The following is a 144179-nucleotide window of genomic DNA, read 5'->3' on the forward strand; positions in this document are numbered from 1 at the left end:
ATTATGGAGATAGTGAAAAATATCAGGGGTTTCCAGGGGTTTGCGGTGGGGGAGGGTGGGATGAATAGGAGGAGCACAGAGGACCTGGGGGCGTTGAAGTTACTCTGGATGATATTATAATGGTGGATACATGCCATTACACATTTATCCAAACCAAAAGACTATACAACATTAAGAGTAAACCCTAATGTAAACCATGGACTTCAGATGATTATGACGTGTCAGTGTGGGTTCATCAACTGTAACAAATGGGGAATGTTGATAAAGGAGGAAGCTGTGCATGTGTAGGGGCAGGGGTATAGGAGAAATCTCTGTACTTTCAATTTTGCTGGGAACCTGAAACTTCTCTAAAAAATATAATGCAATGCAATATAATACGGTACCATATAATACAACACAATACACAGGTCCCACCTAGAAAAACAGCAGATGTCTACAAAAGAATAAAATAATGATAAGAACCATTGGAGGCAAGAAGAAAATGGAATAATATTTTTCAAGTGTTTAAGGAAAAGAACTTCCTTGAAGGAAAGTGACTGAATTTCATGTTCTATGAAATTAATATTTAAACACAGGGGTAAAATAAATCTGTGATATTATGAGGCATGTATAGCAATTAGAAGGTTTACCACACAGAGACCCATCTTGAAAATATTATTGTAGGAAGTTCTTCAGCAAGAAGAGAAATGAATCCAGGAAAATGCCATGAGCTAAGGAAAATAAGAATGAGTAAAGTATGTTTGTAAAGTTTATCATTGTCTAAATAAGCAAGTATCAGAACAAACAATGTATATAATAACAATACAGAATTAAAATACTAGAGAATGTGCTAAGGTATTTTCTTGTTCAGTAGGATAGTATATGTATGATAAGAAGCATAATAAACTGATAGGAAAAAATAAAATGAGCTAGAAGCAACATCCAAAATGAAATAGATATATAATTTTGGGCAATTAGTGAGAAAAAAATTAACCTAGCTAATGGAAAATAGGAAAGGAGATATAAAGAAATAATTAATGTGAAAAAAAGATGATTGAAGTGTCTAAATATAGAAAATAATTGCATTTAATGTAAATGAGTTAGCAGCACTTCTGGAATGGAAGTATAAGGATCTCAGAAAATCCACTCCTTCATAAAGGCAATGAGAACACTGGCAAAAATTGTCAAAATCAACTTTGTTTCAGAATTCTTTAAATTAACCAAAGAAAAGCTTGTAATAATCTTCAAAGTGTCTGTTCAAGAAAAACAGCTGAATCTTAATAAGAACAGTGAGCTTTGTGATGCTTTTACTTGCTCTATTCCCATCCCCCTCTCCCAGCTCCCCTTGAAAAACAACAGCTTCGCAACCATGGTTTGCTGTGAAAAGTAGCAATCAAGTTGACGCCGGTGGCAGAATGGGTTTGGAGCTCTTCCAGAAAAGTCCCATCCCCAGAGAACTGCCCTTATTTGACTTGTCTAACGTCTTCCTTGGAAAGCTCCATTCTCAAGTCTTGGCTTTATTTGACCTGACTCAGAGCTTACTCTATAAAAACAGGGCATTTGTCGAAACAATCAGTGGCAACTCTTTTAACACTACGATTGCCCAAGGTAGTGATGCAAGTTTGGGGTAATAAGAGGCTGACCAAAAAAATTTAAAAAGGAAAAACTGAGGAATGAGATGTCCTTGTTGTGTGTGTGGGGAAGCTCCAAAATATTCCTGGAAATCCAGAAGGCCATGTGCATGTGTGGGGCTGTAGGCATGCACAAGAAAGACCCAAGAAGGCCCTAATCTCTATCTCTGGCTGACCTTGAGGCTCTGCACAAGCAGCAGGGGAAGGCCAAGATAGTGCTGTCCACTGTGTGGCTGAGTGTTGGAGCCAACATTGACACAGAGCCCCTCAGCAAAGTCTGAGAGACTTACTCGTTCCAGGCAGTTAAGGAAACCTGTGTAATCATTAGCTAACTTTTACTCAAGCAACCAAGCAGAGACTTCAGTAATCACACACAACAAAGAATACAGATTTCGCAGCATTAGTTCAGAAAAGTAACCATGTGATCCAGCAATTCTACTCCTAGGTATATACCCAAGAGAAATGAAAATATGTTCACAAAACTTGTACATGAATGTTTATAGCAGCGTTATCCATGATAGCCAAAAAGCAGAAACAACCTAAATTCCATTAGCTGGGGGAAGGATAAACAAATTGTAGTATATCCACACAGTGGAATTTTTTTTTTTTTTTTTTTTTAAAGATTTTATTTATTTATTTGACAGAGAGAGAGACAGCGAGAGCAGGAACACAAGCAAGGGGGAGTGGGTGAGGGAGAAGCAGGCTTCCTGCCGAGCAGGGAGCCCGATGCGGGGCTCGATCCCAGGACCCTGAGATCATGACCTGAGCCGAAGGCAGTCGCTTAACCAACTGAGCCACCCAGGCGCCCCTGGAATTTTTTTTTAATTTTATTTTATTATGTTAATCACCATACATTACATCATTAGTTTTTGATGTAGTGTTCCATGATTCATTGTTTGCGTATATCACCCAGTGCTCCATGCAATATGTGCCCTCTTTAATACCCATCACTAGGCTAACCCATCCCCCCACCCACCTCCCCTTTAGAACCCTCAGTTTGTTTCTCAGAGTCCATAGTCTCTCATGGTTCATCTCCCCCTCCGATTCCCCCCCTTCATTTTTCCCTTCCTACTATCTTCTTCTTCTTCTTCTTTTTTTTTTTTTTTAACATATAATGTATTATTTGTTTCAGAGGTACAGGTCTGTGATTCATCAGTCTTACACAATTCACAGCGCTCACCATGGCACATACCCTCCCCAATGTCTATCACCCAGCCACCCCATCCCTTCCACCCCCCACCACTCTACCAACCCTCAGTTGGTTTCCTGAGATTAAGAATTCCTCATATCTGTGAGATCATATGATACATATCTTTCTCTGATTGACTTATTTCACTTAGCATAATACCCTCTAGTTCCATCCACGTCATTGCAAATGGCAGGATTTGGGGGTTTTTTGATGGCTGCATAATATTCCATTGTATATATATACCACATCTTCTTTATCCATTCATCTGTTGATGGACATCTTGGCTCAGTCCATAGTTTGGCTATTGTGGACATTGCTGCTATAAACACTGGGGTGCACGTACCCCTTTGGATCACTACATTTATATCTTTGGGGTAAATACCCAGTAGCACAATTGCTGGGTCATACGGTAGCTCTATTTTCAACTTTTTGAGGAACCTCCATACCGTTTTCCAGAGTGGCTGCTCCAGCTTGCATTCCCACCAACAGTGTAGGAGGGTTCCCCTTTCTCTGTATTCTTGCCAACATCTCGTTTCCTGACTTGTTAATTTTAGCCATTCTGACTGGTGTGAGGTGGTATCTCATTGAGGTTTTGATTTGGATTTCCCTGATGCCGAGCGACATTGAGCACTTTTTCATGTGTCTGTTGGCCATTTGGATGTCTTCTTTGGAAAAATGTCTGTTCATGTCTTCTGCCCATTTCTTGATTGGATCGTTTGTTCTTTGGGTGTTGAGTTTGATAAGTTCTTTATAGACTTTGGATACTAACCCTTTATCTGATATTTCATTTGCAAATATCTTCTCCCATTCTGCTGATTGTATTTTGGTTTTGTTGACTGTTTCCTTTGCTGTGCAAAAGCTTTTTATTTGATAAAATCCCAATAGATCATTTTTGCCCTTGCTTCCCTTGCCTTTGGCAATGTTTCTAGGAAGAAGTTGCTGTGGCTGAGGTCGAAGAGGTTGCTGCCTGTGTTCTCCTCTAGGATTTTGATGGACTTCTGTCTCACATTCAGGTCTTTCAACCATTTTGAGTCTATTTTTGTGTGTGGTGTAAGGAAATGGTCCAGTTTCATTCTTCTGCATGTGGCTGTCCAATTTTCCCACCACCACTTGTTGAAGAGACTGTCTTTTTTCCATTGGACATTCTTTCCTGCTTTGTCAAAGATTAGTTGACCATAGAGTTGAGGGTCCATTTCTGGGCTCTCTATTCTGTTCCATTGATCTATGTGTCTGTTTTTGTGCCAGTACCATACTGTCTTGATGATGACAGCTTTGTAATAGAGCTTGAAGTCCAGAATTGTGATACCACCAGCTTTGTGCTTCTTTTTCAACATTCCTCCGGCTATTCGGGGTCTTTTCTTGTTCCATACAAATTTTAGGATTATTTGTTCCATTTCTTTGAAAAAAGTTGATGGTATTTTGATAGGGATTGCATTAAATGTGTAGATTGCTCTAGGTAGCATTGACATCTTCACAATATTTGTTTTTCCAATCCATGAGCATGGAACGTTTTTCCATTTCCTTGTGTCTTCCTCAATTTCTTTCATGAGTATTTTATAGTTTTCTGAGTACAGATTCTTTGCCTCTTTGGTTAGATTTATTCCTAGGTATCTTATGGTTTTGGGTGCAGTTGTAAACAGGATCGACTCCTTAATTTCTCTTTCTTCTGTCTTGTTGGTGTATAGAAATGCAACTGATTTCTGTGCATTGATTTTATATCCTCCCACTTTGTTGGTCAAACAATCCTCCCACTTTACTGAATTCCCACACAGTGGAATATTAATCAGCAATAAAAAGGAATGATATACCGATCCATGCTACAACATGGCTGAATCTTGAAAACGTTATGCTAGGTGAAAAAAGCCAGTCTTTAAAAACTATATATTGAAAAAAATTTTTTTAAAAACTATATATTGTACTATTCCATTTATATGAGATACCCAGAATAGACAACTGTATAAAGACAGAGTAGATTAGTGGTTCCCAGGGACTGTGTGGGGTGGTGATGGGGACTGGGGAATGACTGCTAATAGGTACAAGGTTTCTTTTGGGGTGATGAAAATATTCTAAAATTAGATAATGGGGCTGAATACACAGCTCTGTGAATGTAGTAATAGCTACTGACTTGTACATCATGAAATTTGAAATTTGGTAACAAAATGATAGTTAAAAAATCCCTTATACCTTCAAACTATAAAGCATGCTATCAGATAAGCCTTGGGTTGAAGAGGAAATCATTTGGGAAATTATAAAATATTTAGAATTGAATAACAATGAAAGCACAATGTGCGTCATCGCTAAAACAATACTAAGAATAAAACACAGATCTTTAGGGCCGCCTGGGTGGCTCAGTTGGTTAAGCATCTGCCTTCAACTCAGGTCATGATCCCACAGTCCTGGAATCGAGCCCCGCATCGGGCTCCCTGCTTCTCCCTCTGCCTGCTGCTCCCCCTGCTTGTGTTCTCTCTCTCCCTCTCTCTCTCTGTCAAATAAATAAATAAAATCTTAAAAAAAACAAACAAACACAGATCTTTAAATATTTTTTCATAAAACAAGAAAGAATGTTTTTCTTAATGTTTTTCATAAAACAAAAAAGAATGAAAAATGAACTAATGATTCAAATGAATGATGAGAAAAAGGACAACAGAGTAAGTACTCCCTCATGAGGAAATAATAACGATAAGGAAAGAAAAGAATGAATTTGGGGGTAGGGCAATGGAGAGCTACAAGGGGAAAAAAAAGGACGCAAAAACTTGTTCCTTGAAATGATGAGTAAGATACATAAATCTCTAACAAAATCTGACCAAGAAAAATTCTCAAATAAACACTAGTAAGAACAGACACAACAGAGATTTTAAAAATAAAACGACATTTGAATGACATGTCAGTAAACTTAGATGACATGTAAATTTTTTTTTTTTTTTTTTTTAAGATTTTTTCTTTATTTATTCATGAGAGACAGAGAGAGAGAGGCAGAGGGAGAAGCAGGCTCCCAAGGAGCAGGGAGCCCGATGCGGGACTCGATCCCAGGACCCTGGGATCATGACCTGAGCCGAAGGCAGACGCTTAACCGTCTGAGCCACCCAGGCGCCCTGACATGTAAATTTTTTAAAAACATCAAGATACTGAAATTGGTAAAAAGGAACAGAAATTTGTAAAGACCAATGCCCATTTAAAAAATTGAAACCCTAATAATCCTACATCTTCCCCACCAAAAAAGTCCTAGCCTCACATAACTTTACAAAAGAGTTTAACCAAACTTTCAAACGATTGATAATACCTGCCTTGCACAAGATCTCCAGAAGACAGAAAAAGAGAGAATGCCTCTCAATTCATTTTATGAAGCTATATAACCTTAATTTGAAGGCTGGATAAGGACTGTACAAGAAAAGTATAGATCCATTTCATTTATGGACATAAATCTAAAAATTCCCAGAATTCTCAACAAATTCTGCAACAGAATTCAAGCAGTTTAACCATTTGTGTTCAGGGGTCCCCAAGACCACCCTCTGGTTCAATTACAGTTGAAAGGATACAGTTGAAAAGACATTACAGTGAAAGGATACAGACCGAAATCAGAAGAGGAAAGGGGCATAAGGCAGGATGTAGGAGAGACCAAGAGCAAGCCTCCAACTGTCCTCACCCAGTGGGGTTTATAGATACTGCTTAATGCTCGCAGAAGAAATGGGTGGCAAAATGGAGAAACACTCACCCAGCATTGACGTCCAGGGCTTTTATTGGTGGTTGATCATATTGGCACAACTGACAGACCCTTGTGGGCTGACCTTCAGTCTCCAAACCCTCCGGAGGTCAAACAGATGCCACATGGCCCAAGGTTTCCACCAGCATCACATTGCTAGCATGAATTATCCGGTGTGGCCCAAAGTTTCAGGTAAACAAGAACTCTCTCAACAGGCAGGATATTCCAAGGGCTTAGGAGTTACCTACCTACCAGGAGCCAGGCAAGACACAAACTTTCATTTGAAGAGCAGGATATGGACAACTCAGACCTGCTGAGTTAATTTTTTACTGCACAGCATCTTAACGGACTAAAGTAGAAAGATCACATGATTTCTCGTTAAACCTTGAAAAGGCATCTGATATAATTCAACATCTATTTTTTAAAAAAGAAAAAAAATTTAAAGATTTATTTGATATCTGCAAAGTCGAGATACTAACCTTCTGTCAATTTTTGTTCAAAGGTGGACATGGGTTATGTAAAGAATATGGTGTTGTTGCAGGGGTTTCTCAGGGTTGGTGGGAATCATGGTGGTAGCCCTGGACAGTGAGGTTTGGAGAGCACGGGCTCCCTCAAGCCTCTCTGTCTGCCCTTAGCTAGGGAAGGAGGAGGCCTGTGGGCTTTGCAGAGAGACCTGGGCCTGAACCTAAATGTTTAACCACTGGGTTCTCTTAGGAAAAAAAAGTATGCGTATATCTGTATGTAAGTTTGTTATAAATTTTACTGACATAAAGGATGTGTGGTAAAAAATTTACAAATTACAGGGGCGCCTGGGTGGCTCAGTCATTAAGTGTCTGCCTTTGGCTCAGGTCATGATCCCAGGGTCCTGGGATCGAGCCCCACATCAGGCTCCCTGCTCAGTGGAAAGCCTGCTTCTCCCTCTCCCACTCCCCATATAGCCAATTGATTCTCATAGGATGCTTTCACTGATTTTTGCCACACACTTTTCTGCAGCTCACCTATATCTGCAATTGATGAACAGGATCATTTGGACATGAATGTTGGTAATATTTTCCTTTAAGTTAAGGAGGAAGATAAAAGTGAAAAAACGAACACATATGTCAAAATTTGACTTGTTTGTCCATGACATGTGGAACTTGTTTTTGAACACTTCCTCAGTTTTTTGTGTTATTCACAATATTACTACTACAGGTACAACACATACTTTTATATTTAACCTTCACTTCAACATTTTCTCCATCACTTTTGTAAATCTAGAACGGGGGTTGGCAAATAGTGGGCTATGGCCAAATCTGGCCCTCTAGCCTCTTTTTGTAAATAAAGCTTTATTGGAATACAGCCTGCGCATTCATTTATACTTTTGCCTATGTCTGCTTTTGTGCTCCAACGGCAGGGTCGACTAGTTGCAACGGACTATGCAGTCCACAAAGCTGAAAATATTTACTATTTTGGACTTTCTAGAAAAAGATTGCCAGCCCTGGTCTAGACAATGAACATAACAATAAATCAACCCCAGATATGTAGCATTTGGATTTCTGTAACGTAACTAGTTCCACCGCTGTTGATTTTCAGCTACCAAGGTGACGTCACTGTGCGTGTGGAATTGGGAAGAGATTCTCAGAAGCGCACTGTATATATAAAATAGATACAGCCTCAGGAGAATAGATAATGGTAAAATGTAGAGAATTATTTAGAAAGCGATGTTTTGAACACTATTACCTCTGATGTTAACTTATTGTTCATATAATTTCTTAATTGTGAGTTTATATAATTTAACTTTTAATAACGGCTGGCACACAGAATTCCTGAGAATTTAACAACCAGTTCTCATGAACTGGTTGAGAATGCCTCAGCACACCGCTGGCCTGAACTCCACCTAGCTGTATGAGCAAGGCCGAATCACTTCACACACCTCTCTCTCTCTCTCTCTCTCTCTCTCAGACAGGGGAAGCAACAGAATGCAAGCCAAGCTAAGGGAGCTGGGCACTAGGCCATGCTTCTCAAACTTGTCTCCCAGATACTGCTAACTGCTGAGTATCTGGGACTAGCCCACTCAGTTTACAAAGTCTTTGAAGCCTCTTGTTTTGTCTTTTAAAATGTATATAGTTTACACATTTTTATAATCAAATTTTGGGCAGGGGGAGGGAGAAAAACTTATAGGAATCTTGTGTTTTGTTTGTTGCAGGATGGCTCTGGCCTAGCCCGAGCGAGGGCAGACAGCCTATTCCAGTTCTCTCTTGCCCACACAGCAGCTTCAAACAATCTTAGTCCTTAAGACCAGGCATGTTAAAAAAGGACGGGAGTACTATTTGTTAGAGAATCCAAAAGAAAAAAATTCAAGTGGTACCAACTGCCCATCCCTTATTTGCCACCCCCAGAGTCAGGGTGAGATGCTCCCACAGTGTCAGCAGGCTGCTCCTTGGGTAGGGTGTCACTCCCCGGGTGTTAGAGATGCTTTTTGGAGCATGGCTCAGCTGTGTGGTCGCCAGCAGAAAGCCAGGGGACTCAGCCAGGATCACACGCAGTGTCTAACCAGAGTGGCCCCTCCATGCCCCATCCCTGTCCATCAGAGCAAGACTTGCTCCTCAGTTTCCCCTCCCCTCTCATTCTTCCTTCATTCTAAGGGAGGGTGGGGGCGGGTTCCCTCTCTCCCTGGTTCATCTCCCCCCTCAGAGCAATAGAGGTGGAATTAGCATCAGCAGCTGAGCTCATCTACTTGGGCTTATCTACTTGTGCAGACAAGTTAAGGACATCTGAACATTTGAGCTCAGTTTTTCAACCTTGACACTATTGACATTTTGGATTAGATAATTCTTTGTTGTGATGGGCTACCCTGTGGCCTGTAGGGTGTTGAGAAGTATGGTGGCCAGGAGCACCCCAGTAACACCCCACCAGTTGTAATAATAAAAAAATGACTTCAGACATTGCCAAGTACCCCCTCAGAGCAAAACAGCCTGCAGTTGAGAATCACTGTTTTAGTTAAACCAGTAATCTCTGATTCTTACCTCATTTTGAGCCAAAACTTGCATATCACTATAACTAATATATCGATATAACTTTTATTTGTTTCCAAGAGAAGAAATATATAGCCTAGGTGTTATCACCCACCCCCCACAGCGCACACACTTACCACCAGCAACGGGGTTTTTGCCATCTGACTTCTGACTGCTGAGCAGTCCAGTTCTGAAATTCCAAACTGAGGGCTGATTCCTGGGGCCACTCTTGGTACCAGCATGCCTTAGTGTAGGTTCCTCATATGAGGACTTTATTGGCAAGTGTGAGTCCAAGAACTTGGAGCGAGGGACAGGGGTTATAAGCAGGGAAGGAAGGAGAGCCATTGCAAGGATGCATTGTCAAATCAATCACTTCCTAAGGCATTTGTTGCTTGATCCTGCAAGAGTTAGAAAGGTATATGAACTATCTGAGGAGAGTCTTTCTGAAGGGAAAAAGAGAGAAGCATCAGTCGTTCACTCCATTACTCAAAGATGTGTCCCATGATGCATCATCCAGTCCCCACCCCTGCACTTCTGGGTTGCTCATGTCCCCGTGTTGACCAGTTCCAGCAGACCCATGACCTCCAAGACACAGCCATGATGCAGGTGAGAAGCCTGAGGCATGGGCTTGAGGAGAAGCTCACTTAGGTTATGCTGCTCGTGCCTGAGTAACATCCATGGTGGTGAAATAAGCGGTAGGTGAGGCCAAGAGGATCTGAAATGGGGTATAAGAGCTGTTTGACATACTTGCACACCTCAGCTTGTGCATTGCGATTCTTTCCTGGTACCTATTCAACCAAAGAACCCTGAAGATACTCTAAGTCTCAGCTTTCTCTTTATAAAATGAGGAGAGTCACCTCAAGCTTGTAGGATTGTTCTGAGAATTAGAGATCCTGCATGCGTAAAGCCTGATCATGATGTCAGTTCAGCAAATACACTGTATGTATATGTGTATGCATAAAAATACATACATATATATTTATTAGTCAGATGTAAAGTCTTCCCAATTGATCACAAGGGTTGGGGGTGGTGAGGCCAAAGTCACAGTTTCCACCTTGTGTGAGCCCGGAATCAGGCTTCTGCTGCTCAGACAGCCAGAACCTCTCTGCTGTACAGTTAACCTTCAGTGAGCAACTACTTCGTGCTGTGCCGGGCTCTGGGCACCCAGAGACCAGAGACATTCCTGGTCCTTGCTCTCAGAGCCCTCCCAGGCTGGTAGAGACGGGCAGACAATAGCAATCGCGGCGCTGGAGGCAAGCCCAGGAGACATGGGAGCACAGGAGTCCTGGCGAGGTCCTAGGCCTCGGCAGGCTTTCTCTGTGAGGAAAAAATGGTCCCCAAAGCTGGAGGACTGTGTAGGCGTAACCAGGCCAAGACAGAAGGCAGGGCAAAACGTTTCTCACCAGGTCCGCCAGGGCACCTCCGCCGTGGTTTACTGGGTGCCTGCCGGGCTGGGGGTGGCGGTTAGTGCCGTGGGGGACAGAGGGGTGAGTGAGGCCAATGCCTACCGCTCCCCCCGCCCCTGCCCCCGCCCCCACCGGGGCAGAAGGAGGCGGGCGCGCGAGTGACACACTTCCCGGGGGCGGCCACGTGAACAGACGTCACCCGCCCTCGATCACTCATTTACAACTCAGAAAAGATTTGACTCATCCATTCCATCACCGGTTAATTACATTTTTATGGCCAAAAAAGAATGCGAGGGGTTGATGACTTTTTGCCTCTTGACAACCGTCCTTCGTTACGCTATTTTATATTTCAATAAGAAAAGAGGTATAAACAAACAGGAAGAAGACCCCACACGCTTCAGTATTCTCTGTGCCGCCCCCGCTCCCCAGCCCCCCAGTGTCCCCATGTCCCCTCCTGGAGGCGTCTGTCTCTTTAAGAACCCGAACCTCGGCCTAGATGGGGCCGGAGGAAGGGCGGGCTCTGGAGGCGGAGGCCTCTCGGTCTCCGAAGCAACGTGCCCTGGTACTGCGGTCTCTTTAAGGAGGCGGGGCTCTGCCCGGAGGAGGCGGAGAAGTCCCGCCCCCCGGATCTCCGGCTTCCGGCAACTCGGCGGGGCACGAACCTACGCGGAGCAACTGAGGCCAGAGCCTTCCCGGGACCGGCTGGACGCCAAGGGCCCCCGAGGTGAGGCGGCCGGGTCGGCTGGCCGGCCCGGGACAGAAGGGTTCCGCGATCTCCTGCGCGCCCGGGCCGCTGCGGCCCAGCTCCTCCCCGCTAAAACACTGCCGCAGCTTCTTGGGCAGCTCTTTCCCAGACTGGCTTGGGTTCAGGGTGTCCCAGGCTGCAGGGTCACCCTCACTCCAGCACCTACTAATTGCTCGGCTGTGCACTAAGCGCCTTACACTCATTGTCTCATTTAATGGCCTCCGACACCTTGTGAGTAGGTACCATTATGAACCCGTTTTACAGATGAGAAAACTGAGGCCCCGAGAAACCCACAGTCCCACAGCGAGGAGAAGCAGAATCGGGAATCAAACCCAGGTCTGTTGGACCCCAGAGCCTGTGCCCTTAACCACTGGCTAGGCTGAACTGCCTTTGCGCTTCCCTGTCCTCATGACCACCTCTCAAACTCTAGCCTCCCCTTCCTCACCCTTACAGCTCGAGGCTGTACCTCGTCCTTGAACACTCAGAGTGAGTGAGATTGGATGGAACCTTTGGACCCCCCAGGGTTAGTTTCTTTATGATAGTTTCATAATATCTGATGCTAAATGATTATACAGGACGTATCACAGCCCACTAAAAAAGGAGGCGAGGGAAATCAATACCATTTCTAACAGTGAAACAAGACTTGTTTGCATATATTTTATTCTGGTATCCTATGAAGTTTATTTTTCCTTTTTAGACCTCTGCAAATTTTCTTCTTACTAATTGGGAGAAGACCCACTGGCTGAATGGCAGCTGTAGATGACTTGCAGTTTGAAGGTACATCAGTTGGGTGCCTACCTTTTATGAAAAGTATTTCCACAGTCACAGCGATGGGTTTTCATTGATAGACTGGCATTTATATTTAAGAAGATTATTTCAAACATCTTGGTAAAAAAAAAATGCTGGCCACATCCAGGTCTTTCTGTTTGTCCACACCAGCTGTTCTTTTTTGCCAAATAGCCCTTCAGATTGAGAACATCATTAATTTAATACAGTGATTACAAAAAATGTTTATAGAGTTACTACTTTAGTTCAACAGACATTTACTGAGCACCTACTTTGTGCTTCGAACTTACTAGATACAGGAGATAAAAAGATAAAGGAGAAGTTTTTTACTCTGCTGGAGTAGATAAAAGTGTAAAAAGGTAATTATGATGAAATGTGATCAGGTCATTCTTTCACTGAAACAGTAAGTGTCTCATGAGTGTGACTATGAACCAGGCAGTTGTTCTAGTTACTAGGGATAGAAGAGTGAGCAGGACAGTTCACTCCCTTATGTAGCTTTCAATCTAGTGGGGGAGACATTAATTTGGTAAATGATCACTTCAATATGTATCCACAAACTATGAAAGTGCTGGAGGAACAATTCATCACTCATAACCTGGAGCCTGACCTAGACTAGGGATCGACAAATGCTTGTCTTGTAAATAATTGCACGGCACTTAGTATATGTCAGGCACTGTTCCGCTTTACAAATATTAGCTCATCTAATCTGTATGTTAACTTTATGAAATAGTTATTTTATTCTCCCTGTCTTACCAATGAGGAAACTAGGCACAGAAAAATTAAGTAATTTGTCTAATAGTTAGCAAGTGGTAAAGCAGGGTTTGAACCCAGGCAGCCTGGCTTTCCAGCCAGTGCTATCTGAGGAAGAGATGAGATGTTTAAAGAAAAATCCGCCTCCATCTTCCACATACATCCAGCCTCTAACCACTTCTCATCACCTCTGCCTCTCACCATGCTCAAGGTCACCATCCCCTCTTGTGTGCATTATAGCCCTTACCTTCCTTCTGGTCTTCCTGCTTCCTCCCTTGCCCCCTGCAGTCTGTATTTTGCAGCCAGTAGTCCTTTAAAACGAAATCAGATCATGTCATTCCTTCAGAACCTTCCAGTGGCTCCCATGTCACTAGGTATGAAAGCCAGAGCCTTTTCTGTGTTGGGAGGCCCTACAAGATCCAGCCCTCCACGCCCTCTGATCTCCTCTCCTGCTACTCTTGCCCTTTCTCTCTCTGCCCTTCCCACATGGGCCTGTCACTGTCCCTCCTAGACACCAAGTACACTCACAGCTTAGGGCTTTTGTGTCGTCTTTCTGTTTGGGAATTCTTTCTCCAGATAGCCACGTGGCTTGATCCCTCAGTCTTCAAATCTCAGTTCATTCGAGAGGCCCTCCTTGGTCATCCTTTCTGAGTACGGTGTGAGAAAGTTCAACATAGAGAACAGCGTATGCAAAGCACCTGAGGAGGGAGGAGGTTTGTTTGACTTTTTTTCCCAAGTAATTGAAGGAACGCCAATGTGCCAGAGCACAGATGGCGGCGGGAGACTAGCACAAGGTGAGGTTAGAGACGAGGCAGGAGCCAAATCACAGAGGACATGGTAAATGGTGTTTAGGATTTTGCTCTTTAGGAGAGAATGCAGGATACTGGGGGGGTCGTGGAAGGCTTTCCCGAGGCAGATGGTAGTTCCGGTGAGAAAGTGGAGATCAGGACCCTTCAGGTGGAAGACATTGTGTCAGAAAAGGAACAGAGACCACATACAGCGCAGGCTATGCCAGCATGTAGAAGCAGAGAATGTTGGTGACGGAAATAAAGAACACACCAGGTTTGCCCTCAAGGAGCTGAGATGGACACGAATAACTCATGTGGAGCAGAACGTGTGGACAGTCGTCCTATGAGAGGTACACACATGCTACATTCCAATCAAACCATGCTACCTGCTGTTTCTCGAACAGGTCACACCTTTTTCCGTCTTGCGGTTCTTGCTCATCCCATGCCTTTTGTGTGCGGTGCCATCCCCACCCCCCCTCTGGCTGTCCTTCTCATATGGCATCTTCTCTAAGAAGCCTTTCCTACTCCCGGCAAATAGATGAGTTATCATCCTCCTTTGAACATCTTTGACCTTTCTCCCTCTAAAGTGACCCTCTCCTCCTCCTTCTGGCATGCCCTTCTGCCCGCTGAATTTCTGCTTTTTAAATATGAGACTTAAGTGTATCTTCCTCTGTCTGATTCCCTCAGTTGTGACCATCTTTTTAAATGTTGGTGTCCTGTCCAGTCAATAAATGATAGCTATGACAATATTTATTATTATCTCATATCATCCTCAAAATTTCTCTGTAAGATGGGTGTTATCTACATTTTAGAAACAGAGATTCAGAAATAGAGTCCTTTGCCTGAGGTGATGGAGTGTTAGTCTGAACTTTAACAAAGGACCATCTCACTCCAGAGCACCGTTCTGCTTGAACATTGCAGACTGAGGCTTGGCTGATTGTTACACATCAGCCACCTAATTAATTTTAGTCACTCTGGTTCTCTACGAAAAACTGTTTACATAGCTGAAAGACAGTAATAGCAGGCTCAGTTACCCTAGAGCCCCATCCTGCTGCCAGTTGTAGGATTCGTGCTATGCTTGTAGTTTTAATTTTTTAATTTTTTTAAAGATTTTATTTATTTATTTGAGAGAGCGAGCGAGCAAGGAAGTGAGTGCATGAGCAGGGGGGAGGAGCAGAGGGAGAGGGAGAAGCAGACTCCCCGCTGAGCAGGGAGCTGGACATGGGACTTGATCCCAGGACCCCCGGATCATGACCTGAGCCTAAGGCAAATGATTATGACCTGAGCCTAAGGCAGACACTCAACCAACTGAGCCACCGAGGTGCTTGTAGTTTTGTGACAGTGCCCTGCTGGTACTCTTCCTTAATCCTTCCAAGGATCAGAGCTGCCTTGAGTTTTATTCAAGAGCAGCTAAATAAAGTTTGTTAGAATACCCAGAGACAGAAAGTCTCGATCATTGCTGGTGGATGTGAATAGTTGAGGTTCTTTTGGAAAGCAGTTTATCACTATGGCTTAAGAGCCTTATGAATGGTTTGCACCCTTTATCCTGGTGATTGCAGTGATAGGTGTTCATAGATAATAACTCAAGAGCTTTTTCTATGCAGGCACTTCTAACAGTGTTATTTTTATAATGAAAAGTTGGAAACACCCCAAACATCCAACTTACCGTCTCTCCTACTCCCTCCACCTCCCAGCTGATGGAATATTATGTGGTTGTGGAATATTATGTAGTTATGAAAATGATTATTGTAATGACTGATATGAAAAAATCATTTTTCTATAATCTCCACTCAACAGAGCAGGATACAGAATTGTTTATATAGTATCACTTCCTAGATCAGTACTTGGTACATTGTAGGCATGCAGTAAATATTTGTTGAATGAATGAATGTTCATCACTGGCATGAATCTTATGGATTCACTATATAGAGAAAAGGAAGCATACCAAAAATGATTAGTGTTTGCCTTTATATAGTAAGACTGTGAGTGGTATTTATTCTGTGGTTTCTACTTTCACTTTTGACCCTATATTTTCCATAGTGATTACATAGGGCTTCTTGGAAAAAATAACTTCCATTAAAATTTTTTGAACTTGAATCAAAGAAGAGAGGTTTAGATTGGGTACTTGCTGTGGGCTAGCCACTCTGCTAAGGACTTTACTTGGGTAAGATTTCTAACTTTCCCCAAATTCTCTGAAGATATTATTCTCTGAAGGTAAATATTGTTCTCCCCATTGCATAGATGAGAATACCGAGGCTAACAGAGGTTGAGTTACTTACTCAGGCTCATTTCATTAGTAAATAGCTGAACCAGGACTAAAATCCAGGTCTGACCCCAAATTGTGTTGTCTTCATAATCCTTTTTCTAAGTCAGCTTGATTTCTACATGAGTTTTTTTCCAGAGCCTTTTGCCATTTGTATCAAGTAGAATCTGTGGCAAAGCCGGGGTTGTAACAGCTCACCTATCAGCGTGTCTGATGTGGGTAAGGTCTCCGGTTGCTTTCAGAATTTGGTGATGCAGCCACTTCAGCAGCAAACCCAGGTACCACTACAATCCACATCGAGGGTCCTAGTGAGAGCCCGACACACCAACCAGGACTCCCTAGAGGCTCAGGAGGAGAAGAGGACGATGAGTTGCTAGGAAACGATGACTCTGACAAAACTGAGGTTTGAACTTGCCTTTGCAACTGGTTTTTCCTTTTAACGTTTTAAAAGCTTCTTCATTCATTTATTCACTGTCTCCTGTGTGTCACATAGAGTGCCGGGCAGTGACAGCCCAAAGGTAGATCCCCTCAGGGTGGGGGCAGGGGGAGAGACAGGCAGGCCCCCCGGGCCATTGTTACCTGGGAAACGTGCTGGTGGAGGGGACACTGGGGCTGCAGGAGCAGAGTGAGGGCATTGTGGAGGTAGTGACCTGTAACTGAATCTTGGCACAAGGGTAGGAGGTAGCCAAGGGAAGAAGGCAGAGAAGGGTGATCTAGGCAAAGGAACTGTTTTGGCAAAGCCAAAGAGGCCAGAAGAACATGGTACGCACAGTATGTTTCCCATCTTCACATACACAGGGAGCAAAATATAGGTGAAGACAGATGAGGCTACGCACTTGGCAAGGACCCAACCGCATGAGTAGGAATTGTATTCTGAATGCTATTAGGAGCTACTGAAAGATTTTAGATGATACGAACAGCTAAGTTTAAAGATAAAAATACAGTGGCCTTGTGGGGTATAAATTGGAAGGAGCTGGGCTGGAGGCCAGAAGGCCAGGTAGGAGACTGAGGAGGTGGTCTAGGCTAGAAGTGATGAAGCCAGAACTAGAGTTGGACACAGGTGGTAAGGGGGCGGGCTCAGTAGGCCTTGGTGGGAAAGGGGTGAGGGAGAATATCAGGTGGCTGGTTTTGATCACAAAGATTTATTTCTGTGTGTACTGTGGTGTGTTCTGGAAAAATAGTATTTCTATTAGTATTTTATCAATGCAGTCATGACTGTGATATCCTAGAGGAGCACCCAGTTTATAGCAGCGAGTCCACAGGCTTATTAAATAGTTTAGCTCTTGGGTGCCGAGTGCTCTTTGTGGAACTCCATGAAATATCAAAATAAGTACTGAGGTTTATGCTAAATTAAATACCCTTATGTACTAGATACTGTGGCAAGAGCTTAGGCCTAGGAGCCTAACTTTGAATCCTGGCCCAGCCAATAGTAATAGCTACGTGGTCTTGGGTAAGGTACTTGAACTTCCCTACAATTGGGTTTCCTCATCTGAAATATAAGAAAATAGTATGTCGACTTGTCATCATTATCATTACAATAGCTGATGTTCATTCCGTGTTTAATAGCTGCCGGACACCATTTAAAGTTCCTTACTTGGATCATCTTATTTAATCCTCAAAACAACTCTGTATGCCAGGAGCTATTCTTATCTTCATTTTACAAAGGGGAAACCTGACGCACAAAGTTTAAATAACTTGCCTCACTATACACAATTAATTAGAGTTCTCCAGAGAAATAGAACCGATACGAGGTGTATTTATAGAGAAAGAGGTTTATTTATTTATTTTAATTTTTTTTAAAGATTTTTATTTATTTATTTGAGAGAGAGGGAGAGAACACGAGAAGGGGGAGGAGCAGAGGGAGAAGCAGGCTCCCCACTGAGCAGGAAGCTCAATGCGGGGCTCGATCCCAGGACCCTGAGCCGAAGGCAGATGCTTAGCTGACTGAGCCACCCTGGCGCCCCGTATTTATTTTAATTTTTAAGAAATATTTATTTATTTTGTGTGAGTGCATGAGTGAGGGCAAGGCAGAGGGAGAGAATCTTCAAGTAGATTCCCCAACCCAGGGCTCAATCTCACAACCCATGAGATCATGATCTGAGCTGAAACCAAGAGCTGGATGCTCAACCGACTGAGCCACCCCGGTGCCCTGCGAAAGAGGTTTATTTTTAATTTTTTAAAAAAGATTTATTTATTTATTTTAGAGAGAAAGAGAGAGAGGGAGGAGAGGTGGAGAGAGACAGAGAGAGAAAATCTTAAGCAGACTCCGTGCACAGCATGGAGCCTGAAGTGGGGCTTGATCCCACAACCCTGAGATCATGACCTGAGCAGATATCAAGAGTTGGATGCTCAACTGACTGAGCCACCCAAGTGCCCCGAAAGGTTTATTTTTAAAAATTGGTTCATGTGATTGTGGATGCTTTGTGCATCCAAAATCTGATGGAAGCGGCTAGTAGGCTGAGATTCAGGAAGGAGTTGGACTTTGAGTCCAGAGGCATTCTGTAGATCCAGGAAGAGCTGGTATTGCAGATGAAATCCAAAGGCAGTCTGCTGGAGAAGTCCCTCTTGCTCAGAGAGGTCAGCCTTTTGTTCTCTTCAGGCCTTCACCTGATTGGCTGTGGCCCACCCACATTGTGGAGGGCAATCTGCCTTACTCAGAAAGTCCACCAATTTAAATGTAAAGCTTATCCAAAAACACCCTCACAGAAACATCCAGAATAATGTCTGACCAAATACCTGGGTGCCATGTCCCAGACAAGTTGACGCATAAAATTAACCATCACACTGAGCAGCATCAGGCATCAAACATTGGAGAAATATATAAGGGGAAAAAAAATCTTAATGCTGAAACATTCTATCCATTATCTTAATTTGTCTAGGAACTGGGAAGATGTTACCAATAGTCTATGATAGAGACTGAATTCCTTGTCCTAACTTACGGAACATGGGTCTCTGGAGTTCAGTATCTTTTAATACTAGAGTTCGAAAGAATCTTCAGTTCCCTCTGTTTCGGCTTCCCTCCCAAGATGTGAATGCCGTCTGTGGTATGTCAGAAAGACAGCACTTGAATACCTCCAGAAGCAGCCTGTTCGTTACCATGGAAAACAGCTGCTGCCACTATTGGACAACTTTAATTATGGAAAACTTGTCCTTTCGATGAACAAATAATATCTGCCCCATATCTTCCCTTGTCGTGCAGAGCTCCTCATAGGCCATCTGTGCCTTTTGCTGTCTGAATCCTCATGAAAGACCTGAAGTGGCAAGGGGCCTGCGTTCCGCTGTCGAATAGCTGTGCTGTTGGGATCGATGTGGCCCTCGTGTGCCTCTTCTAAATTGGAATTTTGTGGGGGTTTTTTGTTAGAGCAGTATATTTTAAGTTTTTAGTACATGAGAGTAAGTCAGTAGATCAGATTTTTGAGAATTCAGGTGGTGATAATAGTAAGAATCTTGAGGAGGTAGGGGAGTAAAAGATACTAACACTGACTACCTCCCGTCTGTACATGTCCGTGTGTATATATGCATATGTATGTTATTATACCTGGTACATATTATATAGAACCGAGCCAGTCCTTCCTATAATCCTGTGAGGTGGATCTTGTTCGCTGTACTTTTTCGAGAACGGAGTCTAATGATTTGGCAAGTCTCTCCCTGGTGGAGGACCAGGAATTGAAACCTTTTGGTGTGACTTCAAAAACGGATGCTTGTTTTCTGTCAGGCTGAGCTGGGCATGGCTGTTGCAAAGTTGCTGAATGCAGAAGAGCTCCGTCTTCCATGCATCTTGATTTTCCATTAGATCAGCTCCCAGTGTCTGCATAGCCGATAGAAGGAAATTACTTCTGTGTCATTATATTTTATTTTACCTCTGACAGTTACTTGCTGGACAGAAGAAAAGCTCCCCCTTCTGGACGTTTGAATACTATCAAACATTCTTTGATGTAGACACTTACCAGGTTTGTAAACCAGTTTCACCTTTCCTTTCACCCGTAATGGAGACTTGTGTCTTTTATGGTTAAACAATCCCATAATGTGAAAGCTTTTGTATACTGGATGTAGTCTTACAAAAGTAAAGGGTTATTGGCATTTGAAAATACTCTCATCGTAAAAGCTGTAATAATGGAGTTTCAATTTTGCAGTATTTGAATTTATTAAACTTTAAAGAAATCTTCAGTAGACTTCCTGCTGTGTTATTTTCCAGGTCTTTGACAGAATAAAGGGGTCTCTTTTGCCGATACCAGGAAAAAACTTTGTGAGACTATACATCCGCAGTAATCCAGACCTTTATGGTACGTATGCCCCGTTTTGCTTCTTTACCGTGTACTGGTTGAATTCAGGTGAGCCCACAGGTTGCCCGAAAAGTTGGAGAAGTGCTTTTGGCGGGGCATGCAACATTTTATTCAGCTCTTCTGAACGTCAGTAACAACCTTTGCAAAACATTTTGGGGAAAATGCAATTCTGTGTTACAGTAATGCCGTGATGACAAGTAATTAGTATGTCTTTTTGAAAGTCTTCAAATGACACTACAAACTTGAGATGAATTAAGTCACTTTAAGAGGAGATTGTTGATTTTTTTTTTTTTTTAAGATTTTATTTATTTATTTGACAGAGAGAGAGACAGCGAGAGAGGGAACACAAGCAGGGGGAGTGGGAGAGGGAGAAGCAGGCTTCCCGCAGAGCTGGGAGCCCGATGCGGGGCTCGATCCCAGGACCCTGAGATCATGACCTGAGCCGAAGGCAGCCGCTTAACTGACTGAGCCACCCAGTGCCCCAGGAGATTGTTGATTTTAACTTTAGAGGATTTGATGGTGGGGATAAGTGTGGGAAAGGTACTGTCACACTTACTCATTCGTGTGCTGAGTCCCAGCTGTGCCCTCCGATGAGCTGGCTCCCCTTGGGACTCAGCCAGTGGCACTGGAAGTCTGTAAGAGTGATGGGTGGGGGGATGACTGTTATCCCTCCCCGCTATCTGAGATAGGTGAGAGGTTCACTCAGCGCTCCTCAGGCAAAGGGCTCCCACGGCCATGACCTCCCGTGTTTGAAGGGAGAAGAGAAGAGAGCCAACGGCTCTGGGTGCTTTCTGTGTGCAGGTGCTCTGCAAAAGACTGTGTACGTGGTCACCTTTAATTCTTGCAGCACCCTTTGGGGTAGGTGTCATTATCCCCATTTCTCAATGAGGAAACCGAAGCTCGATGAGGCTTAGGAAAATGTATGCTCAGTCCTAAATAAGTATTAGAGTAATATGTTACGTATTTTGTCCACATGTTGATTATAAGAGGAGAAGGAATTCGTGAGGATCTACCAGGTGCCAATGACCGCATACACTGGTTAGTCCTTTCAACAACGCTCTGGATTAAGTGTGATTATCCCGCTTTGCCCTGTGAGGAGATCAAGGCTGAGAGGTGTCAAAACTAAAAAAGTAGAACTAGAACTAGTTTAGTGTTCCATAAAGCCCATCTTTATTCTATTCGCCTGGTGGTCTTAAGCTACAGAACCTTCTCATCACCTGGCATGGATGTCCAATACTGGGAGCTAGAGAAAGCGGGAACGGCTGCGGGGGAGGCTGGGGAGAGGCTCCTTCCGTACAGCTCCTCTCTGGCAGTACCGGCAGCTCCAGCCAGAGTCGGTGCCGTGCCTGGAGCACCAGGGAGCACCGCGTGCAGAGCAGGCCTTGGCCTATGCCTCCCGTCTAAGTGTTGCCAAGGCGGTTTGTCTCCAGCTCTCTCGTTCATTCTTCTAGCCTGAGATCTTGAGAGACAGGCCGTGTGTCTAAGTGATCCATGTCATCAGTGCTTGGCACAGAGGAAGCACGCCGAGAAATTTTGAGCACCCTACTTTGTGCTACAGACTGAGGGTTCAAAGATATAGTCCTGGTCTCCACCCCCAGGGAGAGAGGAACGAGAGAACGACCATCTGCCAAGCGCCTCACAAGTGCCAAGAGCTCAGCCCTGTGTTACTGTTTTACAGTTTTATTTCCCACACTCCAAGGTAGCCTTGTCTTCCAAAAGAGAAAATGGAAGTTTGGGGAGGATAGCTTGCCCATAGCCACAGAGTTAGCAATGAAAATGACACTAGCAAATAATCTCAGTGCTTACTATGTGCCCTGTTACTGGGGAAGAACCTGTATTAACTCACTTCATCCTCATGACAACCCCAACGTTATGAGGTAGGTACTCTTATTATCCCGTTGTATGGATGAGGACACTGAGTCATGCAGAAGTCAGTATCGTGCCTGAGATCATATAGCTAGTAAGTGGCTGAGCTCAGTTTTCAAATCAGCACCATGGCTCATAACCCATATTCATCATTCTGTTATGCGGCCTCTCATGGCAAAGCCAGGATTTGAACCCAAAGCCTGTTTCTTTCACAACACTATTAGCCTCATGAGCTCATAGACATGGTTAAAAAAAAGGGAGGTACTATATAGGTAAAGTGTTTGATAGCAGAGAGGACTGGGCCTTGGAGGGGAGGTGGGAGGCAGTGGTCAGGAAAAAGATGACAGAAGCGCCAGTCTGCAGAATTGGAGGTCGATGAGTTTGACTGCATGTAAACTAAAATATAAAATTTCTACACCACCAAATTAACCATAAGCAAAGTAAAAAAAAAAAAAAGTAAATAAGCCACAGACCAGAGATAATATTTGTAATTCTCATAAGCAACAAAGGATGAAAAGCAAGAATATGTTTAGAACTCCTACCAATTATAAGAATAAAACCAATTATAAGTTCTAGGGGAAAATGAGCAATTCACAGAAAAGGAAACCCAAGGGCGCCTGGGTGGCTCAGTTGGTTAAGCAACTGCCTTTGGCTCAGGTCATGATCCTGGAGTCCCGGGATCGAGTCCCGCATCGGGCTCCCTGCTCAGCGAGGAGCCTGCTTCTCCCTCTGACCCTCCCCCCTCTCATGTACTCTCATTCTCGCTCTCTCAAATAAATAAATAAATCTTAAAAAAAAAAAAAAAGAAAAGAAAAGGAAACCCAAATGGCCAACAAATACATGAAAAGATGCTGAATTCCACCTGTAATCAGGGAAATAAAAACAAAACAAGATATTATATTATGCTCATCATTTTAGCTAACATGTACAAATTGGCTTATCTTCATTCATTCAATTAATTCAGCAAATATTGAGCACTTAACTATTCTAGGCACTGGAGATAGAGCAGTGAGAAAAAATGCTTGTTTTGAGGTAGTTTAGAATCTACTGAGCCTAACAATAAACACATAAAAATAAGTCAAATATATACGCAAGTGATAAATGCCAAGGTGAAAATTTTAAAGGACAGGAAAGTTTGGGTGGGTGGGTGGATTTGAAGTTAAAAAAAAAAAAAATTTAAGAGGTGAATTTACTGTAAAGGCCTGGAGGAATTGGGAGCAATCCATGTAGATATCTAAAGGAAAGGCATCTGAAGCCGCGGGCACAGCAAGCACAAAGGCCCTGAGGCAGGAACTTGCTTGGTATGCTCAGAGGACAGCAGAGACTGGTGTGACTGGGCCAGAGGGAAGAGGGGGACCCGGTAGATGAGGTCAGAGAGACATGATGCAGGGGTAAGTTACGTAGAATCATGGTCACAGTGGACTTCAGCTTTTACTTACATGAGAAGCCATTGGAGGGTTTGAGCACAGGAGTGACATACTCTTAAGTCAGATCTTCAGAAACATTAATACTGAGAGTTGTCAAGAACGTGTGCAGCAATGGAAACTTTTGTATGTCTGGTGGGGACATAAGTGGTATGCGAATGGGAGCCATTTGAAGATGCTCATGCCTTACCACTTAGCAGTTCCACTCCTAGATGTATGGTCTTAGAGAAACTCACGAATATAAAAGAAGACATAGAAGAATATTCACTGCAGCAGCAATGCTTATATAGCAGAGATTTGGAAGCAACCACATATTCATCATCAGGAGAAGAGAGACGTGAATTGCGGTGTGTTCATACACAGAATCTGTGGTTTTAGGAATGAATGAGATCTACAAGCATCAATGTGGATAAAATCTCAGAACAAAGATAAATGAAAGAAAGTATGTCGTAGAAGGATGTGAGTAGTATGACCCCATTAGAAAGACTTGAGAAAGTAGCATGATGGGTACACCAGTGTTTGTTTTATCATTCTTTGTACTTTCCTGTATGTTAGAAATATTTTATAATATAAAAATGCATAATGCAAACTAAATTAAGGCTCCCTCCCACCCCACCCCGTAATGAGAGTAGGAATTTGGCAGGAAAGAGGAAGAGAGAAGGCGTGTAAAGCAAACTGGCAGGCCCTGGGATGTGTGGGTGGTTGTGTGTCTCTGGAAGCCGAGCTTCCTGTGTGCGCGCAGGCACAGGACGCAGGGACTGTCTGCTGTGCATCATGGGGTCCCCAGCACCTGGCCCAGGGTCTAGGGGACAGTGGGTTCTTACAGGTAATGCCCAATAGGATATGATGTTCTCTGCTTTCTAGTTATAGGAACTATAATACTTTGGCCACTCGTGGTCATATGCTTGGATGGTCTCAGCCCATTGACAACACATGGTCAGTTTTGTTCATTTGTTCAACAGAGCTTTGGGGGATTTTTTTGATTGTTAAATTGTAGGAGGTGTTTTGGTCTTGTTTGCTTGTTGCATCTTTTGTATGGTCGGGACTCGGAATAATACAGTGAACAAGATTTAGTCCGGTAGCAGAGAGCCTGCAGGCTAGTGAGTCAGCAGCAATTTGTGGAAAGCACTATTGGTGACTCTTGGCAGCATCCCAGTCCATTGCTTGTGCTCCCGCCTTCAGGAACCAGCCTGGCTTGGAGAAGCGCTAACCCATTTCTGCCAGGCATCTCCCGCAACGCAGTAATTTTCTGAATTTTGTGCTATGTCAAGGTGCCTGTAGTTATTCCCGAAAGTGTTGCAAAACATTGGTGAAATTGAAAAATTAATTTCCTAAGATTTATTAGAAATCTCTCATTTTAAAAATTCTGTTGGTTCTACATAGTACTTTTTCTAGATAGGGAGAAACAAGGGTGGCATTCATGAAATCAAGTGAAATAGTGAAAGGGATTTGCAAAGCACGGTATACTCATTCACTCAGTGGGATATTTGATAACCATTAAAAAAAGAATGAGCTGATTTTTATGAATAGCTATGGTAGAATCTCTAGGATATATTAAAACGAAAATAGTCAAGTACAGAGCAAGATATATATAGATATATATAGAGATATATATACATGTATGTTATCATCTATACACACCAAATATGCATTTGTTTATAGGTATATAGAAATCTCTGGCAAGATTCGCCAGAAACAGGTTATGGTGGCAAGCTCTGGGGAGGAGAAATGCGTAGAGCTAGGGAACAAAGAGAGAGGGAAGTTTATTTTTCTCTAGATTCCCTTTTGTACCTTTTGAACACTGAACTATGTGCATGTATTACTTTTTCATTAGAAAAACAAAGCCTTAAACACACATTACATGTACACACACACCCATGATGAACTGGTAGATTAAATTAACTCTTCCTAAAGTGTTCTGCTCGCCCTACTCTTCCATTTAGACTGCAGAAGAACCTGCCTGATTCATTTTTCTCTGGGCATTAATTAACATTTGGCACTTAGATAAAGGAAGTAACCTTTGCTTCCTGTATCCTGATGGCAAAGATTTAACAAAATGTCCATGATTTTTTGGACGATCCTCTAATTAAAGAAGCTATAAACAAATTAGTGTCTTTATTCACCTAATTGTGGAAGGTGTTTTGGCCTTTTCATTCAGTCTCCCCTATCTTCAATGCACCTAATTGCTGAGTTGTGTGTTTGACCTTTTAAAAAAGAAAATTCCCATTAAATGAGTATTGATTGCATCTAAAATTCATTTTCCCTTGCTTACATGAATAGGGCGAGGGAGAGAAATTACTCTGTAAGCGTCCAGAAGCCAGTGCTTCATTTTCTTGACTGAATTTTCTGGTTTTCTTTGCAGGCCCCTTTTGGATATGTGCCACGCTAGTCTTTGCCATAGCAATTAGTGGGAATCTTTCCAACTTCTTAATCCATCTGGGAGAGAAGACATACCATTATGTACCCGAATTCCGAAAAGGTTGGTGAATAGCTTGACTCATTTGGAATGCTTTCAATTTGTAACCATGAGTTCCTTTTACTGCGCCCTTGGGCCCCTGTCTCTAGGTGCTGCAGCCCTGGCTTTTTGTATTTAAGGATTCAAACATACTTACCATCTCAGAGTTACCACCCATCTATATAAATCTACATAATCTTTTATTGTGGTAAAATACACATACCATAAAATTTACCATTTTAACTCTCTTAAAGTATACCATTCAGTGGCCTTGAGTACATGCACAATATTGTGAATCCACATATCTTTTGGAAAGCTGGAAGGCAAGGCCAAATAGCAATTGGAATTTATCCAAAGAAAAATGTGCAAAGTAAGTAAAAAGCAGTGTGCATGAAAGTCTCCATTGTAGCATTATTTGTATTATCCAGATGTTGGAAACAATAGGGGCATTGTTATTTAAGTCGTGGTGACTCAACTAGCTGGGTTGGAGCCACTAATTATGAAGCACGTAGAACAATGTGGAAAACTGATAATCCAAAATTATGCCTATGCTGTTGGCAACTTGGTTACAGAGAAGTCTGCAAATGGTCAGGGTCTCGAAGGGAGAATGTAGAAAGGAGTTTGTCCTAGGGATGGGCTTGTGGATGACATTGTTTTAAAACTTCCTTTCTTGTGGCAGTATTGGATAATTATACAAATAAAGCAACAAACAACTTTTTAGGGACTTACAGATGATAGCCACCCCCCAATGAGGAAGTTTGGCTTTGTAGGAGATTGACATTGAAGTGCACCACTTCCTCCATTCTCTCCTTCCCTCCTTCCCTCTTCTCCCCCACCCCCTCGCCCCACCCCGCTGCCTGCTTGCTGTCCTGTTTAGAGGCTGTAGATAGACCCTCTAAGAGCACAGTCTCCAGAACCAGGTCACTGGCTTCAAGTTCCAGTTCCATCACTCATTAGCTTCTACGTGTCGGGCAAATTAGTTCATCTCTCTTGGCCTCATATTCCTTATCAGTGAAATGGGAATAATAATACCTATATTATTGGGCTCTTGTGAGAATAGAGTTGATGTGTGTAAAGAGCTTGGAATAATGCCTTATACAAAAAAGAATTCCTACACAAACACGTATATGTGTGTATAGGGGGATATGTAATTACCTCTGTGTGTGTGTGTGTGTGTGTGTCTCCATGTATCTTTCCTTTTACCTTCCAGGCCCATTTACATGGAGTCAGACCTGGATTCAGTTACAGCCCCATTTGTCAAATGACTCTGGTTTGAGTTTAACTCAATAAATGTTATTCATGAGATATAGACCCTGCCTTCAAGTTGTTCAATGGTTAAGAAAGACAGGTAAAGGAATATTGTTGTAAGTGGGATGTATTAATTCCTGTATCAGAGGTATGTATAGGTGTATTGACAGAAGACGGAATGACCCTGCCTGAGGGTCTGGAAGCTCAGGAGGGTTTTTATCTTTTCTTATCCTCCTTGGCTGGGCAGTATAAGGGAGTCATGATATGAATGTACCAGTAAGATAGTCGTTGACTCTGTCAATAAACATTTTTCCATTTTTTAAAAGATTCATTTATGAGAGAGAGAGTGGGGGGGAGGGGCAGAGGGAGAGAATTTTCAAGCGGACTCTCTGCTGAGCGCAGAGCCCAACATGGGGCTCAGTCCCATGACCCACGAGATCATGACCTGAGCCAAAACCAAGAGTCGGATGCCCAACTGACTGAGCCACCCAGGCGCCCCTAAACATTTTTCCATTTTATGTAAAGAGTATACATCCACAAAGTCAGATCCTCCTTCCACCACTTGTTATTTGACCTTGACCAAATCACTTAGCTTCTCTGATCCTGTTTCCTCATCTCTAAAATGAAGATGTAGATTATGTGAAATAATGTATTTACATATCAGTTAATAATATAAAAGGCTACTTCTTGATTGAGCATTTATTATTTATCAATCAGTGTTCTATTTGTTTTAATTCATTTAATTCTAGTAATCTTATAAGGTAGTATACTATGTTTATTCCCATTTTACAGATGAGGAAACCAAGGCAAGAAAGTTAGGTAATTCACTACTCAGGGTTACTTAGCTACAAGTGGCAGAGTTAGGATTAGAGTCCATGGAGTCCACATGTGGGGTCTGACTACATTGCCTGGGGTGCCGTTGTGCTTGCCAAGAGCGTTAAGTGCATCACCCACTGATTTTGCTGTGGGAAGGGCTGGTGCCACGGGCTTAGCCACACTTACTGGTTGTCCACTCCAGAAGAGGGCAAACGAAGCCTCTGGAGCCTGGTGCTACTGGAAGAGGAGGAAGGGACAGTAAAATGCTGAACGTTGCTGTTCTGAGGAGCCGCTATGCAGCATTTCCAGCACAGGCACAGAATTACTTACTGAAGAAAGCGAATGTGAGGAACATTTCGACCAATTCATCGATGAACTGAAACTCCTTACTTCAGGGATAGAAGGCCCTCTAAATAGCATGCACAGCCAGTTAATCTGTACCCAGGGCATTTTTAATAAAAATTTGCTCAAGAAATCAGCCTCAGCTCTTGTTAGACGACGAAAGAGGGTGTGTTCTTCTAGGGGGAGAGTTGGCTTTCGCTTGATCGAAATGCTTGGTATGTTTAAACACCTGTAATGAGGCCCTCTGAAGTCTTTCAGTTGCATAATGCAGTTGTTTAATACTATGAGTTGTTAGTTACTAAACAAATTATAAAAGCCATAGGAGAGACCACTGGTCATCACCACAAAGACAGTGCTGAAGATTCGTCAATTCAGGACCGTGATTGGGTGCCTACTCTGGGGCAGGTTCTGTGCCAGGCATAGTAAGACACGATCCCATGATCCAGTGAAGCAGGTGGACGTGCTAGGAAATAAGTCCAGGAAGGTATGAGAAGTGCGCTGATGGTAATTCAGACTACCACCTTTGTCTTATCATCCTCAGTGTCCATAGCGGCCACCATCATCTATGCCTATGCCTGGCTGGTTCCTCTCGCACTCTGGGGTTTCCTCATGTGGAGAAACAGCAAAGTTATGAACATTGTTTCCTATTCGTTTTTGGAGATCGTGTGCGTCTATGGATATTCGCTCTTCATTTATATCCCCACAGCAGTAAGTACCACACTTATTCTGAGTGACGCCCTGGGCTTCTCAGAAATTCAGCCGGCGTCATCATTTCTAGCCCAACACTGATGGGCACCTGAAAAATACCCTTTGAATTTAGAAGTTCAGCAGGAAGGGGGATAGGGAGCCAAGTGCCTTTGCTGGACCTCCAGCCCTTCGTTCTGAAAGCATTCACCTCAGTCTGCGTGCTGGGGTGTTTCTCCGGCTGAGACTGAGACGCCACAGTGGCAGGGGGCGCCCAGCTGCCGATGGGCTCAGGGGACTTTATAAGCACAGGTGCCTGGAGTGACCAGATGCCTCCAATAAAGCCCTCCTCTCCCTCCTTTTCTCTCAGGTACTGTGGATTATCCCCCAGAAGGCTGTCCGTTGGATTCTAGTCATGATTGCGCTGGGGATCTCAGGCTCTGTCTTGGCAATGACATTTTGGCCAGCTGTTCGTGAGGATAACAGGCGCATCGCGTTGGCCACAATCGGCACGATTGTGTTGCTTCACACGCTGCTTTCTGTGGGCTGCTTGGTATGGTCTCATTCCTGTGATCTTCCTGTGTGCTTTATTTTTATTTATTTATTTATTTTTATTTTTTAAAGATTTTATTTATTTACTTGGCAGAGAGAGACACAGCGAGAGAGGGAACACAAGCAGGGGGAGTGGGAGAGGGAGAAGCAGGCTCCCTGCTGAGCAGGGAGCCCGATGCGGGGCTCAACCCTGGGACCCCGGGACCCCGGGACCATGACCTGAGCCGAAGGCAGACGCTTAACCAACTGAGCCACCCAGGCGCCCCTTCCTGTGTGCTTTACATACAAATGCTGAAAGACCCCAAGCTGTGATTCACAATAATTCCTTTAAAACTGGCTGCATAAAATGAATATTGTTTTAAATAGACTGTCCTAAATGAGAAATGGTAAATTTATGAGAATTTGATGGTAATCTCTGGCTTTACCAAATTTCTGAAATTTGGTTACGATTCAGAGTGTGGCCAGAGGAAGTGGAGCTGGATGAGTGTCTATAATAGGTGGGGTGCGGGGCTTGGTGGGGGAGTTCTGCCTTTGGATGTCTTTGCTGGTTTTCTGCGCATACCTAGAAAGAGTTTTGAAATTTAAAGTTTCATAGGTGGAAAGCATGAGGATGAAGTCAAATTAGGAAAGGGGAGATATTTTTAAGGTGAGTAACGTTTAAAAGAGTTTTTGAGTTCATGTATTTGGGTGTCTTTTTAGGGAGAGCATGTCCTTTTGAGTCAGACAGGCCCAGCTCGGACACCGGCTCTGTTGCTCACCGGCTGTGTGAGCTTGGCCATGGTACCTAACTTCTCTGAATCTGAGCGTCTTAATCTGTCACATGGGCATAGTATTTCCTGCCACATAGGGTTCTGAGAATAAAATAAAATAGTACATATAAAATATTTAATGTAGAACTTGTCCCACAAATACCCATAAATTAGGTCCGTTTCCCTTGATCCTAAGGAGATATGATTTTCTACCTTGCACATTGTACACAAATATTTCGGTCCATGGCCTTAACAAGGCCTGACACAGGTTTTTAAAGAACTCCAAGTTGAGGAATGTTAAGGTTACTGATGAAGGAAAGGACGTACCCATGGGAAGATATCCATCCATGTCACCCGTGTCCAGACTCTTGGTCAGGTTTTACAGTTGTGGGAGTAAGTATTTCTTTGGCACCATTTGATCTATAATATTTTTGTCTAGACAGCCTGGGTCATGCATAAGATCCCAATACTTGATCATTGAACGAGTCTCATAAAAAGTGCCAGGTTCTGAGACACAGAGCTGGTTTACATATACTTCCAACGTGTCTGAGCTTTAAATTCTTGAGACCTCTAGAGGACTGTTGGTTTGACTCACGGCAGAGTGACACCATTAATTTCTGGCACTTGGAGCCCCTGGGCTGATCCCTTGTAATGCTGCTGCGACCCTCCTTGACCCTTCTGTCTGCTGAGGAAGAACATCCTTTCTCACTGTAGCCCTCTCACTGGTGTGTCCCCATGTCTCCCTTGAATTTTCTTCCCTATATACTTAGTTGAGGCATTGATGGAGAGAAGGAGGCAGGAAGAAGCGCTGCCTTGTTTAGTTGTGTAAAGGATCGAGAGGAGCATGGCAATCAGACTTTGGAGCAGGGAGGAGGAGGAGGGGGTGGTGGTGGTAAGAGTATTATTAAGAACCTATTTCATTTGGTGCGCATGGCAGGCTCTTTTACCTCCTATGCCTGTTCCTCCCTTTTGGGATAAATGACACTGACATTGGGACTTACCTGCCCATCTTGCTGCTCAGGAACTTGCTGGAAGAGAGCAATTAGAGGGAAGCAGAAAGAGTACTGCACTGGGCTTAGCACTGCAAGCCTAGGCGAGCGCCCTCTCTCAGAAACTTGGCTTCCTCCTCTGTCACGGAGATTCAAATTTTGTGGGCTTTTGTGAGGCTCAGTGAGATGGCTGTGAGAGCCCTTCATATACTGTGAAGGGTTCTTCAGATGTAAAGAAGTTACTAGAAGAGCCCTGTGTCATCTGAAGCTGCCAGGGCCCTTTCATGTGTGCCTCTCACTGGCATCTTCCCGCCTCTCTCCAGAACATCTTTCCCATCATACACCTGGTTGGGAAGTTGGAGGAGACAAGGAGGCAGGAGAGAAGGCCTTGCCTGGTCCACTTCCAGGGGACTCCAGGGAGCCAGGCCATGACTCCAAGGATGATGGAGCAGGGAGGGAATTGCAGGTGTAGGACCCCTTTCTTGGAGGGGAGGCACAGTTTTCTCCTCCTCAAAGAAGGGAACTATTCCATGATCAGGTGTTTAGCCAGGGGCCCTCTGTGCCTGGGGTTTTGTTCTCCACACCAGAGCTGGCCTCCTCTGTCATCTTCTGGAGATGTGCAGTGCAAGAGGCTGAAGCAGAGATGAGGAGACGGGGTCTGGTCCCAGCTCCCTCACCCCTGCTTTGGATATTTCCCCTCTCTGGACTCCACCTCCTCACTTAGAAAAGGGAGCTGCAGGAGCATCTTTACTTTTGCAAGGATTGAATGTGCAACGTGAACAACACAAGCCGAACACATGCAAGACATTATTTTTATTGGAAGGGCAGGGAGAAGACTTGGCAGCGGAGGGGCACTGGCTGACCCACACAGCGTGGCTTCCCACTCTGCCCTGGGGAGCACAGATTGCCAGTTTTGCCTCAGTGTTCTGAAGCGTATGCCAGCACTCTACCTGCTGAGGGCCCCTCGGTGCTCACGGCTGTGCGCTGTTGGTAGCGGGACACTCCTGGCGGGGATGACTAAGGAAGCCCGGAAGGGTGCGTCCTTGGCTGGCGGGTAGATGTACAAGCCTGTGTTTGCGGGGGTTACTGCTGATAGTCGACCGTCCCGTGCCCTCGCTCTCTGCCAGGTGACATTCCTGGCCTGACTCCTAGAAAACCTGATGGTTCATCCTGACGCCTCCACGGTGCCTATATCTAGACGGGGCATAGGCTAGGTGCCAAATTGCAGGCCGCTCCACAGAAGAGAAGAACATAGACTTTGGAGCCGGACACAGCTGGATTGAAACCCTAGCTCAGACACAGGGTTGTGTAGCCTTGGGAAAATCTCCATCTCTTTGAGCCTCCACTTGCTCATCTTTAAAATGGGGATAACATTGCCTATTATTAATGATCTAGTATGTGCCTGGTGCACAGTAGGCACTCCCCAAATGGTAACTGTGGTTGTTACTAAGTATTTGCAGCATTAATGAACTAACGAGTCATAGAATTATAGTTGCCCTTAGAGGCAATTTTTTCTAATCCCTTTGTTTTACACATTAGAAAACAGGCTCAGAGGGGTGGAGAGACTTGTCCAAAGTTACAGTGTGAGTTACTAGCAAAGACAAGTTTAGACCCTGGCCTCTTGGCTCATTCCATCTGATGAGGGCCTCCTCCAGGAGCCTGGAAGAAAGGCACGGCTCCTGCACCATGGGGGGCGCTTTGTGGCTCTGTGCACACAGCATCGAGATAGCTGGAGGGACCCAACACTGGCAGCAAGGCCCCTGTCCCCCACCCCCTTAAGTTAGGAACCATTCTTTCCCCACCTCAGAAAGCAAGTGCCAGAATGGGCCCTGGGAAGAAGGCTTTTAGAGCTAATAAGATTGCTCTGGGAATGTGACAAGCTAAGGGGGCTCCGCAGCTAGAAACTTGGAAATGGATTGTTGAAGAGTTCACACAGAATAGGAGTGTTGGCGAAAGCTCCAGTGTGTCGTCTTGGTGCCCCCTTCTGGCTGATTGAGAGTAGAGCTGGTGAAATGGTTCTTGATTTGGCTTTTTGTCCTTTTACCTTCCTCAGGCCATGACTCCAAGGGAGAGTCACAAGTGTGCAGTGACCCCTGACTTATTAAGGGATTCCCCTTACTTTGAACAACCCAGGTATTTTCCTGGGCTAAAGTCGGATTCTCAGACTTTGAAACAGGTCGGAAGATCCTCCTTATTTTTTCTCCCTCTTCTACCTCTTCCTGATTTTTTTTTTTCTTTTTAAGATTTTATTTATTTGACAGAGAGACAGATAGTGACAGAGATAGTGAGAGAGAGCACAAGCGGGGAGGAGAGGGAGAAGCAGGCTCCCACTGAGCAGGAAGCCCAACATGGGGCTCGATCCCAGGACCTTGGGATCATGACCTGAGCCGAAGGCAGACGCTTAATCAACTGAGCCACCCAGGCGCCCCTACCTCCTCCTGATTTTTGACAGTGAAATTGTAGATGGTGACTGGAATCACTTATCAGACCTTTCTTTTCCAAGCTGGAGAATTATGAGGTCAGGCCTGCCTGGCACTTTCTTGTAAAGGTCCTTACCAAGAGCCAGCTAGTTTAGCAGCAATCTGTTGTAGCTCAGTTCCTTTATATGGGTTGTTTACATTGTGGGCCAGACCCTGAGTGAGAGGCTGGTGGCACAGGAACAGGAAGGACACAGTCTTTGCCCTGGAGGAGAGACTGGATGATGTGGCAATGAAGAGCCTGAGCCTTGGAGTCAGAAAGACCCAACTCTGCCATTCGCTAGCCATGTACACCAGATGGAATGACAGCCTCTCTGAGCCTCCGTTTCTCATTTGTCAAATAGGATAATAATAGCAGCCTTACGGGGTTCTTATGCAGATTAAGTCCTATGGAGGAAGTGGCCAGTAAACGGTGGCTACATTTTAAAAAGTTACTCATAGTAGAGTAAGTGAGATGGACAGAAACAGAGTTGGTTGTAGTTCAGTGGGTTGACAAGCATGGCAGAGGGAAACGTAGGGGCCCTGGGGAGCCCAGAAATCGTATCAACTTGGAGTCTAGAACACTCGAGCAGACCATTGTGTTTTAACTCCCCTCATGGGTTTCCTCTTCCTGCAGGCATACTTTTTTGATGTGCCAGAGATGGACCACCTCCCAACAACTACAGTTGCTCCAAACCAAACAGTTGCAACAGCCAAGTAGCTAAAGAGGAAAGTAAGAGATTATATTTTTATGACGTTTTTTGTGGTTTGGTGCAGTAAAAAATGGGCAAGTGCATCACTTCTGAAACTGCTAGCATCAAGAACCAAGAGGGCCAGACCCTTTTGTCTGCCCGTGTGATTCACTAAGGCATTTGTGCACGAGCAGGTCTGTATCTATGCGGCCCTCCAGCCCAAGGCCTCAGCTGTGAAATCCACATGGTCCTGGCTTGATAGATTTGGGAGAGGTGAGCTCTTAGCTTCTTCATTAGAGGAGCTCCTTCCTGCCTTTTGGCTCCACATCCCCTCTCCTCTGCTCTCTGTCCCCTTCCTGGGAGCACAGTATGGGTTTGTTCTATTTGCTTACAGTCCTGGTGGTTTTTCTAGTTTCCCTGTGACTTCTCAACCTGGCCTCAGACCCTGAGTGTGACTTCTCTTGAATTACTCATAGGGTTCTCCAAAGCCTACAAATTCTCATGCCTGGTTTGCTCTCTGGCCTCTCAGATGATTCTACTTCAGTGGTTAGCTCAGTAGGTTAGTGTACAGGAAGAAGAGCCAATTCCTCCATGGCTCATTCCTTGCCTCCCTGTTCCAGATCCTCAGTGTACCAAGGCTGCCGCCATGCTGAACTTCTTGCCATTGCCAGAACACGTATGCCTTTGCACTTGCTGTTCCAGATGTCTGAAATGGTCCCTCTCTTCCAACAGTCATCACTTACCTCGTGATCCCATTATACCTTGTAATATATATCACTGTTAATGGTGCTGGAAACACTAATTCTTCACTGTTTGTGTGTCCATCTGCATATTCATTTGTTCATTCATTGATTCATTTGTCCTCCATGGACTGGTATGCCTCTCCAGTTCGACTCAGCAACATGAGAACAGGAAATGGGTATTACCCTGCATCTTCATTGCTCACCACAAGACCTGGTGTATAGGGGGTGCTCAGTAAATGTTGGTGGAGTGAATGAATGAAGCCATGATCTCTGCACATGATCTCCCTGTGGGCCGAGAACCTTCAGTCTGTTTTGTAATCACAGGGTGACTTTCTCTCCCAGAGCAACAGGGTGTGGTGCAAAGACCAGGGCCTTTAGAGTCAAATGGAGCTAAAATGAAATCCTGGTGCCACCACATACTAGCAGTGTTCCTGGGGCAAGGAACTTACTGTCTCTGAGCCTCAGCCAACATAACTATGAAAGAAGAATGATACAACCTGTATAATAAGACTGTAGTGAAGATTAGAGATCATGTCTATAAAAGCTCCTGGCTCATAGTTAAGGTGCTCAGTGACAGAATCAAGCTACTGCCCCTCTGAGAGTGGGTCTGTATTTTTGTTGAAATTTGGTGGTTCTCACTGACTTTACCTTGACCCTTTATTTCCTTTTTGTAAAACCAAATAGATTTTCCCTCTTAGTTGAGGAATTTGGGTTGCAGGCCTTGCAGGTTGACAAGATGTGGTTGGTCAAAGACACTTCTGGTGGTCTTGTTGGCAAGACAGTTGCTCTGGCCAATGGAATGCCTAGAGAACTATTGTAAATGCCCCAGCCCACCTTCTCCTCTTCCTCCTTTCACGTGGGGATGTGATGATGTTAGAATCAAAGGTCAGAGCCCTTGGAGACAGGATGGGCTTCCCTCCCCCTTTTACCATAAGGAAGCTGAGGCCAAGAGAGAACAGTGCCTTGTCCAAGGCCATCCCAGGGTTTTGTGACAAACTAACATGTGTATATCACATTCTGTTCTACAAAATACTATCTAGATCACTCTCTCTTTGTCCACTGTTAGCAGCCTTGTTGACCCCATTGTATAGATAAGGAAGCTGGACTTAGGAAGTTTGAGTTGACTAAGATCACCTACCTCTTAAGAGGCAGAGCTGGGACTCAAACCCAGGTATTCTGGAGCTATTTCTTGAGGTTTTTCCACTTTACCACTTTTAAGGCTGATGTTCTTTTTACTGCTAAAATTTGCAGGCCCCCACTGCTGGCCTTTGGCCTCTTTTTTGGAGCCCTCCTTTGCTGTTCTATAGATGCTTCAGTTCAGAGAATCCATACTTATTTGATTGTGTAATCTCTCAGGAATTTGAGGGCTGTATTAATTATCTATTGGTGCCTAACAATATTACCTCAGACCTAACACCTTAAACAATACCCATTTATTAGTTCAGTTTCTGTGGATCCGGAGTCTGGGCATAGCTTAGCTGGGTTCTCTCCTTCAGGTTCTCTTACAAGGCTGCACTCAAAGTGTTGGCCTGGGCTGGGGTCTCATCTGAAAGCTGGACTGGAAGGATCTTCCTCCAAGCTCACCAGGTGTTGGCAGGATTCACTTCCTTGTGGTCTGTTAGACTGAGGGCGCTCCTTGCTAATTGTCAGCTGGAGGCTGTCCCCAGTTCCTTCCACATAGGATGGCTGACTTCATCAAAGCTGTAAATGGAGATAACAGACAGTCTATTAGGAAGACAGAAGATAAGTGACGTAAAGTAACCGTGGAAATGATACCTATCAGCTCTCCCGTATTCTTTTGACTAGACACAAGTTGTAAGTCTTACCCACACTCAGGGGGGAAGGCATTCCTCAAAGGCATGAATACGTGGAGGCAGGGATCATTGGAGGGCATTTTTATTTTATTTTATTTTTCAGCTTGATTAAGGTTTCCTTAACAAAGAAAATTGTAAGATACTTAAAGTATACATTGTGATGATTTGATAGACATATACATTGTGTGGAGGCCATTTTGCAGTCTGTCTGCCACAAGCACACACCCTAGTAATATGTGTATGTTTGAAGTGTTTACATATTCTGTTGTCAGTCCATATAGTAACTATTAAAATTTAATTTTTTAATTTTTGATGAAAAATAAATATTAATAGAAGTTCTAAAATTTTTCTTCCATTACCTCAGTGGGTTGTTTTTACAACCCACTGCCTTAGAATGAGCTTGTGGTAGCTTGTTTCCCTTATGGTTTGATTGTCTACACACTTGTGAAGCTCCTCTTGCAGATGGATTTCACTGACTATTAGTAGAGAAGGCCCTGGGGCAAGGTGGGTCTCTTCCTGAGATTGAGGTCCGTGGGAAAGGGATTGAGTCTGATTGGACTTGAACTCCCCAGTGCTTGGCCTAATGCCTGTCTGGCACAGACAGAGCGAGTGTTCAGTTAATGTTGGGTAGTTGGAGGTGACCCTTTGTAAGATTAAGGCAAGAGGGTGCTGTGGGCTTTTATGAGAGGTGTCTTGGCTCACAGAGCCCTCATTTACTCTCTCACTCAGTGTTTACTTGAGGCTGTTCTGTGGCCTCCATGGGTCAGGCATTGGGGACCTAGAAAATCAAATACAGTCTGCCTCAGGGAGCCTTGGTCCGTTGGTAAAACAGCTAAACAGAATAAACAGACTGTGTTTTTAGAGAAGTGCCCTACCCAAATTGTGAATTGATGAGCATGGTGGGAGCACAGAAGCAGTGACTCATTTGGCTTGAGGGAAGGCTTCATAGAAGGGGTCTTGTTTGAGCTGGGGCCTGAAGGTTGAGCAGAAGCAATCAATTACCTGTTTTTCTGAAGAGAGTAGTCAGCTTCCCATGGCATTTGGGAAGGTAGAAGTCATAGGTTGTTCATTTGGGACACAGTGATGTGATGTGGACTCACATCCCTGAGAACAAGAAAATCTGAGCCCAGCTGGAGGACAGAGGTAGAGCCCACAATGGCAACAGTTGCTTGGGTCTCTCTGGGCTGAGAATACCTGACATCGACCTGGTGAGGGGCTCTTTCAGCCTGCTCCTGTGTTAGGACTCGAGTTCTTTCCTTACATTTTGTTATGAAAGCTCCAAGCCAATGTCCCATGTGCTCCAAACCTTCAGAGAGTCAGAAGCTGGTGTTTGAGAAAAGCCTGGTCCTCAGGGCCTTTGCAGACCTCCCACCCTGATTTATATAGATTTGACACCTTTGGGCTTTGCTCAGATCTATAAACTTGGGCATCAGTGTGTCCATTTGGGTGTCAAGTCTCCAAATGAGATAGTGATGAAGAGTTTCTTTGGAGCTTCCCTGGCAGAAGCATCAATCGCTTTGCCAATGAGAGGGCTGTCCAGAGCCCCAGGCTCTGCGGATTTATGAGCTGCCTGTGCCTTCTACTGTAATCTCTAGACTCCCAGCTTTCACTGAAAAAGAATGGCTTCTAATCTCACAGATAACCTTCCTCATGTAAATCTGCACATTGGAGGGCTTAGCCTGCCATGGATTACTGGGGGAACATTCACCCCTTCTCTCCCTGGAAACTCAGGATCATAGAGGAGCCTCCAATGACTTGTTTTCAGGGACTACCCCTATATAAATCATTAAGATATTATAGAGAATATCTGGCTTGCTTCTTCCGTCCTTTCCTTCCTTTTTTAAAATTAACTTACCACCTGAGGGCCAATGCCATTTCTTCTCTGAGCCAAGACCCTGGGGAAGCCTGGAAACTGTACCTTGGGAGTCTTACTTCGGCTTGTGGGATGGAGTATCTGAAAGACGGCATTCATATTGGGGCTGCCCTCCCAGGGGCAGTGACAAGTGGGTCTGTCTGGAGGAGGGTGGCCAGCAGGTAATTATATTGCAGTGTGATAGGGCTTTAATAAGAGATGAGCAAAGGGCTTTAGGAGATTCCTTTGTAATTAAAAAACCCTCCTGATTTGGTACACAGGGTTTATGTGCAATTATCCTTTCACTCACTCATGTTAAGAGTGTTCACTTTATAAGCCAAAGCTACAAACCCTTTTTACTACATTTATACACATCAATTCTTTTATTCTGAAATCAGTTTTAACTCAATGCTGTAATCCTCTTTAACAAAGCATCCAGACTATGACTTTCCACCATGGCTAATGCTGTTTTCCACCAGCCCCTTCTTCTTGTCCACACCATGTCTGAGATATCCCTGCCCAGAGCATCCAGTTTTAGTTCTGTCAATTTTCTTCTTGGTTCTCTGTCTTTGAAGTCAATTGGGAGAACCTGGGTTGGAGAGTGGGTCAGCTCAGTAACTTTTTTTTTTTAAAGATTTTATTTATTTATTTGAGAGAGAGAAAGCACAAGCAGGGGGAGCAGGAGGGGCAGAGGGAGAAGCAGACTCCCTGCTGAGCGCAGAGCCCGATGCAGGACTTGATCCCAGGACCCTGGGATCATGACCTGAGCCGAAGGCAGATGCTTAACCGACTAAGCCACCCAGGCACCCAACACAGTAACTTTTTATTCTTGCTTAAACTTATTTAGTGCAAAGTTTTTACACATAGGCAAAAGTAGAGTGAATAGTATAAAGAGTCTCCATGTACCCATTGCTTACTTTGCACGGTTGTCAACTCATGGCCAACTTTATTTCATCCATACCCCCATCTGTTCCCCCATATTATTTTGAAGCACATCTAAGACATCCTGTTATTTGATCCATAAATATTTAAATTCTGGATCTATAAAAGACACTTTTAAAAACATAACCGTAATACCATAGTCACATCTAAAAAAAAATATATCTCCTTAATACAGGCATACCTCGTTTTATTGAGCTTTGCTTACTGCACTTCACAGATACTGTGTTTTTTACAAATTGAAGGTCTGTGGTAGCCCTGTGTTGAGCCAAGTCTATCAGCACCATTTTCTCAAAAGCACTTGCTCACTTTGTGTCTCTGTGTCACATTTTGGTAATTCTTGCAATATTTTAAACTTTTTCATTGTTATTATGTTTGTTATGGTGATCTGTGATCACTGATCTTTGGTGTTACTATTATAATTATTTTGGGGCACTACAATTTGCACCCATATGAGATGGTAAACTTAATCGATAAATGTTATATGTGTTCTTATCACTCCACTGACTGACCATTCCCCTATGTCTCTCCCTCTCCTTGGGCTTCCCTATTAAAAACATCATAATATTGAAATTAGGCCAATTAATAGCCCAACAATGACCTCTGAGTGTTCAAATAAAAAGAGTCATGCATCTGTCACTTTAAACCAAAAGCTAGAAATGACTAAGCTTAGTGAGGAAGGCATGTCAAAAGCCAAGACGGACTGAAAGCTAGGCCTCTTGCACCAAACAACCAAGTTGTGAAAGCAAAGGAAGAGTTCTTGGAGGAAATTGAAAGTGCTACTCCAGTGAACACACGAATGATAAGAAAGTCAGCCAGCCTTACTGCTGAGGTGGAGAAAGTGTGAGTGGTCTGGATAGAAGAGCAAACCAGCCACCACATCCTCTTAAGCCAAAGCCTGACCCAGAGCAAGGTCCTCGCTCTCCTCTACTCTGTGAAGGCTGAGAGAGGTGAGGAGGCTGCAGAAGGAAAGTTGGAAGCAGCAGAGGTGGGTTCGTGAGGTTTAGGGAAAGAAGCCGCCTCCATAACGTGGAAGTACCAAGGTGAAGCAGCCACCTGGGTATAGACGCTGCAGCAGGTGATCTGGAAGCTCTGGCTCAGATCACTCATGACGGTGGCTACACTAAACAACAGATTTTCAGTGTAGACGGAACAGCCTTCTATTGGAAGAAGATGCCATCTAGGACTTCCATAGCTAGAGAGGAGAAGTCAGTGCCTGGGCTTCAAAGCCTCAAAGGACAGGCTGACTCTCTTGTGAGAGGCTAATGTAGCTCGTGACTTCAAGTTGAAGCCAGTGCTCATTTACCATTCATAAAACCCCAGGACTCTCAAGAATTACGCTAAATCTATACTTTTTGTGCTCTGTAAACGGAACAAGAAAGCCTGGATGATAACACATCTGTTTACAACATAATTTACTGAATATTTTAAGACCCCTGTTGAGACCTGCTCAGAAAAAAAGATTCCTTTCAAAATGTTACTGCTCGTTGACAATACATCTGGTCACCCAAGGGCTCTGATGGAGATGTACGAGATAAATGTTTTCATGCCTGCTAACACAGCATCCGTTCTATAGCCCAGGGATCAAGGAGTCATTTCAACTTTCAAATCTGACTAGTAAACACATTTCCTAAGGCTGCAAGCGCCATAGATAGTGATTCTTCTGGTGGCTCTGGGCAAAGTAAATTGAAAACCTTCTGGAAAGGATTTGCCATTTTAGAAGAACATTCGTGATTCATGGGAAGAGGTCAAGATAGCAACATGAGCAGGAGTTTGGAAGAAGCTGATTCCAACCCTCATGGGCGACTTAGAAGGGGTTCCAGACTTCAGGGGAGGAAGTGACTGCAGATGGGGTGGAAGGAGCAAAAGATCTAGAAGTGGAGCCTGCAGGGGGGACTGCGTGGCCGCCATCTGAGGATAAAACTTGAGTGGGTGCGGAGTTGCTTCTTCCGGATGAACAAAGAAGGTGGTTTCTTGAGATGGAATATACTCCTGGTGAAGATGCCATGAAGGTGGTGGAAAGACAACAAAGGGTTTGCAATATCACAGAAACTTAGTGATAAAGTAGCAGCAGGGTCTGAGAGGACTCCAATTTTGAGAGAAGTTCTGCTGTGGGTAAAATGCTATCAAACAGCATCACGTCCTACAGAGCAATTGTATGTGAAAATAATCAATCCATGTGGCAAACCTCATTGCAGTCTTATCAGAAATTGCTGCAGCCACTCCAGCCTTCAGCACCCACCACCCTGATCCATCGGCAGCCATCGACATCGAGGCAGGAACCTCCCCCAGTAAAAAGATTATGACTCACTGGAAGCTCAGATGATGCTTAACATTTTTTAGCAATAACGATTTTTTAATTAAAATATGTACATTTTGGGATGCCTGGGTGGCTCAGTCAGTTAAGCATATGCCTTCATCTCAGGTCATGATCCCAGGGTACTGGGATCGAGTCCCCACATCAGGCTCCCTGCTCAGTGGGGAGCCTGCTTCTCCTTCTGCCCCTCCCCCCCATTCATGCTCTCTCGCACTCTCTCTCTGACAAATAAATATTTTTTTAAAAAGTATGTACATTTTTTAGACATAATGCTATTGCACACTTAGTAGACTACAGTATAGTGTGAACATAACTTTTATATGCCCTGGCAAACCAAGAAGTTCGTTTGATTCACTTTATTGTGGTATCCACTTTATCGCTGTGGTCTGGAATGTCTCCACCATCTCTCTGAGGCATCATATATACTTCAGTGTTTGAATTTCATCTTGGAGTTTGTTGCTGTATCTCTTAAATGTGTTTTAAATGATAGATTCCCACTCCATTCCCCCCACCTTCCCTTTACCATGTATTTGCTTAAGAATTATTTATCCTATAGCTTCTCACTGTCTGGATTTTGCCGATTGTATTTCTATGGTGTTGTTTATCATGTTGCTCTGCCTTTGTTTTCTGTAAACTGGTGGTTGTATCTAAAGGTTTGATCAGATTCAGCATTGGTTGGTTGGTTGGTTTTGGCAAGACTACTTGATATGTGGTGTTAAATGCTTTCAGCCATAAACTCATGCTGTGTAATTATCTCTTACTTTTTGATATTAAAAGTAATTAAGCAATGCCTACATCTGTTAAATCATTAGGGTTTTCAAAATGGCGATATTTCAATTGTATCTTTGCTTCTTTGTTTATTAATTAGAATACTTCTTTCATAAAAACTTCCCTTTATCTACTATTTGGCTCTCCAGTGACATAGTTTCTGTAGAAAAGCAGCATAAATGATTCTTTTCCTTTTTTTTTTCACCTATTTTCAAAATAGTAGTTGGTTTATTAGCATTCGACAGCAATGGCCAGTTAGTTTCAGTCCATCCCAAGTATTATGCTTACCAATACTCAAGTTGTCCCTTTGGCTAATGGGAACCTCTTCAAATTGGCCCGAGTCCTGTTGGCACGGCCCTAAGAGTCTCTGATAACTGTCTTGTTATCTGTTACAACAAAATTTTCCAGGCTTTTCCAGGCTCATTTTGAACATTTCCTGTCTCAGACCCAGACTGAGTCATTTCTCGGAGTCTTGGTTCTGTTCAGTGGGGAGATAGTAATACCAGGTCACAATCTGGGTGCTAGTGGTGCTTATTGCCATTGGCTTGGTTGTTGTTTACAGGCCTTTTCACTGTTCAGAGTCAGGAAATGTGTTGTGTGCTTGATTGTTGGTTTTTTTTATGATTTTATTTATTGATTTGAGAGAGAGAGAGATAGCAAGAGAGTGCACGAGTGGGGAAGCAGCAGAGGGAGAGAGGGAGAAGCAGGCTCCCCTCTGAGCAGGGAGCCCGACGCGGGGCTTGATCCCAGGACCCTGGGACCATGACCTAAGCCGAAGGTAGACACTCAGCAGATGCTCAGCCGACTGAGCCACCCAGGCTCCCCATCTTGATTCATTTTTTAAAGGAGATATATTGTGAGTTCATACTCATACTTTCAATTCTTATTTAGCACCACAGAGTTTTTTCTAAATTGCTTTTATCTTATATCTGTATCTCCTTTCCCACTTGCTGAGGATCTCACTTTTCAACAATACCAGCAGTGATAGAATTGGACTATCACATTAGTACTTAATTGTTTTATCCGGGCACTCGCAACAGTCCAATAATAACAGCAACAGCACTCCCATTAATTACTGGAAACACTGATTTAAAGCCTTTTAAGGCTTTTTTTTTTTTTTTTTTTAAGGTTTTTAAGTTCTGGAATTCCCTTTCCTAGCTTGTCTACTTGGAAGCCCACTCTTTATTCTTCAGGACCCACTTCAGATAGCCTGTCTTTGGGGAAGTTTAGATTACTTACTCCTCTATGCTCTCCTACAGCTCTGTATGTTCCTCTGTTAGGGCAAATCTCTTATTCACTGTGACATAGACTGAGAATTCCTAGAGAGTAGAGATTTATTGACCAGTATACCCGCAGCATCCAGCAGGCTTTGGGGAAAGCTTGATTTTGAACAAGTGACAGTTGATAGACACGTCACATGCACACATGCTTGGTGAGTTTGCCAGGTGACCTGAGCACTTTTTACTTGTTCATTCATTGAGGGCCTACCCTTGGCTACCGTTGGCTGGGTGACTGGGGTGAACAATGGAGATAGGTCCTTACCCTCCCAGATTTTACACCCAATTTTCTATCTCAGGCATCAGACTAGAAGGCCCTGCTAAGAATCCTAACTTGGGGAACTTCGGATTGGAACACCCCCAATCAGGCTTGGGTGCAGGGTTGCCACCACAAAGGAGGTGCAGGGCAGACCTGGGTCTCAGTGGGGCCACCCGAGGTGGGGAGCCCGAAGTGGCCAGGAATCGGGTCGTAGGTGGGGAAGAGGCGAGGGAGCTCTGGCTGATGGTGGCGTTATGGACCAAGTCTGGCATAAAGGGCAATTATCTTACTTGCCACCCTGTGGCCTAAGCCCCAGGAATTCCCCTGGGAATTACAGGCTACCTACTGAAAGTTGGCAGCAGGGCAAGGGAAATTTTCTGTCTTGAATCCCTCCTCTAGTCTTGACATTAATTTGGAACAGACAGACAGATGAGAGAAAAAGAGCATGTTTATGAAATAAAATCTTTAGTGCCTGCCCTGTGGGCTCGTTTGTCCCTACCTTTATTTAGCATTTCAGAAGCCCGAGCTAATGTTTACCAGAAGGCCAAGCAGGACTTCAAGTTCTTCCAGTCCAGCAAATCACAGCATTCATGCTTCTCCAGCCACTTTTCACAGATACATTGTTGGCAACGTTTCCCTTTTCTAGAGCTGGGACATTGAGGCAGATACCCCTGCCTTAGCCCCACCTTCCTAGTTGTGATCCTGCCCCCATGGTAGTAGGAAGCCTGGCACATTCTCTTAGGTTGGAGGCCATCTATTAGGAAATGGCCTCTCTGCGAAATTTCTTAATCCCCGCCCTGGATTTAACTATATCTCTAGCACCTTTTTCCAAATTCCCATCTATTGCAAATCCCCAACTAGGTGTACCAACAGATGATTCAAATTCATTATGTCCAAAACTAAACTCATCTCCCCCACAATCAGATCCTCCTTATATTTTCCTGTTTCCGTGAATGGCACTACCATCCACACTGCCTCTGACTTCAGACTAGGTTAGATTCTGTATTACACTGTCTCACAGTACCTCATGTCTGTAATTACATAAGTAATCTGTTATGTATTGTTTACCCTGGAGTTTCCACTGCCAGGCTGTGTAACTTTCTTGAAAGTTGGGACCATGGGCACCTTATTCATCACTGAACCCAGTGCCCAACACATCTGTTGGATGAGTCCTTAATCACTATTTGTTGGATTAATTAAGAAATCTACCCAGTCACCCTAGAAACCTCATCATCAGTGTAGAATCCTCCTTCTTACCTTCCATATCTTATCTGTCAGTACAACTTGTCTATTCTAGCCCTGAAATATTTCTCAGATCTGTCTTATTAGTACAGATGCCTGATGTTCCTGGTGTTCAGGATCTAATCATCTCACATTCAGACTGTGATAATAACTTGATGGGTTTCTCTCTCTTTTCTTTTCCTTCTTCCAATCCATCCTATGCATAGCCAAAGCAGTTTTCAAAAAATTATAAAACTGTGTCACTCCTCTACTTAAGAACTTTTTCTTTCTTTCTTTTTTTTTCTTTTTTTGGCCTCCAATTGTCTAAAAGACAAAATCTAAACTCCCTGGATTGCCAGGATCGATCCCTAATCTGTTTGTCCTACCTCATATCCTGCCATTGTCCCCTGCATAACCTCATGTTTCAAAAACCACAAACAGCTCTCGAGTTCTCAAATCTTTTTATGTCCCTCCATATTTACTTTATTCCTCCTCTAGCACCTAACATAGCTGTCACAAAGAAGAGAGAGAAAGAAGGATGTGTGAAGATAGCTTTGGGATCTGGCAGAGAAAAATCACTGGGTTTCCAAAGAATTAGAGGAAAACTTTTTAAAATGTCATCTCCCCTCCAATAATAAGTCTTCCTGCAGTTGGTAAATCAGGGCTCAAGGCTGTCTGGTATTGAAGCTATACCTCTGAACATAAATACCCTGTCTTACAGTTTAGATCCTTTCTGAATGGGGGAGGGGCGAGTCTTTTTCTTAAAAGTTACTCTTTTTGTTTTTCAGTTCTCTTTTCTGTATTTTGGAGTGTTCTTCTGGACATGGCATCTACTGCAGGAAAGCAGAATGACCAAGCCAGCAGGAAAACTGATGGAATGGCACCACCCTCTGGCAGCTAAAGGTGCCGTGCTGAAGTCTAATCACCTAATTTAACAAACAATGATTAAATGTTGTTCAGTCCATGTGTCTTTCAGCTCTTCTTTCTCACCTGTCAGTTATTGTTGGAACTGTATACCGATTTGGAACAAAATATAAGGGAACGTGGTAGGTGTGCCTGCCATTTGCCTCTCGTTGTCCTGTGATGCCCTTAATACGTGAAATGGATCCGTCCTAACGTCTGATGACTTTCTTCTGAATTGTATACAGATGTTCCTCTGAGGTGATCCTCTTCTCTCCAAATGCTTGCCATCCTAAACTGGCGAAACTGTATGAACTTTGGTTTGGATTCATTGGGAGCCTGAACATTTGTCTGTGGTGACTGGACACTGGGCAGCCGAACCTAATTGTTGCAAAATAAATACCTCATAGAATGTCTGTCTGCATTTCATGACTTTGACCTCGGGTTCCTCCTTGATGTTTTATCTTTAGCATGCTGGAAGCTGCTGTGAATCTTGATTTATTTAATGCGATAGCTGTTGGGGTGTGGGGGTTAAAATAGACATCGGAATATTTCCTCCCGTAAGTATGGAACGGAGGGTTGGAAGAACATGCTCACTTACAAACTATTTTGACACAGATTTTAGAAACTTTTTTAAGGGCACTTTGAGTGCCTCTTCAACTTGGCCTGACTCCTGGCTAGAGTGCATTAAAAGGAGAAACCAGTGATGCCTCAAAGATACTTTGTTATATTTTTTATTCAAAATGCGTGCCATCTGGGAGGCTGAGCTTCTGCCAGGTCAGGATTGCTGATCCCCTACTGTTTCTGTTGTCCTCTTCAGGCTGGGAATTTCCAGTGTATTTCTGAGACAGCAAGACACATGTGGACTTAGAAGGCTGATCACACCGAAAAAGGAAGAGGCACACAAATTCAGGCTACCGTGAGCTTAAGGTCAAGTTGGCAAACCTCCCATCAAATGCAGAGTATCCTCCCCTCCATTAATTTACTTAACAAATATAGGTTGTGCACCTACTAAGTAAGTGCTGGTCAGCATTCTAGGTGGTGGGGCTGGGCAGTGAACAGAACAGACCAGGTCCCTGATCCCAGGGATCCTACAATCACAAAATCACTGCTGGGGGGTTGCCAGCCTCAGCCTCTCCAAGGCCGCCGTCTCCTCCTGGGACAAGTCCTTGTGTGCACACCTCTACAGCTTTCGCTGCTTGGTCTGAGCTCTACCCCTGGGCCTCTCAGATCTAGTCTGATCTTTCTTCCCTTTGTTGACTTCAGATGTTTGAAAACAGCTGTTCTGCGCCCCCTGAGTCTTCTCCAGCTAAGTGTTTCTTTTGTCTTCAAGGACTCTTCAGAGAACTTGGTGTCTATACCTTCCAGACACCCTCTGAGCTGGTACCCTGGTGCTCTTTCATTAATACTTAACTACTGCTGCCCAAGGCAGTGATTCTTACACATGTGGGTCCTGTGAATGCCTGGTACAGTCTGCAACCTCCCCTTCCTAGGTCTCACCAAAAGTGGCAGGATTTTTCTCCAATAAAGAAGAGAAGGATACTATGAAATTATATATATAATATATATATATATATATATATATATATATATATATATGAAGCTCTGCTACAGTTTCTTACAGAGCTGCTAAGAGGCTAAGAGCCTTGCTATTTCCTGGGTGATAAGAGTGTCTGACATAGCTCCCAATTTCCTGGGTAGTGGAGCATTTTTTTTTTTTTTTTTTTTCGAATGAGGTGACTCTTGGGGGCCTCTGGATGGGACTGGTCACCAGGAAGACCAAGCCATGATTAGAAGCTTGGAACTTTCAGCCCCACTCCCCATTCTTTGGAGAGAGGTGAGGGACTAGAAATGGAGGTAATAATCAATCAGGCCTATAGGATGAAGCCTCCATAAAAATCCCAAAAGAACAGGGTTTGGAGAGCTTCCAGGTTGGTAAATACATCCACCTGCCAGGAGGGTGGTGCATCCCCAACTTCAAGAGAGACAGAAGCTCCTGCACCTGGGACCCTTCTAGACCTTGCCCCATGTATCTCTCTACCTGGCTGTTCATTTATATCCTTTAAAACATCCTTTGTAATAAATCAGCAATAGTGAGTAAACTGTTTTGCTGGGTTCTGGGAACAAATTATCAAACCCAGGGAGGGGGCCTTGGGAGCCTCTAATTTGTAGCCAAGTCGGACAGAAATCATGGATAACCTGGGGACCCACTACTTGCAATTGGCGTCTGAAGCAGGGGGCAGTCTTGGGGGACTGTGCCCTTACCCTCTGGGTTCTGCTCTACCTCCAGGCAGTTAGTGTCAGAATTGCTTGGTGTGGAAGATCCACATATCTGGTCACAGAAGTGGTGTAAGTGTTAAAGTGAAGGAAAGCAATGAGTTTATCCCAGGCACATATAAATATCCACGTTTGAGGGGGAATTTAGTTACTACTGAGTACTTGTGTGGTGTGACTGGTAAAGTTTTCCCCCCAAAATGTTTAGAGATTCTTTAATACAGTGGTCAGGATTTAATTTTTAAGTAAGGATTTTAGACACAACCAGCATCATAAATTAGTACCATCATCTTATAAAAAGAGAGGCCATTATAATATCAAATAATCTGGAAGGACATAATGTCAGTACTAAAAACTTGAATAAATATAGCTTTCTGGAAAGCTGACTACTCTGTTCATTTTTTCTCCTGGGAGCACTGCCCACACACACCAGCCTAGGTGCACAGCCTGAGCACTTTGCCCTCTGGGGGGCGGGGGTTGTGGTCAGGGGCTTTGGCCCCACCTTACCATCACCCCAGCTTTGTTCTTAGGCAAGTCTACATTTCTAGTCCAGCTTCCTTCTTTTGGAGGCCTCCTAATGGAGCTAAGGGGTGAGGGCCTAACCATGGCCTCTCTCAGGTGCCTTTGCTGAGACCAACCTACTGGGGGTCCTTGAAGATGTCTTTTCCACTCTGACCCAGGATTCAGTACTCTTTCACCCGTAGCCCCTCCCCCCTCCCTCTTCCTAGCCTCCTGAGCTATAAAATGGCAGGAGATTTTTGTTTAGGGATCCTTTGGCGGTAAGACTGCCCACATCTGCACCAACGCACGTGACCCTTGCCTGGCACTGTGCCAAGGGGAAAAATGGAACATTAGGGGGGCCAGTGCTTTCTCCTATTTAGTATCTTGCTTATAACATCACAGTAACTGATTAAAGACTTGACTGTAACTTTTCACCTTCACGACTCAGACACCTGGCAGCTCAGCTCTCTGCAGCTCAGTTCCGCTTTTGACAGGCAGGTAGAAGGGAAAGGGCAAAAGGGGTTGACCAGTTGAATTGACCTGGCTTTTAATGTGTTTTCTCCCAAACCCCATCTAATGTCTTATGCTTCTATCTTATTGGTCAGAACTATACCACATGGTCATCCCTAGCTGCAAGGTAGGCTGGGAAATGCTCTTTAGCTGGGCACACTGCCACCCCGAATGAAACCAGAATGGGTTTTAGATAGATAACTATTACATCTTGGAACCCCTGCTTTTAGAAAAGTTAATGGATGGTGCTTTTAGAAAAGTTAATGGATGGTGGTTTTTCCATTGTCAGTTTGATTTCACTGGTTGGCATATAAAGATTTAAGGGGCGCCTGGGTGGCTCAGTCATTTAAGCATCAGATTCTTGCTCTCAGCTCAGGTCTTGATCTTATGGTCATGAGTTCAAGCCCCTCATGGGCTACACAGTGGGCATGGAGCCTACTTAAAAAAGAAAAAAAAAAAAGATTTAAGAGAAAAGAGTTCTGGAAAGATGGCAGTGGCATTTTTGAATCTCTCCAACTTCCTCCATAAAAATAGAGCATCTGGGATAGCAAAACCAAAAACATGCGGACAACATCTACAACAAACTTGGGTGACAAGATATCACCACAAACCCCAAAATTCAAGCAGGTGGAAACCACTAGCCACTCAAAGACTTGCATGGTATCAGCACTTTTGTGGAAAGAAGCAAAGGAAGCAGCTGAGTGTCTGAGAAATCTAAAAAGAAGAGAACCCCAAAATAGCCAAGAGGTACTCCCTAGAAAGTACAATGGACCAATAGGAGAAAAGCAGCTGGATTTGGGGGCAGTTTTGTACAACCCCGTTTGCAGCTGATGAGTGCAAGGGGTCCGAAGTAAGGTCTGAAGAAGTTGGACTCTGAAAACCAGCCAAAGTATCTTTCCAGGACACCAGAGTAGAAACTGCAGGGAATAGAATACAGATAGAGCAGGCCAGGGATATTTGGGGCAAAGAAAAGGGAAGTCAGATGAAAGTGGGGGAAGGGCACAGAGCCAGGAGATCTCAGAAAGCTTGAAGCCATATTTTTGAACACTTCATGAAAACAGAAAAAGAAGCTGTAGAGTCTTGAATTTAGCAAAGCTGTCCTAACTCACCCCTCCTTCCTAAATGTGCAGGAAGACTAATTTCATATAAAAATGAGCAGCAGAAAGGACTGCAATCAAACCTCATAATGAAGTTATTATAAGAAAAATGAAAACATGGAGAATAATCTCCCTAATGATATGAAAACATTCCGGAAAGACATGTCCATGAAACCAGCTGAAAACTATAACTTAAGATTTCAAAATAAACTAAAGTAAATTAAGGAAATAATACAAGCTCCTGCTCAACAGCAATGGTGTAGTTCTAATTGCAGTACCGGCGTTCCCCTCCCTTTCCCCCCCACCCCCCGCCCCAGCAGCCCCACATCATGTGTGTGCTCTGGGGCTCTAATGTAGAGGGAGTAGCACCTTCATGATATTTGGATAATAACTCCCTTCTCCCTTTTGCTACTACAACCCTATTCTTTCTCTCCTATGGCCTTTCAGCCCTTTGAATACTTTTGTTATCAATTCCCTGTGTTCAATTCCTCTTTGAATTAGATAACAAAGTTTGTTGTCCTGAATAGACACTTTCTGATGCAGTTACTTCCATTCATTCTTCTGTTCATTTAACAAACATTTATTGACTACCTCCTAATGTTAGAGCATTTTGGAAACAATGATAAACAACATAGACAAAGTCTCTGTCCATGGGAAACTTATGTGCTAGTTAGGATTCAGACAATAAATAAGTAGTTACGCACGATGATTTCAGAATGTGATAAGTGCTCTAAAAATAAATGTGGCGCAAACAATAATTGTCTCCATTGTGTAAATGAAGTCAGGAGGTATGGGCAGGTAGCCTAGGACTGGTATAGTTGCTCCTAGTAATCAAGTTTACTTTGAGCACAGTACTTGATTTTGCCTGGAGTGTGACACATCCGAATTCTATGCAGCTGGATGAAGGAAGGGATTAAGAAGGGGCAAAGAACGTGGCTAGCTCTTTTTTAAGGGGAGTTTCTGGGACGCTACCATGCAACAGTTTGATTACATTTTATTGGCCTGAACTCATCAGTCACCTAGCTCCACCTAGCGTCAAGGGAGACTAGGAAATGTACCACATGCCCAGTTAAAAATTGGGGAATTCTATTTCTAAGAAGTAGGGGAGAACAGATATGCTGGGCAACTGAACAAAGTCAACTGACTGCAAGTAACCGGGGTGTGTTTAAGGACACTCATTTAGAATGATTCTTTTTTTTTTTTTTGGTTTGAATTTTATTATTTTGTTATTTTTTTAATGAAGAAGTGATACGGTCACATTCTCGTTACCTCTTACCCATATTTCAGTAACTTCCTAGTTCCAGCCTTCCAAGCTTCTTCCATAGAATGATTCTTTATCATCTTTCTCCACCACCAGATAGAAGGTTTCTTCTTGGCAGAGACTTGATCTACCTTTGTATTCCCAGTTGTTCTGCAGGGCTTCAGACATGATTGATATTAACATGTTTTTGGAAATGAATATAATCTTAAAGCAAATCAGGAAACCATTATTAGCAAACATTACAAAGCTCTATGTGTGATCTCAATTTCTTTCACTAGACTGAGTTTCTCCAGAATCAGTAAATCACTGAATCTCTCTGTCTTTCCAGAGTACTGAATGTTGACTGTGGTATGTAATTGGGTATTAAAAGGTGTTAGCAAGATGCCTCCAGGGATGTAACTGAGGGCTAATGCAATCAGAGAGGACTTCATTAAGTGGGACTTGGGTCGGTAAAAATCTTTTTCCTTACCGGCAGGAAATTAATGATAATCAGTATTTGTATAGTATTTATCATATCTTCGCAACATCACTGGATGCCATCTTTGTTTTTATCCTTATTTTCTAGATGAAGAAATCGAAGCTCAGAGAGGGTCAAGACATCCATTTAGCTAGAGGCAGAGCTGGAACTAGGAACCAGATCTTAGGAAACCAAAAGCACCTTTATAAAGATTTTGTTCCATTTCGGTAAAATTAGTGAGTACCTCTGTGGAGAGGGCCACGACAGTCTGTGATTTCACTTTCAAGCAGTCGATAAAGAAAATTGGGAGAAATAAGGACCAATCATTTTGCCAGAGCTAACTGTAAAATTCTATCAATGGACACTGTTAACGCTTATCGGCTTTATAAAAGACTACGATTCCCAGCATGCCACAAAGTACCTCTGGGAGGACTTCCATTCCCAGCATGCTGTACTTTGGAACTCTGAGTCCCAGAATGCAACGCTCCCTCGCTCCCAGAGCGCCGTCGAGACTACAGTTCCCAGCATGCAGCGCCGCCCCCAGTTTCTGGCGTCCCGCTGGACTCCGCTTCGGAGAGACCTTTTGGACTCCAGAGGGCGGGTCCTGAAATCCCAGTCTCCTTTGGGGGACGTGTCCGCGGGCCAGTTCTGGCGCGTTGGGCCTGTCCAGACGAAGCCTCGAAGGGATTGGTTGGGGCCTGCCCCGGGCTTCCCTCAGGCAGCGTTTGAGGCAGCCCCAACAGGGTCCTCCTGGGGCCTTTCTCCCTTTGAACTGCGGTGGCGGGCGGGCGCACTGTCTCCCGCACCCCTCAGAGCCGGGGCCGCCATCACCATGGTCACGGCTGCGAGTCGGCCTTGCGACGGCGGGTCGCGGGACATCTTGTGGCGCGTGAGTGCAGCGCGCACTATGGCGCGCCCTCGGGCCGCAGCTGGAGTCGGCCCTGGCGGGCGGGCGGGCGGGCGCTCGCGGGCGCGCTGGGCGGCGGAGGGGCCGGCTCCTGTGTAGCGTGGGGAGCGCGTGGGGAGGGGGCGACCAGAGGGACCGATTGATTACAGGGATGTGGGTGGTGTCCCGAGTGGAATCTGAATGCGGGGTGGGCGGGGCGGGCTAGGGAAAGCTGGTTACTAGTGTGTGCTAGCCGGACATCCTGAGTGTAAACTTGTCATGGGGTGGGAGAGGAGTCCTGAGTGGAAGCTGGTTAGAATGACAGGGGTGACCAGCATGGGAACTGGGGCAGGGATGGTCAAGAGTTTTATGCAAGGGTGGTGTACCTGGTAGGTGCAAAATAAATAGCTTGTTGACTACTTGGAGTAAGAAGTGGGAAAGAATGTCTGGAATTGGAAAGAATGTGGTGTGGCCTTAGCAGAGGCTGTATCCCAAGCTAAAAATTTTGAGTCCTTAAGTCTTGCCTGTTCTTTACCACCTATATTATCAATTACTGATGTCCTGTAGATGTACTTCAGGAAATATGACTGCAGTTTTTGGGGATTTTTTTTTGTTTTTTTTTTTTGTTTTCTCCTTTTTTCCTTTCCCATTGCCACTGCCTTCCTTCAGACACTAACTGTAAACTTTGGCTTTGGGCAGTTGTGGTAGACTGCCCCCTAATTGTCTCTTGTGTGGGTCTTGCCTCCTCTGATCCATCTCCATCATAGGCACCTTACAAACCCAAGAGTATTTTACCTTCCAAAATGTAAATCCGATTAAAGTAAAGCACTTTCATGCTTCAGACCCCTCAGTATCTCTTCTTTACTCACTTAATCAGCAGTGTATCTTGTGTCTCTACGTGGTAGACACTGGTGATTCACACATGAATACAATGCAGTAATTGCCCAATAACTGCCATAGCTAATAATTGCGAACACAATTATAGTATACAGATGATCCCTATAAAATGTATACAGCTTTTAGATATTGACATATCAATCAATTAAACCTAAAGAGAGAAATATAAGTTGCTGTAAAATACAGTTGTAAAACTAAGACAATACCTCTCCTTCCTTAAAGTGTGATATTTAATGTAGCATCTGACTCTGGGCTAAATGCAAGCATCAGTTCACTGATAACACAAGATTTGGTAGTTGTATGCAATGTTATTAATAGGAGTAACCATTGGGGTTTATATATAGCTGCACGGACTATGATCTGGGTGTAAATACTAGTCATTAACATCCCATATGAAAAGATAGGATTTGCATAACTGAAATAACTGAAGTAGTTTGACTTCATGATTGAGGGATTTTGTTTGTTTAATTATAGGTTTTGGGCTGGAGGATAGTTGCAAGTATTATCTGGTCAGTGCTGCTTCTACCCATCTGTACCACAGTATTTATAATCTTCAGCAGCATTGATTTATTTCATCCTATTCGGTGGCTCTCTGGTAAGTAGTACTCAGTTTGGGGAAATCAAATTTATAGGACCTGTTTCTCAACATAAAATTGTGTTATGTTTCAAGCCACCCAGGTGCCCCTCAAATAATTTTTTAATCACTGCCTATATTGATTGGCATGGCAAAGCATTCACCTTGAGGTAACCTTAAGGCATTCCCTTTATAGATCATCTTTTCACTGTATAATTATAAGATTAGTAAACCTGTCAGAGATCTGTATTATCACATGAACAAAAAGATTATTAGAAGACCACATAAATGAAAACTTGCCTTAATTTTTGTTTATGTGTTTGTCTTTTTTGATTGCTTTTTTGACATTTTCTTTTTAAGGACCAGAACTGTTTTCTTTATCTATTTAAAAATTTGGAATAGAAAATATGACATCTTTTTAGAAGACCTGTCTAAAATTAAGACTACTTCATTTCTGTATTGTGGCTAATAAGAAAAAGGTGAGAAGAGAGAGAAGAGGAAGGAGTTAAAGACTAAGAAACATAGATGTAAACACAAAGACTGAAGAGGAGGAAAAGCTTGGAGCAGACTAAATGTTTCTCAAAAATCCATGGACATGAAAATAAAATTAATTAAATTTATTAAACTATGATCATGTTAATTAATAATAACCTCCAAATTATTGCCATGTACTGCATGCCACATACCATTCTAAGCATCTTAGTATATTGTTATCCTTCCTACAACCCTATATAATAAAGAGGTATTATCCCTGCTTTATAAATGAGGAGGCTGACGCTCAGGTTATAGAAGTCTGTGCAGAGACACACAGTCAGTCAGTAACTGAACCAGGATTTGAACATTGGTCTCTGACTTCAAAGCCTGTTTTTCCACATACCACACTGGAATTAGAAGTGTTGCCAGAGTAGGTTTTGAACTCTATAAAGTCCTGCCTAAAGCTAAGAAGCACATATACTCTTGAAATTCTTTTTATTTCCCTTTCCACAACAATAATAGAATAAAGAATTATACTCATGTTAAGTTTCTTATTGAGACATCTCAATCACTTCTTGCATGGGACCTACGGGGCAGATAAAATTAAGCCATAAGCCAGCACGGGGATGGCAGGTATTTCTGTAACCACCTTCTCTGAGTCTGGATCACTCATTGATCTTGGCGGTCTCGTCACAAGCTTGGAATATTCAGTACTGAAATCTAGAACCATTACCAATTGTTCAGATTTGGCATTTAAGAAAAAACTTTTTGCCATTTCATGGGCCAGCGTTTTTTAATCCTAATAATACTTTCTCTCCAGATGGGATTTGATTTATGCCATTTTTCTCATCAAATGTTACTCACCTCCTTCAACTTTTGCTTCACAAAGTCTTTTTAGAGAAATTGTACTCTTTCCTTACTTATTTCCAGCCACATGAATCGGTTCTTTCATTCTCTTAGTTCAGTATAATGTTGGGGTTTAATTGTGAATCCTTAATAAATACTCTTTATTAATTTTGGTCAATAAATTATACTCTTAAAAGTTATTGATTTCATTATTAAGCTTTAGTCTCTTCAGCAAATGTATTTCCTTGCTGTTTTTATTTCTCTTATTTATGTTTTTAGGTGTAACATAAGTATATATGTTAAACTTGGCCAGATTTTTTAAATGGAATATTGCTTGTTGAACTACTCTAAAATGTGAATATATTAGTGTTTTACAAGGATATCATGATTTTTTTGTTTTTTTAATTCAGCATTTAAATGATTTATGGATTATGCTATTTTCAGAAATGTTACTCTTTTAGCTATAGGAGCTAATTGCATTTGTTAAGAAGAGATCTGAAAAATATTTACATTGTAAAAAGAAGCCTTGTCGGTGTATTACTAAATGTGGTACTTCTCTGTTTCACATGAGGAAAGACATTTGCATATGGTAGTATTTTGTCTGATGTTAACATCTGGGTCATCTAAAAGAAATTCTAGTATAATTTTAAAGGACCCAGAGCTTGGTCCAAATAACTCACACTGTAGTTCTTGAGTTGATGTCCTGTAGGACCTGTCAGCAGTGTATGAGTAAATTCTTGAAGAAAAGATAACTTTTAAAATGAAAGTTACAGTTGTGGTTCAAACCCTTTTTCTATTGCAATATACTGATCATGACTACATGACTGAATGAACTTACTAATTCATCTCTCTTATGTTTTAGATTCTTTCAGTGATCTGTATAGTTCCTATGTCATCTTTTACCTCCTGCTGCTGTCAGTGGTAGAAGTAATAATAAGTATTTTTAATGTGGAGTTCTATGCAGGTGAGTTTTCAAATGTTAATCATCATAAAAATATGTGAATTTATATTCTTAATGGCAGGCTCAATGCATTTTGTATGTGGGTGTGTATAACAGGCTTGTTTTGTGTCAGCTTAAAATGTGTATACAGAATCATCTGCTTTGCATGTTTTAACTAAAAATTTATTTGAAGGTTAATTTCTCTCTGTTTAAAAAATATCTAGAGCTCTTAGGACAAATATTGTATGATTTCACTTATATAGGAGGTTCCTAGAGTCGTCTAATTCATAAAGACAGAAAGTAGAATGGTGGTGGCCACAGGCTGGGGGAGGAGGGGATGGGGAGCTGTTTAATGGGCACAGAGTTGCAGTTGAGGTGCTGGGAAAGTCTTGAGGTACATGGTGGTGATGGTTAGACAACAATGAGTGTACTTATGCCACAGATCTATATGCTTAAAGATGGTTAAAATGGGAAAAAAAATGGTTAACATAGCAAACTTTACTTATGTGTGTTTTACCACAATAAAAAAAATTTAGACCTTTTAATAGTTCACAGCTGCTGTTAAGGCTGTGACTCAGCAGATGTATTATAAAAATAACTCCTTTATAGGGTAGGAGATCAGGAACAGATGATTCCTGAGGTCCTTTTCAAATATAAAAGTCTATAATTCTGTAGTTTAAAAAAAACCAACTGTTATGTTTTGCCTTGAGAGAATCACCTGCTAGATTCCAGAGCTTTTTCTTTTTCCCATTTCTCTTTTTACTTTTTGTGCCTTTTCTGATTCCTGTGTCTATCCTTGTGGTATAGTCAGAAGCTTCTTCTGACACTTCTTTTTTGACTGTAACATCATTCCTCTTTTTAGCTCTTCAGTAGTTGCTTCTTAGAGTTGGTATAAAATTTCCAGTCCTACTCTGGATGTTATAACACATACCCTTTTCCTTTGCTTTCCTAATCTCTCACTCCTAGCTGCTGGATCTCTTTTTCTGTTCAAGCCATATACAGATCTCCTTGGCTTATAGCACGTGTTCTTTTATATGGTCCCATGTACCTAGGTCATCTTGATGTAGATGCCACACTAGGGCTTTCCATCCTGTCATTCTTAAAGTCTGATTAGTCACTTTGGCTCATTCCTTCAACAAGCATTCTATGTGCAGTGCATGGTGTGGGGATAAGACATAAGTATTATGGTCCCAGTTATCCCTAGAGGATCACAATTAATGAGGAGACAGACTAAACATCAAATATATTCAATTACAATAGACTGGATAGTATGGGAATATATAGGAGCACCATTTACCCAGCATGGGGAGCTTCCTGGAGGAGGTGATGCTTAAAGGATGAATTGTATTAATTCGAGAAGGAAGATGATGATCCAGGGAAAAGGATAGCACATAAAAAGGCTTAGAGACACAAGAAGCTTTGGTATGTTCAGAACATTTTAAATCAGTTGCACACTCAGTAGGTCTCATGGGCATTTCTTGGGGGGAGGGAGAGGTGATAGCAGCCTCTTTCTCAAAGTGTAAAGCACCTAAGCCCGCTCCCTTCACACGAATTTTCCATCTCTCTACAGTCTCTTTACTTGGAATATATTAAAAGAAGAATGTGTATGTGGATAGGTCAGGAAACCCTCTACTAGCTGTTTTCAAAGGTCAACATCCCTCCTACCCACACTCGCCTACCCCAGCACACTTCCAGAAAACTTATTTTGATTATCAGAGAGGTATTAGAAATTCCTATACAAACATTTATTTTGGTATTCAGTGTTGTCATTATTTGCGTAGTTTGTGGTTTATTTTTCACAATTGGACTATATATTGACCAGTTCAAATGCTGAAGTAAAAATAACTTGTCAGAGGACAAGCACTATCTTTTAAAAATTATGATTTCTTCTTTTCTGGCACCTAAGAGAATGGCAGGGTAGACACTATTTGAACTATTGGGAAATTTTAATTAAAAAGAACTGAAAAATGTTAATCATGCTGTCCTTAGGTTTCATCTCTCAGAATCTTTGGTTTCTCTTTTTTGTGTGCATCTTTTTATATTCAATCTTTTCAAAATCTTTTAACTTCAAATTTTTAACTTAGAATTTTTCTGTACTTTACATTGACTCTGTGTTTCTTCCTCCCCTTTGGAATATTCGTGCAAGTATGAGAGGGAGTAATAGTTCAGGTCCTCTGACTACATTCGCTGCAGTCTAAAGCCTAAAGCCGTGGTAATGTGCTTTGTTTACAGTTGTGCCTTCCATTCCCTGCTCCAGACTGGCACTGATAGGGAAGATCATTCACCCTCAGCAGCTCATGCACTCATTTGTCCATGCTGCAATGGGGATGCTGGTGGCTTGGTGTGCTGCGGTGATAACCAAGGGTCAATACAGTTTTCTTGTGGTTCCCTGCACTGGTACTGAGAGGTAATATTAACTACATTTTTTTCTATAGAACCTTGTTTAGTTACTAAGCCAAAAGTGACCTGGATAGGTAAATAGTTTATGGGCATTCTTTGCTTTCGAGACTTTTATGGAAGTTGCTTTTATACATAATATCAAATGTTTTTGATGTTTATGTTTGTTGAATTCAACAGTTTTTTTTTAAAAATTGTCTGTGCAAGGTACTGTGGTAGGTGCTGCTGGATTTATGAGAGGGATTCATGCATAGATTATAGGTCCTTGAGAGTTAAGAACAGGAGGGGAATTAAGCCATGGACACAAACGGATGTGATAGGAGAGAAATAGGAATTTATGTGACATGGGATGTAATAAAGTGAGATGTGCACATAAAACCTGTGGCTGTTCAGGAAGCAGGGAAGATCCCTGGCTTCTTAGAAGAGGTGGCGTTTAGGTTGGGGTTTAAGGAAGGATTGTATGGGAAGAATGAAGAAAAACTTTAAAATAATTACAACCACCTTCTTCAGTAGAGTACTTTTATAATTTTGAAACTGATACAGTTTTTTGGTGGGGAGAGCACACGCAGGGGCAGGGGGCAGAGAGAGAATCTTAGAGAATCTTGAGCAGAATCTTAGAGAATCTTAAGCAGGCTTCACACCTGGCACGGAGCCCAATGGGGCTCAGTCTCACAACCCTGAGATCATGACCTGAGCCGAAATCAAGAGTCGGTTGCTCAACTGACTGAGCCACCTCGGCGCCCCATAAACTGATAACAGTTCTTGAACACATGACATTGATAAAAATTTCAGGTTGATATTCTGACTTTAAAAATAAAAAAAGATTACAGTAGTAATCTTAAGTTCTCTATTTTTTCTTCTTTTTTTTAGATTTTATTTATTTGAGAGAGAGAGAGCACGAGTGAGGGGCAGAGGGGCAGAGGGAGAGGGAGAAGCAGACTCCTCACTGAGCAGGGAGCCCATCTCGGGCTCTGTCCTAGGACCGCAGGATCATGACCTGATGCTGAAGGCAGACACTTAACTGACTGAACCACCCAGGCACCCCTATACTACTGAATATTTAATTTCTTTTTGTCCCCCAGTTACTATTACGTAAGGCAGGTTTTTTTTTCCTAATATGATCAATTTTCTTTAGTGGAAAGGGCCCCGTGAGGGATTGCTCAATTATAAGAGACAACACAGAGAGAAGCCCAAAGTGATGGCATCTCTAGCAGGTCCATAACGTTCAGTTCTAGTTCCTCTCTGTCCACATGTAAGCAGCGTTGCTTACTATCACAGGGGACATTCTTACGCTTACCAGATTTCCAGAGGAAGAGCTAAAGAGTTAACCTTTAGAGAGGTCAAATTCTCATGCATCAGGGAAAGGGTTTTGTTAATCTTTTGCCCGCACTGAACCTGAAGTGAACCATTTTGTTAGAATTTGGGACATTTCTTAAGTGAGTAAGTCAAAGTTTGAGCCTAAAGCAGTGATACGTGTCCCTGACTGTTGAATTAATAACCTAACTTTTTCTCTCCAGTTTAAATAGCCCTGCTGCACAGACCTGCTTAAATGAGTATCACCTTTTTTTTCTACTGGCTGGAGCATTTATGGGCTACAGCTATAGTCTCCTGTATTTTATTAACAACATGAACTATCTGCCATTTCCCATCATACAGGTAAGATAGCATTTGGGCGCTACGTTATGTCAGCATGTGGCAGATGCAAAATTGCCTTGATGTATGTATATATAACTGGCCTTATCTGATTAATTCAAGATTTGATCAGTAAAACTTAGGACTGAGATCATCAAAATGCCATTTGGAGAGGAGAGATTTGTCTTCATGAGTTTTAGCATATGTGTGAGAGCTATCACTGCCCTTCCCACTGCCACTCTGAGAACACTGCTTTGCCCCACTCTTTCCCTCCCTGCTAGGTAGTGGCAGTTGCTGTGACCTAGCAGGGCTGGGGGAGGAGGATGATGACATTCATGCAGCGTACCTCTGTGCAGCTGCCGGCTTCTTTTTGAACCTAAGAACTCATGGGCTTGAGGATGTGCAAGTAAGTATAGAATGTCAGTTACTGTCTCACATCTTTTCTAGAACGAGGCATGATGTGTATAAATAAAACAGTTTTGACTGGTTTGAGTAGGACAGTTCAAACTATCTTTCAGTTAGGTTTTTAAAGATCTAATCTGGTGGGGAGCCTTCTGTGCAACTAGAACCACCTTCTAAGGCAGGAGAGAGAAAGATCAGTTGAGATTTCTCCTGTGGCATCAAGGTTCTCCCCCGGCTGTTCCCACTCTTCCCGACTGTGTTCTTATTCGCTTCATTCCTGTGCTGTGGCAGGCCGAGGACTGGGCCTTGGAGCAAAACTATTAGAACCAGCCCCTTCCCACTAGGACCCAGTCTGGTGGGGAGGGAGCGACGTGTAAACATGTCATGAGAGTATGAGGGTGTGTAGGTTTGGCTTCTGGTTTCACTGAAGTTCCTACCTGCCTTTTGCCTCCATGAGAACAACCTGTTGAAAATTCACGTACTGCAAGGAGGTAGTGCTCACAGAAAAGGAGCTGGCCCTTACCTCCCTACAAACCATGAGTGTATGAAGAAAGAGTCCCAGTTAGAAATTCTTCACATTTTGAGAAGATGAATTAAAAGCAGAGTATCAGCTTTGCCACTTTAAAATTTTACAAGGAGGAAAAACCCTGAAATTCTATATAGAAATATCCATGCTGAATCATATTTGATCCAAATATAATTAAGAATATAGAGAAGAAAAGTGTTAGAGAAAAATGAGATACCCCAAAATACCTTGCTTCTCCCGGACCTCAGTTGAAAGTGACCATTTGTTTAACATCACAGACATGCAGTAGAGTAAATGTAGGAGCAGACCAGTAATTGATAGTACTAATAAATTGTTCCTACCATGTAATGTCACATTTGTAAAATTTGACTACTAAATTATTTTGTAATTTCTATTGACAAAATTTTAGATTTATTCTTGTATCCCAGAAGTTTCTCTTCTGATGGTAATATTTAGCTTTTACTTCAGGTTTAACTTTGGCAGAAGGTTAACTTCTAACATTTGGCCATTCAGTATTTGGCCAAAATATATTTTGGGGGCCTCTGTTGTAACCATGAGTATTTGGTCTGCCCGGCTGGGTGCTCTCTCCAGCCTGGGGATGCTTGGAATAGGGGTTTTGTTGGGTGGGTACAGTGGAATAAGGGAGGTCAGGATTTTGGCAGGAGCAGTTGAAATGATGAATCTTTGTGCCCAGGATCATAGTTTCTCATCTATCTTGTTTGTAACTGTCTTTGTTTCCCAGCTGTGTAGATTTACCTCCTCAGAAGATTGAAGGGGAAGGAGGACACCATACCTTAGCTTTCTTTGCTTATCCCTAAGAGCCTGGTGTGCATTGTATGATCTTCCCTTAATGCGCTTTAAGTTGCTAAGGAAAGCAGGATTATCAGGAAATTGTAAGCTTGATGTGAGATCAGGCCTATTTCTTCTTCTGAACCTCCATAAAGCGATATGATGGCAATCGCCATTTACTTTTCTTCTTTAACTGGCCAAGCTGACCAGAGAATGTTAGACCTCAAAATAAGAATTTTTTTTACAAGCAATAACAACCATTATTATTAGCATCATCATCATCATTATCATTATTTTTGGTGCTGCCTGTCAGCTTTCTTTCTAAGAGTATAGTGGTAACATTTTGATTAAAAAATATTCAAATACTGTAGATAAAATTAAAGTTCCCTTTGACCATTCTGGGGCCAGTCTCAATCTTTGCCTCAGAGATAATTGTGACCAGTTTAGTGTATATTCTGCTAGGCTCTTTTCTGTACATTTACATATATAGGACCTATAACATATATCTTTTGGGGTGGAGCTTCCATTAATAGTTTTATATTGTCCCTATTATTCAGTAACTACTGTTTTCATGTAACTATGAAAAATTATATCTTTTTAAAGATCTAATTCTAACCAATTTACCATTAGCCTACTAATTTTTCCTTAAGCTAGCCTGTAGTTCTAAAACCAATTCCATTGTCTTTATCAAATTCTTAATGACAGACTGATAGGGAAAAACAGAACATTAGCATGGAGTAGAGGACAAAGAAGTGGATGAACATCAAGACAGGGCTTGGCAAGTTCTAGGCCAACAAGACTAAAAGTATTAAATGAGATAAGAATTATAGAGCCTGGCACATAATAAATCCTCAGTAAAGGGTTAGTTTCTAGCCAAATCACAGAAGAAACCCAATAGGGAATTGAAAAACACTTCAGCTACGGAGCAGTAAGAGGGTATATTAGCTATTCTCTGCATATCTACTGAAATGCCTACCTGTTTCCCTAGCCTCTTTGGACCCTTGTGAGTCATGGTTGAGGTGAGAGCTTCAGTAGGAATAGTATAGGAACTATACCCTTTTTATTGGGGGGTCAAGTAAGAAGGTTAGCATCCAGTGGCTGCATGGAATTGTGCCATTCCATATCTCAGACTTTGAACATATCCAAATAAATCAGGATACTTGAAGCTGTGTGTTTAGTGACCAAGTATTCATATGGGCTGCTTTTTGGTAAGATGCTGTAGGAGTTCACAGACGTGGTATGAAGATAAAACTTTTACCTATGTATATAATTATTTGCTCTTCTTTAGCTTCTGAATTTTCTTAAAGAAGGATCGGTCGTAATAGAAGCACAAAAGAAGACCAGAATTTGGGAAATTCATCTTTGCTTCATTAAATTTCCTTAGGTTCTTTCCAATAATTTAAAAATATTTTTTCCATTGGCATTTTTGGGGCAGGGAGAGGAGGGGGGCAAATAATCTTTATTTCACAAGAAGTGTAGTTTTATCAGGAAAAAAGCATTTCACATTTTTTCTTAATTGATATTTCTTAGATTGTTAGAATTGAAGGTACTACTCATTTACGCACTGTTTAGCTGGGTCAGCCTTATCGCACAGATAACTGGAGACATGACTTGCTCAGTGCTGCAGAGAGAAGCACTAGAACTCAGGTCTCCTGACTCAGTCTAGTGTCTTCTTCTGCCTCCAGTTTTTCTTGCAGATAGCATTTAAAAACAGTGTAGAGGCAGTGTGTACATTATATTTAAGATTGCAGTCTCTGAAACTGGCCTGCCTGGATTAAAATGTCAGATTTTCCTTTTGCTAGCTGGTAAATTGGTTCAATGTGCCTCAGTTTTCTCATTAATAAGATGAGGATAATAATGGAACCTTCTTTATAGGGTTGTGCTTAGAATAGTACGTGGTACATGCTAAGCAGCCAAAGAATGTTAGCTGCTGTTGTTCTGATCATCATGTTTTTTGTACTTACTCCATCTCCATAGTCCTTAGTTTAAGTATAGATCAGTATTGTTAATTTTGTCATTTCTGCTCTCATATTAACGAGATGTTGTATGATATAAATATTAAATATTTTATCATCAGAAATTATTGATTTTTTACCTCTGGAATAAACTTTGTTTTTTTATACAATGATTATGTTTTTTATATGTGGACTGTTTTAGTTATGTGCTTGCTTTAGAATGAAATAGAACCTCTCCTTGGATGTGTCATTTGATTCTGTTTTTCTTTTTTTTCATAGCAATACAAGTTCTTACGCTTCAGGAGATCTCTGCTCTTGTTAGTTAAGCATAGTTGTGTGGAATCACTGTTTCTGATTAGAAATTTCTGCATCGTGTATTATTTTCTTGGTAAGAATTTCTGCTTTTTGATACAATGTATGTGCTAGCTCATAGCTCAGAAAATGTCAGTTTCAAAGTCATTTTTGATTGTATTTGTATGTTCCTTAATTGTAGGTATGGGATTAGTCCAACTGATTCATTGTTTAGATTGTCATAGAGTATTTAGTTAAGGGATAATATTGTTAAAGAAAATTTGGTATATACATACAATGGGATATAATTCAACCTTAAAAAAAGAAGGAAATCCTATCACAAGCTACAACATGGATAAACCTTGAGGACATCATACTAAGTGAAATAAGCCAGTCGCAAAAAGACAAATACTGCATGATTCTTCTTACATGAGATATTATTTGAGTAGTCAAACTCTTAGAAACAGAAAGTAGAATTGTGCTTGCCAGGAGCTGTGTGGGGAGGGGAAAGGGAGAGTTGTTGCTCGGTGGGTAGAGAGTTTCAGTTTGCAAGATGAAAAAGTTCGGGAGATCTGTTGCACAAGGTGCATATAGTGTATGTACACTTAATGGTTAAGATGGTAAATTTTGTTACGTGGTTTTTACCACAATAAAAAAAAATTTTTTTTTAAAAAAGAAGAAAATACTGTATATTACTCTATAAATAACATACTCCTTTTATAACTTTTTGTAACTTGGTATGAATATACTAGAAATATCCTGCTGCTGAGGGAACCTTATAGAATTTATTAACATGAATTTTAAATACAAAAATACTTGTACTTATTTAATATGATGAGCAGTTCAAGTTGAATGGAAAACATTAATCTCAGTAGCAACACATAATAATATAAACAAAATTCAACGTCCTAAAATACTGTTTTCAAACTATAGGTTTCCCCACTATCTGAAAGTAGAGAGTTCCTATGAAACCTTTTGTAAGCCGAAATGGCACAAAGTAAAGTAGCAATTAGCTTTAATTTATAGGGAAAGAGTTTTGAACATCCCCCACCCCCAAAATGACCTCTCAGGCTTTTCTGATGCTTTAAGACACATCTTGCTAACGGATGCACAAAACAAATGGAGATAAAGCACAGGTGCTCACAGACACAGTGAAGGCTATGGAGGCTTGATGCTGAGATGCTGAGCGTATTTCCTGGGTTAGGAGCTTGGCTGCGCCCCTCTCACTGTTCAGGATGCCCTGCTTCTGTACAGTAACAGCTCTGGCATGGGGGCAAAACAAGTGCTGAATGCTGTTTTCGCTTTTGTGCCTTATTCTTTTTTTTTTTTTTTTAAAGATTTTATTTATTTATTTGAGAGAGAGAGAATGAGAGAGAGCACATGAGAGGGGGGAGGGTCAGAGGGAGAAGCAGGCTCCCTGCCGAGCAGGGAGCCCGATGCGGGACTCGATCCAGGGACTCCAGGATCATGACCTGAGCCGAAGGCAGTCGCTTAACCAACTGAGCCACCCAGGCGCCCTTGTGCCTTATTCTTAAGTGTGGATTTCTTTCAGTTGGTGAAAACAGGTGCTAGCATAGGCCTTTCATAGAAATGAAGTGACATAACACGAACTTTGGAAAAGCAGGGGTTACCTATATAACTTTCTGACCCTACTTTTTTCTATGGAATAATTTTACAGAATTGTTCTCACTGGGTATAGGCCATTCTGTTGTCCACGTTATTCACTTGTAGTTTAAATAACCCATTTTTCTGCATAGCTCTTATAATTGTCATTCTAATGTTAACACTTTATTGTTTTTTATTAACCTGCTACCATGAGCCTGGATGTTCCCTACAGTTGTACATTTGGGCTGACATAGCAGCCGCATCAACATTTCCGTGGTCAGCTGTATCTTCTGTAATCCCATTTATGTTCCATTTCAGATTTCATTTCAAGAGTTACCACTTTTCATTTCTTTGTTGCACTTTGGTCTTTTTGGCCAGTTTCCTCTTTCAGTTACTCATTTTTGTAAAATGTGGGCTTTTCAGGGAGACAAGGAGGTAGCACAATTACATGTTTTGCTGTCTGTGCCTGAACTGAATAACAGACGTCAGTGACCAGTCGCCAGCAGACTTAGAAAGAAGGGATGTGATTAGTCAGAAGTTGTGGTGTGTATCTGTTATCTACATACCGATTTGTGTACTGAAAAGCTAGAAGCACTATATTCAGTTGCTCACAGTAAATGTACCATGGTAACTGAAATTTGAATTGTGTTGTTGGGGGACTGTTGTGATTTAACTAAACCACTGAAATATGACTGAAATATGTGCATAATCTGACCTGTGCAAAGCAAGGACTTCGTATATTTAGAAATTATTCTCTTTTCCTGCCCATTCCTTTTTTTTTTTTAAGGTTTATTTATTTATTTTAGAGTGGAGGTGGTAGGGGGCAGAAGGAGAGAATCTTAAGCAGACTCCCCGCTGAGCACAGAACCCCATGTAGGGCTTGATCTTACAACCCTGAGCTGAGATCATGACCTGAGCTGAAATCAAGAGTTAAACGCCTAACTGATGGAGCCACCTAGGTGCCCCTCCTGCCCATTCCTAATCAAACAATCTAGCTTTCTGACTGAGGTCTTGGTGTCTACTTGGTCATCTCATCAACCTCATATTACAAAGCATGGTTAAGATTTGCTTTATTAACTTTTTATGTTCATAGCATGGTATTTTTTTCTCTCAGGCCATATCCCCAAAGCTTGGATTAGCACTGCGATGGACCTTCAGATAGATGAGTAAGTGACAGATGAAAAGTCTGATTTTTCACGCTGCTAGTTTCCATCCTTTTTAGGTGTTTGCCACTTTCCAGATGTGTTGTTCAGATTTAGCCTTTAAATTTTTAAAAAATGGTATTCATTTTGGAATATACCTAGTTCACATAATTTAAAATTCTAATGCCATAAAATAGGGTATACAGTTAAAAAGAATCCTTTTGCTCCAGTCTCTAGTCACCCGGTTCCTCTCCCTGGAAGTCAGCAATGATAATTTGTTTTTTATTAAATATAGCTTTTATATTATGGAAAAGTGGATTTCTTGAGTTGCATGGACATACCTCTCGTTTGCTTTTCTCCTCAATCATCATTCTCTGCTATGTTGTAGTAGGCGAGCACAGTGCTGTGGTATTATTCGAATTTTGCCTCTAAGGAAGCCAAAATTGAACAGGGTCATGGGACCAGTTGAAGGTCATTAAGTGGCAATCGAGTGGCAGCACTAGGGTGTATTGCTCTAGTTATTCCCAATGTACTTTGCACATAGTTAAAGCTTTAATCTTTACTTGGCAAATAAATGTAAATTTCTCTATTAGTATTTGTTCTTTTAATTATTGGCTATTCTACCGTGAGATTTTTTGTGTGTCATATATGGATTTAACTAATACCATTTTTCGGGAGTGAGGATACTGATATTTGTGGGTGCTTAAGATATTATGGTTTCTACATTGTGGATTTCAATTTCTTTTTTGTGTGGATTTCAATTTCTAACATTTAAAAGTTCCTAGGTAAAATGTAGTTTTGTCCTCTGCTTAATTGCTAGATACGAAACTAAATGCATGGGTCATTTATTATGTTAGCCCAAATTTTACGTTGGGTCAAATGGAAAAAGAAAAATAATAATGATATTTGATTGTAATTTAACATAGTACTTTTTTCTTTGTTTCACTTAAAATATATTTTGTTCGTATGGCAGTGCCTAATATACTGTCCTTAATATATGGTGGGCCCTCAATAAATATTTACTTAAAATCTGAAAATAACTTTCTTCTCCCCAGGAAGTGTTAAGCACTATGCTGGGCACGCCTAACATAAGGTGTTTTAAATCTCATAATAGCCATAAGAGGTAGAAAGAGATTATGCCACCATTGTATGGATGGGGAAATTGAGGTGGGTTAGGTCAAGCAGTTAACATAATCACAGCACTGATAAATGGCAGAGCTAGAGGTTCTAATCCTGTTTTTAAAATTGCTAGTTGTGTGATTGTAGGACTATGATGACTTTGCCAGTTGATCTATTCAAGGCTTTGGTAAAATAGTGTTCACTTTATTTAGCTTTCTTTTTTTTTTTAAAGATTTTATTTATTTGAGAGAGAGACAGAAAGAGAGTGCGTGTGCGGTGTGGGGAGGGGCAGAATAAGAGGGACAAGCGGATTCCCCGCTGAGCACAGAGCCCCATGGGGCTGATCCCAGGACCCCAAGATCATGACCTGAGCTGAAGTCAGATGCTCAGCAGACTGAGCTACCCAGGCTCCCCTTCTTTTAGCCTTCTAACAGTTTCTTAAATTATTTTAAAAGTAAAGATTGTGATTTTAGATAGTGCCATGTGCTCTTAACTATTGTGGAACTGTTTTTAGGGTGTACAGATAAAGCTGAAATCTGGCCCAGGAGAGGTGCTAGTCTTGTTGAATGGTTATGTATCAAACTACAAAGCAACAATAGTAAAATTTTACCCAGCCTCTAAGGGTTGGTTTATAGGCTTGACTCATTCTTCCTCCATAGTAAATGACAATGAAGATTTGGAACACAAGAAACTGAGCACGAATTTAGGTCTGTTCTTCCTTTAGGGCTCCCTTATGTAGTTTATAAGAAGGTATTAGGGAGAGAATTTTATGGGGTGCAAAAGGAAAGGAGTCTGTATCACCATTATTATTTAGAAATAACATTTATTTGTTTTTCATTATGAGGCCCCAAGTCTGTTAAATGCTTAGATTGTATTTTCCCCATAGGATTAAACAGTAATTTCTGCTTTCATAGGCAGTTTCACAGGCCTCTTGACACTGTGCGTGGCCTCTTGAATCTCTCATTACTCTACCATGTCTGGCTGTGTGGTGTCTTTCTTCTGATGACTTGGTATATCTCATGGATACTCTTCAAAATCTTTGCCACAGAGGTTAGTATGGAGTTTTTTGTCAATGCTTTTGTGTTTTGAAGTGCACAGATTTATTTATAGCAGAGCACTGAGTATGCTCTTGTGCCCAGAGCCATTTTGAGTAAGTTGGGTTTCGGTCTCTTTTCTGAGACTTCATTAGGGATGTATCATTTGTAACCATAATTTACTCTGTGTGTGTGTGTGTGTGTGTGTGTGTGTCTGTCTGTCTGTCTGTCTGTCTGTGTCTATAAGGAACAGTGTTAGTGTTCTTGATTTTTGGAAACTAAACTGAATGAACTGCTAGCAGAGCTTACTCTGCTTTATCTGTAGTGTCATGCTCTTCTGAAGGTTTCCATTTCTATTGAGCACATACTAAATGCCTGCATTTTAAATTAGCTTTATTTAAAAGCTATTTAAAAGCTATTGATAAAACTACTATTAAGATATTTAATATAAGACAATAAAATATTTGTTCTTTGAGAGAAAGTTTTAAATTTTGTATTGAAATGATTTTAAATGAATGGGAATTCCATTGTCCTTATCATCCAAGTGTTTGTCTTAAAAAATGAGTGTTTCATTTTACCATCTCCGTAGGTTTGTATCCTTCAGTGGCTTCAGAGAATATTTGTTTCTATTATTGGAAGCCAGAGATCTAATCAAATTGGGAGAGTAACATCTTAGAAAGTAGTGTGTTTGGGTATATTTAATTTTAATGCAACCTATTATTAAAACATGGAAGCTATTAATTCGGTTATATTGTCTCCTGTTGTAATAAATTCAATTAGTGTTAACTTACTGAATGTAATAAAGTCAAGAAAATAATCATCTTCATAGTCTTGATATTTGATTATATTTGATAGGCTCATCTGTTCCCTGTTCAGCCACCATTTTCAGAAGAGTCAGATGAATGCCTCCCGAAGGTTTTGAACAGCAGTCCTCCCCTCATCATAAAGGTATCTGAATTGTGCATTTTGTGTCTTTACACAGTCATCTCTAACTTGTCTTATGGAATGGACTTAATATTTAGTGTATTTAGATATATTTTTTGAGGGCCTAGAATATTCTAGTACCAGTATTGTAAAAAATCAACTACATGCTACATTGAATGCTGTTTACTTTTTCAGTTTTCATTCCAAGTGACTAAAATATAAGGATATAAGCTAATTTGTACAAGCTAAACTATATTTAGGATAGATATAAAAATATTTCCAAACATGAAATACCATGATATGCAACCATGTGCGTTAGCTTTTCACAAACTCCTCATGGTAGCAAAACAAAATGCTGTTTTTCATTTGTTTTTTGTTTTTGTTTTTTATCATTGAGTCAAGGTGTATTTTTACTCGTGTAGTATTGTTGGCTGTTATGATCAAAGGTGGTGCTTGATAGGTGTACACATACAGTGAACTCTCTTAAAATAGAAATAATGATAATGATCCCAAAATCAATTTTAATCAAAAGAGTTTAAAGAAGCTGTAGTAAGTTTACAAATGAAACTGAGAATAACTTGTTTTGATTTAAATTATATTTTAAAATTTTAAAGTAGATCTACAATATGTGTGATCCTGTTAAGAGATCATAGTGCTTAAAAAAGAATTTGAAGAAAATGGAACCCAGAGTTTGGAATACACTCTAGAAAAGTTATAAACTAATAAGAAAATGAACCACTGAGGGTCTGATTACCTTTAAACATCTATTACGACTAATTTGTTAGATAAACAAAAATATCAGGTACTCATTGGGATACTTAACATATCTGTATTCACTCGGTAGGTGTCAGTCACTGTTAGTTGCTTAAGGCATAATAATGAATTAGATGTGGCACAGCCTAATGGAAAAGGCAGATACACAAAATAATGAAAATTTATTGTGGTAAGTGCATTGGGAACCAAAACACTTATTCTGTTTGGAACCAAAACAAGAAAGCTTCACAGAAGTGATGGTATCTTGAATGATGAGTGAAGGGGTTTGCCAGGAAATAAAATGAAGATTTTCAGTAAAAAAGTACAACATATGTTGTGTGTCTGCTGTGTGCCAGGCGCTGCCTTTGGATGTGGTAGCAAGTAAGACGCAGTCCCTGCCTCACAGTTTAGTGGGTGGAACCAGATGAGACAAGTAAACAGGCAATTACAATAAATTATGTTAAGTGCCACGGTTGAGAGCTGTGTGAATATATGTTTGTGTGAGGGAAGCCTGGGAAGTTCCAGGAGGAAGTGATGTTTTAAGTTTCCCACCATAGACGTGGGAAAAGACACAGAGAGATCTGTAGCTGTAGCCGCCAGTGGGTGGGGCAGCCTACAGAGGGTAGAAGCAGGAAAGTTCCAGGACTCTAGAAAGTGGAAAAGTATTTACTTCATGAAAAATTTCAACTAATTTCCCCTTAAATATATAATGCTGAGCCCAATTCATAAATAAGATTTTATGTAGAAGTTAAAAAAATTAAATAATGTGTATTTTTTTTTTCCCCTTTTAGTATTTGGCCTTGCAGGACCTGATGTTGCTTTCTCAGTATTCTCCTTCACGAAGACAGGAAGTTTTTAGCCTTAGCCAACCAGGTATTGCTAAAAGTAACAGATATGGGCTTGTGTGTGCAGAAAGTGTTCCGTTTCAAATTTTTGGTGAGAGAGATGTGTTTAATACAATATCACACAGCTGTGAGTCCATTAAATGAAGTATTGATTTAAATCTTATGCAGGTAAGTGTTTCCATTGCTGTGGTTAGAAGTTGTATTTCCAGAAAAGTATTTTTAAACTCTCATGTATTATCTTCTTCAGCATCCTCATTCCCTTAACCTGAAGAAATTATGAGGTAGGTTGACAGTTTTAGAGCAGAAGAGTATAGTTTAAGAATCCTCAAAGTTTTAATGCTACAAAGGGTCTTGAAAATCAGGTGGTCTAATCCCTAGATGGGGGATCTAAGTCTCAGAGAGATTAAGTGGCTTACATAAAGTTAATGTCAGAGATGGAATAAGAAATTCTATCATTTGACTCCCAAATACAGAGCTCCCTCCTTCTGCTGTGCTACTTTGCCTCCCTTTAAAAAAGAGTAAAAGAGTACTAGATTTGACGGTGACCCCAGGATGCTCTTGGCAACTCCGAAACACTTCTCCGTTGTTACTTGTTACAAACTCCTTGTTACAACTATGCCAGTGCTCTGCCTTGTTCCTGGATGGAAAGCATCTCAGCCCAGGCACCAGTGAACAGGGAACCTAGGTAGCTTTTCATCTCTGTAATCAGCTTTTCATTGTTTTGCATACTTGCCAATTCCCACATATAAAAGAAACCTTCTATAGTTAAATGTTACATGGAAATGAAATTCAGTTACATAAAAGTTAAAATGATTGGAGCCACACTCTCCTTTTGGTATCATGAAAAATCCAGAGCTGATGCTGTGGAAAATTAACTAACAAGTGTTTCCTATCAGAGTTAGGTTCACCAAGGGATTCTCTATAAGATAAATATTTTCACCAGATACTCAAGTAAATTGCAACAGGCTCACGTGTTCTCTGCCAGAGAACTTATGTTCTAGGGCATATTATTAAAATTTAACTCGACCATTACATAGTTCCTTAGTGGTCCTGAGTTACTAGCGGTACAAAACATTCTGGGGCCTACTGATGGAGTATTTTGTTTGCTTGCAAGTTAAGTTATATTCCTCTTGAGCTGTATGTAAATGGGGACAGTGTTTAGGGAGGGATCTAAGTGAAGAGAGAAGGATTATTTGGCACCTAGGCTGGGGAAGCCAGTTTTCAGTGGACTCCTCAGCTATTCTCAGTGTAGAAAGATTGGTTGGTTGATTTCTACTTGGCAGTTGTAGGTGATAAAGGTCTTAGAAAATGAAAAGATAATGAGAAGTAAGGGAATTTTTACAAGATTGTGGATCACAGTAGTTTAAGTTAAATAATAAAGAATGTAAATTCTCTATAAAGTGTGATTGTTATCAAATACTGTGTTATTCCTACAGATATAATAACAAATAGGAGCTATTATAAATGAAAATGTAAGGAAGCATAGTGGGCCAGACACAACAGTTTATAGGTCACTGGGGGTCATGGGTTGCATCTCATAAGACATGCTTGTATTCATTGTCTTAGTCTTTCGTCTGTTCAGTGGTGCTAAGGAAGTAACTGCTCTTTTTCACCCAAGCCATGCTCTAGTGTTTGGCTTTATTTTAGCAGCCAATGTAAGACGTTTTTTGTTTTGTTTTGTTTTGTTTGTTTTATGCTAAAATGGCAAGCTTTTACTCATAGACTTTTTGGAAAATTATTTTGTCCAAATATTTATTGAACTCCTGCTGTGTATTAGATGACAGGAGTATAAATAGTAGCTTAGCCAAGGAAAGTGGGCCCTGATGCAAAGTGTCATGTAACATTTTTTTTTTAAGATTTTATTTATTTGAGAAAGAGAGCCCATGAGTGGGGGGGTGGGGGGAGAGGCAGTTCAGAGAAGCAGACCCCCTGCTGAGCAGGGAGCCCAATGCAGGGCTCCATCCCAGAACCCCAAGATCATGACCCGAGCCGAAGGCAGATGCCTAACCGACTGAGCCACCCAGGTGCCCCTGTCATGTAGCATTTCTTACTGAGTTTTCTCCTCACATTGAGAACGTTACTATAAGATTATGTAACATTTTAAAAGCTGGTATTTGGACCTCCTAGGTGGACATCCCCACAATTGGACAGCCATTTCAAGGGAGTGTTTGAATCTTTTAAATGATATGACTCAGAAACTGGTTCTCTACCAAGAAGCCGCTGCTACGAATGGGAGAATGGTGTCCTCATACTCCGTGGAACCCAAGAAATCGAATTCTCCAGGTAATTCGTATATTATTGCAAGAAGGCAAAGTATGTACATTTTGTTTCCTAAGAAAGATGATGGTAGTTAATCTAAGGATATGTCTATATGAGTGTGAGGGATGTATTTTTAGGGAAAATTGATCTAATACATGGAATATTGTCCTGAACCAAGAAAAAGGCCTGGGTATCATTATAGACTGAAGAAATTAAGTCTGCCGTGCCGGTGGTGGCTCATCCAGTAGAAGCCTTCAGCTTCCTCAAGTGCAGAGCCAGGTGAAGCATTACAGGTCATACTGGGTGCTGTTCTCGTCGCAGTATCCCAGACAGATAGTTGCTGGACAGTGCCCAGAGGAGAGCACCTGCAGTGACTGAGCAATTTCACTGTGGGGGCATCACATTCATTATTTTAAGATAGCTTAATAGAATATTTGAAAGATGGAAGCTGAGGGCAAGAAGTACAGTGGAGGGACCAAGGCTATTTGACCAAATTCCTTAAGTAGAAGAGGCCTAGGAATGTAAGACTAATGAAAGGTCTTAATGTCCACATGGCTTTTGGAGGCAGACCTTGAATGAAAATGAGCAAAACTGGCTGGGTGAGGACTGTGGTAGACTTGAGAGCGCGGGCTTCACCCGAAGGGGAAGCCGTGGCTTAGCTTCAGTCCATAGGTTATAAGAATTTGGAGCTGGTGTGCTGCAGCCCCCTGCCCCCCATTAAGTGAAGCCTGAAAGCCAAAAGTACTGTGGGTGAAATTTTCCACTTTTTAAAATGTTGGCAATTAATCTTGATATTTAAAAAAAATCCCTATATGGGTCACAGCAAGCATCATTACTTTGGAGGGGCCATAGACCAAAAACAGAGATTACAAATGAAAAATGATTTAGGTAAGACCATGAATGTCAGATTGTAAAGGATTCTAGAGTGTTTCAGTTCTCAACATTCGGATTAGCATTTATTTTACTCAACAGATATTTACTGAATGCTTACTATATACCAAGCAGTGTGCTAGAAGCCAGAGATTCAAAGACGAAAATACACTCTTGGAAGTGACTTCTGGTGGGAGGCACATAAATAATGACAGGACAGTGTAACTGCTAAAAGGAAGTCTGTCACAAAGGAGTCTGAATGGGTAGGATGATGGTTGATAATGGAAGGAGGCCTTGTATGTCCAGGTAGGAGTTTGCATTTTGTAGGGAGAGGGGTGCCATTAGAGGATTTTAAATAGGCTAGTTATATCACATTAGCATGTTAGATCATTTTAACCCCGGGTTGGGGGGGGTGGTGTCATGGGTCTGACCAAATAGGAATTATTCATTACTTTAAATTGCTGTCACATCCCATTGCTCAGTCAAAATTTGTTTCTAATTTTGCAAAATTTAAAAAACCTCAGTCTTAATTTTTAAATCGATTCTTCAAATATTTCCAAAGTCTGGCACTTTAAATGTTTGATGTTTTATGGCAGTTTTATTAAGACAATAGAATAGAATGCTAATGTAATTTATTTGTCTTTGTGCCTTGTACTGAAGTGGCTGGAAAAATACTCCTTTTTTTTATACAACAGAATCTATAAATTGGTGGTTATAAGATAATTGTCGAAGAAGTTGTTTACAGATCATATTTGTAGATGGATCTGGGCAGATTCATCTCTGGTGTGACTTCTGTTAACTTGAAAAAATTCTGTGGAAAATGGATAAATGTGCACCCTTTATCAGTACACTTTCGCAGTATAGGTTTGTTTTAGTCAAGTAACAGCTGCGGTAGGACCTTGCGGTAACACTGGACATATTCCAGTGCAATAATTGAAGTTGTTGCCGTTTGAAAATAAAATATAAATTGGTAGGTTCGTTCAACTCGGCTTCGATTTAGAGAAACTGACCTTGAAGGTGAAGGTATTCTCTTGGGGGCGGGGTGGGGGGGTTGGAGAAAACAAGAGAGGCTGCACCAGTCTGACGGAAGAGGATGTAGAACGCTCCACGAGTGGTCACTGAGCTGCCGTAGTAAAAGCTGGATGTTGAGAATGTGAACCCAAAGGAACCAAGCTCCTGAGCCTTGGGTAAATGCATGAAACCAAAACCTGAGATGTGTACAGTTTGTTCAGGTTGCCTCTTCAGCACTGGATCTGTTCTTTTACAGAAGAAACTACTTTTCAGACCCCGAAATCTAGCCAGCTACCTCGGTCTTCAGTGCCACCATTAGTTAAGACATCACTGTTTTCCTCCAAATTATCTACGCCTGATGTTGGAAGTCCCCTCAGAAGCCCGTTTGGCTCTAGTGTAGTGAATCGGATGGCTGGAATTTTTGATGTAAATACCTGCTATGGGTCCCCTCAAAGTTCTCAGCTAATAAGAAGAGGGCCAAGATTGTGGACTTCTGCTTCTGGTAAGGGGACTGTTTTCTAAAATTTGAAATGTCATAGTTACAGAGACTTAGATATCCTGAGTTTTCACCTTCATGGTTTTTTGTTTTCTGTTTTTTTATTTAGATCAGCAAATGACTGAATTTTCTAATCCTTCTCCATCTACCTCTGTTAGTGCTGAGGGTAAGACAGCGAGACAACCCAGTATGATTTATTCATGGATTCAGAATAAACGTGAACAGGTAGGATGATATGGTTATAGGATTTATATTCGCATGTATCATTGAGAGCATCAAGGATGCCACATGAGTAAGCCATCAGGGATAAATAAGACTTTTTTTTTTGATGCTTCATGTATTAAGTTGACTCATATGAAATTGCCAGTATTTGACTGGTTTTGAGTTATGTAAATTGCAATTTCATATGACTTCATCTAATGTGAAGCCTTTGATCTGTGAATTCTTTCATTTAAGAAATATTTACTGAGTTCTTTATAGATGCAGAGTGTGGTTTTAGGCACTGGGAAAACCAAACAAAAGCCCCTGACCATTTGTTTACATTCCAGTGAAGGGAAATAGATGAACAAGCAAATGTATTAAACTATATCTCTTTCAATATAACAAAATTCTATTAATTGTAGGACTTATTTTGTGTACTGTTAAGGAAAAAAGTTGCCAGTTAAACCATGACATGCTATTGATTATAAGATGCATCCCAATATGTTATATTCAAAATATGAACAATATGTGTTTTAAAAGGGAAGAAATTTGATGTCTTAAGTGCTATATAGAAAAATAGAGCAGGTAAGAGAGGTCTCATTGGTAAGGCAACACTTGATTAGAGACCTGAGGGGAAGGCAGGGAACAGCAAAATGCAAAGGTCTTCAGGTGGGAGTGGACTTGGTTTGGGTGAAGGATAGCGTGGACACTGTAGGTGGTGGGGAAGTCAGAGAGGTAGCAGGCACCCAGAGCTCATCAGGCACGTTAGCTATTGTGAAGACTCACATTTTCTCTGAGTGAGACAGAAAGCCATAGGATGGTTTTGTCCACGAGAATGACATGATGTAACCTTACATTTTGAAAGTGCTGCTTTAGCTGTCGTGTTGAGATGAGATTCTCGGAGGGCAGGAGGAGGAGCAGAGAGACAGTTGTAAAGCTGTTGAGGTAATCTAAGTAGGAGATGATGGTATCTGTCACCAGAGTGGTTGTGGTGGAGACTGTAAGATGTGATCAAGGTCTGGATATATTTTGAAAGCAGGTGTAATAGGATTGGCTTATGGTCTGGTTGTGATGTAAAAGAGAGAGTCAATGTTGACTTTCAAGTTTTTGGCCTGAGAATCTTCTGAAATAATACAGTTGCAATTAGCTGATGATTCTGGAAGAGGAGATTTGATAGAGGTGAGGTAGGGAAATCCTGAGTTCGGTTTATGTCCATTTTGAGATACTTATTAGACAACCAATTGAAAATAAGGAGTAAGAACTGAGACATAGATCCAGAGTGTAGGGAAAAGTTCTGGGTTAGAAATGGGAATTTGGAAGTCATCAGCATACAGACAGTATTTAAAGCCATGAGACTCCATGAAAACTCTTTGGGATTGGATACAGAAGAAGAAAGATGCAAGAACGGGACCCTCCAGGGACTACAGGTCTGGGAGATGAGGGGGAATGGCAGAAGGGACCAAGTGACTGTGGTGGTGAGAAGAGAACAGAGAGGAGAAGTGAGTGGCCACATTCTGCTGATAGGTAGCCTGAGAGCTACATAAGGAAGAACTGTTGTGCTGGGAATGTGGAGGTTGTTGAGTCCTTGATGAGCTTCTGGGTGGAGCAGCTGGGATGAATGCCGATTGGATGGGGCCAGGAGAGATTGGGGGAGGAATCGGAGGCCACACGGAGAGCTGGATCTTTTAGGGAGTTTTGCTATAAGGGGTGCAGAGAAATGGGGTAATTAATAGCTGGAGGGAGTTGAGGGGTCAAAGAAGGGTTTTATTTTTTTAAGATGGGAGTTCTGACAACATCTTTGCTGATGGAATGATTGATTAATAGAGACTGTGGGCATTTTACAAACTTTGGGATCCCATTTGCCCTACATGCCATAAGTCCTGCCATATCATGAATTCACTTTCAAGTCAGTTGGGGTATGTAGCTTTCAGCTTAATACTAAGAAAATTGTTTCCCATGTAAATGTCAACTAGTAGAAAAGCATTTCATCTCTTAAGATTTTTTTTTTTTGTAAGGGAAACACACTCTTTTGGTATTAAGAGGCTAAAGGGCAAGACAGTTGTAGAGAATTGAATAAGAAAATATCACCGGAACCACTTTGAATTCCTTTTATCATAGGGCTCTAATTTGGGGGTTAGCATGTGTACATGGAAATGCAGTTTAGGTTAGACGACCCATCTTGGTTATCTAATTTATAGTACAAAGGTATTTACTTGTGTAGTTTACTGCAAATATTGTTCTTTCTCTGTAAGATGTGAAGTGTTTCACAGCAAGAACCTGGGAATGTGTTAACATTATATTTGAATAGAACTGAGAGCTGTAAATGTGTTCATTCTTCTTTTCTCCAACTCAGGTTAAGAATTTCTTATCAAAACGGGTGCTGATAATGTATTTTTTCAGTAAGGTAAGAATATATAGTTAGAGTGTTGGGAATGGCGGGGAGAGGAAATGAAATAAGAAATGAAGTACCAGGTTGGATTTGACTTTTAAATACTGAGTTCGATCCTAGCAAGCCAGACAGCTTTGTAGAGTGCTTCACCAAACCTCCGTGTGAGGAAGAGCTGCCCTAGCACTCAGCTCATCTCAGTGACTTCCTAAGGCTTGACTCCAGTTGACCTCCTGAGTCTCCTGGCTGCAAGCAGCTTTGTGCTTCCTGCAAAATGATCAAATCCATGGCGGTCCTTCACGGCTCACTGTCTTGCTGTAATCTTTGTGGCCAGTTTGGTGTTCAGAAGAGAGATGACTGGATTAGGTTGTAGATGTTAAGCTTGTGTGGGACAAAAAATTGTAATTCAGGCCACAAACTAAATGACTTTCCAGCTTGTGTGTCAGCTGCTCCAGCTGCCATAGGAGAGTAACTCTGAATTGCAGAAGCTAAAAAAGCCTTCCTTTTTCACTCACTACAGCTGTTGTATGTTAATCCTTTGATGAGCAAAACCTTTGCCCATATGTAGGGGAAAGAATTTTTGTTTTGTTTTATTTTAATTTAACTTCTTTAGTTCTGAAGATCTTACAGTATTAGCTAATATTGTACTCCAAGTGCATTGGCATGCATCATTCATTTTTATTCTGTGGGGAGAGATCTGAGTAAGAGTAACTCTGATAGAACATAGGTACACAGAACAAAGAATCGTTTCAAGAGCTTGAAACTGTTTTCTCACTTTGGTGGCAGGGAAGATCCACCCACCTAGCAATGACCTTTACCCAAAAGAATCTACCTCAGGCTCTCCATTAGAGCTTTGGGACAACTATCAGCCCCCTGAGGAAGGTGTCTTGTCTTTCCACCAAAAGGAAGAGGGGTTGGCCGAAGTTTTACTTCAGAGGATGGGAAGAAAATTCACCCTTGTGTCTTATGCACGCCATATTCTTTCCTCTTAAGTTCCCTCATTTAATTCTAACAGCATTCCTGTGAGATGTCTCTCTGTCCTCATTTTACAGATAAGGAAGCTTGAGGCTCAGAGGGGTCAAGTAACTATCCTTAGGGCCCATAGCCAGTAAGTGGCAGAGCAGATGCTCAACAAGATCCGCTTTTTCCGTGGAAGTGAACGGCTGACTTTGATTCTAGTTTTGCAGGTGGATCTATTTTATGATAAGGAGTTGTAGACACTGCTGTTTGGTGTTGAGAAATGTAACATGCTGATGTACTTAATAGGCTTCATTGGGTGCGTCACAAAGTCAGCATTTGTTTAAATGGGCCAATTGTTGCTCCCTACTCTTTGACCTTGCTATATTAAAGAAGGTTGGATGGTATTTCTTTGGAGTGGGGCTGAGAGTAGACCGTTTTAAGAGAGGTAATATGTATTTAGGCAGTTCTGAGGTTTAAAAAAAAAAAAAGCATTGTAACCATTCTCAAGTGATCTCTGTACTAATCTGAGGTCGGTTGAGTGTGCGTAACTATTTTAAATGAGAAACTGAGACACATAGAGATTTAGAGATTGTGCAAGGGTCACACAGTAAGTTGGTGGCAGAATGCTTTACTGCAATTAAATCATATTGTATAAGAATTTCAGATTTTAATTCTTGAGAGGCAGCTGTGAATTTTTTATTGTTATAGGCTACCTAGTTGATTAGATGAAATAACAGAGTTAATGCCCAGGGAACTTACTTAAATGTTTCTGTTGTATTGTAGCACCCAGAGGCCTCTATTCAGGCTGTTTTTTCAGATGCCCAAATGCATATTTGGGCATTAGAAGGTAAGCATTCGCAGTGAACTACAACTCTGATTTTAATTATCGGTTAACTACTGAAGTATCTTCAAAAAAAATAAAAAATACTGAAGTATATCCATGAAAGGTCAGTTCTGGACCTTGACCTCAATCTTTGAATTTTTAGATACATCTTTATATCTTTGTTTTATATAGATCATTTTTCTTAGATATTTAAGTGTACTTTAATTTGGGCAGAAATTATCCTTGCATTTAAGCAGAGAAACTGAGTCTGGGATTCTTGCCTGTCTTTTCTACTTCAAAAAACTGCAGTTAATAGATTGTTTTCAATTGTCAACTTATATTGACATAACATTTTTAACATTTTAATGTATTTAACTTAGCTTGAATGTGAATATTTAGTTGTTAAATAACTGTTTTTTTCCATCTCCTAGATCCTGCCTTCTCAGTGCTTAAAATACTTTCTCAGAGAGCCCTTTCCTGACCCCCTATGAAAAGTATCCTCACAGCTGTCGCTCTGTTCCCTTATTCTGCTTTGTTTTTCTTTCTACCACTCATCACTACCAAACACAATATTATTTAAAAATTTTTTTCCTGCTAGAATGCAGACTGTCATCTTATTCATGACCCCATGTAGTTGAGCACCTTTTCAGTGCCTGTTCCAATCTTTTGCCCATTTTTCTATTGTACTACCCCCCTCCTCTGTTTTAAGTTCTTTATATACTCAGGATATTAATCCTTTCTTAGCAGATGTATTGCAAATAGATTTGCCTAATTTGGATTTCCGTTTAATTTGGTTTTTTCTTTTCCTCTTGAGGTCTGTCTCACTTAGTAGCAGCATCATTTACTGAAGATAGATTTGGAGTTGTCCAGACTACACTACCAGCTATTCTTAATACCTTGTTGACGCTGCAAGAGGTAGGCAGTATTTGGATTTGGTAGAGGTCGTGTCTTTCCCTCCCTCCCAGGTTTTTCAGTTTATTTCTTATAGATCACATTTATTGAGTGACAAAGCATGTTAGAAGTTAAATATGGTACTGTTCTCACCCTTGGGAAATTACAGTCTAAGAGAGACCAGGAAGAGAAACTGCTGATTCCTTTGTAAATAATAATTTTATAGAAAAAAGTTACTAAACCTCTGGTATTAATCAGATTATTTAGGATATTAGGATTCTGTTTAGTGATGTAAATTTGGATCCTTACACAACTTGTAGCTACTAAAAGTGACCTGTAGTTAAGTTATCCGTGCAGATAAGTGTTACCTATTGGTCAGAGGCTCAAGAAGATAGAGCTGAGCCTGGTGGATCCCTGCTCCCAGACTGGGTGCACAGTTTTAAAGTAGTAGGTCTTTTTAGTCCTAGATGTAAAGACAGAAAAATAAAACCTGTTTCTTGCCTTTGAATAGGCTGCCTTTCCTGACTTCATGTTGGGTGCCGTGTCACTGTAGCTGTAAGTCAGATGAGAGATAGGAACTCTGGGTGCCAGAAGCATCTCAAGGTGGGAGCTGGGCTGCGCAGTAGGTTTTCCGGAGGAATGGTGTTGAAGTAGGTTTAAAGGAGGACAGTTGGCGCATCCGTGAGCCTTAGGAAGCAGTATAAGACTGAAAAGAAAACATGTTTCGCCGTTCCTTTCTTCAACTCTCAATTTATTTTACCTCTTAGAAAGTCTTACCCATCAAAGCCAGTGATTTTTGTTTTTCCCCCTTTGAATTCTTTCTGTGCTCATTTTCTCATGTATGTTTTTTAAGACTTGTGTGTACACGTGAATAGTTTTATTATTTGTACTCTTATCCCAGCTACCTTTCTCTAAAGAAAGAATTTCCTAGTATTTTGCACACCATCTAACAGTCGCCTTGCCTAAGCACACAGTAGGGTTCCCAGGACTTGAGCATATCTTCAACACTCATAGCATAGTTTGTTTTTTATCACCCTGGCAGTGTAGTTTACAATAAAATAATAACAGGACAGTACTTTGTAGTCTGTGGAGCGATTTCTTCTCTTGTTTTATTTTTTTCAATTAGGAAGACTTATTTTTAAATTCTCTAAATACCAAACTTCTGGGTTTTTTTTTATTTTATTGAACTTTTTAAATTCAAGTATAATTAGCACACAGTGTTATTATAAGTTTAAGGTCCAATATAATGATCCAAGAGTTCTATACATTGCTCAGTGCTCATACAATACGTGTACTCTTAATTCCCTTCATCTATTTCATCCATCCCCCACCAACCTCCCTCTGGCAACCACCAGTTTGTTCTCCATAGTTAAGAGTCTGTTGTTCTTTTGTTTGTCTCTTTTTCTTTGTTTTCTTTCTTTTTTCTTTTTTTTTTTAAGATTTTATTTATTAGAGAAAGAGAGAGCACGAGCAGGGGGGAGGGGCAGAGGGAGAGGGAGAAACAGACTCCCCATGGAGCAGGGAGCCTGACGCAGGGCTTGATCCCAGGACCTGAGCTGAAGGCAGATGCTTAACCAACTGAGCCACCCAGGCACCCCTTGTTTGTTTTGTTTCTTAACTCTAATCTCACTCCTGTCAGAATGGCTAAAATCAAAAACACAAGAAGTAACAAGTGTTAGCAAGAATGTGGAGAAAAAGGAACCCTCGTGCAGTGTTGGTGGGAATGCAAACTGGTGCAGCCACTGTGGAAAACTGTATGGAGGTTCCTCAAAACATTAAAAATAGAATTACCGTATGATCCAGTAATTCCACTACTGGGTGTTCACTCAAAAAAAATGAAAACACTAATTTGGAAAGATATATGCACCCCTGTGTTTATTGTAGCATTATTTACAACAGCCAAGATATGGAAGCAACCCAAGTGTCCGTCCATAGATGAACAGATAAAGAAGATGTGGGGACACAGACACACACGCATACACTGGAATATCACTCAGCCATAAAAAAGAATGAGATCTTGTCATTTGCAACAACATGGCTAGATCTAGAGAGTATTATGCTAAGTGAAATGTCAGTCAGAGAAAGATAAATGCCATACGATTTCACTCATACCTTTTTTTTTTTTTTTTTTGATCGTCATAGCTATCTTGTGAAGGAAGTAGGATAGAGCTATTTAGGTCTATTTTACAGATGAGGGAGGCTTGGGAGTGTGGTGACTTACCTCATGTCTCACACACAAGTCTCGTAGGTGGCAGAGCTGGGACTTGAGCCTAAGCTATTTGCAGGGCATTAGCAGTATAGAACTGTGGATTTGAAGGCTCAGAGACCCTTGACCAATATTCTTTTATAAGTCACAGTTCATTCTTTGTTCCTCTAGACCCCTGTGCTGCTCTACCCAACGTTTGTGTAGTACTCCAAAAGAAGGGATTTTTCTTTAAATTTTTAACAACTCCATAAGGTTAGAATAAGGCCTATTGTACAGGATTGTGTCTCTCTCAAAAAGTCTGTATCTGTTGGTATGACTTACTCAGGATCATGCTCAGTAAATGGTCGAGGCAGATTTAAAAACTAGGCTTTCAGACCCCAGGCCTCCGTGAGGGCTTGGAGGGGTGTGCATTTCTTAACCTCCTTTCGTAAGATGGAATGGCAGTATGTCAGAAGGACCAAAGTGTGAGAGCTAGAGTCAGTTCTACCTGTTTCTAAATCCTAGCTCCTACTACTTCCTAGCTGTGCAACCTTGGAAATACGTTTATCATATTTCATTGAATCTAGGATATCATTAATTAGAAGATACATCTCCAATTCAGAAATTATAAAATGGGGGGGGAAGTGTTTTATATACATCAGCATCTGTATCTGGAAAATGGAGGGAGTGATAACAGTACTTACCTCATAGGGATGTGAATTCTGAATGAGATCATCTCTGTAAAGCACTCAAGGTACCTGTCCCATATTAAGTGCCCAGCAGATGTAAGCTTTTATTACTTTGTTACTATTACCATGTTGTATGACAGTGTTCTTATAGTGTACAGGAGAAAAGGTCTTTCAAGGCTTAAAAAAAGTATTACTATCAATACTGTAAGCAAACTTGAGCACTGGGTGTTGTATGTAAGCGATGAACCACTGAATTCTACTCCAGAAACCAATATTGCACTGTATGTTAACTAACAAATTTAAATTTAAATAAAAATACAGTGTAAGCAAGCATTCCAAGAGACACAGGTCCAGCCTCCAGTACTTTCTTAGAGACCAAGGGTAATTTATTAAATGTCTTTCAGATCAGTGTCTTCATCTTTAAAATATAGTACCTTGCAGGGTTATTATGAGGGTTAGAGAAAATCTGTAAAAAGCCTAGAGAAAATCTGTGGTGTCAACTGCCTGGCAATTATCAGACAGTTACCATGTGCTAAGATACAGAATAAAAAAAAGACAGACCTGGTTCCTGCCCTTTAGGAGCTTACAGAATATAAAACGGATTATTGACAAATACAAATAGTTAACTGCAATTGTAATAAGTACCACAATGTACAGAAATGCAGGTCAGGTATGCAATAAATAGCAGGTATAATTATTATAAAAACATCTCATTAAATGGTTGTGATGTTAGCATGGTGGCTTTGTTAGCAAATTATTTTATTATTTAAGTGAGATAACATACATAAAGCAGTTAACTCAGTTTCTGCCACATGTTAACCACAATCAGTAAATTTAGCTATCAGCATCATCATCTAATATTTTTATTACTTTGTAGCTGTGGTTCTCGCCAGGGGCGATTTTGCTCCCCAGGAGACTTTGGGCAATGCATGGAGACATTGTGACTGGCACAGAGAGAGGGTAGGGCTACTGGCATCTGTTGGGTGGAGATCTCGGACGCTGCTAAATGGCCTGTAATGTGCAGGGCAGCCGCCACAACAGAGAATCACCCAGTCAAAAATGTCAGTGGTACTGAGATTGAGAAACTCTGCTCTGTAGTCATGATTTCTATTAAGAAATTCCCTAACAAAGCTGTTATCCTTACCATTTGTTTGGGATTCTGGCTTTAGTGGAATAAACCTTTATTTAACTAGGTTATAAGTAGGATCCTTGAGACCAGGGACTTTGAAGTCTCTGCACAGTGGACATTTGTTAATGACACTGATAGATAAATACTCACAGGAGAGCAACTGGGGTTTTCTCTTCATTTGGGTTTTGCGCATATACTACTGCATATAAATCCAAATGGGCCCGAAGTGCCTATTTTTATAGGATAGCTGTTCTTTAGGCTTCTATAAGGGATTTTTAACTTCTCCTGAAGAGTATATTGTTCAATGGTATACTGTACTCACCACTTACCCATTTCATTGTTTGGGATAATTCTTAACTAGATATTTGAGATCGTATAATCTGAGTCTTCAGGCCAGGAACCATGTGTAGTGCATAAAATGAGTGCTCAAAGATACTTGTTTAATCTCACAGCTAATTAAGTACTTCAGTTCTGACCATGGGGCACATCATTAAATATTATAAACTGGCCTTCCATAGATTTAAGTTATTCATGTACGACTTTCATAGTTTTTGCTGTAACTGTTTATTGCCATATATTATTGTCATAATATTAGTCATATGCCACCTGAACTATTATTTTCTTAGTATTTTAAGTCATTCATTTTTAACTTTATTTAAAAGGAAATTTTATATCACTTTTGTAAAAGGAAAACTAGCTTGAGTTGCTACAAATAAAATATAGGTGTACAGTTCCTTATCTCAAACCGTAGGATATATCTCAAAATTCAGATCTTTTTAGATTTTAAGAATATAACATTGTATATGTATCATATATTACATAATACTCCTATTGGAATCTGAGGTAGAATCCCCTTTATCAGATACATTAATACTTTTCTCCAGTGAAATATCTGAGTATTCATATTTAGTGAAATAAAGACTGTGAATAGCCTGTGTCAGCTCAGGTCAGGCTTTACTGCCAGATGAAGTCAGGTCAGCTTTTGCCACCAACAGTTACAAAAGTTTTTGTTTTCAGGGCTTTTCTGGATTTTAGTATTAAGGATAAGACAATTAAAATGAGAAAAGACAATAATTGAAAGCTCTAGCTAGTAGATACTGTTTTTTGCTGAAGTCCCTGAACCTGAAACCTGTTTATTCTTTGTCATAAAAGGAGATTAGTGAGGATGAAAGATGTGTTGTGGACATATTAGCTCCAAACTCAAGACTTTTCCTTCCTCATTTAACTCCACATCCTTGGGGTCTGTTGTTCCTTACTTATTTTTTGCATTTCTTTTTTGAGCTGTTCCCACTATTTGTAGGAGCTGATATTTTATGACTTATTCTTAGAGGTCTTTTGAAGAACAAAGAAGAAACAGTTCAGTAAAATTCATTCTTTTGCATTTACCCTTAGGACCCTTTTAAAATCTAAGATGTATTTTGGAATCTTGGTGATTTTCCATTTCCAGTATCTTGGAACAGTTTGCTCTTTGATCATCCTAGGAATTATTTCATCATTACTCATCAGTTATTCCCAATTGTGGTAAAAAGACCAATGAGAAAATAGGAGAATGATGGAATCACGTAGTATCACGTCATCTTTCAAGAAAAGGCCTATAAAGCAATTTGGACACACATTTTTATAGTCTTTTTTCTTTTTTTAATTTTTTATTGTTATGTTAATCACTTTTTTTTTTAAGCTTTCATTGAATACGGTTGCTAATTCAGAATTTTAAAATTTTTTATTCACACTGGTAATGGGAAGAAAATTGCCAGTATGTTCAATAATTATTTAGATAAATCAGAACATGAATGCAAATAGATAGCACTCTAGACAGCTCTGTCAAATCAAAATATAATGCAATGTACTTATGTAACCTTACATTTTCTAGGAGTTACATTAAAAAAATACAGGTGAGGTTAATTTTAATGATATATTCTATTTAACTCAATAAATCTACAATATTATAATTTTATCATGTAATCAATACAACAATTACTAATGAGATACTCTACGTATTTTGTAACACTAAGTCTTCAAGGTCTGATATGTATTTTTCACTTACAGCATATCTCAGTTGAGAGCTGCCACATTTTAAGTGCTTAGTAGCTACATGTATCTCAATGGTTACCATGTTGGATAGCACTGCTCTAGATTTTAATGGTGATCATGTAAGAGGAATTTCAGACTGTGAATCTTCAGATGACAATATTCTAGGTATATTTTCTCAAACTCAAGAATAAATGACAGAACAATGTATTTTTAAGGAGAAAAAGGAAATATATGTGATATTCTCATCCAGTAAGTCATTCAGGAGGAAAGACTTGTCTCACAATATTTTATAATAAGAACCTGTGAATCATCCCATTTGGTCAAAAGTACATGTGACAGTATTCTTTCATTTTCTATGATATTTTGCATCAAAATTTACTTTATATGGTTCATAAGTGGATAAGTGCTGAAGGTATACAAAGGTGTATACAAAGGTAATCGGAAGGAAGTAAATGATGTTGAAATGAAAAAACTCACTGGATTGGTCATTTGAATTTTTCTTTATAAACCTAAGAATGAAAATGTTTTCCAGTTACAGTGCAAGGAAAATGGCTAGTTTCTCTTCAACAAAATTATGAGCTGTCAAAAATTTTTAAAAATACTGCATTTTGATGGTATCATTCTTCTGTAGATTTTTTATAAGATGACTTTAAATTACAAAAAGGGTCTGTTGGACCCAGGTGGTAAATGATGATGACTATTTTTCCTTGTCTGATGAGGGTTAGTCAGAAAGTTTGCAAGAAAATTGAAAAGGAGGTAACTTTATCCCTTATGATTCAGTGTTATCTAATGTTGCTTAAGTTTGTCACTGAATACCACCTCCCATACTGCGTAAAATTATCTCAAATATGTCCCAGTCTTAGGAAACACTCCTATAAGTTACTGTTGAAAGAATAAACAATTGGACTTGAACTTGTCATGGCAAACTGAACACACGCATTAAATCTTGTTCCTTCCCCCAAACTCTGCTAAACTATAGTAAAAAGACTTTTAAAAAGACATAAATCCATAAACAGGAGAGGAGACAACAGCAACAGAGTTTTCAGAGCTGGAGAGCAGATGGTTGAAATAACTAACTTAGCAGATCCCAGAGGCAAATCTGAAGTCAGTAGTGGGACAGGCACCAAGTACCTCTGGAACCAGGGGCGAAGGGACAGGTACCAAAATAAGGATGGGTGAGAGCTGTTTGAAAATCAGTTAGATCCCTAGATTCTCTGCTGCTGGTGCTCCTCCCTTCTTTAGGGAGGTTTATCCTTTAGAGAGGGTAGAACACCGGGGTCTCTGGGCTGGCAGAGTTGTGAGTAGATACAACAGACACAGTTGTGGGTTCTGTTTGAAAAGCATAGGGGTGTACTCGCCTGAGCACAGGCCCTCCAGAGTACTGGAAAACTCTTCTCTGGGAACTCTGACTAATCCAAGAAGAAAAAGTTTACTGAGTTGGGCACCCACCCTAAAAAAACCCCATGTGGATCACCTATTGTGAAGCCTATTGTCCGTAATCTCTGTGTACTCAGCTTTGGGTCAGCTTTTTTAGGAGGTCCCACCCTCAGTCATGAGCCAGGGATCACTAGATTTCTGAGCAAAGTCTCTAATATAGAAGATAGAGACCAAAGAAGCAAAGGAAGGGAAAGAAGAAACTGTAAAAACAAAAAACCAAAACAACAAAAATCATTAAAATCCTCAGAAATAGGAGAAGATATTACGTCCTTGAAACAAAAATAGGATGCTAAAATAAAAAAGATCACTCAGATAATATAAAAGAGTTCTTGAAATTAAAAACTTGATGGCAGAAATCATTTTAACTGTTTTTAGTTCTTTTGGTGGTTACCTCCATAAGTATAAAGAATAGGCTTATACTATTATTTCTTGTCACTGTAGACATGATCTTGCTATAGTAGATTAATCCACTTATACTTTGCTATCTTCAGTTTTCCCTTTTCTTAATGTAATTATGTCATTTAAAAATTATATCGTTTACCTTGGATCTTTAAAAGATATACTTAAATCTCTTTATCAAGTATAAATAAAGTCAGTTCTCCCCACCTGTTCTTGCTCACAGATGCTTTATCATCTAGAAATGAAAAGGAAGATAAGCTAGTTTAGTAAATAACTTTATTTACGTAAAGTATAGTTTTGGTCTTGTCTTTCTTTTTGCTGAGATTTATAATAAAAGTACTCTTAGCTGTCACACACCTTAAGCAGAGTAGGATATCTGTGTTTTACTTCCCAGCTTTGCATTTTCAAGACCACTGGAGTATAGCTCCTTTTTAGAGGACGGGTCTGGACTTTTCCCTGCTAACTGCTGTCGGGGCTGAGCCTCCACTGCGTTGTTTCTCAGACGGTTTTTTTTTCCCCCCAGCAAACTGTTCTGATTGTGATCCAAAATAAATGTTGTCTAGTATGTCTGTATGATGTGTGTATCTCTATCAGTCTATTTGAAATAAAATCTCCTTAATCCTTTGGACTAATATGGCTTTCTTCATATTCTGAACTATTTTCTTTCTTTCTTGATCTAGGCAGTCGACAAGTACTTCAAGCTTCCTCATGCTTCCAGTAAACCACCTCGGATTTCAGGAAGCCTTGTGGACACTTCTTATAAAACATTAAGATTTGCATTTAGAGCATCACTAAAAACTGCCATCTATCGAATAACTACTACATTTGGTGAACATTTGAAGTAAGTTTACCTGTTTTAATCCATGATAAGAATTCACATTCAGGAGTTCTGTTGAGAAATAGGTATGAGAATTACAAAGGCTCACATGTTGAACATGTTTTTTTGGGGCTTTCACGATTCCTACTGGGAATTAACAACTTGGATTTAGACTTCATATTTATATTTTAAAATTGGGCCTATCATATAAGCTTTGGGGCCTTCTTTCATATAGACAACAAAGAAGATAGAAAGTTATAAAAGCAGTAAATATAATTTCATATAGATATATATGAATTATATATATAATTTTTTTTAATTACCAAAACATCCTTATGAGAGAGAAGAGGCAAAAAATGGAGTACCTTTTCAGAAAAGCATATTAAAAATAATTCCGATATTACATCTTGGTCAGCTAACTGAGACTTGGGGTGAGCAGAGTGTTCCATAAACGAGTCCTTGGTACTTTGTGAATCATGCTGGAAAAACAGTGACAGATCATAACACCTTCGGAAACGGAACCAGAGAGAAAACCACAAATGCCAAACCTGTTTATATTTAGTTTCATTGATGTTTATTGCTTTCTTCTCATGAAACAATCTAGTTAGGCAGGATAAGGGATACAAGTTTATTAACTGTGTTTATCACAATTATAAATGAACTTTAGAGGACATGAGAGATTGCTTTTTCTGTATGCAGAACTCTCAATAAATAGTTCAGAACTTCCTCATACTGCCTGCTTTTAGAAACAGCAGTATATTTCCTTTTACTTCCATAATACACAGCAGAAATAGTAAGTTTTTATGGAACACTTGGTTCTGTGTGGGAATGTAAAGAGCTGTAAGAGGTTTATTCACTTGTTTAAAAACAAAATTTTATCGAGAGCCTTCTAGATCTGTGCTCTCTAATACGATAGCTGCATATGGTGGTTTAAATTTAAATTAACTAAAAATTCAGTTTGTCAGTCTCACTGGCCACATTTTAAGTCCTCAGTAACTACATATGGCTAGTGGCTGCCATATTAGCTTAGATCTAAAACATTTTTGTCATTGCAGAAAGTTTATTGGGACAGCACTGTTCTAGACAATACACTTAGCACTTTATACATGTTCTTTTCATTTCCTTTTCTCAAAGAGTTTGTGAAGTGTAGAAGTTATCATAACTCCACAGATACGGAAACTGAGGCTCAAGGAGGTTAAGAACTTGCCTAATAGCACAATCTAGTTGGTATTAGAACATGAACCTGAAATCAGGTCTTCCTTCCTATTCTTAAAATGCCACCTTTTCTCCCTGTGCACTGGACTGCCTCTAAGATGTAAGGTGCCATGGAGGATGCTCGATGGATGTGGAGCATGAAATAGTTGTACTGATGATAGAGCAAGAACAGGGAGAAAGGGGGACACAGGGAGTTTTAGATAAGAAAGGGGGATAGATAACTGATTAAAAAAAAAAATTAGGAGAATGAAATTCTGCCTTAGTTTCTTTTCTCTGGGAAGAGCCATGTTTTAAACATGATGAGGTCAGCAGAGACTATTTTGTACGTCTAGGACAGAATGGTGTGGTGGGAAAAAAGATGTGGAGTTAAAAAACATTTGGATTTATGTCTAGTTACATCATTAATTGTCTGTGGTTGTGGTCAAGTTACCTAATGATTTAACTTACCCATGACTATGCAGAACCAGAATTCAGACTCAAATCTTTCTGACCCCAGAGTCTCTCCACCGGTGTCTATACTCTTAACTGGTAGGCTGTGTTGTCTTCCCTAACCTCTGACCTTTTCACAAACGTCTCTTTACCTGTGTTTACCCTCCTATGGAAAAGGTGTGTCATTCGGCCTCACTAGCACCCAGAGGGAGTACACACAGTAAAGTACTTGAAATGGTTCAACTGGAGGCAGCTGTAAGGTTTAAGCTGGCAGAGATGTAAGGCAGTTTGGGGTGATTCGTAGTGAAATTATTATAATAAGACTTTTTTTGGCACTTTTAAAACTGGTAACTTTCTGTAACCTGCAATTTTATCATTTAATAATAACATCTTCAACAGCCAGAAAACCAGAATCTTTCATTGTATTCAGTTTTTGCCCAAAAGTTTAAAAGGAAGTTTTCTACTAGTTTCGGTATATATTTGCCCTAATTTTGTCAAGGTGATGTATTTTAGTGGGGGCCAGAGTGGGGAGAGAACTCCGTTTCCCCATCCACGACATGACTTATGTTCAAAGGGAAAACTAAATCTAAACCACCAAGCTGTTACCTTTGAAAACGATTAGTGGAGTCTATTGTGTTTTAACCAAACATCTTAGTTTAAAGGATTTTATATTAAAGGCAATTCAAATACTCCACAGCTCAAAGATAATGTTGGAATCTGGTTTAAATAAAATAATAAAATCCAGAAAATCTACTGCCAGGCCTGGAGCTCTGCGCAGCAGGTTCCACGGCAGAGCAGGTTAAAATCGATGCTTTCACTTGTCAGTCTTAATTTGCTTTGGTCTTTTAGAAGGTAGAAGCATGCCGTTACTGAATGCAAGCCCTCCTCCTCATTAGATTAAGGAGGGTTTTCATCCAGCTTTCTCAGAAGTACTAAATAAGTGAAGATTTCTATTTGTTTTTAATTGTTTTGAAAAATATTGACTCTGTGCTCTGTGGTTCACTTAATATGCTCAATGTAAAATAAAGCTTATGCTTTGAATTTATGTTTCATTTAGTGCTGTGCAAGCATCTGCAGAACATCAGAAAAGACTTCAACAGTTCTTGGAGTTCAAAGAATAGCTCCGTAATATAAACTGTGTTCATTACACTGCTGATACAGCGACAGATGGGACAGTACATGTTCAGCATTCTTGGATCAGAAGAAAATGGACTAATTAGATGCTTCCTTTGTCGTGGTGGTTGCTTTGAAAACTATACTTTAATGGGAGAAATCATGGAAAGAAATTCTCAACAGAATAACTGAAAACTGCCTTTTCTGTACCTATTGCTTTTTGTGTGTGTGGTATAATAAAATCTTTATTCAATTTTACAGAAGCCTCTATGGCGGTAAAAATGTCTGTAGCTTCTATAGCTTAATAATAATAGCTGGAAAATTTTTAGAATTTACTTTTGAGCTGAGTAGAGCCAGTTCAGAAGGTAAAATAGGTTGACTTGAGTCAATCTTCCTAATTGTGCTGAGAGTTTTAACTCTCTGTACACTCAAAATCCATAAGCCTTTTAGGAGTAGTTTCTTTTTACTGAAGGATAAAGGTGGTAACAGTGCAGAAAAATTCACAGAAAAATTACTGTTTAAAGGACATATTTTGTTAATCTGGTAGGTTGTATTTTTCTTTCCAAGAACAAATTAAATTTGCATGATTGTCCAAAAAAGATCTCAATTTACAGATGCTAACTCTATGTAAAGGAATGTGGAAAAACTCAGTTCTTAAGTTTCAAGATTAAACATTCACATTTGGTTTTTGAAAGACGATTGACAACTATGAATTTGTTTTGTATCATGCTGGTAAACAATAAGTATATGGGTATTTTCCCAACTAGTTTTGCTTTCTTTTTCTGGAACAAAACATTAAGTGATTGCAGAGGTTTTCAAGTGAGAGAAGTTTTGCAACAAAAACCAGGAAACTTTCCCTTTTTGCTCTCCCATTTCCTCCACCCCCACCCTTCATCTTCATTAGATCAGATTATGTGGTGAAGCCTGTTTGGCCTCACAGAGGGAGCAGCCTTTGCCGTGTTAACTGGCTAATAAAAATATATTAGGAAAATCTTTACAACCAGAAACAACTTAGTCATCAAATAGCAAGTGAAACCAAAATGTCGGAGGGCGTATTACTGTACTTGGGAGTATGTCGTATGTCCCAAAAGTGAGCGAGGTAGTTTTATAATTTATTAGATCAACTTCTTTGGAGATGAAAGACAGGATGTCCCACTGGTGGGTATTCACTGTTGGCATAGGGCTGAAATGCTTCCTTGTAATTCTTTTCCTATTGTTCCCTCTACTTTCCCCCAATTTCTTCTTTAAAGTCAGTACAGTATTGTGTATGAATCTTTAATGTGGTATGTATGTCTACCATTTGTCTGATTACTTGATGCATTATATCTTTATTCCTTTTGTTTGTTGCCCCTTCAACCAGCACATGCCAAATTATAAATGAATCCTGCTGTCCTTTCGAGTGTCTTTAGGAGACAATTCCCCAGTTGTCGAGTGTTTGGAGTATTTAGGCTAATTGCTACTTTTCTTTCTTTCTTCCTTTTCTTTCTTTTCCTTCTTTTCTTTTCTTTCCTCCTTTCTTCCTTTCTTCCTTCCTTCCTTTCTTTCCTCCTTCCTTCCTTCCTTCCTTTTCCTTTCCTTCTTTCCTCCTCTCTCTCTCTCTCTTTCTTTCTCTTCTCATCTGAAGTGGGGTGCTCTCTTTTTTGAATATGAACATTGAATTTTGAATGTAGTAGTTCCTTGGAGATGACCAGTTCTCTTCTCATCTGAAGTGGGGTGCTCTCTTTTTTGAATATGAACATTGAATTTTGAATGTAGTAGTTCCTTGGAAAGAAAAATACAACCTACCAGATTAACAAAATATGTCCTTTAAACATTGAATTTTGAATGTAGTAGTTCCTTGGAGATTGTGGCTAGGTTGACTGAAAACTGTTGGGTTCCATGTTTTAGAGTTATTGAGCTTTTTCTGTTCCACTCTGTGCTGCCCCTGGCTGAGGCATTTTGGGAGAAAACGACTCTTAACCTTCTGCTTCCCTTAAAGAAGAATTGTGGTATGTGACCCATTGGATTCCTGAGAGTGAGGATGGGATGATCCCTTTAATATCTGACTAGGTTTAGGGTTTTGCCATTTCCCATGTACTTTGGGAAAAGGTATATTTGATGAGCAATGTGAACATTTCTGAGGTGTTCATCCCTATTTTCTCTCAAGGGAATGTGCTGTGTACAACATACAGGTCACATAATGTCCACATGGTGGAGATTTGGAAACTGCCTCCCCAAATCTGGATTGTATTTAGTAGATAAGAAAGTTCCTTCTCCCCATTGTGTGTTGATAATCTACACACCGTCTGTTTGGGTAAGGTGTTGCTCAATCACCTGTTATTAAAGAGAGCTCCTTCTCCTGTGTACAAGGAAGAGGATCTTAGGAAGGCCAAGAGGAGGGAAGCATTTCCTTTAATGAAGTCACATCCTGCTTGTGAGCCCACTGATGCTATGACATTGACCTGAAAGTTAGAGCGTGTTCTTTAAAAGCTTTTCTTTGTCAGTACAAAACATGGTTCTGTCAGCTCTTGTAGTGTTCGCTTGACCTTATGGAAGGTATAAATTCACATAGCATCTTTCCCGGGGAACTGGGAAACTGTCCTACAATAAACCATGTACAGTTGAGTGGCTGTGGATAAGCAACAGTTTGTCACTTTGCTGGATTTGTTCCTTGGTAATTGTTTTGTATATCTTCCTGTAAATATGGTAATCTGTTTATATCCTTTTGTATATCACTGACACTGAATTGGGTAGAAAAATAAATTGACAGTTTTTCTGAACGGGACTACTAAAATACGTGTATCCTCGAGGTCAATTATTTAATTTGTGGTGTGTGTGTGTTTCTTGAGCCATTTAGTCTCAGTTGCTTATAAAACTTGGAAAGGTTTAACTTCTTGAGAAATGAGGAGCTCTTGCCCCTAACTGGACTGATTTGGTGGGTGATCTGTGGTCAATGAGAACTAAGGAGACTGAATTCTGAAGGTCTCTTTCTTCCAAATCTAAACCAAGGATGCGGGTGCTGAAAGCCATCTCTTTTCTGGCTGGAATAGTGTTTCTGAGTGGATCATATTCCCCAAGGCTAACAGTTATGTCTGTCAGCTTTACTTAAATTAGTCTGAACTTCACCTCAAGGTAGTTGAGGTGCTACACGAAGGCCCTCAACTCCCTCTTTTGCTCTCCCAACCCATAGTCCTCTTTCTCTAAAACCAAATAGCTTAAAACAAAGATAGCTTTAATTCCACAGTTAACAGTCCAGCTATTCTTAGCACGCTGCTGACCACCATTTTAAAATAAGCAAAACTGTTTTTGTGTTAAGGGGAATAAGACAAGGTGGGACAAGCACATAGCCCCTGTAGTTCTTGGTTATGGTCCTAAGCAACCTTGACATTGCTGTAGTGATTTGCACGTTGATCCAGAGCTAGCTAATCATTCAGAAACAGTCACCAAGTGGCTGTTACGGCCCAGCTATTAGAAACAAATTCAACTGTGAACAAGACAGTTCTTGCCCTTGAGGAGTTTATAATCTAATGCAGTGGCATTTGAAACTTGGACCCAGAAACATGAGATTCACAGGGAGTGCCTATTAGAGGTGTAGAGTCGGGGCTCCACTGCAGGGCAGACTTGGCTTCAGGAGGTCTGGACTGGTTCCCAAGAGATGTAGTTTTTTAACAAATTCTAAGCAGTGGTCTGAATCACACTGGGAGAAGGGTTTACTTTAGATCTGGAGTTAAAGTTAGCATGCATCAGAACCTTTGGAAAGCTTATTAAAACAGATTGCTGGGCCCCACCTCCAGAGTTTCTGATTCAGTAGGTTTGGGGTGGGGCCCAAGAGTTTGTATTTCCAGCAAGTGTCAGGTGATGCTGATGGCTGCAAGTTAGGAGACCGCACTTGGAGAAGCACGGCTCAAGTGGATTTCTCTTATGTGGGGCTCTCAGATGAGTGTCTGAAGCACATGAACTATCATTTGCTAGAAGGTAGACTTCTTCCATCTGATTCACTTACTGGAAAGCTTGAAGAATATGGTTGGACCCCATAGGTAAGATGGGAATGCTGAGAAATAGGTTTCATATACTTACCTTGAAATTGGAACAGGTGATAGATCATGAGTTGCCCTGCCATGCCATTATGTGCTTGTGCTCATGTTCCCTTGCTGAATTTCTGCCTTGGCATGCTTCCCATCCTTCACAATGAGCTTTGCCTTTCCAAATACTCCCAGATAGATTTCCATGTGTTTTTTCAATGCTTTGTCATTCCCTCTTTGGACCTTAACTGATTACAAATCCGTGTCCCCTTCTAGACTATGAATTCCCTCTCCTTCCAGGATTCCAGTCACACTTTCTAATCTATCATCTATGTCTTAACTTATCTTCTCTATTTTAGTATTTTTGACTTTCTATGCTTTATTCTGGATAGTTTCTTCTGACCCATTTTTTTTTTTTTTTTAGATTTATTTATTTTGAGAGAGAGAGCACAAGCAGGGGCAGAGGGAGAGGGAGAAGCAGGCTCCCCATGGATCCCAGGACCCTGAAATCATGACCTGAGCCGAAGGCAGCCGCTTAACTGACTGAGCCACCCAGGCACCCCCTGACCTATCATTTTCTTCAACTAAGTCTAATCAGCAGTTAAATTTATCTGTGAACTCATGTAGACTATGAGCTCCACTAACAATAGTTTCCCAATAAATGAGTGAAAATTAGTGGTCCTTTCTAGGGTTCCTTGAGTTTTCATCTTTAGCAGATCTTTATACTTCTGAAATCTAGAGGGTTTTTTTATTGGTTAAGTTTGGTGACAAAATTTATTTGGCAGCAAAACCTGACCTGAATTGATGTGGGGCTATTTGTAGACTTAATTTATTTCATATAGGATGACTATGCTTATTGTCATAGTATGTTTGACTGTGAGGTGCTGTCCCAGACCCCAAGAGAGTGTTATGTAATATGCATCATTATTACCTTTCTAATATCTGAAAAGTTCTTTATTCTGAAACATCTGGCCTCAGGAGTTTAAGACAAAGTGTTGTAGACCCGTTTTTGTAAAATGCTGTTAATTCTTCCATTCACTCACTGCCTACCGTATACCAGACCCTGAGATAGGCACTGACTGTACAAGGTCATAGACCTTGTCCTCAGAGCATTCACCACCCTGTGTGGGAGAAGTAAATGGAGGCACCCCTTGTTGGCAAAGAACCTTACTTACACAATTGATGTGTCTTGCTATTGCTGTGGTTGATTGAGCATCTATTCTGCTCCTAGCCTATTCCAACCAATAGTTGTTGCTTGCATTTGTGCCCACCTCCTTTATGGACCCTTTCGGCACTAAATGCAGCATCTTAGGTCCTGGCGCTAGCCCGCTTCATCGCTTGCATTATTTTGCAGGAGCCATGTGGCTCCGCCTTGCCTCCAACTGCTCATAGTCTCCCTGCACACACGTATCTTACCAGATACGGTTGAGTGTGCCTTGCAAGAGATCCTGGTGGTAAAACAGTTCTGGAAGACCTATGGGATGTCCCTGGCAGAGAAACATTAGAAGATGGCCTCTCAATCACAGGCCTTTACCTTGAAAGTCTTTTAAAGATATGTTGACTCTTGATTGACTTATCCTATTTGTCTCTCAACTTATTAGTAACAGTAGTCTACAGTCTTGAAAAAATAGAAAACGCTAGGGGTGCTGGGTGGCGCAGTTGGTTAAGCGTCTGACTCTTGGTTTTGGCTTGGGTTGTGATCTCAGCGTCGTGGGAGCACCCTGTGTCAGGGGCTTGAGATTCTTTCTCCCTCTCCCTCTGCCCCTCCTGCTCATGCTCTCTCTCTTTCTCAAATAAGTACATTAATCTTAAAAAATATATGTATATAAAACACTAGTCCCTCCCTAACATTATGACCCTTAGTTGCAAGGACACAATCCCCACCTCAGTTTAGCATAAGCATAAAAAAAGGAGTTGATCCTAAGGGCACCGGGAAAGTCTTGGTAAACACAAATACAGATTTGCTTCTGTGAAGAACCTGGAAAGTCTTCAGGATCTCTAAATGGTTCTTCTCTGCTTCTTTCTGCTTCAGTGCTTTATTCTGTCTCCCTATCTTCTGGCCTTCTTCCGCTCGCTCCAGCTGCCCTCTAGCTCCTGAGTTTATGTAATGGAGACTGGCCATTTCTGAATGACAACCACATTCCTCATTGAAAGAAATTAGCCCAAATGGATCAAGTATTCAAGGGTCTAATTAGGCTTGAGGGAAAAGGTCACGCAATGCCAACATAGCTTCTGCAAGCTTACCTTTGTTGATTAGGAGAGAAAGGAGGGTAGGGGCAGTTACCAGAGCCTCCCAAGATAGGGGCAAAAATTTGGGCCTACAAAGGCCTACAAAGAGAGGCTGTTACAAGTCCCTTTGCTTTGGGTTGGGACCCCAAAAGGCTGCACCCTAGAGGGAAGGGTAAAGAGGAAATAGAATGAATGAATTGTAGTTGAGTTAGAATTATCATTAAATTGATTTGTGGTAATCCCTGTTTGCCAGTGTTTCTAGGTTCTGGGAGAAACTGTCATAAATCCTCTGTGGAGAAAAACAACATCCTAGGCTTCAATTATTTTTACAAACAAGTTTTCAAATACAGTGTCTGCACACAATTAAAAATAACCAGGCATAGGAAGAGACAACATGAATGAGAACAACAAAAGCAAGAGACAATAGAATAGACCCATAGGGGCTCCAGATTAATTAGTTAGGAGACAAATTAAATTAATTTATGTATATTGTTTTTATTTTAATTCTAGTATCGTTTGCATACAGTGTAATGTTAGTTTCAGGTGTACAACTTAGTGATTCAACACTTCCATACAACACCTGATGCTCATCACAACAAGTGTACTCCTTGATCCCCATCACCTATTTAACCCATCCTTCTACCCACCTCTCCTCTGTTAACCAGTTTGTTCTCTATAGTTAAGAGTCTGATTCTTGTTTTCTCTCTCTTCTCTCTCTCTCTCTTTTTCCTTTGCTAATTTGTTTTGTTTCTTAAATTCCACATGTGAATGAAATCATATGGCAATTTTACTTTCTCTGACTGCCTTGTTTCACTTAGCATTATACTCTCTAGCTCCATCATAGCGAATGGCAAGATTTCATTTTTAGGGCTAAATAATATTCCATTGTATATATATATACCCCATCTTCTTTATCCATTCATCTATGGATGGACACTTGGACTGCTTCCATAATTTGTCTGTCATAAATAATGCTGCTCTAAACGTAGGGGTGCATGTATCCCTTTGAATTAGTGTTCTTAAATTCTTTGGGTAAACACCCAGTTAGTGGGATTACTGGATTGTAGGGTAGTTCTATTTTTAACATTTTTTTTTTAAAGATTTTATTTCTTTATTTGAGAGAGAGAGAGAACAAGCAGGGGGAACAGCAGGCAGAGGGAGAGGCAGACTCCCCGCTGAGCAAGGAGCCCGATGCAGGACTCGATCCCAGGACCCTGGGATCATGACCTAAGCTGAAGGCAGACACTTAACTGACTGAGCCACGCAGGTGCCTTATTTTTAACTTTCTGAGGAAATGCCATACTGTTTTCTACAGCGGCTGCACCAGTTTGCATTCCCACCAACGCTGCATGAGGGTTCCCCTTTCTCCACATCCTCACCAACACTTGTTTCTTGTGTTTTTGGTTTTAGCCATTCTGACAGGTGTGAGGTGATATCTCATTGTGATTTTGATTTGCATTTCCCTGATGAGTGATGTTGAGCATCTTTTCATGTGTCTGTTGGCCCTCTGTATGTCTTCTTTGGAGAAATGCCTGTTCATGTCAGAAATTCTTAAATAATTATGATTAGTATGTTCAGTAAGAATAAAAATGAAATTTTAATTTGTTGGAGAACTAGAAACTATGTATATATGTAGTAGAAACCACACATGCATATAAAACTATATCTATCTATCTATCTATAAAATTTGAAAAAGCACCACAGAAATTCTAGAGCAGAAAAATAGAATAGCTAAAATTAAGAAGTCAGTGGATAGGTTTACCTGCAGATTAGATATAGCTGGAAAAAAATTACTTCAAAGATAGGTCAGAAGAAATTATTCAGAATAAAGCAGAAAAGTCAAAAATATTAAAATACAGGAGACAGGTTAAGACAGATGATACAATGAGAAACTCTGCAGGTGTGACTGGAGTCCTGGAAGGAGGGGAAGATCTAATGGGGCAGAGCAGTTTTGAAGATTTAACAGTAGAGAACTTTCTGAAATTGTTGCAACATCAAGCCACAGATTTAAAAAGCTCTATGAACCCTAAGTAGATAAATAAAGAGAATACGGACTGAGGTATGTCATAGTAAAAGTGCTAAAAACCAAAGACAAAGTCTTAAAAGTAGCCAGAGGAGGAAAAAAAAAAAAACTGCTTTCAAATGAGCAACAACTAGACAGCTAACTTCTCAACAAAAACAACTGAAGACAGCGGAGTGCAAATTCTGAAGTTCTGAAAGAAATCTACTAACCTAGAATTCCATACTCAGCATTAATCTATAAAAATGGTGAAATAAAAATGAATGAACAAAAGTTGAGAGATTTCAGCAGGTCATACTAAAAGGAACTTAGTAGGGGCGCCTGGGTGGCTCAGTCAGTTAAGTGTCTGACTCTTGATCTCAGTTCAGGTCTCGATCTCAGGGTGGTGGGTTCAAGCCCCATGTTGGGCTCCACGCTGGGCATGGAGCCTACTTAAATATAAATAAAAGGAACTTAATTTACAAAGGCGGTTTTTTTCAGGGAGAAGAAGGAAGGGGAGTCAGAAGAAATTAAGAACAACAAAAAAGGTAAATATGGCATTTAAATCAGAGTATTTGGGAGTTAAACTATCCTAGGGTGCCTGAGTGGCTCAGTCGGTTAAGCATCCAACTCTTAGTTTTGGCCCAGGTTGTGATCTCAGGGTTGTGAGATCAAGCCCTGTGTGGGGCTCCAAGTTCAGGCAGAGTTTGCTTGAGATTCTCTCTCTCCCTCTCCCTCCTCCTCTTGCCCCTTCCCCAGCTCATGCGCACACTCACTCTTGCTCTCTCTATCTCAGATAAATAGATAGATGATAGATAGATAGATAGATAGATAGATAGATAGATAGATAGATGATAGATAGATAGATAGATAGATGAAATCTTTAAAGAATATATCCTAAGGTCTTTACATTGGAAAGAGAGTAAAAGTGCCAGCAGTAGATTTTGGCATATTAAAGGATGTGCACTGTGACTTAAGGATAGCCATTGAAAGAATAGTAAAAGTTTCAAGTTCAGGCAGGAAAAGCATGGAATACCAGTATAAATATGTAAATATGTATATATATAAATATATATTTATTTTATATAAATATAAAAGTAAGTAGGAGGGGCAAAATCTAGAATAGGCAGGAAAAAGAGAATGCACATAGTAAGATACAGATTTAAACCCAGTACGTCAGTAATTGAATTAAATAGAAATGGACTAAATTAAAACACAAAGATTATCAAACTAAATAAAAAACAAAATTCAACTGTTTGCTGCTAAGAAGAGCCACGTTTAAAACAAGGATAGCTATGTTGAAAATAAAAGGATAGGAAGAGATAAACATGCAAACACAAAAAAGAAGCCGACCTACTTGCATTAATTTTTTTTTAAAAGATTTTATTTATTTGACAGAGAGTGAGTGCACAAGCAGGGAGAGTGGCAGGCGGAGGGGAAAGCAGGCTCCCCGCTGAGCAGGGAGCCCGATGCGGGGCTCGATCCCAGGACCCTGGGATCATGACCTGAGCTGAAGGCAGAGGCTTAACGACTGAGCCAACCAGACACCCTAGGTGTATTAATTTTTGACAAAGTCCACTTCAAGGCAAAAAACTTACCAGAGGTAAAGAGGGGCACTTCAAAATAAAAGATTGAGTTCATGAGAAGGATACAGTGCTAAATGTTAATGCACCTCATAACAGCCTCAAAGTACATTCAATCAAAAATTATGGGCAAAAGATGAAGAGGCACTTTTTTTTTCTATCCATGAAGTTGTTATTTACATTCCTGTTAGTTGACATACAGTGTTAATATTAGTTTCAGGTGTACAATATAGTGATTTAATGCTTCCATACAACAGGTACTTAAAAAGAAGGGTATTCAAATGGCTTATAAGAGGAGGTAGATATTCAGCGCCATTAGTTATGAGGGAAATAAAAATTTAAACTATACTGACATCCCACCACACACCCATCAGAACGGCTTCAGAAGACTGACAATGACAGGTGTTGAGTATATGGAACAACTAAAATTCCCACAGAATTTCTGGAAGGAGTGAACAAATGAGCAGTAACTACTAAAGCTAAACCTATGCCCATCCTAGAATCTGTCAGTTCCACGAATTGGTATATGCCCAAGAGAAATTAGTGCACGTCCCCACCAAAAGTCATTTACTAAGGATGCTTGTAGCAGGATTTTTCACAATAGCCCCAGATTGGAGACAATTCAGATGTCCATCACTATAGTAGAATGGATAAATGTGCCGAGCTTTTACAATACGATTTTACACAGCAATCCAAAGAATGAACTATTGCCGTGTTAAACAATGTGAATGAAGTTCAGAGACATAATATTAAGCAAAGGGAGCCAGACATATAGGGATATATACTGTGATTGCATTTATATGTGTTTCAAGAACAGGTAAAATAATGTTTTCACCCTAAGTCAGAATAGCGGTAATGGGGAGAGGGGTAGCGTATTGACTTGGAAAGTTGTGGGGAAACCTGAGGTGCCGGAAATGTTCTGTAGCTGGATTTGGATTATGTGGGTGTATACATGTGAACATTCATTGAACTGTATATGTAAGGTTTCTCTATTTTATACCTCAATTTAAAAAACACATAAAAATGGACAGAACCACCTACAAGGAGGAATAGACAAGTCCACCATATCACAAGGTATTTTACACACCTCTCTTAGCAACTGATAAAATAATTAGGAAGGCTGTAGAATATTTGAATGACACGATCAGCAAACCTGATCCAGTGCGCACCTATGGAACGTTGCGTCTAACAACTGAAGAACATGCATTCTCTTCAAGCTTACATCGAACATTTACACATCTGGCCAGATGTGGGTCCATAAAGCAAGCCTCAACAAATTTCAAAGGATTAAAATCATTTAGAGTATGTTTGACCGTAAGACAATTAAGGTGGAGGTCAGTTAAAAGTGTTAATTAGAACATTCCATATGTTTGGAAATTAAGAAATACGCCTTAAAATAGCCCACAGGTCAAAGAAGAAACCACATGGGTGGGAAAAATGATTTTAATCAGGTGATCATGAAAATCCTTGTTGACACTTAGGAGATACAGCTAATGCCGTGCTTAGGGGGAGATTTATACCCTTAAGTGCATAGATTAGAAGAGAAGAAAGACTGAAGTCAATGAGCTAGGTATCATCTCAGAAAGCTAGAAAGTGAATTTAATCTCTAGTCTTTACCACTTCTATACCTTTTCAGCGCACATGTGGTAATGTATTATAATTTCAAGTTTCTTCGGCTCAGGTCATGATCCTGGAGTCCCGGGATCGAGTCCCGCATCGGGCTCCCTGCTCAGCGGGTGGTCTGCTTCTCCCTCTGACCCTCTTCCCTCTATCTCATTCTCTCTCTCAAATAAATAAATATTTAAAAAAAAAAGTTTACTAGCGCTCCCTGGAAACTGCGACCTCAGAGTTCCTGGGGTTCGGGGATCATGTCTTATTTCTTATAACCCCAGTGCCTATATTAAGTGCCTTGCATGTGGTTGATACGTGTTGGAACTGAATTGAGTTCATCCCCAGTGCCTTGGGGCTTTTGAAACCCAGGGTCTCAGACTCAAGGGCTTGCAAAAGCCAGACAGGTGACGTGAGGAGCGAGGCAGACCAGATGGGGTACCGGCAACCTGGAGGGCGTGCACCCCCTCTGGAGGGAGGACCGCCACTGCTTGGCCCTGGTTGTCACGAAGGGAGCGTATTGGCCCGAGAGGACTAGATCTCCCCATCTGTTTATAAGAAAGCACAGATTCAGATTTTGATGTGAAATCTCCATTTTTAAAGTGTTGGAAACTAATTAATTAAAAAAAATAGAGCACGTGCCAAAGCAAACTACATGGCCCTACGGCTGCCAGTTTGCAACCTCTGTTTTATTTCACACCTTACGTGGTGGGAATGTGTTTCATGTCTCAGTAGCCCAGCCAGCAGACTCTTAAGTAGCCTCTTCCATCGAGTATACTTCTGCCTGAAGTGAAGGGTCGTGGCGGCTTCCTAATTGGATTTCTGGGTCCTATCTGTAAGAAGTTTGCAGGGTTCTTTAAAGCCTCCTTTGTAGTTGGCTGTTTACCCCAGCTGAATCAGACATGAATTCCCAAAGATTTGTTTTCCTCCTTTTGTTGTAATATTCTTAATGATGCATTCTGACTTTTTCACTCTGTTTTCTACACATTTGTCACCACTTCTGCTTTTGGATCTTCATGCTGGAAAATCTGAGGCTTACATGGAAGATTGATTTTTAATGCCCCTTGCGTTGTTTTTCAGCTGTAACATTTGCATGCAATTATGACATTTTAAAAATAGGAGACCACGGGGTTTGAAAAAAAAGAATCTTCTGGGCGGATGAGCAAATGGAAAGGCCAGCCTTTAATTTTGTTAACATCCCAATTACATCGTGGTAACCCTTGTGACGATTTCTGTCCCTTGTAATGCAACACCTGGTTTTTGTTCCAGGGACAGAGCCCAAGCCTGGCTGACTCAACCCTTGCTCAATTGTGAAAGAGTTGGCTGGAAGGCTCTTGTTTCCCACTGGCCAGCAGAGGTCACTATTTCAAAATTGTTAGTGGAGAAAAGTCTTGTCCACACCACTTCTCATTTGTTTGGGGGGAGGTTTTATTCATAGTACTGGTGGGAGATTTATTTTTTCATATTTTTCTGTATTTTCTAAATATTCTTAAAAATTGTATATATATATATATATTATGTTTAAAATTGCTGATGACTTGGGTGGCCTTCTATAGATAGATGCTTATAGAGTGATCACTGCCACCATGTTTTGAGCACCTGCTAGGTGCTGGACCCTGGACTCTATGCAAATTCTCTTTAATAGCCACTGATCTGCCAGGGTTGTCTTGACGTTTACCTCAGTTTTCCTGGAAGAGGAACCTGAGGCGAGAAGTGAGATGAGTTGCTCGAGGACACATAGCTAATAGAGAAGGGATTCAGATACAGGAAGATCTGTCTTCAAAGCCAGGCTCTTAGTTTTCTTGGGAGCTGTACTTTTTTTTCCCAAAGAAGGAATATTTTATCAGCTTGAAGCCAACAATCACCAAGAATGTGTGAGAGGAGTATGTATTTTTGAAGTAAAACCTTAGAAATAGCTTGCTATTTTTCCTTTGCAAATTTCAGCCTGTGATTTTCTTGAAGAAACTAGACTTGACTCCTTGTCTCCTTTGAAACTGGGAACCAGTGATGTTCTGTCAGGCTTTGCTCCTTTGCCTCAGGAAAACAGAACATTATAATACATTGTCTCCAAAAATGTCTCAAGCTTAAGACTTATTTAGTGAGTCAAGTTTACTAAAAAGATTTCTTATTTCAATTTATAAGTCCAGTGGAAAACTTCCTAACTTTGGAAATACTGCTTGTGAATGAAAAGATAAATCTGTTTTAATGGACTTTTATTTATTCATGTTTTAAAACATGAATAAGTCACCAGGCTTTTCCACAAAGCTAGAGTTATGAGAGGACAGCTGTGTTCATCACCAGATAATGAGTGGTCAGTTTGACCCCCCTGTTCTCACTGAAGAGGTCATGTGAGAACAGCAAGAAAAAGCTTTGTATCTTTTGGGCTGCTATAAAAGGACATTGGGTTCTGGAGTCAGTCTTCCAAATTGGCCTGGCATACTGCAGTCCATCATTCTTATTTAAAAATGTTTAATGTTTTTGTGGTTGCTATTAACTATAATAATAAATAATAACAATTACTATTATTATTAGAACAGAAGACCATACTACCCTTTTAGATCTTCTTAATTAAATAATAAGATGGAGCTGGCTTATTTTCTTTGTCAGCAAATATTTAACCAGTTTTCACAAGGATAGCAAGTAGCTCAGAGTAGCCAAACTAAGGCTCTAGATGGGGGAGATAGGTGATGAATATAAACAAATGTCATGTGGTGGTGAGTACTCTGAAAAACAAGTAGGTAGTAGATAGCACAGTGGGATGCTGTTTTAGGTGGGGTGGTCAGGGAAGGCCTTCCTGGTAAAGCGATGTTTGGCCAGAGACCTGAATGAGGTAAGAGACAGAATATGTGGATACCTGGGGGAAAAGTCCCAGAGAACAGGACCCCAGTACCAGAGCATGCTTGATGAGTTCAAGAGATAGCAAAGCAGGCAGGGTGGCTGGGCACAGTCGGGGAGGGGAGGTGGGAGGAGGGGAGGTCAGAGACATAGGAGGGGACCAATCCATGTCAGGCCTGGTAGGTTACAATAAGGACTTTGCTCTTACTCTGAGTCAGAGGCAGCCGCTGGAAAGTTCTGAGCAAAGGAGTAACATGGGCCCACTTAGGTTTTTAAAAAATTCAACCTGGCTGTTCTGTGGAAAGTAGACTGGGGAGAGCGGGTGGCCGGGAAGAATGAAAGCAGGGAGACTACTAGTTAGGAGGCTACTATATTGTCTGGTTCCGTTTCCCTGCAAATACCGTGATGTGCTGAAAACCAAAGCAAGTTGTTATGCAAGAGCAGTTGCCTAGTAATGAGAGTGAGGAAGGGGTATAACTTAGTGGCCTGGCAGTTGCCGCACCTTGCTTCCAGAAACCACCATTAAGGATGAGGAATGCCTTGGGCCACTCAGGGGAAGTTCCAAACCTGAAACTGCTCCTTGCAGACACTGGGCCTCTCCCCTCCCTCCCCTCCCTGTCACTCCCAGCTCCCAGGCTTGTCAGGTTTCCTTCCTAAGTAAAGCTGCATTTAGCCACTTCTGTCCATCCCCACTGACCCCGCCACCTGAGTCCAGCCTCCCCAGCATTGCTCTCTGGGGCTTCTCCTGACGATTCTAATAGCATCCACACTTGCCTCTTTCTCCATCCACTTTCCACACAACAGGTAGAATGGTATTTTCAGAACAGATTGGATCATGTCAGTCTCCAGCCTAAAATTCTTCATTAATTTTGGATCCAGCCTTTTCGCTTCCCCAGTCTCATCCTCCCCTCACTCCGTGGCTTCCAATCCCACTGCCCTTCCTTCACTGCCTGGAAGGGATCTCCGTTCCTCTCATCTCAGGGCTTTGTCGCATACTTGACCATCTGCTGGAAAGCTCTTCCTCAGCTCCACAACCAGAGACTTTGTGTCCTCTGAAATTCCAGTTGAATCATCACCTCCTCAGGGAAGTCTTTTGTGACTTCATCAAGCCTCCGACTCCTCCTCCCACTTCATAGCCTCTCATCACATGGAGCATTTCTCCTTCAGGACCTTATCTTTGCTGGTTCATATGATTCCCAGATGTGCATTCATTTGTATGATTGGCTGACTACTTTGTGTCCACTACCAGTTGGGGAAGCTCCGTGAATCTCTGGCTCCTTAGGACAGCTCCTGGGCACGGTAGGGTCTCAATCAATATTGTTGGATCAAGATGGAGGGTCCTCTGGATACACTACTTCAGACCTCTCCTAATGACTTTCCGGAAGGCCTGCACATCCTTTAGTAACTCCTTCACTCACTCTATTAACTTAAGCCTAGGTTCACCCATAATTCCCTGAGTGTGCAAGGACACCAGGCACTGTGCTCGGTACTAGGGCTAGGGTGCCACCTAAAACCATTCCTGCCCCCAAGAGAGCGAGGGGCACTCAGAAGGCTTTCAGCAAGGAGAGCAACATGGTTGGATCAGTGATTTAGAAAGACCACTGTGGCTGCTGGGAGGAGACCCAGCTGGGAGGCTGGTCCGGTGATTCAGACTAGAGATAATGAGGCCTGATGTGGGCTACAGTGTGGAGATGGAGAGAAGTCCCTGGGAAGTAGGAATCACAGGCCTCGGAGCCTGGATGTAGGTGGAGGAGGGAAGGAGCCCGGGAGAACCTCTAGGATCCCAGCTTGGTGGTGTCATCATTCATGTGAGAGAAAACACAGGATGAGGAAAAGAGAAAGGAGGAGAGGGAGAGGAAATGAGTGTAGTAGAACCTGGCTTATTTATCAGTTTCCATTTCCTGAGAGAGTCTGATTAACCCAAGGCTTCATTTAGAAGAGACTCTACTTTTAGGAATAACCAACTTGACTCTTTGTTTTTAGTTTGCATACAGTAAAATTCACAGTGCACAGATCTATGAGTTTTGATAAATGCATAGAGTCATGTAAACACTGCCACAGTCAAGATACAGAACAGTTCTCTCATGGCCCCTTCCTCCACCAAACGGCCTCACTCCAGGTAGTCAAATCTTTTCCAATCCTTAACTCCTGGCAATTACTCAACTGTTCTCTGTAATTTTGTCTTTCCCAGAATGTTACATCCATGGGGTCATACAGTATGTAGTCTTTTGAGTCTGGCTTCATTTACTTAGCATGATAGCATTTGATTCACCCATGTTGTTAGGTATATCAAGGATCAATTTTGAGTTATTGCCGAGTAGTATTCCATTCTGTGGACTTACCACAGTTTATCTATTCTGCAGTTGAGAAACATTTGGTTTTGTATTTTTGAGGATTACAAATAAAGTTCCTAAAAATCTTCATGTACAGGTTTTTGTGTAAACATAGATTTTCATTTCATACTGGGAATGGGATTGCTGGCTTGTATGGGTTGTATGGTAAGTATTATCTTTAACTTTATAAGAAAATATCAAATTGTTTTCCAAAGTGACTGTACATTTTTACATTTCTTTTTATTATTATTATTTTTTTAAATTTTGGAATAGTTTTATTTTTTTAATTAACATATAATGTATTATTGGTTTCAGAGGTACGGGTCTGTGATTTATCAGTCTTATATAATACCCAGTGCTCATTACACCACATACCCTCCTTAATGTCCATCACCCAGTTACCCCAGGCCCCCAGCCCCCTATCCTCCAGCAACCCTCAGTTTGTTTCCTTTGATTAAGAGTCTCTTACGGTTTGCCTCCCTCTCTGGTTTCGTCTTCTTTTATTTATTTGAGAGAGAGAGTGAGAGTGAGCACGAGTGGGGGAGGGGAGGAGCAGAGGAAGAGGGACAAGCAGACTCCATGCTGCACACAGGGCTCGATCTCAAGACCCTGAGATCATGACCTGAGCCAAAATCAGGAGTGGGTCGCTTAATAGACTGAGCCACCCAGGCACCTCCCCTTTTGCATTTCTACCAGCAATTTATGAGAGTTCCAGTTGCTTCACATCATTACCAACATTTGGTATTTTTCTATTTTTAAATTTTAACCATTCTAATGGGTGGGTAGTGGTAGCTCAGTGTGCTTATAATTTGCGTCCCCTGATGACTAATGATGATGAACATCTTTTCACATGCTTATTTTCCATCAGCATATTTTCTTTTCTTTCTTTTTTTTAAAGATTTTATTTATTTATTTGATAGAGAGAGACACAGCGAGAGAGGAAACAGAAGCAGGGGGAGTGGGAGAGGGAGAAGCAGGCTTCCTGCAGAGCAGGGAGCCCGATCCCAGGACCCTGGGATCATGACCAGATGCTTAACGACTGAGCCACCCAGGCGCCCCTCCATCTGCATATTTTCTTTGGTGAAGTATCTCTTCAGATCTTTTGCCCCTTTAAAGCCTTTGGTTGTTTTCTTTTTGTTAAGTTGTAAGGGTTCTTCATATATTCTGAATACAATTCATTAGTTGGATATATGATTTGCAAATATTTTCTCCCTGTTTGTGGCTTTTCATTCTCTTATTAATCAGTGGCTTTTGCAGAGCAAAAATTTTAATTTTTTGTCAAGTCCAATTAACACTTTTTTCCTTTATGGATTGTGCTTTTTGGCCTCATATCTAATTACTCTTTACCTAACCTAAAGTCACAAAGATTTTCTTCTATATTTTTTTCTAGAAGTCACAGCTCTGCATTTTGACCCATTTTGAGTTAATTTTTTTTTTTAAAGATTTTATTTATTTATTTGAGAGAGAGAGAATGAGAGAGAGCACATGAGAGGGGGGAGGGTCAGAGGGAGAAGGAGACTCCCTGCCGAGCAGGGAGCCTGATGCGGGACTCGATCCAGGGACTCCAGGATCATGACCTGAGCCGAAGGCAGTCGCTTAACCAACTGAGCCACCCAGGCGCCTGAGTTAATTTTTGTATAGCGCCTGAAGTGTAGGTTGAGGTTTGGTTTTCTGTGTATGTATTGCAGCTGTTCCAGCACTCTTTGTTAAAGGACAGTCCTTCCTCCACTGAATTGCTTTTGTCCTTCTGACAAAATCTACTGGCCATATGTGTGTCCCATAGAATATGGACTATTCTGTTCCATTGATCTATGTGTATATCCTTTTGCCAGTATCACATGGTCTTGATTACTGTAGCTTTATAGTGAATTTTAAAATCCGGTAGTGAGTAAGTCCTCCATCTTTTTCTTTTTCACAACTGTATTGGCCATTCGAATTCCTTTGCCTTTCTAAATAAGTTTTAGAATCAACTTGTTGCTTTCTATTAAAAACTGCTGTGGGGCACCTGGGTGGCTCAGTCGTTAAGCGTCTGCCTTTGGCTCAGGTCATGATCCCAGGGTCCTGGGATCGAGCCCCACATCAGGCTCCCTGCTCCGCGGGAAGCCTGCTTCTCCCTCTCCCACTCGCCCTGCTTGTGTTCCCTCTCTCACTGTGTCTCTCTCTGTCAAATAAATAAAATTTTTAAAAAACAAACTCCTGCTGGGATTTTGACTGAAGTTGTCTTTTATTTATAGATGAATTTGGGGAGAATTGACATCTTAATAGTACTTAAATCTTCTCAATGATGAATATAATATACCTCTTCATTTATTTAGATCTACTTTGATTTCGTTCATCAGCATTTTGTGGCATAGAGATTCTGCACATATTTGTTAGATTTATATCTAGCTATAGCTTTTTAAGTGCTATTATAAATAGTACTTAAATTTATTTATTTATTTACTTAATTACTTATATTGTCCATTGAGGCATTTTATTTGCATGTATATATTACATCCATACAAAAAGAATCCTAGGATTTTCCCTCCTGTCTTTCTTCTTCATGGTTCATGATGCCAGCTGAGGTCATCAGTACAATGAAACCAAACTGTTGGGATGGGAGCAGATTCTTCTGCCACTTTTCTAGATCTTTGAGTTGTACATCAAATCTGGGGCTGATCACTCCACAGTTGTTTAACCTGCCTGTGAGTCTCACAACATTTTCCCAGCTGTGTGGTCATCAGTGATTTCAAATTTGCCAATGTAACCATGCTTCATCATCATAGTTAGAAACTGGACTATGACTCTGGAGCATGACCTAATAAGAACCTGGCATTTGCCTCCCTTTTCAGCATTGTTAATGTTCTTGAGAGCATCTGCTGGTACATTCATGTGTACCATTATGGTGGCACAGAAAGATGGTGGAAAGAGGACAAGCAAAATTTTTTTTTTATTTCTAATGGTTTATTGCTAGTATATATAATGGATTTAATGGATATAATGGATAATACAATGGATTTTTCTATACTGACCTTGTATCTTGCAACCTTGATAAACTCATCATTTATAAGTTCTAGGAGTTTTCTCTTTGGTAGATTCCATGAGATTTTATATGTGATGATAATGTTGCCTGCCAATAGAGAATTTATTTCTTTCCAACCTGTGTGTGTATATTTTTTTCCCCTTGCCTTATTGCACTTGCTTAGGACTTGCAGTGTGATGTCGAATAGGAATAGTGAAATATCCTTTTTTGTTCTTAATTTTATGGGGAAATCATTCAGCCTTTACCACTAAGTATAGTGTAAATGGGTGATGTTAGCTGTAGGTTTTGTTTTGTTTTTGTAGATGCCCTTTATCTAGTTAAGAAAGTTCCTTTTTTATTCCTATTTTAAGTTGATTCTTACTCTCTAATCATATATGAGATTTTACCTAGAACATCTTTATTGGCCCTTTATTACTATGTTCCATATTGGGATTCTTCAGGGGTTTTTCTTTGTTTTGTTTTAAAAAGGGCATCTTCAACTTAATAAAATGAAGTCTGGAAGTGGTGGAAGTATGTTGGATGTTTCATTAATCACCATCATCACCTCTCATTTTCTGGTTGATCTGATCTTTTTCCACCTCCTCATTGAGTCTCCATAGACGCCTTGGTGGGCCAGGTACTGTCATCTTTATTTGGCAGGTGCCGTATCGAGGAACCTGGGATGGTGACTTGCTCACGTCCCTCAGCTTGATAACACCAGAGCTACAACCACTGAAGAAGTAATTTTATGGACTGTCCTCAATGCAAGTCCCAAAGTGCAGTGAAGTAAACCCAGGCTTTGGACTCAGACAATCTTTAATTTTAATTAAATTAAAAGAATTTATTTCAGTAAAATTCATGTAACATAAAATTAACCACTTAAAAGTGAGTTATTCAGTGGCATTTAGTACATTCAGAATGTTGTACAATCATCACCTTTATCTAATTCCGAAAAATTTTCATTAGCCCAAAAGAAAACCTATAGCCATTAAGCAGATAATCCCCATTGGTTCCTCCCCTTAGCCCCTGGCTACCACCAATCTGTTTTCTGTCTCTATGGATTTACTTATTAAGGATATATCATATAAGTAGAATCATAAAATATGTGACCTTTTGTGTCTAGCTTCTATCACTTAGCATATGTTCTTGAGGTTCATCCCCAGGTTGTAGCATGTATCAGTTCTTCATTCCTTTTTATGGCTGAATGGTATTCCATTATGTGTATGTGTATGTATATATATGTACAGTTTGTTTATCCATTCATCCATTGATGAACATTTGGATTGTTTCCACAACAGCGTTGTTTTGGGTATATGCCTCCCATATAGCAGACTCCTCAATGAGCAGGAGTGGAATTGCTGGATCATATGGTAATTCTATGTTAAATGTCTTGAGGAATTATCAAACTGTTTTCCACAGTGGCTGAACCATTTTACATTCCTACCAGCAATGTATGAGGGTTCCAATTTCTCCACATCTTCACCAACACTTGTTATTATTATTTTTTTTAATTATTATAGCCATCCTAGTGGGTGTGAAGTGATACCGCATGGTAATTTTTTAAAAAAAGATTTTATTTATTTATTTGACAGAGAGAGACACAGCGAGAGAGGGAACACAAGCAGGGGGAGTGGGAGAGGGAGAAGCAGGCTTCCCGCAGAGCAGGGAGCCCGATGTGGGGCTCAATCCCAGGACCCTGGGATCGTGACCTGAGCTGAAGGCAGATGCTTAACGACTGAGCCGCCCAGGTGCCCCACCTCATGGTAATTCTGATTTGCATTTCCCTAATGACTAATAAGTTTGAGCATCTTTTCATGTACTTGCTGGCCATTGTATATCTTCTTTGGAGAAGTGTCATTTGCCCATTTTTTGACTGGGTTGTCTTTTTGCTGTTGGGTTATATGAGTTATTTATATATTCTGGATGCTAAACACTTACCAAATAAATGATTTGCAAATATTTTCTCCCATTCTGTAGGTTATCTTTTCACTACCTTCATAATGTCCTTTGATGCAGTAAAGTTTTTAATTTTGATGAAGTCCATTTTTAAAATTTTGTTGCTTGCGTTTTTGGTTTCACATCTAAGAATCCATTGCCAAATCCAAGGTCACCAAGATTACCCCTATGTTTTCTCCTAAGTATTTTATGGCTTTTAGTTCTTGCATTTAGGAAGTTGATCCATTTTGAGTTACTTTTTGTAGATGGTATGAGATGGGGTTTCAACTTCATTCTTTTGCATGCAGACATCCAGTTGTCCTAGCACCATTTGTTGAAGAGACTATTCTTTCCTCAATGAGTGGTCTTGGCATTCTTATTTTTATTAGTTTATTTATTTTTAAAGATTTTTATTTATTTACTTGAGAGAGAGAGCAAGCAAAAGAGAGAGAGAGAGTGAGAGAAGACAAAACACGAGCGGGGGGGGAGGGGCAGAGGGAGAGGGAGAAGCGGACTCCCCAGTGAGCAGAGAGCCAGATGCAGGGCTCGATCCCAGGACCCTGGGATCATGACCTGAGCCGAAGGCAGACACTTAACTGACTGAGCCACCCAGGTGCCCCAGTCTTGGCATTCTTATTGAAAATCAGTTGACCATGGATGCATGGGAGGCAGACACTCTTAACTGAGAACTTTGGCATATCACTTAATTTGGAACTTTTATTTTCTCACCTATAAGATGGGGAAGATAACCTCTCTCTGAGTTTTCAGGATAAAATGAGATCACATATGAAGACTGTTGGCCATACTACCTGGCACATAGTAGGTTCCCCAGTGAATGTTAATTCTTCTCTTGCTGCAAGAAATAGAGACAGGGTAAGCAGTGTAACATGCATCACCTCTATGCCTTCTCCTTTTTCATATTTCCAGGACACAGGAGACCTTTAGATACACAGAAGTGTCTATTTTTGCCTCAACCATTTGCTGAGTATATGTTTACAACCCTGGATAAAGATGGTGATTAGAGAGGCCATGATAGGTTGAAGAAGTGCTTAGCTGGAAATGCAGTCAGGCAAATGAAGTAGTGGTCAGTCTTTAATAATTCAATCAGCATTCCATAAACACTTACCTAGTACTGACTTTGTGCCAGAATCTGTTCTAGGTTCTGGAGTTACAAAGGCAAAAGGCTGCCCCTGCTCTCAGAGAGGTCTCAGTCTAGAGGAAGAGACAGACTGTTAAACTGGTAGTTATAAAATGGTATAATATAAGTTCTGAGATAGAATGAAGTTAAGACTGCTGTAAGAGTGTGCAGGAAGAAAATAATTCTAGTCAGAGGATTTCAGGAAGGCTTCTGAGAAAAAATGACACTTGAGCTGGGTATCAAACAATTCTTAGAAGGAGTATGAAGGACAAGAAGGAAAAATGTTAGCATAAGAAACATCATATACAAAACTATGAAGACATGAATATATGTTCTGGGTTCTAGGTGATGAAAAATATTTTAGGGTGCTTGGAACACAGGATAGGGCTCAGTGGTGGAGTGAGAAAATTTTTTGACTTCATTTAGATGGCTGTTGGGATCTACTAATGATCATTGTCTTCATCAGGGAAGTGACATGGTCAAATCTATGTTTTAGAGACTGAGAGAGAGACCTGTATGGAAAATGGGTGATAGGGAAGAAGAGGATGAGGCTAGAGGCAAGAAGAGTTGGGAGGAAATGGGGGCAGGGTGGGGGGGAAGTGTTAGGTGGATTTATGGTGAATCAAATATGGGAATGTGGGAGAGGAGGGACCTCGGATGACTCAGACTTCTGACATGGGGGACTTGGCCATGGGGCCATTCACTAGGTAAACACAAGAATGAGGAGCTAAGTTGGAAAAGAAAACATGATGTTTGCTTTTGGAGATGGATCCAGATGGAGACGGAGATATCGAGTAGACAGGCTGTATGTGGGACTAGAAGGGCAAAAGCCAGGTTGAGCTGGAACACTGGTTAGTATAAAAAACACACATTACTGTCTGGCCTGCTAAAGGGAGAAGTGGGTTTTATTTGTTTTTCTGTGTTTTGTTCATGACAATTAAAATATTAATGAATTTTATTTTCATACCAAAACTATAAAGAAAAAAAAATACAGCTCATAGTCCTACTACTCAAATAATCCCTATTGAAAAAGAGGATAATATATATCTAGAAAAGGAAACAGTTCAGAAAAGTAAAAAATGAAAAAGTACCCCCCAGTCGTCCATTCCCTTAACCACTGTTAACACTTCCTTGTATTTCCTTGTAGGAAAAAAAAAAATGCATGCACCCACTAGGTTCTGTATATCCCCAAAGGGGTCCTGCAATATACAAGTGTTTAAGAGGACTATTTTATTGAGCAGATTAAACTTCTCATCGCTTTGTCAGGTTTTACAAACCCATCTGTCCTAGTCGGGTAGAGCTGTGAGCTCACAGGGGGAAGGGCAGGATCTCCATTTCCCTAGCTCAGGAGTGGGGGCTGGCTCAGGGTTGGTGCCCAGTAAAGAATAAGTGAATGAGCTGTTGCTACATGTTGGAAATTTGGAGAGCCTTTGCCTGCAGTTACAGTTGATTAAGTGACTTACTCAGCAAGTGTTTTCAGAGTCCTAAGTGTGCAGTGCTGTGTGTGTGTGTGTGTGTGTGTGTGTGTGTGTGTGTGTGTGTGTGTGTATGGTGAGGGAGGGATGGCAGAGGACTCACCTCCTGGACTCACTGAAAGGTAGAACTGGAAAGGCCAGTCATCTTCTTCCAACTGTCTTGCTTTTTGAGGTGGAAACTGAGGTCCAGAGTGAGATGATGATTTGCTGAAGCCGCATGGCCTGTTGGTGGCCCAGCCAGCACAGGAACTTCAGAAGGGGGAGCATCTAGTGGTGTGTTGGAGGGGTTGGTGAGCTACCCTTGCTCCTTTCTACCTCTTCTCCTCCTACCATAAAAGTAGCAACAATTCTCAACTCCAAATCCCCAGACACATGCAAGACTTTGAGGTGCCCTATGCAGCCCTTGGCCCTTGACCTGTGTGTAATGGGCAGGTTGGAGGATACCCTATACCAACTAGAGGCAGCTGGCTGGTATAGAAGGGAGAGGACTGGACTGGGAGTCAGGAAGCCTGGATGCTGGTGCCAGCTCTGCCACACCCACCATATTGCTGTGGGCCAGTCACATCCTCTCTCCTTTGAATGTGGGCGTGGGTCTAACTAAATCTCCAAGGACCTTCTTACCATTATTGATCTCTAACTGTAAGATGCTATATTTAACCAATTATAGGAACTCAGATTTTAGAATTTTATGATTCTAAAATCCTGGTTTCCCAAGATTCCAGGGATGCTGCTTGAGGTCTCTTACTCTTTGCAGAATCCTCTATTGTGAGACCTGACCTATTGTGTCATAGGGAGGGGCTCCATATACATTTTTCAACTTGAGGTCAAGGCCAAAGAGACCAGACCCCTACCTTAGGAGAGTGTGAAGCCAGACAGGTCCCTTGGAGTGGCCCAGATCACCAGCAAACAGTGCAGAGGGGGTGGGCTGAGATGAAATGCAGAGACCACCTCAGGAGCCTCCAGGGACCCTTCCAGTAGCCCTGGCAGATTATCCAGCCCAGGTGAACAGCCCTGTTTTGTACAGGAGGAAACTGAAGCTCAGAGAAGGGAACCGAGCCACTGCTTCCAGTCGCCCTAAGTCCTGTTCTTTGGGTGGTGTTCTTTCTACACATTGGACAGGGTTCCCTAAGACACTGCTGTCTGTGAGGGAAGCCCAGAATCCAGGCCCGGAAGGAACTTAGAGGAATGGGTCTCAACCCCCAAGGCTCTAAGATCTCCTGGGAGCTCGCTAACAACCTAGGCTATGGGGCCTTGCCCCCAGACAGATTCACAGATACAATTAGAATATTTTCTAGTTGGGACCCGGCATCTGGTTTTGTTTGTCTTAATAAACATTTTTATTTTTCGGAAAAAAAAATTTTTTTAAAGTAAGCTCTACGCCCAAGGTGGGACTCGAACTCACGACCCTGAGATCATGAGTTGCATGGTGAGCTGACTGTGCCAGTCAGGCGCCCCTGTTTTTGTTTGTCTTTCAACTTTGGAGTTTGAGACCCTCTAGGCTGGACTCGACTCTACATTGAAAAACACCACAAAAACAAAAACGTAAGAAAAGTGATCTGTGATCCCTGGTTCTCGTCCCAACGTTGCCGCAGACTGGCTGTGAAATGCGTGCAAGTTCTCGAGTGAGCCGCTTGGATCTGCAACAAAACTTTCAAAGCACTTTCACATCTGTTACCTCCGCGTGCAGGTTTCGCCGGTCGCATTTGATGAGGAGAAAACTGACTCGGAGAAGGGAAGGGTCCTGCCTCAGCCGCTGGGACGGGCGGGGACACGCCCAGTGCGCTCTGCCGCCCAGCCAGCCCAGCTCCGACGACAGAGCCCTGCCGCTCCCGCCCGCGGCGCCGCCCTGCCCGGCCAGGCGGCCGGAGGGCAGCGGGCAGCGCAGGGCTCCGGCAGCCGCCGCCTGTCAAACCCTCAGCCCAGCCCCGCGCCCGGCCCTGCCCAGGCCCCCGGGCAAGGAGGCCCCGCCCTCGCGCCGCGATTGGCCTCTGCGCGGCAGCCTCAGCGAGCCAGTGGCTGGAGCGGCTGTCGGGCAGGTCGGGGCCCCGCCCCCGCCCCGGGATGCCGCCCCGCAGGACGCGGCGGCAGCGGCGGCTGCGGGGGCTGCGGCGCCAGTGGAGGCGCGCCGAGCTGTGCGCCCCGCGAGCTGCAGCCGCAGCGGCGAGGTGAGAGGGGGCGCGGCCCGTGACCCGGGGAGCGGGCGGGCGCCAGGGCCCGAGATCCGAGGCTAGGGTCCCAGCGACGCTCGAATCCCGGGAGCTTTGGAATGGCGCGGGAGCGCCGCGAGGAAAGGAGAATTTGGGGGCCCCGGGCCCTTGTTCCAGGAGGGATGTTGGAAGGGCCGAGACTCTGTGGAGGGGGACCCAGCGCGCGTGTTCGTGGAGTGTGAGCCAGTGAGGCTGCTAGTGTTGCTGAGTGTCTGAGCGGGTGAATGAGAGAGCAGTACGTGTGGCACACCGTGTCCCCAGTGTGCATTTGCGGGGGTGTGTGGTATGCGTGGGAGCCAGCGTCCATGGGCGTTACCGACTTTGTGCGGGTTTGCGCGTGAGATGGGTTCATTTTCTCTGCTGCGCGGGGAGTGTGCGTGTCTCTGTGTGCTCGTGATGGGTTCGTGACGCGGGAGTGAGCGCCAATCATCGGACGCCCCCTCTCCCGGCCTCGGTGGTCGGGGGTCAGTCTCGGAGGGTCGGCGCCCCAGACCCGTGGGTGCGCAGTGCACAGTCCTGCGCGCAGCCGGGTCCCCGAAGCGTCCGGGAGGCGCGCAGCCCCTGACCCACCTGGAGTAGTCTCCGCCGCCCCGCCAGAGTTCTGCCCTGGAAATCGTAGTTGCCGCCCGCTCCTGTCTCACTGGGTGACACCGCACAGGCGCTCTCACCCCTCCAGGCCTCAGTTTCCCCATTCTTCCTTTGAAGAAGGCTGGTATCGGTGGAGGCGGATTTGAGCGGGAGGGTGCACGGGCTTCGCGGAATGCGCGGTGGCGGCGGGTGGCCGGGGCCCTCGACACACTCGAGAAGGAAGTGCGAGCCGCTCCTGTGCCAGAAAGGGGCTTTTGCGGGATCAGGTGGGTTTGTCAGGTTAAGGTAAGTGTGGTGGGGCTAGCCCATTTTAGAGACGAGGAATAAACCGAGGAGGTGGTGGTGACCTGCCCAGACTTCCCCCGGGATAGAAAGGGGCTGGCTGTTCCGCTCATTCTAACGCGCGGGTGCTGTCTCCCCTCCCCAGGAGCCCGGCGCGACCCCCAGCGGCGCGCCCTGCCCTGGCGCCATGCACTGCGAGGTGGCGGAGGCGCACTCAGACAAGAGGCCGAAGGAGGCCCTCGGCGCTCCGGGTCCAGGCCGCGGGCCCACTGGCCTCGGCGGCACGCACATGGCCTTCAGGGTCACCGTGAGCGGCGGCGGCTGCGTGGATGGGGCCCCGCGTGACCTGCTGCCCCGGCCGCCTGTGCCGCCGCCGTGCGCCCACGACCTCCTCCGGCCGCGGAGCCCCCGAGACTACGGGCCGTCCAAGGCCGCCGCCACCGCCGCCGCCGGGAAGGGTAAGTCTGGCCCCGCCAACGTGCCTGGCAGGAGGTGTGGAGAAATTCGGGCTGCCTGGCCTGGACACCGCACACCTTTGTGGGAATTCTCTGGAGAATTTGGTGGAGCTTTCTCTCGTGTTCATCAGTTTCTCTCTAGTTGTTTGGGACTCGGTTGTCATTATAAAATGATGCCTGTTTAGGAAGCATCTAATTTAAACTCAATAAACCTATAAACCTATCTTGGAGAAGTGTGTGTGTAGAAAGTTCAGCTTACATGATTTTGCTTCTGTGTATTTCTGATAAAAGTTGTGTGAAACTTACAAAAATCTTATAACTTAGGGTGACTAGCAACTCGAGTATCTGAGCTGGCTGCAGGCATATTTGGACGTATTCCGATGGCACTAAATAACAAAAACCAGAGGCCTTCAGCAAGACCTCTGCCCTCCTGGAACCTCAGTTTCCCCTTCTGTCAAGTGAGGAATTAATTATATCAGATGATTTCTGGATTCCTGATGGAAAATTTTATGAATCTGTGATCCAGCTTGAGTCAATTTCTGGCTTAAAAAATGGCCTTTCTGAATTTGAAGCTTCAGAAGCATCATCTTTGGTCAGAAGTTCCTTTGCAGTACCCTTCCTCTACCCAGTGAGGCTGGTGGGTGTAAGGTGCAGGCCCCAGTAGGGTTTATGGGCTCAAAGTCAGCGATGATGCTGGCATTCTCATGAACCTGTTCTCATCACAGTTAATTATTATTGAGCCATTATTTATAAGTTTCATGCTGACAGATAATTAACCAGAAATTGGGGAAACTGTTAAGGTGCAATGTCGTCCCTCCCCGCCACACCTTATTTTCCCCCGAGAGAAACCAAGGCTTGGGGTTTCATTATTTTAGCTTTTAGGACTTCTTGGTTCTATTCCCAGGTGATTCTCAAGGAAGACAAAAAGTTTCTTTTGGCTCTATAGACATCACTCCTTTAGCATCAGCCCCTGCGAGGTAGAAAAGGTAGGATGTCTTGGTTTTAGAGATGAGGGCTTCTTCTGGGTAGAAAATAACTAACTTCCCAATTCAGGCACTGGTAAAATGAAATGAACGTAAACAGTGTTTTTCTTTTTAATGAAAACATCTGACTTTGTAGGAGAGTGCTATTTCTTGTGTCATTTTCAATGTTAGTCTCTTCTGCAACAGATAGGGATCCTGTTTGAAAGGGTAGACACACAAAACAATGGCTTTAGAGTATTATTACTGGGATACCCATAGGAGGTGTTCTTTTACTGGGGAGAGAGGAGTGGTGCGCAGCAAGACATGAGTAATATTTGCTGCCCTGAGCTCCATGGCTTGTCCCGCTCCACACATAATCCTCCCTTAAACAGATACCCTCCTGCCACGTTTTAGTTTTAAAAAATCATAGCTGTCCCTGAAGATCGAGTTCTCTGCAGACCTGGTGAATGGTTCTCCTAAATGTAGTCTTTGTTTGGAGCCGTGGTTAGAGACCTCTCATCTGGATGCTTTGCATATGATCTTCCTACTTCCATTGTCCCAAACCCCGATTATTTTTATCCACACTCCCCCTCCCCCACCAACGTCTAATATATGAGATGTTTAAGTCAGGATTGTATTTGGAAAGGGCAGAGGAGGATAAAGGGATGGGAGGAACAGCCTCTTTCTTTGTATCCTAAGATGGTCATTCTGGTTAAACTTTTGTGAGAGGCTTCTAAACTGTTTTCTTCACGGCCTCCAGCGAGGCTAGCGGGGTAGAATTTATCATACCCATTTGAAAGATGAGGAAACTGAGGCCTGAGGGTGGGGAAAGTGTCTCCTGTGTAATAGGCTACGCCGTGGTCTGGGTGGGAGTTCTCTGGCCAGCCTTTGTTCACTGACCTGGGCTGGAAGAAATTTCCAGCGTGGCCTCTGTCCTTCCAAGCAAGTTCTTCCTCACAGTCCAGCCCCTCAGTGATCTGAGACAAAATCCGCTTCCCCACAGAGCTTCAGCAGTTCTCTTAAAAATGCCACAAGGAACCGGCACCTCTTACTGCCCCTGCTCCCACCCAAATATTCCCCAGACCATGTAACCCTTTGAATGTTTGGTGTCTAGCTCCAGATCTTAGGTTTATTGGAAACAGATGCAAATACCAATTGAAAAATCTTCATTGACTATGCCCTGCCACCTATGATCTGTGGGAGCTTGGGGGGAAGTTGTTCACTCTCTGAGCCTTAGTTCCTCCACTTGTCAATTTACCGTGAGACCGACTTGGAAGGACTGAGGAGAGCTTTAGTGAAAGGGCCACCTCAGTGCCTGGCTATTGTGGGGATTCTTCTTGGGGTGTGTTTAACGCGCTCCGCCTCTGGTTTTTCATTTGCATGAGAGGTAATAATGTCTTCCTCCCCGGGTAAACCTAACAATGGTTGTAAGCATGCTTTATAAACTAAAAAGGTAGAAGGGGTCACTGTTATTAATTCATGCTGGGCACCATGCTAGGGTAAGTGATACTTGAGATCAAGGGGGCAGGGAAAGGAGGGAGAATGGTTTGATTTTTAAAATGCTGAATGTGAAGCGCACTCTCGGGTGCGGTGGCCATGGGAAGTTGAGAGGAGCCAAGCCTCAGGTCTTTTGTGGCCACAGCTGCCCAGTGACCGGAGAGAAGACGGTATTGCTTGGTCTGGGGTCAGGTTTCAGATGATCTGCCTTCTGCTTTGGATAGACCCTAAGCCGAGGAAGGGCACGAGCCCTTGGGTCCAGCAGCTTATCCGTACATGCTGGGCTTCTCGGCGTTTCCAGATCTGGAGTCAGGAGGCGCTGGGAATGGTGTGACGTCATGGACTAACTTTGTCATCATTTACAATAAGAATCACTATCTGTTTATGGCAGAGTCCCGCTTATCCAGATTCCAAGCAGCTGGAAAGGCCAAATTACCAGATGCTGCATTTTTCTTTCTTAGTATTAAACACCCAACACTGTGCTTTTGGAAGTCCTGACAAGGAAAGAAGGTAAACATCTGGGCTTTATGGAGGCAGACAGCTTTGTGGCGATGGCCCGATGACGCCTGGTCCCCGGGCACAGTGCTGTACGGTTCTCAGCGTGTGTTCCCACACATTCTCTCATCTGCCCTCACGCCATCTGTGCTCTGCCTACCTTGTGGGCTGCTCGCAGGGAACAGATGTAGAGTGCTTTGTGGTCTTTAAAGTGCTGGGCAGATCCTGGCTGTCATTACTACGGTTCCCATTTCATAGATGAAGACACTGAGGCTCGAGGATGTGCTCAGAGCTACAGATAGAAAGTGGCAGTTTCTAAGCCTCCCTGTTGCAAATATTTGATTCTGGTTCCCCAGCTTGTACCTTCTACATGTGTGTTGGCGGCTGAGAGCTGGCCTACTGGATGGCCCCCTGAACGTGCCCAGAGAATTTAAAATATTTTTGCTTTTGGTATTTCTTCTGTCCTCTTTGGAAGGAGTACCTATGGCATAGTTAGAAAATTTCTTGTTTACTGTTTGTCCAGAGTTGCTATTCCCAGACTGAACCAGATAATGAGCTCACTACTTAATTCACAGCGACTCTCTGGGCCCTTTTCACTGTGTGCTGAGATGGGACACGTCCTAGAAAAAAAAGAGAGGCTGATGATCGTGACACATGTGTGGACACTGCCATTAGTAAATAGCCATTGTAACATGGCCGAAAATGCCAAAAAGTAGTCAATCTTGTAACTTAAAAAAATAACTAGTATATAGATTTTTTTTTTTTTCTTGAAGAAGGAAAACAAAATGCAATTGTAGTTTGTGTGCATGGGCATCAGAGGCCGGCAATGGTGGAGAGTAAATACGATGGTTTTGGTGGCGTTACCTGGTAGAATTTCTTCATCCGAATCAGAAGCCACCGTGATGTCCTGGGGAGGCCTTGGAGGGGCTAGCGCATCCCTAATAGAAAGGTATGAGTTATTTTGAAAGCATTTACCCCCTCCGGCTCTGGTGGGCAATTTGCTTGCATTTCATCCATTTTAAAGTGCTGGTCCTGTGATCCGGAAATAATCAGATCCAAATTTTTTCGGTGCTTGAGGTTTCAAAAAAGGGGGAGAGAAACCTGCTGGCCAAATGTCAGGCTCAGTGAGACAAAGAGAAACATGTATGTGTGTGGGTACCCAAACGCGATAGGAATATGTTGCGTCTACAGTCCTAAGAGTTATGTATCCGACAAATCTTTTATAGACATGTAGCGGAAATATAATTCCCAAAGATTCCCCAAGAATCGAGGGCGGCTAGAATTTCTGTTCCCTTCCTGCCTCCCAAGCTCTCCAGAAGCTGCTAGGACTTGGCGTACAAAAGGAAAGGAGAACCATCACATGAGATCGTGACTTAATTTAGGCCTGGTCGTTTCTGAGCAGTTTACCTGTGGTGCTTCGCTGGGCTGAGGTCTCAGGACCCCTTTAGCTGTGGCATCATATTGATAGGCTGTGTTGCTCCATCTGTGATTTAAAAACATAAGTTTCTTTATATGCTGTGGTTTTCCTTCACACTTCTGAGGAAAGAAAAAAAAGCCCGCCCCGTCTTTGACTTATTCATCTCCCTGCGTTAACATTTGCGTGAGAAGCTAAATGAGGCAGCACACTTATTTTTACAGTGCGTTAAAATCTCATTACAGGCATAAGTGCACAATGAATCATTTAAAAAAATATATTCTTATGTTCTTTGTTCTGGATGTTGCATAATTATCATCATTTTCTTCGGTTTTATTTTGTGGAGTTTGGCCAGCATCCTAGAAAAGGGGAGAAACTAAAGTTTTCAATCCTTTTTTGGATAGGATTAGGAAAAAAAGAAACAAATAAATACCAACTTTATTTGTAAATTGACCAGTGACTATTGCTAATTGTGGCTTTTGCATAGAGAGGATAATTGCTCTTCCTTCCCTCAGTTTTCTTGGAAAAGAATTCCCTTTTTTGAAGCCGATATGGTGGTATTTCAACACCCTCACCTTATATATATGATTACATGTAAAGTTAGATTCCGTGGCTTGCTAATTTATTTTGCTAATATAGATTTGAGTTGCAATGAGTTTGGACCTAGAGAGTTGTGTTGTTTCTTTTGGTAGGGGGTAGTTTATTTTTGAGCTTAAAGAAACAAAGACATTCAGTTCAAGGGGAGAGAAGAAATGAAACAAACTTCTGCAGTGGGCTTTGAAAAATTCAACTGCATTATGCAGAAAGCACAGCTGTAGTACCGGGGCCAGGAAAAAAAGAGCAAACTCCTGAAATATTCGTGCTGCTCGCCTTCACTGTGCTAATGATTCTAGCAGTTTAAAAAGGGACTTCTTGTTTATCAACAGTGGCTGCCCGAATTAATAGTTTACAATGAAAAAAAAAATGCTCTCAGGATTAGAAGCAAAGTCCGGGACTGATAGCTGAGTGAGGAAGGAAAGCAGAGAAGGGGGAGGGTGGTTGTAGCTGTTTTGGTCTCCCTAGGCCTTATTTATAAGAAACTGAAAGGAAACAGACCTGGGATGGGGTGGGGGTGGGGAGAATACAACCCTAACCCAGTGGTCTTACAGTTTAAAGTCACTGAAAGCATCTGTTTTCTTCTTTTCCCCATCTTCCCCTAAACTCCAAAGGGTTATTCCTTCAGAGGGTTTCCGGCGGATCGAGGCGGATTGTGTTAGCATTACAAGCTGTGTTTTTAAAGTCAGCATTTGAGTCAGATGCACTGAGGAGACCTTCAGTCCGCTAACTGAATAATGCATTTCCTGTATGGCCTGAATTTATTTGGTGGTTATGGTTGGGCCTGTCTGGAGCGAACACATGCACCATTGTGCAGCCTCGATGCATGCGGGCCATGCTCTTGGCTTTGAGTCTCTGTTTCCCCATCTGTAAAATGGGAAGCAGTTGGATGGGATGATCCATAGTCCCTTCCTGCTCTGATGCTCCAGGATTCCACATGAACTGGACTGGGGAGGTCAAGAAGGATCGAGGGTGTGGGAAGAAGCCACCTTTGTCTCAGACTTGACTTTGCCTTTGAACTCTTGACTCCTGAGGCTGACCACCGAAGAAAACAGAAGGGGGGGGGGTCAGCTAACCTTACTGAGCACCTACCGTGTGTCAGGCTGGGCACTAAGGCTGTGACTGCATTTAATGAGGCCCAATAACCCTGTGAGAAAAGGAGGCATTATTCTAGTTCTCCAGATGGGGCAACTGAGGCTTGGAAAGTTAAAGTGATTCGCCCCAGTAATAAGCTGCGTATTTAATTCACAGCGACTAGCTGTGCAGGTAGTAAGTGGTAAAGCCTGGGGTTTGAACGCAGCTCTGTCTGACAGCAAAGCCGGGAAAGCCGGTGTGTCCCCCCCTAAAGCACAGCACTGTCAAGGACGGGCTTGACAACCCAGGCAGTGGCGAGGATTTGCGCTGGCTATGGAGTGTGCCCCCCATCCCGGGGGAAGGTGGCAGAAGGCCACAGGCTGGTCCAGACAGCTGTTCCCTGGAGCAGCCCTTTCTGAGGCTCTGCTAACCGGCCGAGGTGTGACTTTCTGGGGAGACTGTGTCTGTCCACTTCACTGCGGTAGAAACGGGGGAAAGATAGCGGTTCCCAGTTGTGACATGTGGTTCTTAGGCTAGGACTCTCTGAGGCTGTGGAGGGACCCTCTAGAAGCAGCTCCTTCTCCGAAGCAGTGGCACACACACGTCCCACGGGTTAGTGCAGGTTCTAGTCCCTTTCTGAGCCTTTCCCACAGTTTAGGGAGACTCCTTGCCCAGGCCCTGGTTGCGGTCTCCCTTCCACTGCTTCTGAAGATACCTTTTGATGTTTGAAGAGAATTTCTCCTAAGCCCCACCATACCTGGTGGTAGAATGCATGCTTCACTGGGCATGGTGGCTTGAGATCTACTAACAATCATTTCCTATTCAATGATGAGACGAAGAAGGGCTTGGGAGGGAGAACAGTCCAGGAATCAGAGTAAACCTGAGCATTTGTTTGTGGGAAATGGGTCTTTTGTGTCAGATGAAGAACGAACCAGATGATCCCTAGGGGAAGGATAAAGTCCTGCTGCTGGTTTGTGTCTGTGGCCTTGCACGAGGGTGCACGCGTTCATGAGACGGTGGACATTCTCAGAGAATCACACTTATTGCAGGAGTCTTTATGGCCCCAGGCTTCTTTGCCTTTGGATGTTGACCCTGAGTCTGAAGGGAAGAGTAGGAAGAAGTATCAGGAGGGCACTGTGGCTGGGCCTCTTCCTACTTGTGTCTTTTTAACAACTAGATTACTCTTATAGATGTTGTTGCCTTTTTTTTTTTTTTTTAAATAACAGGTTTGATGGAAAATAAAGCTTTAGCAAGAAACCAGGGAGAATTATAAACCTGACTTTAAAAATACAGATCCCATTTGCTGTTTTAAGCTCTCCGGAGGGCTGGAGATTGGGTTTGTTTTGGAACGTTGCTGGACTATATGAATTACTTCTCTGAGGCTTGGGTATTTAATACCTAGTAGAAGTTTGTATAAGAGCTGATGATGTATTTTGCCGACTTTCCAACCCTGTAAATAAATTACATGTGCCGGCAGAGGTTGCCAGGATCCACTGTGTCAATTGAAGCTTAATTTTTATCCCAAACCACTTAATACTTTTGTCCTAGCGAGTAGAGAAAGTTACCGGGTCTTGTCCAGCAGCGGGCCCATTCCAAGACAGAGACGGCTTCGCTGAATAGGCCTCCGTGGGTCCATGGATCTTGACACAGTTTTTCGGTGATTAAGTAGCTTCAGCGCTCTCGAGCCCAACCCTCCAGGCAGAGGATGATAGTATAATTTTAAGTGTATCGTAAAAATGAAACTCAATCGCTTCCACTCCCCAAACCTGCCTCACTCCCCTTCTCTCTGGAGAAAACAGCCGTAATTATGTGTTTAATCTCAAGACTGCCTGTGCATTTTATCTTATTTGAGTGCAAAGCCCAGGTAATAACATTGGCATTTCCAGTGCGAAACAAAATAGGGTTTCTAATTTGGAGACACTATTAAATATTTCATGCTTCAACCAAACTCAATTCTTTTTTTCCTATAATAAGTTTAAATATTAATTCTCTGGAATGTCAGATGCCTAAAGCTAGGCATTTAGTGATCTGCAGTTTCAAGTATCTCGAAGGAGGTTTATGAAACAGGATATTTCACTGGGAGGGATGAGTTGTGTGTTTCAGAGATATCTGAATTCAAGGCAGCGTCTTCAGATTTACTTTTTAAAGGGAAAAGGTCGTAAAATAAGTTGCTTTATGTGCTGAAGGATTAAGTGGCTTAGGCTGAAATAACAGCAGGGACTTGACTGTTTTTCCCCCTTATATTTTAACAATGCTTTCTGGGGGAGGGGGTGGGTCATTTTCCCGCCTGCTTGTCTCCTCCCCCATCACCCTCCCCCCCCCACCCCCAGCAGCCAGATGGCTTTAATTCTAACCAAATCCCACGCCGAGGCCAAATGATTGATCAAACAGTCATTTGTACTTACGTAGCGCTCTTTGTGAGAATATCTCTGCATTGGAGCTTCTCGCCCGGGTTGGCTCTTCTTGGGGCTTTTAGACGGTTGACTTCCAGCAGACTGAGGGGCTCGGAGAGGCGGGGGGCCCAGGGGTTGGTGGAGAGCAGAAATCCCAGACCTTGCCATCTAAGAACTCCTTGCTTAGAAACTTTCTGTTACTTCCCATCCCTGACAGCAGGGGTATCCGAGTTTTCTGAATACCAGGACAAAAATCTTTCCTTGGTCCACATGACAGCAGTTATATTTTTAGTGTGTGTTGATGGACAAGATGCCTAATGAGGTTATTAGTTTTAAGCCCTCTTTTCAGTAGATTGGTATTTTATCATCCACTTACCCATCTGTAGAGACATCCATTTATTCTCCGGACTTTGGTACGTGCTTTAAAGGTTGCCTGTGATACTATAGCTTGGCTTATAGGTTGGCAACCGGTCGGCCAGTGGGAAAAATCTGAGCCCTTTGGTGTGATGTTCCAGATTTCCCAGCAGTCCAGTTCCGTCTCTTGCGGTACCTGCTCTGCTCGTTCTCTAGCAGTGTTGGACTTTTCCTTATGCAGCTTCAGACCTGGGATTTTTCTCTTTACTTGTCTTTCTGTCCTTATAAATCGGGAGCTTCTTCTCATTCATCTCTGTACCCTTGTGTCCAGTACCAAGTCTGGCATGAAGTATCCGAGAAACAGAGGGTGCTGATTGAGGCTGTGGGCATGGAACTAGGCTACCAGGTTTGAATCCTAGCTCTGGGGACTAACATGGAGGAACTTGGGGCATGTTAATTGAGCTCTCTGGGCCTTGGTGCCCTTACCTACAGAATGGGGATAATGATAGCAATGCTCTCACGAGGCCATTATGAGGATGAAATGAGTTAATACATGTACAAGTGCTTCAATACAGAGATTGGCCCATGGTATAATGCTCAATAAATGTTGGGATGATGATCATTGTTGTTACTGCCGTCATGTAAATGTTTGGGAAACAGAACCTCTTGGAAGGGCCTTCCTTCCCTTCCTTGCCACCAGACTGACCCCTGCTTATTCTTTAAGACCCAGCTCAAGTGCTACCTCCTCCCCGAAGCCTTCCCTTTCTGCCTGGGCTGGGTTTTGCTAGAGCTCTGGCACACACAGCCCTCATCCTTCTTTCTGCTGTAGCACTGCTCACTCCGTGGTGACTTTCTGTTGGCTTACGTGTCTTTGAGAACAGGGGCAGAGTTTCATGATCCCTGCGCAGCCCGGGGTCTGGTTCAGAGTGGGTGTCTAGGAAGGGTGGGGATGGGATTCAACCCAGGCTCTGTCCTCAAGGAGCTTGTAGCCTGTAGAGGAGGAGCCAAGTTGTATGTTCTTGTTTTTCCCACAAGGTTGAACACACAGTAAGCTCTCCGTGTACGTGAGACTGATAAACGTGCAAGGAGTTCCTACCTGCACACACAGTCATATTCCCTTTCCAGCACCTACTTGGGGCTCTTCATAACAAAGTCTGCCCCTAGCTGGCTCGGGGACCTTGGGCATGTCCTCTCACCTGTCTGGGCCTCCCTATCCTCTCCTTTCTGGGAAAACTTGGCTTCAGTGATCACAGGCCCTTCTGGGTTGTGAGCCTTTGGAGTTGGCAGGCCACGGGCCAGATGGAGGAGCTCGGGGCATGACAACTGTCCCAGAGGGGCTGGCCCAGGATTGTAGGTGCTCTCTGCCACACACCCTCCCTCTCTCCTAGGCAAAATTTCAGACATTTAAAAATGTGTCTCATCTTGTGGTTTAAAGAGCAGATATTGGTGGTTGTAATACATCTGACCCAAATTTCTCTAAGAGGAAGAAGAACCTTGGACCAGGTGTTGGGACTGAGGACCAGGAGCCAGACAGTGGTTCTCTGCAGCCCTACTGAGGGCTGGAAATTGACGTACCTACTCTGGATCCCCAGTCCAGGTCCGGCTTAGACAGAACCCCCAGGGGCATTGTGTCGGCCTACTGGCTTCTCTCCAGGCACTGTTGTGGTTTCAGGGCTGTAAACTGTAAAGCTCTGCCCAAATCATTACTCTTCGTTCAGTCCCCCCTTGAACAGATGGGAAGACTAAGGATTCAGAGGGGCCATGTTGTCACTTGTGCAAAAGTGACCACATGGCATTTGGAGTCAGAACTGGGTTCAGATCCCTTACTACAGCACTTGCTGAACCTTGGGCAAGTTCATTGAACGGTGAGCCTCAGTTTTCCTCATTTGTAAAATGAAGGTAATTCCCGTCTCCTAGGGTTGATGTGGGGATGAAGAGGAGACATCGGTGGAGCACCTAGCTCAGGGGCTGGCCCCCAGTAGGCATGTAACAAAAATGAGCTGCTGCTGCTGCTAGTCTTACTGAGTGCAGAGCCGGGACACGTCTTCAGGCCCGACTTCATCTGAGGCTCCTCTATGGCGTGGTACCCTGTCCCCTCACTCTGGTGCTTGTTTTTCTTTTGTGGTGAAGTTAGAAGAGTAAGGACTCTGGAGTCGGAGAGACTGAGGTTCTGAGCTGGGCTCTGGAGGACGCAGATGTGATTGGCTGGCATCTCGGCTTCACCTGGGGCTAGGGGGAGGTGAGGAGCTCTTGTCCCCGCTGAGGCGGGCGTGGGCTGCCTCCGTGTAGTCTCTGACCGGTCCCGGCCCTGGGTCAGTCCAAGACCCTCACTCGGCCTGTGGTGGCTCTGGTGTCCAGCAGGAGGGGGAGGGTGTCTGTGGGAAGAGCCAGGAGGCAGAGCGACCTGCCCCTGTTCAGTGGGTCGAGATTTGCCTTCTGACTAATACCCAGTTGGATTACTTTCATTCTACTTCCCAAACTTGTGATGCCACTACTGTTCTGCCCCCACGTCCCCACGCATGCAGGTGGCTTCCATTTGTTGAACCCTGTTGTGAGTAGAGAACCCATAAAGCCGTTTAATTCTTTCTACATTTACTCCTTGTGGGGGAGCATCATCACCCTCATTTTACACAAGAAAAGCTGAGGCCCGGAGAGGCTAAATGACCTGCCCAAAATTCCAGAGCTGGTAGCTGCAAGCCTGGCTCCAGGATCACACCCTTCCTCACGCCTTGCTCCCTCTCTGGGTCCCCCTTCAGCTCCTCTGGACCTCTGCTGCCTTGGGCCGAGGCTTACCCGTGCATCACTGTTGAGAGACCGCCTTTCCAGGAAGCATTACCGTTTCCTTCCTTCATCCGCCGACTGCCCTTTGTCACTTTTCTCTCACTGAACAAGTCAGGTATTATAGATTCTTGGTTCTTTGTTTTCCTCTGTGATGAGACCGTGGGCTCCTTGGAGCAGGGTCTGGAGTGAACACATCTCGGCCTTGCAGAGGGAGTGTGGATCAGAGAACAGAATGAACACAGGACCCCAGTGGAATTCATCTGTCCCTTTTCCAGTCAAGGGGCGCTTTCTTGGGGACGTTCCTCAATCAGATTTTCAGGAAAGCAACCCAGAGTGGATTTCTGTTTCTGAGCCTCAGCTTCCCATTTGTAAAATGGGAGGCAGTGAATCCCTGCCCAGCCAATTGTCAGAAGCCTATGGGATACAGTGTGTGAAAGTGTCCTGAAAACAGGAGGGCCGTTTGGATTTGCTTGTTGGTTTGTTTATTCATCAAAGTGTATTGAATGGCTTCTGTGTCCCAGGTATTGGGCAGGGCCCAGGGACACTGTGGTGGTCTAACAGAGCCTTCGCTTGCGTGGAGCTTGCAGTCTTGAGGGCAGTGGACAGTGGGTGAGTGTGTGCTGGACCCCTCCCAGCCTGGCTGGGTCCCTGTTCCTCTTCTGTGCAGCTTCACCACCTTATCACCTGGCTTAATGTCCTGAGCAGACTCCTGAGCTCAGCCAGTCTAAGCCTCGTGACCTGGGACCATGTCTCTGAGCCTGGGTTTGCAGGCATATGAAATGGAAGTGTTTGCTAGCTAGCTCCCCTTGCAAAGCTAGTGAGAGAATCAGGGAGGTCTGTGGGAAAGGGCAGGACGCTGGTGGAGGAGGGTGGTCAGTCCCGGGGAGGGGGACCACCTTTGCCAGCCCCTTTCTTGTACCTGTTGCTTGCTTAAGCTTTCCTCTTCGAGGGAATGCCCTTTTTCATCGTCTCTGGGAATATAGGCCAAGAACTTTCCTTTTGTGAAATCTTCAGAGTCTTTCCTGTCCCAGCCTCACGTGCGTCCCTCCCCCACTGCTCCCAGTCTCTCCCAGTGGCTCTGGCTGCTCATACAGGAGAGCTCTTTGCTAGGGAGACCCAGAGACCAGTAAATTCCCATTGTGTGATACTGGGCACGGAGATGGGGCAGTGGGACTGTTAGGGGCCCTCCTCTCCCCCACCCCCCATTTTCAGTATGCTGCCACAATCATTTATCGAGTACGGCCAGACACTGGATTATCTTTTTTAATTGATGACTTTAAATAAAAATATTTTTCCCATTTTTGCATTCCCACATCTTCGCCAACACTTGGTATTGTAATTCTTTTTAAATGGAGCCGTTCTGGTTAGTGGATGGGTGGTGGAATCTGTTTTAATTTGCATTTCCCCAATGGGCAGTAACGTTGAACGTTTTTCCACATGATGATGGGCCACTCTTATACCTCTTTTGTGATGTGCCTGTTCAAGGAGTTTACCTATTTTTTTATTGAATTGTTTTGTTTTATTATTGAGTTTTAAGTGTTCTTTCGTATATTCTGGAGAGAAAGCCTCTGTCAGTTATATGTATTGTGAATATTTTAACCAGCCTGGGGTTTGCCTTTTCATTTTGGTCTTTGAAGTTTTCTTTCTCCTTCTTTTCTTCTTCTTCTTTTTTAAAGATTTTATTTTTAAGTAATCTCGTCACCCAGTGTGGGGCTCAAACTCACAACCCCACGATCAAGAGTCCCACGTTCTACCCACTGAGCCAGCCGGGCACCCCTTCTTTTTCTTTCTTTTTTAAAGGATCATCTTGTGTAATATTTTTTTTAAGATTTTTATTTATTTATTGAGAGAGAGAAAATGATAGAGATCATGAGAGGGGGGAGAGTCAGGGGGAGAAGCAGACTCCCTGCTGAGCGGGGAGCCCAATGTGGGACTCGATCTCGGGACTCCAGGATCATGACCTGAGCCAAAGGCAGACGCTTAACTGAGTGAGCCACCCAGGTGCCCCAGGATCATCTTGTGTAATCTTAAACTATCCTGTGATGTAAGTGTTTTTATGGGACACTTTTAAAATTGAAATTAATTACAATTAAATAAAATTGAAAATCCAATCCCTCAGTCATACGAGCCACATTTCAAGTGCTCAGTAGACACATGTGGCTAGTGGCTACCCATGCTGGATGGAGCAGATGTGGAACATTTCCATCACCACAGAAAGTTCAGTTGGACAGCACTAGTCTAGAATATCATTCTTTAATTTATTCATTTGTTCAGCAAATGCTTCCTGGAGCCCTATCATATGCTAGGCTTTATATCCAGCCCAGGATAAGTAGGTGTAACCCAGGCTCAGACTCTCCCTTGGGGAGAGCAGGCAGATGGACATAGTAGCTTGGAGGTGGGGCCAGCATGCTGGTTACCAGGCCTGGCTCCTGTTGGGGATGGGTCGTGAGTCCTAGGGTCTGTCCTGATCTCAAGAGAGCTCACAGGTCAGCACGGACAAGAGAGGTATCAGAGCAGACTTTCTTGAGAAGCAGCATTTACGGGGCTGGTTTCTGCTGGTTCCCCACAGAAGCAGCCCAGAGAGGGCAGATGGTTCATGTAAGGACATCTCTGAAGCCGGAATCACGCTCAAGTCTTCCTCCTGGCTCCCTGCTACAGCCTCTCAGATCGGAGTGCCTTCTTGACTTCTGACAAATTGCTTTCCGTTATTTATAATCCTGCTTTGGGAGGTGGATTACCCTTTAAAAGATAATTTGGCTTGTTTTTATTCTTTATTTTTAATTTTTTTCTTTATTTTTTTACTTGTGTCAGTAGTGTATACTTACTGTAGAAGAACTGGAAACTATAGAAACATATACAGATGGAAATAATATTTGCTTATAATCTTACTCCCCCCCTTCCCCGCCCCCCCCACAATGGCCGCCATTTACATTTTGGTATATTTCATTTGTCTTATTTATTTATTTATTTATTTTTAAAGATTTTATTTATTTATTTGACAGAGAGAGAGAGATCACAAGTATGCAGACAGGCAGGCAGAGGGAGAGGGAGAAGCAGACTCCCCGCTGAGCAGGGAGCCCGATGCAGAGCTGGATCCCAGGACCCTGAGATCATGACCTGAGCTGAAGGCAGACGCTTAACCGACTGAGCCACCCAGGCGCCCCTGTCTTTTTTTTTTTTTTAATACTTTATATTAATTATATTTTTTGTATCCTCAAGATCATTCTGAATATAAAATCTTGTGTACTTATTTTTAAACTCAACATTCTATCTTAATAAACCTCTTCCACGTTATTAAAATCTTTGTAAACATTCAAAAATACACGCATTTTATTAAATTTGTCAAATCATTTTAAATAGGTGGTCCCTTAAAATAGTTTAAAATTCAGAAGACCCAAAAAGGGTTCTTAGGAAAAGCCTTCCTCTTCTCCTTTTTTCCCCTGCCCCGTTCCCACTGCCAGCAACAACCAGCGATGCCTGGCCTCTCAGCGGGAATTAATGCCTATACAAACAAATCTGTGTATACATTACTTGTACAGTGCATAGTGCTTAGAATTTTTTTACCTCTTTCCCTCATATAGACAGTGCTGCAATGAACATCTTTACGTAGTAATCCCTGTTTGCACCTCCGGTTATTTTCTTAGGCTGGATCCCCAGAGATGAATATGACTGGGTGAAAGGATAGTAACATTTGACACACATTATCAAATAGCTTTTTAGAGGGTTGCACCAATTTTCCCAACTGCAGGCCACGTCCTAGAGAACTTACTTCCCTGCATCTTCATCAGCGTTTCCAGAATAATTTCCTAATTTGAAGGTGGAGATGACATCCAGTTATCATTTTGTTTTACATTTATTTGAATGTTAGTGTAGTGGCACATTATATTGTGTGTCGGTTCACAGTTCATAGCTCCTCTTTTGCAAGTTGGTATTTACACTGGGGTCTGAATATTTTACTTATAAAATTTAAACATTTATTATTCCATATACGTAGTCGTAAGCTGAGCATGTTAATGCTTGTTCATCGTATTTGTTGCTAATATTTTTATGAGTCCACTGTTTAAAGTTTTTAATGATGATTTTAAAACAAAAATTTGAAATTTTTTTTATAGTCGTATTTTCCCAAGACTTTCCTTTGTCATTTCCTTCATTGCTCTTCTTTTTTGTCATTCGCCAAGTGCTGTTGTTTGCTGTTGTTACTATTTTTGGGAGTTTGTTTTATTAACATTCTAAAAATAAATTTTTATTTTTAGCGAAATAATGCTAACCAGTTTTTTAAATCACCTTATGAGGAGAGTGGGTCCCCGTACCTTCGTGGGCACCCTCCTGGGGGGGCAGCTGCCTTCAGCCAGGGCTGCTGGGGTGCGCATCTCCAGGGGGCGCCACTTATCCCTATCTGTAGGAGCGATGCTCCCTAGACTTGTGCAACACGGTGGCCCTGCCTTCAGCTTACTTGGTTGTCTTTTTCTCGTATTTTCTTCCATGTGTTTAGGTTACAAAAACAAAAATAAGAGCTAAACATGGTACCGACTATGGTCCAGTGATGGTCTAAGCACGTTACAAACATAATTCCTGTAATTCTCCCAACAACCCTGTGAAGGCGTTACTCTTATTTTCCCGGATTTGCAGACCAAGAGACAGACTCAGAGGAGGAAACTGACTTGTCCAGGGCTACACGGCTGGTGAGTGGTGAAGTCCTAACCGCTGTGCTCCGCGTCCCTTAAGTAAGATTTGTAGGGCTGTCTCTGTGTCCCTTGTACCCATTGTTGACCGGCACCTGTTATGACCAATGAGGATTCGATCTCTAAAGCCCCGCCCGCAGCCCAGTTCTTTCCCCGCCTGCACGCCCGCCACTCCATCCTGCCGGGGCTGCCACACAGTCTGCTTGAGCCTGTGCGCAGTGAGGACTGGGTATAATCCCCTGTGGGGATTTTGCTCTCTTGGTTCTGGCTGAGACCCCACAATAGGTATTGACCAGAGGCACTGGTGGCTACCTTCTAAAGCGGGACTTTACTATGTTCTAAAGCGGGGCTGTAGGTGCCTAAACTAAACTGGGGTTTTCGGGATCCTTACCTGGCATACACTTGGGTTGGCGTGGATTTCTCCAAATTCTCCAAAGAGGGGATTTCTTCTGAAGCAGTTGTTGAAAAAGCTGTGACATTTTCTTCTCCAGGGAGGGGATGGTTTTCTCCTCTCCACAACTCAAGTGAGGGGGTTCTAAGACCCACTCAGAGAGCCTGGCACAGCCCCTGAAGCTGAGGAATGACTGTGTCTCTCCATGCCTGATGGTGTCGAAGAGGAAAGCAACGGCAGAGTGAAGAGGGTGGCTGCGCTGTAGACGCCTGTGACAGGGCATAGGGTTGTGTTCTGGGGGACCTGCCTGATGGTTGTTCTCAGACCTACCCTCTCTGCCCAGGATGGCTTCTTGCCAGGCAGAGGTGAGAGAGACTGGAGGTGTCCCACGGGATACAGTGGGGTGGGGGGTGTCTGCCAACCAGGGAGCTCTCCCACTGAACAGCTGAGTCCGCAGAGCTCCCACAGTGGCAGGCAAGGGGAGTCCATTCCTGCCACAGCAACAGACAAGAGTAAGAGGACTGGAGACGATGCCCCTTGCCCTGCCCAGAGTCCCCAGCCTGAGGCAGGCCCGAAGTGTGGGAGGGGAGGAGCTTCAGTATAAATGAAGCTCAGGGTTGAGGTTATTAATCTGGGTGGGACATCTTAATTAGTAAACCGAGACTGTCGGGGGACTGAAGTGTCTGGAAGATGGTTTATGACCTAAGAATGATCCAACGAGTTACGGGGACTCCCAGAGACTTCTCAGGGGTGGGGATGGGGGGCAAGTCAGCAGGTTGGGTTTTAAAAGGGACAATTGCGGGGAAGTGGGACTTGGGAAGGGGGAGGTAACGATAAATTGTTTGTATAGCTCTCTCTGGGGTCCACTTTTTCAGCATAGTGGTTATGTTTGGCACAGGAGGTGGAATCAAGTCCTATACTATGGGAACTTTTCCTTTGGAGTGCAATACTTTGTTTTCCTGGGGTTACATATCACCTCTTTCTTCATTTGCTAGTCTTATATTTATGTATCTGTTACCATTTCTCCCTAAGTATTCCATAAGTTTTGTGGCACCCGCCAATCATACTTTCTCAAATGCGCAAACACATCAGGTTATCTTCGTTCCATGTCTCCTGCACCTCAACAAAGTAAGAGCTATTCTGCTGCACAGCTGACCTCCTGGGACCCCTCTTTGAAGCTCTCCTATGTAGGACTTCCCATTTCATGGTTCACGCCTGTATCATGCACTGCAACTGGTTTAAGCGGAAAAGAGATTTTTTTTTAAAGGATGCTGGGTGGCTCTCATAATTGCCTACTAAGGCTAGAGAACCAGGCTTGGACGCTACATAGCCAAGAACCTTATTCCAAAGCCTGCCACCGGGCTGTGCAGTGAAGACAGTGGGTGCCAGACTTTGGCAGCAGAGCCACGGTCCCTGGTCATTGGCTATCGCTGACTGCTTGTTTTTATGTGAGCAGTTGGAGACTGCAAAGGGAGGCTGGGAAAACATGTCTTTTCTTCATTCAGCTAATTTTTATTGAGCACCTACTATGAGCTAGGCACTCTTCTAGATGCTAGGAAAGTAAGCAAACAGGCAAAAAAATTTCTGCACTCATGAAACTTACATTCTAGAAGGGGGAAAGGCGCAATTATGAAGTGAACAAGTTGAATATAAAGTTTACCAAATGATGGTACATACTATGGAGAAAAGGCAAAAAACAGTGTGGGGGACTGCTACTTCACTGGGTGCTCATGATAGGGGACATGGAGCAAAGGCAAAGGATGTGAGCGATCAGATATTTTCAGCTTCTGTGTCTATTTTCACTGTGCCCACGCGTGCGTGTGTGTGCATATGGAAGTGGAGTGGGGGGGTATGCCTTATAAGGTGAGTAATTTTCCCAAGAGAAGAAAGGTATTCAGATGCTGGGCACCCAGAAAGAAAGGCAAATGCCCTTTGCATTGTATTTTCTTGTTTTGTTGGTTTAACCCTATAATTTGCTGGAGCGCATCCTCCAATGATTTTGTAAGAGGTCAGTAAAGATGTTTGTCTGAAAAGTGTCTCATTCTTGATGGTTTGGCTGGGGAATTTTGATAATAATAAGAACTAAAACTTCAGTGCTTATTACTATGTGTTAGGCGTAGTTGACTTGGATTCATCCTTATACCAGTCCATTAAAGTGGGTGGTAGAGATTATTATTGTGCTTGTTCTACAGATGAGGAAACCAGTGAGGTTAAGTAACCTGGCCAGGGTCACATAGCCAGTGAGTGTCAGGACCATGATCAGAACTCAGGCATCCGGCTTCAGGGCTGGTCCTGTTAAGAATTGTGACAATAGGGCGCCTGGGTGGCTCAGTTGGTTAAGCGACTGCCTTCGGCTCAGGTCATGATCCTGGAGTCCCGGGATCGAGTTCCGCTTCAGGCTCCCTGCTCAGCGGGGAGTCTGCTTCTCCCTCTGACCCTCCCCCCCCCCATGCTCTCTCTATCTCATTCTCTCTCTCAAATAAATAAATAAAATCTTTAAAAAAAAAAAAGAATTGTGACAATACTGTTCCCTTGTCTTACGGCTTCCCTCCTTGCTGTGGACAAGTCTGGTGCCATGATTGTGGAGGCTTTACCTGGGTTCCTTCCCCACCCCCCTTCATCCATTTTCTAGAAGATTTCTGGATATTCTCTCCATCCCTGGTGTTGTGAAAATTTCCAGTGATGTGCCTTGATGTGGGTTTTTTCCCATTAATTAGACTGGGTGCTTGGTGGGCCCTTTGTTTGCATCATGAATCTGGAGATGCAAATTTTTTTCCATACCACATCTTCCTTGTCTTTTTCTGGAAATCCTACTAGTTGTATGTTTGCTTTCTGTATAGATCCTCTAATTTTCTTTCTTTCTTTTTAAAAGATTTTATTTATTTATTTTACAGAGAGAGACACAGTGAGAGAGGGAACACAAGCAGGGGGAGTGGGAGAGGGAGAAGCAGGCTCCCTGCTGAGCAAGGAGCCCAATGTGGGGCTCGATCCCAGGACCCTGGGATCATGACCTGAGCTGAAGGCAGACGCTTAACTGACTGAGCCACCCAGGTGCCCCATGGATTTTATTTTTTTAATTTTTAATTTATCATGATTATGATTATTATTATTTTGATTGCTAGGATTTTAAACCATCTTTTCTCCTGTGCCCTGGGTTCCTGTTTTCCATTTGATTGACTGGGCTCCTACTTCCAGGTTACAGGCTGTGACAGTTGTCTGGACCTTATAAAGACATCACATTATACTAACCCTCCTGCTCTTCACTGTCGCCCCTGGCGTCCTCACTGCCCACCTCGCCTGCTCAGAGGCGGTCATTACAAGCACTGTTTCCAAAAAGCCATTCTTCTCACCGTCAGGCCCCCCGCCCTGGCTGAGACCGCACCCCCACGCCTGCCTGTTGGATGGTGCTGGAGGAGACCTCCACATGCCCGAGGATCCGCCTGCCTCGTCAGCTCAGAGCTCCGGAGGGCCTCCCCACAGCCCCCCTCCTCACTGGGTGCTCCTGAAGCCCTGCTCTTGTCAAAGGCCAAACCATCTGCTCTCATTTCCCTTGGAGGCTTGGCCCCGCGGTTTTCTCTCCTGCAGTGCACGTCTCACCTGCTCCCGGCTCCCGGCTCGCTGCCAGCAGCATCCGGCCCTACAGTCTGCAGCCAGCATCCCTGCCTCCGTGGCTCGCTCCCTCCTGCGCCAGCCCCACCGCTGCTGCTGCTGCTGAAGGGGAAGCTTCCTCAGGGAGCTGTGTCGCTGTGCAGTCTCCCTTCCGTCACTTTCATGGCCCTGCCCGCCCCATCCACACACTGCTCGCTGCTCGTCAAGCTGCCCTGTGGCCTCCGCGTGGCCCGATCTAGCCATCCTGCCCATCTCCGTGCCAGGTCCCTGCAGCAGCGTTCGGCACAGGGACGGCTCCGGGTTCTCTCTGCCTGCTGCCCTGCCCTGGCCGCCCCTTCTCGGGGCCCCGGCCGGCTTCTCCACCTGAGGGCCGGAGTTCTAGTGGTGCTGGCCTCCAGGCTCCGTCCTGCCACGTCTCCGCCACCGCCTGCGCCATGCCCCTCCCGGGCGCCGCTCTCCTGGTAGCTGCCGGAGCCACCCCGTTGGTCTCCCTCACCATCCCTGCCTCCCTGTAGCTCATTCTGTCCGCTGCAGCTGGGCTGAGGAGGATTTCAAATGTAAATCATACCATGACACTGTGGACACTAAGGCCCTCCTTTGGTTTTCTGTGCACCCGCCCTGGACTACCAGGCTGAGGCGACGTCCATCCTCATGGACTGCGCCCCTCTCTGCCTCCCTCCTGGCACTTTGGCCCCGCTGACCTTTCTGTCCTCTGAGCACAGTAATCTTGCCCTTCTGTTAGGGCCTTTGCATGGCTTGCTCGCTCTGCCCCATGCGCTTTTTCACGTGGTGGACTCAGGTGTCTGTTTCAACCTCACCCCCCACCCAGCTCCTTTCTGTGATTTTTAACTCCGTTACATTTTCATCAGGGCATTTGTCGCTGTTCCGATCTTCTTGTTCATGGTGGGTCATCCTTCACTTTCAAGAATGGACACTGTGAGAAGGAGGTACCTCGCTGGGGCCTAGGGCGGAGCTTGCAAAGAGTAAGCTTCTGACCCCGCGTGGGTGGAGCACGCTCCCATTGCCATCGTGCATCTCTGGATATTAGTCTCCCTGAGAGGCAGGGCCGCTCTTCATCTATCTCCGTGCCCATCTCTGCACAGGGCCTGGTGCAGCATCCATGGAGGCTGGGTCCCTGTTTGTTGGGGGAAAAAAGGCATTTCTTGTTATTCTTGTGTAGGCCTTGGTTTTGATGTTGACTGCAGCTAGTATAGTAGAAAAGGTGGGGGACCGGGGTGCCTGGGTGGCTCAGTCAGCTGAGTGTCCGACTCTTGGTTTTAGCTCAGGTCATGATCTCATGGGTCATGAGATTGAGCCCCATCAGGGGATTATCTCCCCCTGCCCCTCCATTCTCTCTCTAAAATAAATAAATACACCCTTAAAAAAAAAGAAAGAAAGAAACGGCAGGGGGCCATGGTGGACCTGAATTTCCACGTGGCCTTGAGCACTGGGGCTGCCATGTAAAATGTCTCTGTTTTCTCCTCTGTAAAATGGGATGGTAGTCCATGCCTGGGCCCCTGTGAATCTCAGGGGAGATACAGGGTAAGAAAGGACCTAAAACAACTAACAAAGAGGGGATTTGTGTAACTTGTTCTGCAGTTCAAACGCAGTGACCATTTATGAGGCACCTACTGGGGCTAGAATAAGCTGCTGTTCTCATGTTTCCATAACTCAGTGAATCTTTCCGACAATCTTGTGAGGCTCCTGGTGATTTTGCTCCCGAAAAAGCTGAGGCTTGGAGGAGATGCGTGACTTGCTGGTACCTCGTGGAGCTTGTCCTGCCTGCCTCTGTTTTCTTAGGCTCACCTCTGTCTCCTATTGGGCTTGGATCTTGTCTGTCTTTAGACCAAAAAAAAAAAAAAAAACCAAAAGAAAACAAAACTCCCCAAATCCAAATTGCTGGATTTTTTCTTTGT

At 42.5% G+C, this 144179-nt stretch overlaps 3 protein-coding genes across 13 annotated transcripts in view; all 3 read left to right on the top strand.

Annotated features, from left to right (window-relative positions):
- Nucleotides 1-11473: 11473 nt before the first annotated feature.
- On the top strand, nt 11474-47292 carry YIPF1 (Yip1 domain family member 1). Of its 8 annotated transcripts, none has more exons than XM_036075230.2 (10): nt 11474-11622; nt 12341-12420; nt 16473-16633; nt 20100-20180; nt 20426-20513; nt 26166-26282; nt 29206-29372; nt 29719-29901; nt 34732-34827; nt 46765-46938. In XM_036075230.2, exons 2-9 carry the CDS (start codon nt 12390-12392, stop codon nt 34813-34815), a joined length of 912 nt encoding a protein of 303 aa, XP_035931123.1. In that variant the 5' UTR covers nt 11474-11622; nt 12341-12389; the 3' UTR covers nt 34816-34827; nt 46765-46938. The 8 variants fall into 8 exon arrangements, 7 of the variants coding, with proteins under 7 accessions (XP_035931123.1, XP_035931121.1, XP_035931124.1 ...); XM_036075229.2 differs by lacking the exon at nt 34732-34827 and adding an exon at nt 11908-11979 and having other exon boundaries at nt 11490-11622; nt 46765-47292; XM_036075228.2 differs by lacking the exon at nt 34732-34827 and having other exon boundaries at nt 46765-47292.
- A 6259-nt stretch (nt 47293-53551) lies between these two features.
- On the top strand, nt 53552-97121 carry NDC1 (NDC1 transmembrane nucleoporin). Its single transcript, XM_036075223.2, has 18 exons — nt 53552-53865; nt 55234-55354; nt 57516-57617; nt 59826-60000; nt 61508-61646; nt 65574-65682; nt 68305-68356; nt 70366-70501; nt 71341-71433; nt 72954-73035; nt 75135-75290; nt 77404-77649; nt 77753-77868; nt 80198-80248; nt 81974-82037; nt 82828-82928; nt 91455-91615; nt 94293-97121. Exons 1-18 carry the CDS (start codon nt 53809-53811, stop codon nt 94354-94356), a joined length of 2025 nt encoding a protein of 674 aa, XP_035931116.1. The 5' UTR covers nt 53552-53808; the 3' UTR covers nt 94357-97121.
- A 23417-nt stretch (nt 97122-120538) lies between these two features.
- The window catches only part of GLIS1 (GLIS family zinc finger 1), a 221123-nt gene continuing 197482 nt past the window's right edge, over nt 120539-144179 (top strand). For all 4 annotated transcript variants that reach the window (XR_013448186.1, XM_078073123.1, XM_036075235.2 and 1 more), the window contains exons 1-2: nt 120539-120650; nt 121708-122020. Coding sequence is in view for 3 of the 4 variants with exons in the window: in XM_078073123.1 (XP_077929249.1) it covers nt 121750-122020 (271 nt within the window). In the remaining variant the exon portion in view is untranslated. The remainder of the gene's footprint in view (nt 120651-121707; nt 122021-144179) is intronic.

Source organism: Halichoerus grypus, chromosome 5 (assembly GCF_964656455.1).
Source record: "Halichoerus grypus chromosome 5, mHalGry1.hap1.1, whole genome shotgun sequence".
NCBI lineage: Eukaryota > Metazoa > Chordata > Mammalia > Carnivora > Phocidae > Halichoerus > Halichoerus grypus.

What these genes read in the sequence shown, in the direction of transcription:
- YIPF1 (XM_036075226.2), top strand. Translation starts at nt 14,263, where the DNA reads ATGGACACGAATAACTCATGTGGAGCAGAACGTGTGGACAGTCGTCCT. An exon ending in ATGACTCTGACAAAACTGAG is followed by an intron (nt 16,634 to 20,099) that starts GTTTGAACTTGC and finishes TACCTCTGACAG; the next exon opens with TTACTTGCTGGACAGAAGAA. An exon ending in TGCTTTCTGTGGGCTGCTTG is followed by an intron (nt 29,902 to 46,764) that starts GTATGGTCTCAT and finishes TTTGTTTTTCAG; the next exon opens with TTCTCTTTTCTGTATTTTGG.
- NDC1 (XM_036075223.2), top strand. Translation starts at nt 53,809, where the DNA reads ATGGTCACGGCTGCGAGTCGGCCTTGCGACGGCGGGTCGCGGGACATC. An exon ending in TAATGTGGAGTTCTATGCAG is followed by an intron (nt 57,618 to 59,825) that starts GTGAGTTTTCAA and finishes CTTTGTTTACAG; the next exon opens with TTGTGCCTTCCATTCCCTGC. An exon ending in CATCGTGTATTATTTTCTTG is followed by an intron (nt 65,683 to 68,304) that starts GTAAGAATTTCT and finishes TTTTTCTCTCAG; the next exon opens with GCCATATCCCCAAAGCTTGG.